The 134,971-nt window shown below is 34.0% G+C and overlaps 7 protein-coding genes, 2 long non-coding RNA genes and 9 pseudogenes across 11 annotated transcripts; 11 read left to right on the top strand and 7 right to left on the bottom strand.

Moving 5' to 3' along the window:
* Positions 1–7,117: 7,117 nt before the first annotated feature.
* LOC120169639 lies at positions 7,118–9,132 on the top strand (annotated as a pseudogene).
* Positions 9,133–9,331: 199 nt separating this feature from the next.
* Positions 9,332–11,471, bottom strand: LOC120169720 (annotated as a pseudogene).
* A 7,130-nt stretch (positions 11,472–18,601) lies between these two features.
* Positions 18,602–20,177, bottom strand: LOC120169515 (H/ACA ribonucleoprotein complex subunit 3-like protein). The gene is made up of 4 exons (XM_039177644.1): positions 20,115–20,177; positions 19,925–20,003; positions 19,385–19,427; positions 18,602–18,880 (listed from the first exon to the last, which is right to left on the bottom strand). The coding sequence occupies exons 2-4, from the start codon at positions 19,976–19,978 to the stop codon at positions 18,783–18,785; spliced, it is 195 nt and encodes a 64-aa protein (XP_039033575.1). The 5' UTR covers positions 19,979–20,003; positions 20,115–20,177; the 3' UTR covers positions 18,602–18,782.
* Positions 20,178–26,384: 6,207 nt separating this feature from the next.
* On the top strand, positions 26,385–26,804 carry LOC120169989. Its single transcript, XR_005520700.1, has 3 exons — positions 26,385–26,475; positions 26,569–26,675; positions 26,764–26,804. It is a non-coding gene; the product is annotated as an uncharacterized LOC120169989 (long non-coding RNA).
* A 50-nt stretch (positions 26,805–26,854) lies between these two features.
* On the top strand, positions 26,855–28,242 carry LOC120169988. 2 transcript variants are annotated; one of them, XR_005520699.1, is made up of 4 exons: positions 26,855–27,022; positions 27,120–27,243; positions 27,448–28,050; positions 28,151–28,242. It is a non-coding gene; the product is annotated as an uncharacterized LOC120169988 (long non-coding RNA). The 2 variants fall into 2 exon arrangements; XR_005520698.1 differs by having other exon boundaries at positions 27,448–28,212.
* Positions 28,243–30,055: 1,813 nt separating this feature from the next.
* Positions 30,056–34,015, top strand: LOC120169985 (solanesyl diphosphate synthase 3, chloroplastic/mitochondrial-like). Of its 2 annotated transcripts, none has more exons than XM_039178053.1 (12): positions 30,056–30,282; positions 30,783–30,872; positions 31,154–31,234; positions 31,333–31,404; positions 31,623–31,754; positions 31,854–31,940; positions 32,029–32,100; positions 32,208–32,293; positions 32,648–32,780; positions 32,940–33,029; positions 33,258–33,356; positions 33,662–34,015. In XM_039178053.1, exons 1-12 carry the CDS (start codon positions 30,151–30,153, stop codon positions 33,839–33,841), a joined length of 1,254 nt encoding a protein of 417 aa, XP_039033984.1. In that variant the 5' UTR covers positions 30,056–30,150; the 3' UTR covers positions 33,842–34,015. The 2 variants fall into 2 exon arrangements, with proteins under 2 accessions (XP_039033984.1, XP_039033985.1); XM_039178054.1 differs by having other exon boundaries at positions 30,162–30,282; positions 30,780–30,872.
* On the top strand, positions 33,852–35,363 carry LOC120169909 (solanesyl diphosphate synthase 3, chloroplastic/mitochondrial-like). The gene is made up of 4 exons (XM_039177970.1): positions 33,852–33,969; positions 34,371–34,459; positions 34,688–34,786; positions 35,091–35,363. Exons 1-4 carry the CDS (start codon positions 33,852–33,854, stop codon positions 35,268–35,270), a joined length of 486 nt encoding a protein of 161 aa, XP_039033901.1. The 3' UTR covers positions 35,271–35,363.
* A 1,263-nt stretch (positions 35,364–36,626) lies between these two features.
* LOC120169983 lies at positions 36,627–39,363 on the bottom strand (annotated as a pseudogene).
* A 3,683-nt stretch (positions 39,364–43,046) lies between these two features.
* LOC120169908 lies at positions 43,047–50,486 on the top strand (annotated as a pseudogene).
* Positions 50,487–54,620: 4,134 nt separating this feature from the next.
* Positions 54,621–58,700, bottom strand: LOC120169987 (annotated as a pseudogene).
* Positions 58,701–66,840: 8,140 nt separating this feature from the next.
* LOC120169984 lies at positions 66,841–84,232 on the top strand (annotated as a pseudogene).
* Positions 84,233–84,290: 58 nt separating this feature from the next.
* LOC120169600 (phospholipase A1-Igamma1, chloroplastic-like) lies at positions 84,291–85,957 on the bottom strand. Its single transcript, XM_039177716.1, has one exon. The coding sequence runs from the start codon at positions 85,923–85,925 to the stop codon at positions 84,351–84,353; it is 1,575 nt and encodes a 524-aa protein (XP_039033647.1). The 5' UTR covers positions 85,926–85,957; the 3' UTR covers positions 84,291–84,350.
* Positions 85,958–90,795: 4,838 nt separating this feature from the next.
* On the top strand, positions 90,796–92,420 carry LOC120169711 (phospholipase A1-Igamma1, chloroplastic-like). The gene has a single exon (XM_039177830.1). The coding sequence runs from the start codon at positions 90,887–90,889 to the stop codon at positions 92,381–92,383; it is 1,497 nt and encodes a 498-aa protein (XP_039033761.1). The 5' UTR covers positions 90,796–90,886; the 3' UTR covers positions 92,384–92,420.
* An 84-nt stretch (positions 92,421–92,504) lies between these two features.
* LOC120169907 lies at positions 92,505–103,862 on the bottom strand (annotated as a pseudogene).
* A 57-nt stretch (positions 103,863–103,919) lies between these two features.
* LOC120169906 lies at positions 103,920–106,853 on the top strand (annotated as a pseudogene).
* A 202-nt stretch (positions 106,854–107,055) lies between these two features.
* LOC120169905 (ubiquitin-40S ribosomal protein S27a-like) lies at positions 107,056–116,801 on the bottom strand. Its single transcript, XM_039177968.1, has 3 exons — positions 116,711–116,801; positions 113,980–114,020; positions 107,056–107,638 (listed from the first exon to the last, which is right to left on the bottom strand). The coding sequence occupies exons 1-3, from the start codon at positions 116,799–116,801 to the stop codon at positions 107,171–107,173; spliced, it is 600 nt and encodes a 199-aa protein (XP_039033899.1). The 3' UTR covers positions 107,056–107,170.
* On the top strand, positions 109,837–112,145 carry LOC120169713 (vesicle-associated membrane protein 721-like). Its single transcript, XM_039177831.1, has 5 exons — positions 109,837–110,137; positions 110,948–111,089; positions 111,184–111,304; positions 111,679–111,741; positions 111,982–112,145. Exons 1-5 carry the CDS (start codon positions 109,948–109,950, stop codon positions 112,132–112,134), a joined length of 669 nt encoding a protein of 222 aa, XP_039033762.1. The 5' UTR covers positions 109,837–109,947; the 3' UTR covers positions 112,135–112,145.
* A 2,714-nt stretch (positions 116,802–119,515) lies between the features above and the next one.
* On the top strand, positions 119,516–120,742 carry LOC120169712 (annotated as a pseudogene).
* Positions 120,743–134,971: the final 14,229 nt, after the last annotated feature.

The raw sequence follows: 134,971 nt of genomic DNA, 5'->3' as shown, positions 1-134,971 counted from the left end.
AAAACAAATACATCTAAGAAATGACTAGATGTATGTTGCATGAAAAAAAAATTACCCAAGAAATTCTGGGCAGAGGCAGCTCATACAAAAACAATCAAGGATCAAACACCTTAGACTTGGTATGGTCATAAACCATCTTTACATTTTCTCAAAATATTTGGTTGTTTGTGATTCACTCACGTTCCACAGATCAAGAGAGATAAGTTAAACAAAAGGGCGCTTCCAAGAGTCTTTATCGACTATAGCAATGTTGTAAAAGCTTATAACATTTTCCAACTACAATAGGAAATTTTTTATAAATAGAGATGTTTATTTTATAGAAGATGAAGAGGGGAATTGGGATGAGAAAAGTGATCCAACTACTGCAGATTTGAAGCTTAAGTTACCAACTTCAATTACAGATGAAAATGAAAATTAGTTGAATGAGTTAATGGATGATGCTCCAACAAGGGATATTAGATTGCTTACTAACATTTATGCAAGATGCAATATAATTGTATGTGAACCTGCATATTTTTCTATGGCTATGAAAGACATAAAATGGGTGGTTTTAGTAAAGGGGGAGTTGCCCATGATTGAGAAGAACAAAACATGGGGATTGATTGATCAACCCCAAGATAGAAAAGGGATTAGATTCAAATTGGTGTACAAAATCAAGATTAATGTTGATGGCTCAATCAACAAGCACAAAACAAGACTTGTGGTCAAAGGCTATGCATAAGCTTTTTGGCGTGGCTTTTTAGACACCTTCGCACCAGTTACTCGTTTGGACACCATACTACTTTTACTTGCTGTAGTGGCTCAAATGAATTGGAGGGTGTATCAACCTGATATAAAATCAACCTTTTTTAAATGACATTTTGTAGGAAGAAATTTATGTTGAGCAGCCTAAAGATTTTGTGAAGAAAGGAGAGCAAGACAATGTGTTTCTTCTCAAGAAAGTCCTTTACGGACTAAAACAAGCTCCAAGAGCTTGATACAACAAAATAGATGATCATTTGCGGAGTTTGGACTTTGAAAGAAGCTTATCCGAGACTACGTTTTATGCCAAATGTCATGAAAATGATGTTTTGATAGCCTCTCTCTATGTTGATGATCTCTTGCAAATGGGAAATGATGCGTGAATGCTACAACAATTCAAGCAAGAGATGATGAAGGTTTTTGAGATGATAGATCTCAGTTGATGTAATTTTTCTTAGAATGGAAATTAAATAAACTAAGCATGAAGTATTCATATATAAAAAGAAGTATGTCAATTTTTTTTTTTTGAAAAAGTTCAAGCTTGAAGAATGCAAGGAAGTGAGCACTCCTATGAATCAAAAGGAGAAGCTTCGCAAAGAAGATGGAGCTGAAAAAGTTGATTAAGGATATTCTAGAAGTTTAATTGGTTGTTTGATGTATCTTAAAGCAACACGTCCTGATATTTTAAACGATGTAAATATTTTATCTCGATTTATGCATTGTTCTAGTGAATTGCATCTTAGGGCTACTAGCTAAAAGAGTAGTTCGTTATATCAAAGGCATAAGTAATTTTGGTGTCAAATTCACAAGAAACAAAAGATAAAATGGAAGGAAATGATAGTTCCGAAGAGAAACAAAAGATATTACGTACGTAAATGGAAAGAAACAAAAAAAATTTAAAGGTCAAACCTTGAAAAAGGAAATAAAGGGTATTGAACCTAACTTTTAGAGTTAATATTGTGACAAAGTTGGAATGTAGGTAATGGAGGAAATTGAAGTCTATTAATGCACTTGAATTTTCAGTTCAAAAATTCTTTTTCTTTTCGTAAATTATATTAAGATCTACTAATCTATATCCGCAGCTACCGTAGAAAGTTATTATGAGGATGATTATTTTAATTTAATGTGTTTCATTTATTACGTTAAGATTTAAAATACTTATATTGTTTATCGTGTATTAATGCATTCAACACTTGGTATTGAGATATTCCGTAAAATTCTCATAGTGCGGGACTTGAATTACTCTAGGTCTCTCTCAAAAAGATTTTTCAAAGCAACTATAGTTGTGGCTCATTCTCAAATGAACTTCCACATGCATCTGATTCCAAGTTGATTCCTTCATTATATTTTGAACTCTTTTTCTACTTTCTTTAACATACCCACCACTAAGTTCTACTCCCCCCCCCCCCGCCTTGTTTTTTGGTCAGATTCTGGAAAATCATAGCCTTGAATGTCCATAACAAGTATTCAAGGAGTTGAGTTTACTTTCCATCTTTGAGCCATAAAAATGAAGAGTTTGATAAAAGAAGATACCTTCTCGGATAAATTGGGATTCCTTCGGTTGAGGGAAGTCTTCTTTTGCTAAAACTCTCCCGACTTACTTTCTTCTTAGTTTGATTTGCAATGTGTTGATGATAATATTTGATTTGTTTCGGTCTTAAACAATTCTTATCTTTTACCAAGTTGTGTTGTACTCTTTTCCTTCTATTAGGTTTGTTTCTACAAATCCTTAATAAAATCATATTTTACCGAGTAAAAAACATATGATTTTAGTTGTCCTATTTTTTTTTCAAATATCAAGTAGAAAATGACGTAGAGGATAAAAGTCTTCATTCAGTATTGACCAAGAGTTTTATAATAACTGTCAGTGTTAATGTAAGTCTAGAATCATTATTATTATTCTTAGACCGACAAATTGGATGGATAAGAGCATTTGATAATAAATTTATTTTTTACAGTACACGTGAATTTATCAATAATCACATCAAGAGTCTTGTTAAAAGAAGATGATCGGTCGTAGAATATGAAACTCCAAATCTATAATTAACATAAACCATCTCTCGAAAGACTCTTATTCCGAAGTTGCTTGTGGAGGCCTGGTGTGGCTCCTACTACATGGTGGAAAAGGCTTGATTGAAAACATATGTCCTCTCTCATGGCCGACGTGAATCCCATGCTTCACACAATTTCTTCGCCCGCTTTCACTATACGAAGGAAGTTACTAAATATGGAGTGATCTTATGATTTGCATTGGGGATGTATTGAAAGTTGTTATAGTTTGCCTAGAAGCACAAAATTCCCACAATCTAAAACAATCAACCTGCTTATAAGTTCATCTAGACACTCATTTAAATGTTCGTATTAGTTGTTATTTCATTAATCATTCATTTAAAAAGAACGTGAAGTTGTTAAAATCATTCATTTTTAATTTGTTGGCTTCATTCCTCGTTGGATTTCAATATCGTTTTTCCAATGACATAAAGTTTTCTAATAGTGAAATGACAAGAATAAATAAAGAAATTAAATACCATAAATTTTTCTAATATCAAGAGTCCCCTATAATTTAAAATATTTTTAAAAATTGATTATATATTTGCATAGCTATAATTTGCATAAAAATTTTCGATATAAACAGCCACCATATGTGCGATAAAAACTGTAGAAATTAACCAGGTTTTAACTTTTTTTTCAAGAACACTTTGCATAACTCTTAAATCTAAAGAAAAACCCAACCACAAATGAAGATACACTTCTTATCTCTTGTTGTTGTCGGAAACTTTCTAAATAAAAGCTACGGTAATAAAAACTATTATAATTTTCACCGATGCTGCTGCCGTTTTATTTATAGTTTTACCATTCGCCTTCCTCTCTTCCACCAGCAACGAACAAGATGACGATCCACAATAATTCATACGAGATAGTCAGGCGGCTAGCTTCCACCAACGCGGTTGTCCTCTTCAGCACGAGTGGCCTCGGGGTTTTCCCCGTCACCATTGACCTGGGCCACCATGTCGCCGGTCCCGACATCCAAGCTGCGCTCTTTCAACTTGCCGGTGGTCGACAACAGCCTATTCTTGCTGTGTTTGTTGGTGGCATTTAAACCCTCTTGGCTTGCCACATTAATGGCACTTTGGTCCCTCTCCTCAAAGATGCTGGTGCACTTTGGCTGTAATGATTTTCTCCTCTCCTAATACACCTATATGTTATTTCATGCCAGTTAGAGGAATATTCTGACCAAGCTAGGCTATCTATTATTAAGGATGGATTGAGAACTTGAGATTGCCCCAGGAATTTTTTAAAATTTTATATAATTTAATTGTTTATATTTTTTATTGAAATCTAATTATATCTTCTAAAATTTTATAACTAACTTTTATGACGTAAAATTGTATGCTTCTGTATAGTTTAATATATATGATTTGTACATGAATGAACCTTTATGCTGTATCATATATATGATTTATTCTATCCGACCTACCAATAATTAAAGAGTCCATCTGTATTTGAAGCATGTTATTTCTTGTCATAAACGCCGGCATGAGTGCGATGGGAAAACCAACATCGTGAGTGAAAATGATTGATGACATTAATCCAGATTTATATATGAATCATATGAATCATATAGTTGATGATTAGATGACAATTCACTGATATCAAAATACTCTATATCTATAAGGAAATAGAAAAGAACCGAATAAATGTGAGGTGATTCCATCCCTTTTCTTAGTCTTAATCAAGAAATTTTATAATGAATTTTGAAGTTAGATAAAGAGACTTTTTAATATACGAAAATAAAGATATAACAATTACATATAAGACTTTTTTAATGGCCTAAATGACTCTCCCACTGTCGCATATGAGAAATATACCGTAGTCGGCGACTTATACTCACAACTGTTGATACTATTGCTTTGGCTTCAAGGAATACACCAAACATGGCACTGTTTATAGACACTAACAGGCCTTTTCATTGTTCCCAGGTTTCACCTTCTTCCTATTCTTTTACTCTCAGTTTTGTCAGGGTACTTGAGATAATCCGAGACATCATCACTTGAATCAAATGGTGGTGTTTTTCTTCCAAATCAAGCTACCCATTTCCCTTCTATCTGTAAATCCCCTAATATTGTTTGGATGAGTCATTGGAAAGTGCTGACTGTGGTTTCTAAGGAAATGCTTGAAACTTACACTGAGTTGAACGCAGTGTTTTTTTGTCTATCGACTCCAAATTCGAATATCACCTCAATGTCCTTTGATGATCACAGGTTTAGTAATGGTACTGTATAAGTTCTGTACGATAGCGTATATTGCATTCTGATTTATATACTTGTACGATGGCGTATATTTGGAGGGTGTAGAAGATCATATCGCCATACCAGTGTCCAAGTATGCGTAGGCACGAGATATTTTAATAAAAATTAAGAGTCAAAATAACAAAATAAACTATAACCCTCCCTCGCATCAACATCATAATAATTATAACCATTTGAGCATTGAAGTAACTGAGATGCCTATAATTGCATAGATGCATGCAAGCTAAAGCAACTGCCTTGAAGAGTTAATGAATTACTATTCTAAAAAAAGGGCTGAGTGCTTAGCAATAGAACAAATGAACAAATGCTTCTCAATCCAGAAAGACAAAGATCAAAACCTAGGTTAAAGCAATAGAATTTATTCAGTTCTCTTAGCACCATTATATAGTCTAGGGTAAACTATATTGTTGACCACTTAACTATAGCTCCTTTTCATTTCGACTACCATTTTTGAATTCTTGTCAATCACATCACCCAACTATTTAAATGCATTCAATCAGGTCACTAGCCGTTAACAATTAACGGAAGTGCTGACATGGAAGTTAATAAAAAATTGTATAATTTACATTTAATTCTTATTTACTTACACAATCTATTAAATTGGTCATAATTTTAAATTAATTCAATATATTTAATCTTCCAATTATATGATCACACGTGTCACAATATCATTAGAGGTCTTTTATTAATTTAATTTATATTTAATTTAAATATTGTTTCCTCAATTGAAACAACATTGTCCTTGATGGGGGAGGGGAAATCAAACCTGGGACTCCTTGGATGATAAGGAGCAGCCTTAACCACTGCTCCAAGACTAATTTTAGGTATAATGCTTACATCAACTAATATTTATCTTATAATATAATGGAGGCCAGAACAATGAAAATAGAAGCAACACTAAAACTACTCGATCCAATCCGGTATAAATTATCAGTTTATTCTTCTATATCTATATTCTAATCGGGCTAAGTTTAAGGAAAAATATATCATTTTTACTATTTAAATTATAATAAATAATTATAAATGTATTATTTTAACTATTTTAAAGTATTAATATATTCGAATCGGGGCGAGGCCGGGTTTAAGGTAAGAAATCACTGACCCGACCTCAACCAGTATAAATTACTAGTTAACCTTTTTTATATATTCAATCGGATAGAGTTTAAGGTAAAAATATATTATTTTAATAATTTAAAATATAAAAAATAATTATAAGTATATTATTTTAACTATTTTAAAATATTAATTTATTTGAATAAAGTCATTTTAGTGTTGCTTCTATTTTCATTATCCTGACCTTCATTATATTATAAGATAAATATTAGTTGGTGTAAATATTATACCAAAAATTACTCTTGGATCAAATGGTTAAGGGTGCTCTTTATCATCCAAGAAGTTCGAAGTTTAATTCCTCCTCCCCTCTAAAGACAATGTTGTTTTAATTTATTTTCCTTCCATCAGATGGTATCACGTGTCACCATCTGATTGGAAAAAATATTTAAATTAAATATAAATTAAATTAATAAAATTCCTCTAATGATATTGTGACATGTGTCATCATATAATTGAAGGATTAAATATATTAAATTAATTTAAAATTATGAACAATTTGATAGATAGTGTAAGTAATAAGTATTAAATGTAAATTATACCAATTTTATTAACTGCTATATCAATACTTTCGTTAACTATTAATGGCTAATGGTCTGATTGAATGTATTTAAATAATTGGGTGATCTGATTGACAAAAATTCAAAAATGGTGGTCAAAATAAAATGGATATATAGTTAAGTTGTCAACGGTATAGTTTACTCTATAATCTATGCATTTTAAATATCTTTGACGTCATATTTGAATTGATATTCGATGGTTAAATTGAATGAAGGATTTAATCTATACAATACTAATATTTTAAGGAGTTAATTAAAATGTTTGGGACTATTTTAGAATCTAAATTATAATTTGAAGATGTCTTATGTAATTAGCCCTTTGTGTATATAGTAATAAATTGTTTTTTATTTTGTTGCGTTGTTAAACCCAACTAAACCCTTCCTTCAAACTCTTCTCCGTAGCCACCGCCATCGCCGCCGTCATGTCCCTTATAGCGGGCTCATACGAACGTTTCATATGGGGTTTCAAATTAAAACCCCAAACCCACGAATCCTTCACTCTTACCCATCCCACATCGCTCCCATAACCACCGTAGCCGCCGCGGGTCCAGCAGCCGCATCCGGCTCCTCCGATGACACCATCCACATCTACGACCTCTCCTCCTCCGCTTCCCTCGGTCCTCTTCACCACTTCAACTCCTCCATCACTTCCCTCTCTTTCTACTGCCCTCCAAACCTCTCCTTCCCTCGCAATCTCCTCTCAGCCGCTGCCGATGGAACCATCTCCATTTTTGACACCGAACCCTTTGTTCTCCTCAAGTCCTTTAGGTCCCATAAAAAGGGTATAAACGATTTGGCTGTTCATCCTTCTGGGAAGCTCGCTTTGAGTGTTTCGCGTGATGGGTGCTTGGCTATGTCGAATTTGATGAGAGGGAAAAGGAGCTTTTGTTGTGGGCTGGGGAAAGAAGCCACGATCGTTGAATTTGATGGGACTGGAGAGAGGTTTATTATGGCTTCCGAGGCGAAAATTGGAGTTCATCTGGCTGAAGATGCTAGGTTGTTGTTTGAGTTGGATAATGAAAAACGAGTTCTTTGTGCGGCTCCTGGAGAGGTTAGTTTCTCTTTAAATTTTAATAATAAAGTAACTGTTTTAATTTAGCTGCTACATATGTTTTCAGTGGAAATATATATAGATAATGAACTTTCGTATAAATTTCATTGCTTTAAAATGTCTACATTTTTTTTATTTCATTGTTGTAGGTATGTGATTGTAAATTGTGTTAGGGTTACAGTTTAGTGGTGTCGTGTTCTGAATAAAATTCAGATAGAAAAGGGAGCTAAATGGTCAGAGCTGCAAGCTCAAGCATATTGTATATTAATAGGCCTGTACCTCGTGTAAGATAGCGCCTTAGAAGATTGTATAATGTGATTTTGATGGGGCATAGTTTAGCTTCAAAGATGAACTGTTTTTTGAGATGTCGGTGATCTTCGAAAGTTCAGTGGTTTATAAAACCTAAAAGAACAATGATGTAGTGGATGAAGTTATAGGTTCCTTTGTTGTGGCAGTTTTTTTAAAATACTCTTATGCTACTTTTTCCCTGATGTGCATTCTTGGTCCCTTGTCATTTAGATCTAATTTCTAAAGGAGTATTATGGATTTTCCAGAGTGGAATTTTATTTACTGGTGGTGAGAACCGTAGTATTACAGCATGGGACACAAACAGCAGTAAGGTTGCATATTCCATCGAGGATGCACATTCTACCCGTGTAAAAGGTATTGTTGTGCTTACCAAAGATGGTGGCAACGAGGATGATCTGTATTTAGTGGCGTCTGCATCATCTGACGGGCTTATACGTGTTTGGGATGTTCGAATGGCCATCAAGGGGAAGCCAAATCCATTGGCTGAGGCTAATACAAAGTCCAGGCTGACTTGTCTTGCTGGATCATCCCTTAAATGTGAGTACTCTGCTTGTTGTAGTATACTTATTTTCTTATCTGTCTGGTAAACTTATGGCCATTTTGTTCGTGAGTATATGCATTGTTTGTGGCTCTTTCACGCCATAGTAACTTGTGTTAAACAATGCTAAAAGATTATGACACTGACTATGTCCATAATCTGATTTTTTTTTCTATTCTGGACATTCTGAAGTCCTTGCTTGATATATTGTGAATTGAAATTGGTATGCAATGATTTGGTATCTCCCTTTTTCTCAGCTTTTAAACGACCAAAGATCGGGAAAAGCGCTCCCAAAGAAGACGGCACTGCAGAATAAGTATAACAAATTACGCTAGTGAGGTTGAAGTTCACAAAAGGGGTTTTAGGAGCTCTCTCATGGTTGCTGTAAAACTCCTGTTTTTGATTGACACAACTGATAATTCTGTTCATGTTGATTTTGAATGCTAAGTTGTATCATTTTATTTAAATTTTATACTTATTGAAATTCAAATTAAACTTTCCATTATGATTGAATGCCAAATTTTAGAAGCTGGGGCTAAACTCCATACTTTGGATTAAATATTGAAGTGAAATTCATTAGAAACCATGAAGAAAATTCCACACATAATAATCTGTTATGTAAGTGGTTCAGTGAAAAGGTGCCACCAATGTCGGCTGCCTGCTTCATTTTCTTCCTTGTGCCGGCTACGGCAATATCTTTGACGAATTTTCGTTCAACATTGTAAAGGTTAATCAAGTGATCAGAACTAGCTAAAATCTATTGTGGATTCACCAATGAATGAAATGAGCATTTGGGATACTTTTCCTGCAGTTGTATTCTCTGGCCTCCTTGATTGAAAACTCTAGGATTCCAAGTAAAGCATATATGTCATTTGCTTTTGGATGAGATTTATCAGCAACAAGAAACTCATGTACATGTCCATTTAGTTGTAGCCAACTACAACCGGGGACTTTCCTTAGTCCTTTCTCTTTAAGGAGTCTCCTCATTTTAGCAAATTTGTCCCACTTCCCGGCGGCTGCATATATGTTTGATAGTAAAACATAATTTCCAGCATTTTCAGGTTCCATTGTTAATAGTTTCTCGGCTGCAGATTCTGCTAACTTGGTTTCTGAGTGCAGTTTACATGCACTCAACAAGGGCCCCCACACTCGAGTATCAGGTTTGAATGGCATTTTGTCAACAAGTTCTCTCGCTTCATTGATATGTCCGGAACGCCCTAGTAAATCCACCATGCAGGCATAGTGTTCTTGGTTGGGTTGGCACCCATAGATTACCTTCATCTCCTTAAAAAATACCCGACCTTCTTTAACAAGCCCTGAATTGACACAAGCAGTCAGTAGGGCAAGAAAAGTAACTTGATCCGGTTTCAGATTCAACCGCTTCATCCGGTTATACAACTCGAAACATTGTGACCAGTCTCCATGCTTAGCATTAGCACTGATCATTGAATTCCATGTTATGATATCCTTGACATCAATTTCCTCTTCATCAAAAAGCTTTCTGGCCAAAACTATGCATCCACATTTCGCATAACCGATAAGAAGTGCAGAATTAACCGATGACAGAAAATTCAGACCGAGCTTCAATGAGTATCCATGAAGGGATTTAACTTGTTCTAGTGCCCCTATATTCACACATGCAGGCAAGATGTTGATAACTGTAATGAAATCTGCTTTAACTCCATCTGTTTTCATCTTGGAGAAAAGAGAAAGAGCATCATGATTCCGGTCATGGTTTACATATCCTTTGATCATTGAGCTCCATGAAACCACAGTTTTCTGTGCTACATTTTCAAAAACCTTTCGAGCATAAGTTAAACAATCACATTCACAATACATATCAATAAAAGAATTTTGAACAGACACTTGATAGTCTAAACCGTTTCTCATCACATAAGCATGCATTTGTTTGCCCCACTCAATAGATTTCAACTGCCTGATTGAAGAAATAGAAGGAATAGCAGTAAACATATCAGCTTTAATCCCAAAATTTACCATGCACCTCATATTCTTGACTGATTCCTTTGGTTTTCCATGTTGAGAATATGCAGAAACCATTATGTTCCACACAACAAGGTCCTTCTCAGGCATATTTTCGAACACCAATCTTGCATCTTTGAGACTACCTAGTTTTGAATACATTGACAACAAAGCAGTACTCACGGACAAATCCTTACTTAAACCACTAACTAGAACCAAACAATGGACAGCTTTCCCTGCTCTCAGTGTACCAAAATCAACACTTGCCCTTAAAAATTTAATAAAAGAGTAAGCTTCAAAAACCAGACTTTTCCAACAATCCAAATATCTAACAGGCTTTTCATCAACTACCTTATGCTCAAACTCCAACAAAGCATCAACAACGACCTCAAATGAATCAAAACCCAGTTTTGTCAACTGCCCATGAACCATTTTCCCATACTCAACTTCTGATAAACAAGAACAAGCTCTTAGAACAGAAGGGTAAGAGCTCTCATCAGGGTACATGGACTCTTTTGCTACCATGTCCTTGAAAACCAACAGGGTCCTTTTATATTCGCCCAAAGTCACTAAATTTCTTAACATTGTGTTGTAAAGGTGTGGACTTGGGTTGGTAATGGAATCAAAGAGTTGCAAAGAGAGGTTGAGGAGGCCAAAATTGGCGTAGGAATCGATTAGATGAGAGGAAACTGATGTGTTCTGGTGAAGGCCATAGAGGACGAATCTTGCATGGATTTGTGGGAGATGGCGTTGTTTCTTGCATAAGTTTAACAGAGAGGAAACGATGCTGCTGAATAACCTTGTTTGGGTGGTCAGAAAGGGTGGGAATGAGCTAACAATATGGCTTGATCGTTGAGCGGAAAGCATTTTGATTTCTAACTGCAGGCAACGTTTGGCGGCTTATAACCAAAAGATTTATTCGAAAATATTTTATAATATATGATTTTAACTAAATTTTTTTAGATTTGTCAAAATGACCAATAAAATCACAACGCGAACTCTAATTTTTCAACTCAGTTTTCAAATTCGCAACGCGATTTTGCGATAGTCCAATTCGCATTGCGATTTTTCAAATTCGTTGCGATAATCGAAGTTCACGTTGCGATAGTCGAAGTTCGCGTTGCGATTTTCAAATTCGTTGCGATAGTCGAAGTTCGCGTTGCGATTTTCCAAATTCGTTACGATAGTCAAAGTTCGTTGCGATTTTCCAAGTTCGCGTTGCGATTTTCCAAAATCGCAACGACTGGTGGTATTGCATTTGTTTCTTAAGAATTTTCTCTAAAAAAATAGTATCCGCGCGGACGTGTCGAAGACACGTATGATCACGACCTGAGACGAGATGGCGGCGGCGACGATGCGCGAGAGTCCCCCTTGTTCTCTTCCACTCAACAAGGAAGTGGGAAATCCAAGCCTTAAATACCTATTCTTAATAGTGTTTCCAATACTACGTGGGATTGAGCATTACAAACACTTGGGAATCTTTTACACTATCGCAACACATTCTTTATTGTTTCAAACTAAGATCTTACAAATGGCTTGGGAATCTTTTACACTATCGCAACACATTCTTTATTGTTTCAAACCCACGTGAATTTGGAATAGTTAAAATGTAAACTTATTTTGGATTTTTCACTATTGCAACACTTTTTCACTATCGCAATAACACGTTTTTCAAACTCTCGCAACACATTTTAACGATCGCAACACATTTTTCAAAATCGCGTTGCGAATCTGGATATTCGTGTTACGAATTTGGAAACTTAGTTGAAAAATTAGAGTTAGCGTTGCGATTTTGTTGGTCATTTTGGCAAATCCAAAAAAAGTTGGTTAAAATCGTATATTATAAGGCATTTTCGGTCACTGATGTTATTTTCTCTTATTTTATGATGCAATTTAGAATTTGTTTTGGCTCAATACCAAAATAAGTGTCTAAACTATACCTCAATTACCAAATAGGTGTCTAAATTATTTTTTGACCCATTCAGGTGCCTATCTTTACAAACGGTACCATTTTAGGTGCCCAGGCCGTCAACGACATTAATTTCTCCCGTTAAGTGACACGTGTCACAATATAGTGATTTTGAATTTTTCAAATAATATTATATTTATAAAAAACTCGAATTTCTCTAAATTATAGAAAAGACCCAAAATCTCTAAACCCCCAATACCCTATCCTTAACTTGCTGCCATCGCCCTTTCCAGCCATAACCACTGCCGCCAACGTAGTCTCTGTCATCTTCCTAGTCATACACCGTCATAGTTGTTGTAGATTAGCCGTCATATCACGTAGGATCGCGATTTTCATCTAGGATTCGCGGGGTATAAAACGTCGATTCATCGTCGATCGATCGTCAATAGATCACAATTTCATGGGGGTTTTGGTCATCGAGGGGAGGTGAAGTCAGTTGGAGCTTCATCGATGGCAAAGGGCGATGGTTGGTGTGGGTTTAGGGGTTGAAATAAAAGTTTTCAAAGTTTTGGGTTTATTTCAAAAATGCTTATGTTTTTCTTTAAAAAATATATAATTTTATTTTTTAATTTTAAATAAAAATTTTAAAATCACCAAATTGTGACACATGTCACGTAAAGAGAAAATTAACTCTGTTGCCTGAGCACCTAAAATGGTACGTTTGTAACGTTAGGCACATGGATGGGTCAAAAATAGTTTAGCCACCTATTCGGGAATTGAGGTATAGTTTAGACACTTATTTTGATATTAAACCTTTTTTCCAAGTCAATGAGAGGTTCTATTGTGAGGTGCCTAAAATAAAGCTAATAAATGGTTGATCGGTAAAAAGGGTTACAGATTAAAATAACTACCTATAATGTTATAAGTTGAAACCGAAAAAGTTATCGTCGGAGTAACATAATAGGTTGCACTAAATGTTATATAGGGTAAGAAAATGAGTTATAAACTATAACTGTTATGAATACTATTAACATTATATGTTGCGCCTAAAAGGTTATAAGAGTTTAAGCTAATGGGGCCTTAAATATTTTTACGATAACAAAATAAGTTAAAAACCGAAAATGGTATGAATATAAATAAGAAAATGCTATGAATATATATATATATATATATATATAAGAACCGAAAATGGTATGAATATAAATAAGAAAATGCTATGATATATATATATATATATATATATATAAGAAATACTGTTGCGTCCAATAATGTCATGGTTCATTAAGAAATATGTTGCGATCTGTAACGTCAATATTTTTATTAATAAAATAGGTTGGGTCCAAGAATGTAATGATTTACTAAGAAAGTAGGTTGCAATATGGAATCTTAATATTTTTAATAATAAAATATATTACGCCTAAAATGTTATTAAAGTTTAAGCTAATAAAGTCTTAGATTTTCCCCCGATAAAAAAATAAGTTAAAAGCTGAAAATGTTATGAATATATATATATAAGAAATACGGTTACACTCAATAATGTCATGGTTCACTAAGAAATATGTTGCAATTTGTAATGTTAATATTCTTATTAATAAAATAGGTTACGCCCAAGAATGTAATGGTTCACTAAGAAAGTAGATTGTGATCTGTTAAAATAGGTTGCATCCAGGAATGTCATGGTTCACAAAGAAATAGGTTGTGATATGTTATTATGTTAATATTTTTATTAATAAAATGTGTTGCACCAAAAAAATAGTTCGAAATTGTCAATATCGATATTTAATATATTATTATTTATACTTTCAAATATTGAAAAAGTTGATGAAATATCAAAAGTTAAAATATCAATACTTATGCGGTAATGATAGATATTTTAAAAGTTAAAAGTTGATAAAAATATCGAAATTTAAAATATTGATATTTATGCGATAATGATCGATACTTTTAGATATTGAACAAGTTGATGAATATGATCTATAGTTAAAATATAGATACATATATTATGAGGTTTGACACTTTTTTATTTATATCGATACTTATGCTATAGTATTTGTGAAAAAATTCAATATTTTGCAGCATTCTCATTTTTCATTTTTTTAATTTAAAAGTATATTTTTGTAAATAAGTATTGATATTTATTATGTTTGAATAGAGACAAATTATTTAAGAAAACAGTTTGAAATATAAAATATCGATACTTAATCTATGTTGATCGATACTGTATACATAAATTTAATATATCAATACTTATGTGTTGATGATCAACAATTGTTCTTGATTCTTGTATAACATATTCAACTTGAGTTTGATCCACAATAAAACAAAATAAATGATGAGTGGAGGTGTGTCATTTGTCAGATCAACGTTACAAGTGAGAAAATTTTATCTGAATTGAACCATTTAGAGGTTAAGAATAACAATCACACAACAACAACAAGGCAAAAAGCTTATAGGACAAAGAAGAATTTCAATGCCAGTATCGATATCATAACATTGCAAAAGATACAGATTTAAAAGGACTCCTACCTTATGAAGGTATCCTCTTCTGGTGACATAACTTCTAGCATTGATATTGGCATAATTATGTATAAAATTTGTGTTAGGTTTTGTGCCATTAGAAGAAGATCTCTTTATAAGTAGAAATTGCGTTTAATATTAAGATCGAGTTTAACTCTACCCACCAGACCTTTTGGACTCAATTTTTTTTAACTAAAAGGAACTAATTGATCATAAAAGAATATTAGAAAAGAAGAAGGATAAACGGCTAAAACAATCACTATTATTTTATAAGTGTTATTTTTATCATTAAATTTAAGTAACATTTTGATAACTTATGTTATTCATTTGAAATTTTTTAATTATTTATACTATTGATTTATAATATTTTAATTATTGGGATGTTAAATGTCATTAGTTTGGTAATGTATTTTTTTGGTACAATAGAGTTTAGGTCAAGGGTGGCTCCCCCAGTCCAGGGTCAAGGCATTCCTAAGACATAATTGGGATTTACGTAGGAATTTACATATTGTCTATCAAAAGTGACGATGATAGAATTCGAACTTGACCTTAGTTTGGTAATGTAGCATGTTAATAAAAGGGGTTAAATTTTAATTTGACCTTTAAATTTTAGTTTAACTCCTAAAGTAGATAAAATATCAATTTGACTCTTGAAATTTAGATATAAATATCAATTTAACACATGAATCTAATCAAAATCCCCTATCTTCGATAGTCACTTACTACCCTCATCGGTCAATGCCAATCATCGTCGACTAACCATTAAATGCCAAAAAATTTAATTCAGTAATCTTTTACCTCTTAAACACGAATCCAATGCTCGTTTCAACAAAAAAAAATCCTAAGCTTTACAAATTTAACATAGAACCCTCGACTTCTTTGGAATTACATAATTCCTTTTGAGTGCTTGTTCTCCCTTACACAATTCCTTGACTTATGGTTGAAAGCAGGCTTACTGTGGGTTACTTGGTATGTAGTGAAAGGAGTAAATGTAATGCAGGCTCTAGTTCAACAATGTCAAAGTTTATGAAACTCAGAAGTCTGGTCCGCTTTTAGGAGCCCAACCTGTTTTAAAGCAATAAAGAGTTGGGAGGTGTTGCCAGCACTGATGGATCAAAGAGGTTGTCGGGACGATCGTTCTTCTGGAAATTTTAATTTTTAATAATTTAAACATTTTATATTTTTATTAATAATTTGTTAAATTTTATAAACTTATCGCATAATAAATTTTTTTGTGTTCGTCCTAGTTGCGAGGTCAGCTGGAAAAGGTCCTTGGCATAAAGTAGTTTGGGGGTACTCTTACCATTCCAAGGACAAACTTGCAACAAAGGCAATGATTGATTGGGGAGCTCAAGTTACATATGATTGGCTACCCCAATCTGCTATTAAGGACAAATTTGTTGTTTCATTTCGTTTGTACATGATAAATTATTGTCTTTGAATGAGCATGTTGTTAAGCCTTAAATTAAAGGAGTAGCATCATGATTTTTGTGAATGGAGAAAGAAATTAGAATTTTCATTAAAAAGATCAAACAATGTATCTATAAGACAGCATAAGCTAAAATACAAAGAGACAAAAGGAATAAGAGGAAAAAGCAAAGTCCAACGTTTAATTCAGAATCTTCTTTCAAAGTGGTCTCTAATCTAAATTTGGATTAAACAAATTTGAATAATTGTTTACTTTCATGATCAAATCGAGTTGAATCGAATTTAAACTCGGATGGATTTGGTCATATTTTCAAGTTTGAGCCACATGTCTACTCTTCACCTACGAAAAAACACATAGATGGACAAAGAAAGAAGAACAAAGACTGTCTTCTTCATCACTTCTACATCGCCACATTCCTCTTCGGGTATGGGCTCCAATCGAGGACAACTCTTAGATATATAGTGAGATATCATAAGAGGTGGCGTTACTTCTTCCAATTCTTGCATGTATCTAATATCCTTTGCCATTGTTGTTTTGCAAGAGAATGAGGCTTTGATGTTAACTTGGAACTTGTATTGAGATTGGGAGATGTATGTTGAATCAAATTGCTAAAAGCTTTGGATTATTATATATGTTTTAGTGGGAGATTGAAACTATAAGGTAGTTAGTAACGCATAATGTTTGTTTGAGGAATCCATAATAAATGCAAAGGACAGATAATTTTTTGTCTTGTAAGTTGTAATGAACATGGACAGTTAAATTTCAGACAAGTCAAAAGTGAATTATAGGCTGCTGCTAAAATTACGACCCTCAAAAGAGGAAAACTGAAAAAGAAGACAATAATCCATGGATTACATCAGATGTATGTTCGTCAACCGATGATTACATGAGGAAAGGAGCCGCTCTTCCCTTTTGAGAAACAGGTTGATGAAAAAGATGTCAGATGGTGATGGATTTTGGGGTAACTCCTCCATGTTGATTTCCTCTTCTTCATGAATAGTCTCTAGCGGTATATGGATGTTGAGCCTATGTTCGGAGATGAACGGGCTGGCACAACGGCGGATAAGGTAATGAGAGGTGGTGGAGTAACTATGCAGGGGGTTTGTTGGAGAGTGGTGACAGAGATGATATCAGCCATGAGGAAATTATGGGAACTTGAATGAACGAATGTGAACAAATGTTGAATCCACGCTTGATTTATATACAAGTTGTAAGAGGTAGGGGTCTTTAGCTGTGGGGTTTGGGTCTTAAATGCAAAGTTTGGAGCTTTGTTTGCAACCCCTTTTTTGCCTTTTTTGTACGGATAAAGTTGGTTTTTGGAGGTATCTAAATCGGACATATCGGGCGAATAGCTTTCGGTCGTTGCCCTCATGGAAACGGCACAGGTGAAGATGAATACGGTGACGGCTGCTGCATTGATTTGGCGGTGTTTTTGTACAAACAAGCTGCTGATGGCCAGCTATCAGGTTTTATGTTGTTTTGTGTGTTACATCCGAATATTTATTATAAAATATTATCAGATTAAAGATTTATATTCTTTCAGTTTCTTCAGGATTTTTCCATTGAGACATATTTGGCATTTTGTTTCCATTGTTTGCCTTGGTAGACACGGCACGTCTTCCATACGCGTTACTACAGCAAGACCTAATTTCAGCCGTGGTAGTGCTGTTGAGCTTTCTGTCTTAAATGCCAAGTTCAGAGCTGTCTTCAGCCTACTTTTTGAATTTTTATTACTGATAAAGACTGAAAGGTCAGGTCAATCAAACCCCAAAAGCTGGTATTTGGTGGTATCCGGACGTATTAGGCAATTGGCTTTCGGTCTCTGCCCTCATGGATACGGAACAGGTGAAGATAATACAGCAATGGCTGCACTGCTTTCACCGTTGCTTTGTTCAAACAAGCTGCGGGTCGAATCAGCTATCAGGTTTTTGTTGTTTTATGTGTTATGTATTGTGGAATGTGCTCTCTGGCACATGCTGGAAAATGCTTTAACCTATCAAAGATTCAATTCAGTAAAGCCTGCGAGTTCAACACCCGATAATCTAGGATTTGTATGTTTAAGCACGGTTAAAAGTTTGAATATGTATATAAAATTAAATAAACATAACAAACGTGAGATAACACCACCTAACATAATAGTTACTCTTGAAAAATCAAACTACTTGCATTACTTAAGATGTTCTTGGAACCAGACATAAAGAGTTTGTAGTTTTAAATCATCCTCCTCCTAAAGAGAATCTGCTATGAGCTAGAAACTTCATATGCATCCAAAGATCATAAATCTTGATAGATGTATAACATGCATTATGCATAACATTTTCGACGATTTCAATATTTCGGAGCCAGCTGCTGGGTAAGCAACAATCCAAAACGCTTATTCAAAAGAACTCTCTGTCTTGAGAATTTGTCATCAGGGGAGAAACGAGCTGCGTAAATGTTGGTAAAAGAGAGAAAGAAACAACCATCAGATAAAAAATACAGTACTTGTGAATAAGATTTTTCTGCAACTTTCGACAAAATTTCATAATCCTATAATGGAGCAGTTAACTTCAACACAACCAGAAAAAATATCATATAATAGCCTAACAAGTGCAAGCCAATGTTACCACCCATTACTGTCGAGTGCCATTGACGACATGAAGAGGTACCAACTTCCCAATACATGACAGATAAGAGAGCTAATGAGCTTTTGCTCAGAACTCATAACATTTACAATTCTCAACCAGAATAGACACCTTGTGGCTTGTGCTGAGTTCGAAACAAGACCGACAAAAAAAGAAAAATGTAGATCAAAGAAGCTAATATGAATGCACGTGTGTGTGTGTATGCACATATATTCATTTATCTATACATATATAAGCCTTAATAAGCAACCAGGTCAAACATAAGATGCAATCCAGAAAGGAAATAGATGATTCAAGCCATATTACCCGGATGAGCAGACTGAGTAGGCAACCCCAATGGTGATTCTTTCTGAACACAAATTCAATGCAAACGTAACATAGAGAAATAACTAACGAAATATTCATAATCCATGAATCAGAAACCTTAAAATATTGCTATAACAAGATCCTATGATGGCGACCAGTCAACGGTCAACAGCAGGGCAGAGATTTAAACTTAATCACTGTCTGGAACTTCAATGCATTATATAACCAGTTTATTCAGCCAGAACACCCTAAATTATTATGGAAATGTAAAACATATCCTACCAATAAGGCAATTAGTTCTTAGCTTCCACAGAGAACCTCGATTTCCAAAATAAAACAAAAAAGGGTTAAAAGTTAAACTTCAAAGGGCAATTTCTGGATAAGGTTTCAGTTTCAGTACATATAAGATTGACCTTCCGACAGTCTCAAACACCATAAACAAAACATGTAAAGTTAAGGAATTTCTACATGCCTAAGAATGTTCATCTGTAGTTTTACCTAATTATCAATGGAAAGAGATCATGGGCCAATGGGATTTACCTTAGTGGTGTAAACTTTGTCTCCATTCTCATTTATGTAGAACTGGAGATACATCTTATCCAATCAAAAGAGATGCAAACTGTCAAAAAAGAAGAAGGAAAGATTAGAACTTTCATGCAATTACACGAAAACCCAGAAAGAAAAACCAGGTATAGAAAGGAAATTGTGAACTTTTTTTACGGAGCTGCACCTTCTCTGATGGAGGCTTAGGGAAACAACAAGGGGGAAAGGAAATTTAGGGGGTTTTCTAGGGCTTTTTTTCGGTTTTAATCGAATTAATTCGAATTATTCGATCGATCATCAAATTAATTCGATCGAAAAACGGTTAATAAATTTTTTAGAATCGGTTAATTCGGTTCGAAATCGATTAATTAACTGAATTGACCGAAATGAAATTTTAAATATATTATATATAACATATGAGCTCAGCCCAAACCATTTAAACCCTAATAAATAATTTAAGATCCAAAAACTTTTAAACCTAAATCAATATTAATTAATTAAAAATCCATATAAAATTTTATTTTATAATTATATATTATTTAAATTAATTGTAAACTATTTTTTGAATTAAAAAATATTCAATTTTTATATAAATTAAAAAAAATTAAAAAATAAGTTAATTCGAAAATTAACCGAATTAACCGAAATTTATTCGGTTCGGTTATTTTTTTCAAAAAAAAATTCGATTCAATTAACGGCTAAAGAAAAAAAACCGATTAATTCAATTAATGATAATTCGGTTTAGTCAGTCACTATTTTAACCGAATGAACACCCTAGGTTTTTCTAGGATTTACTCTTTGCAAATGTGAGGGGTGATGGGCCATTCCAGGCTTAATGAACACAACCCAAATTTGTAATTGGGAGAACCCCGTTGGGTTTTTATCCCAATAGACATATTATCGTTTATTTTGGATTTACGACATTTGTTACATTATTAAAGAAATTCGTCACGATCAACGTGATGAAATTTACTGAAAATTATATTTTATTCGATCGATTAATATTTAATTAATTTTCGTGGAACTCGTCATGTCTAGATGACGAGTTTTATTAAAATAATATTGTTTTTTAATTTGATGTGTTTTTATAAAAAAATAGAAAATTAAGGAACTCATCATACCGAGGTGATGAGTTCCTTTGGGTTTAAAGTAAGTAGACGTTTATAGTCATTGGCCAACGACATTATTTTTTGAATTAATGGAAACGGTCATTTTTTACAAAAAAAAATTATAATTAGGAGTAGGGTGAATTGATGAGTCTATACGATAATGAAATCATGCATTTTTGGAAGGATATTACAAAAAATATGAATAATATATTTGGGTCTAATTACTCAGACGTCGATGATTCAGATTCGAGCCGTCTTTAGATGAAGAGTGGGTTAAGGAGGCAAAGAAGTTGATACTTGACCAACATAAGGAAAGAAGAAAACTTGAAGAAGAGAATAATGAGATGAAAATTGAGGATAATAAGAAGAAGAAGAAAAAGTATGAAGACTTATTGATTCGAAGTAGCAAATTACTTTATAGAGAATAATAAAAAAATAGTGTAGAAATTCAGAAGAATAAAATGAAAAGTTATGTTGATTTTTATGTTAAAAAATGTTCCAATTTATACGTGAACGACAATAAAAAAAGCATAGAGAGTTGAATAACTGAATATTATTTCTGACAAGTCTACTGATTACGATGATTAAAATATTATAATGAATAGTTTATTGTTTTTATCTTCTTAATGTAATGTGTATGGTTCGTTGTTTCTATCTCCTAAATGTAATGTTTATGGTTCGTTATTTCTATCTTAAATGTAATGTTTATGGTTTGTTGTTTTTATCTCATAAATGTAATGTTTAATGGTTTAATGTAATGGTTTAATGTAATGTTTTTATAACAAAATCTATTATATATATTTTTTAAAATTTTTAGTGATATATCACTTCATTTCAGTGTTCAATCACACTATTTAATATTTTGTATTTAATAAAACTTCAGTGTGACTGATGGAACTCGTCACCTACATGTTCCATTTATTTTTTTCATTTAAAAAAACACTCCAAATTCAAAAAAAATATTATTGTAATGGAACTCGTCATATCAACATGATAAATTCTAAGAAAAATAATTAAATATTAAACCAAACAAATCAATCGAATAAAATATTTTTTATTAGAACTCATCATTTCTATGTGATGAGATCTAGTAACAGTGTAACAAATGTCGTAAATCCCAAAATAAACTTCTATATGTCCTGTTGAGCTAATTATTTTCTCTCTTCGCTATATTGAGCCAATTTTGTAACTAGGTCGACCCTATACTTATCAAGCAATCCTTAAAGAATATAAGGATGGGCAAAAATTAATTTGACTCAAAAAATAGATATATATTAGACTCAATTCAAAAATTTAAAAATAAAATTTGAATTATAAGATATAACTCATCATTTTAAAATTATTTAACCCAACTAACTCGGATATTTATTCCTAATTCTTTTTTATTTTTAAATTATTTGTCATTTAAGAACAATGAATATATATTATTGCTAGTAACCTTTGTTGTGCTAAATCATTTTTTATTAATATGATGTAAGTACACGATAATATTTGTTTATTTCTATTTATAATATTTATGGTATTCGAACTCAATACTTTAAAAAATAATAACAATTTCTTTACCATCGAGGTCTCTTGATTTATATGAAATATTTTATCTCCAAAAAAGAAAAATAGAAAGAAAAATAAATGGTGCCAAATTCGTATTTAAAATTTTATAGTAAACTTTAGTTGATGTCAAATGTAAAATCATAATAATTATTCGTATATAAGGTAAATTTTAAAATGAATGTCAAACATTGATATCTACCACTAATTTTATAAGTTAGAATTTAAAATGGACATTAAATTATATCAACTAGACTTTTTTAGTCACTAAACTTTCAAAAATTATATAATAGACATTAAACTATAGATTTTTTACAAGAAGGGTACAATGCCACTATCTATCTTTAAAGAGGTGGTGTGACATGCAGAATTAATAAAAAATATATCTTATTTGTCCCATTTATTATAACTAAAATTTCACTTTGTTAGCTGACCCTATTCTCATATGTAATAGGGGGAGGGGGATAAGATAGTAGGCTGCCCCCAACGTCAGGTTGAGAGCAGCTTCCGTGGAAGACCTCCAGCAGTCAGAACTATGAATTGCCCACCGTGGGACTCGATCCCACGACCACAAGGTTAAGAGTCTTGCGCTCTAAAATTCCACTTTGTTGTTAATTTTAATTAAAATGTTTTTATTATATTCATTAAATTGAAAATAAAATGGATGTAAATAAATTAAATATTATTTTTAGTATCATATTATAAATATTGAATTTATACATATAAATTATTTGATACATTATTAAAAGTTAAGGATTTTTCGATTATTTTTATTTAAGTTTGGATGTATATTTCTTATTAATGTGATACTATAATTTTCTGGATGTATTTTTTAAAATTATGAAACTTCTTAAACAAAAGTCAAATGCTCGAACCATATCGTTTAATAAAAATAATTACATTGTTTGATAATTCAATTTTTTTGATCTCAAAATTTTTAATTTTTAATTTTACAAATACAATCACAGTAATAAATAAATAGTTATAAATTTGATAACCGAAAATTTTAGAGAATATATAATTTTTAATTTTCAAAATGAATTGTTTTCATATATATATATATATATTTAAAGAAATAAAAATTTTCTTTTTATTTTTCAAATTGTTACTTTAAAATATGGAAAGAATATTAAAATAAAATTTTAGTTATGACTGAAACGTCAAAAAAGATATTTTATATTAATTTAATATATCACGTTGTTTCAAATAACTTTTTCAAGAAATTTGAAGTTTAATATATATTTTATAACTTTTAAAATTTAATGACAAATAATATCATTTTAATAAATTTAATGATCATTTTTGAATTTTATCATATTTTTAGGCGTTCCATTGCCCTTAAACTATATCATTTATATCGAATTGTTTCTTAAAGTATTTTTTAAGAAATTTTATTTTTTCAACTATAAATCATTATCTCGTTTGTCTCAAATTGTTAATATCGTAAACAAAATTCATTGACCAATTAAAATACGCCACATAATCCTTTAATATTAATTTTTTTTATCTGAATAAATAAAAATCTATTAGATAAAATAAAACTTATAGAATACCAACAATGCCCTTTTCCCCTCCCCCAGCCCCAAACCTCCATTTTTGCTTTATCCATTTTTCTTGATCTCTCTCCAGCATATCACCAAGAAACAGAGCATCAAACCCTTCCTTTCCCTAACATATATCTCCCTCTTTGGTGGTGAAAGAAAAGGGTTTCTTTTACTATTGTTGTTCTTTATGGGTTTTCATTTTGCTTTAGTTGGGGATGTCTGAGAAAGGAGGGAGCTTTGTTCCAGTTCATCAATAGTGGTTTCGTTTGTTAACAACTTTGGTTTCGTCGGCATGGTGGTAGTTTGGAGAATAAAACAAAGTGACTTCTTTATAGATTTTTTTTCTTTTCTTGTACTGCTATTGCCATGTCAATGGTAATCTTTTGTATTCTTCTCTTTCACCCTTTTTCTGCGTGTTTGGATGGTGAGAAAAAAGTGGAGCAAATAAATGACTAAGGAAGGAATAGTGTAGATCTCTAATGATTCTTTTTCTTTCTAAAAGTATGGTTTTTTTTAGTTATGTTGATCTTCATCTCATCAGTTTCTAATTGATTAATTAGAACTTTTGTTTAGTTGCCTAGATAAAAAAAAAGAAGGAAAAAATTAGGTGATTGGATGTGGATTGTTCTTTAATTTCTTTAATTTTTTTAAAAAAATTAGGAAGGAATAGTTTGCTAATATGCTTTCATTGTTGGGGATGGTGATGAAATTGCAACCGAAATGCATATAGTTGCCGGTACTGATTGGAGTTTGCAGAATGAAAGGCGGGGAAACTGTTAGAGATGGTGATGTTACGGTGGAGATTTGTGGGTTGGGGGTGGGGAAGAAGGGTATTTTGGGTAGTTTATTTGTTTTACTTTATTATTTAATAATTATTTATTCAGATAAATAAAATAAAAATTAAGAAGTGTAGTGATATGTTCTAATTGGTCCGTAAATTTTTTTAATAATGTTAACAATTTAGAGTAAATAAAATAACGATTAAAATTAAAAGGTAAAATATCTCAAAAATATTTTAAAGACAACTCAGTGCAAATGATATAGTTCACATGATAATAGGGCATTTAAATCATATTTTCATATTAGTAATGCATATCATTAATAGAACACGTAGGTGTATCTTACTTACTCTAGACTATCTTGTATATTATAATAAATGTGATTGACTTACCTCTGATAAATCAAAATTTTAGAGATTTTTTTTAACTTTCATTACGAAAAGAGACTCTAAAATTCACATTATAGGGAGATTGATGCTGAGGAGGATGAGAAATCCAAATTTAGACACGTGAAGATGATATATCCAAGTTACCTCATATCAGAGAAACAAACACGTAAGGCAAAATAATAAACGATTTGAGACATGCAATACACGTAATCATCACTCCCCAAATAGCAGATGGCACAAAACAAGAAGATGGCCGGTTGAGCTCATAAAACTGCAAATTCAAAGCAATCAATGATCCCCCAACAAATTTCATATCTACAAAAAGGTCCCCCACTGTGTACTGATCTCTTTAGATCTTGCTTCTGAAACATCAAACATCAGATCACTTTTGCAAATTAATATAAAAAAGTAAGTGGCGGCACTATGAGGTAATTTCTTCATTAATGAACGACAAAGACCACTGTCTCTATTTAAGCCAAGCCATGTTCTTATATAAACCTCACCTTAGCTCTTACCTTCTGCATATCCAAATCTCTTACAGAAATTTGTTACAGTTACAGACATGGCGAATTTGCTAATCCATAGGTTCATCTCTGAGGTCGCTCCGCCGCGGTTTGTCACCGTGATGAGGAAGAGAACGATGACGATGTTGGACACCATTACTGAAGAGGATAGAGATGGAAGCTACGCCGATACTTTAGTCCCTGCGGCTCCTGCTGCTGGGGGTTCATCGTCTTCGGCCACCACCCCGACGGCTGACTCCATATGCTTTTCTCAAAGGAGTGTCAAGTTTTTCGATTTTTGATAACTAGAAAACGGTGTATTGAAGATGTATCTTCACTTCATTTTCCAGTTTTGTTTCTTTTTTAAACCCTTTCTTCCTTCTTCAACAAGGTATTGGACAGATGACCACTGACCTAGTCTTTTGTTAGTCTATATGCGTGTGTAGAGAGTAATTTTGATCAATAAAAGCATTTAAGTTATATAAGCAACGATATCAATCGAAATAATATTGATTATTATTGGTGCGTGTATTTAGTCCTTGAAAATTCGTGCATGTCGTTCAAACTGCTCATCAATTTAGTCCACATTTAATTTTGGTAATGAAATTTTGGGAAGAGTTACTCATTTACATCGTGCTGGAATTCGTCACCGGCGGGCGAACTTTTCGAAAAAATTGTAAGATCGCAATCAAAACAACTATGTCTCTTCATTGGTGTTTGAATACGAAATAATCAGTCCGGCACTGTCGTATTCGTCTTGCTGTACCAGGCTACCAAGGGGAGGTTCAAGGAAGATAGAGCTAGAAAGTATTTTCAGCAGCTTATTAATGCTGTAGATTATCTCCATAGAAGAGGTGTTTACCATAGGATCTTAAGGTGTGGGATACAGTTTTATTATGTTCAATAAACCCCTTTCCCATGTGAATTTATCTGATATAGTGGATCTGTCTTCTATCATTTGCAGCCTGAGAATTTGCTTCTAGACTCTAAAAGGGTTTGAGTGCTTTGATGAGTCTGTGTGCATTGTTTCGGTATCATTTGCAGCCTGAGATTTTGGTTTGAGTGCTTTATCGCAACAAGTTCACGTAAGCACATCATCTTCATGTCTTATGACATCTCTCTGTGTGTGTCTGATAATATGCATGCAACATCTTATCCTTTTTGTGTAGGAGGACGTTTTACTTTACACAACATGTGGAACACCAAATTATGTTGCTCCAGAGGTAAGACATTGTTCATTCGCTCCGCGAAAACGGTTGATCGACTTTCGTTGTAAACCAGATTCCTTTTCTTACTGGTCCGTTTATCTTTGATTTCTAGGTGACAAAAAATAAAGGGTATCATGGAGCTAAAGCAGATGTGTGGTCATGTGGTGTTATACTCTGTCTTAATGGTTGGTTACTTGCCTTTTGATGACTCCGATTTGATGTATCTGTATAGTCAGGTACTTATTCTCTCCATGTCCGTCTCTTGGAATTCTTAGTCCCGTACCAAGTCGGAATTCAGAAATATAAATAAGAAAACATATGAACACATACAAGCACAAAAAACAGACACCTGCGATGTTTGTATATACACAGAACAATGCTGTCATGCTGGTGACCAATTTGATTTATGTCTTCTAAAGGAGTTCCATGTCTGACTGCAGATATTCAAGGAAAACCTCAATTTTCCTTCATCGTTCTGACCAGGTGCAAGGGTCTTAATCAAGAGATTTCTTGATCCTAATCCGTCGACCGTACGTGACTTTTCCTTTTACCCTCGTTTTTGATGTTCTCTTGAAGGTGTATGCAGATATAGGCTTCATTCTTCATTTCTTCTGATTAAACCAGACGATAACAATCGCGAGATTCTCGAGAACCAGTGGTTTAAGAAAGGATATAAGCCGCCTAGGTTCAAGATAGCCGATGTTATCCTTGATGATCTGGATTCCTTTTTCGGTGAATCATGGGTAAGAGTTGTGTTTTTTTCCCATATGGAATGTGGTTTTGTAGTGTTGGTGGTGGTGCAAATGGTATGATGAGTCTGTGTTCATGGTTTCTGTAGCAGGATTCTCAAAACCTCGTCTACGAATGGCGGGAAGAAAGGCCCGCACTACCTATCATGATGAATGCATTCGAACTTATCTCTACATCTCAGCCTCAGGGTCTTTAACCCTGCATGTTCCCATCTTCATATTTTTCAGGTAGCTCCGTCGGTTTACATGGTCGAATTTTGAAAGTCCGGAGGAGATACCCTGGAATTTCACGAGGTACTAATCCTTCGATAACCATCGTCGGTAACTTATCGTGTACAAGCATGCAGTGGATGTCAAGTTCGTATTCCATGATCTGAATTTCTTAAATTTACAGTTTTATAATAATCTCTCCATCGGGCTAAAAGATATGGTATGGACGGAGGACGGAAAGTGGAAGAAAGGAACAATTAGTGATTCATACCAGTTAGTAGAGCATACATAACATCTTTTGAAGGGTAAAATCACACAGGTTGGTCTTAGTTTTTGCATTCCCGGCATTCATTAGTGACCGGAGTTTTCCGCATATGGTGCAGGGTGTGTTCCGTTCCCGGCAATGTTCGGAGTTCTCCACATAGGGTGCATCTGGTATCAGTTCTCTTAGGTGAATTCCGGCCATGTTTTCTAATGGTTGTAACTTGTAAACCTCACCATGTGTAAAAGCGTTGTATACATGTATAAACCATACATTTGCCTCTGTTGGATCCAAAAAAATACAATTTATCAATTGGATTAATGAATAAAATGGGGGTAAAAATGTATTTTTATAATAGAAAACAACATAAATATTATATATTTACAATACTATACTACTAATTATTAAAGTTTTGAAATTTTATAATTATATAACAATTTAAGTATGATTTTGATAAAAAAATGATTTAAATATGCCGCTTATTATTTTCTTAATTTATATGATGTGTTAAGGTCTGGTTATGTTATTTTCTTTGTCGAGTACTAACTTAAATTTTGTTGGATAAATAAAAAAATAAATATTGAATTTAAATGAAAATTCATTTGATATTTTGTTTAAAATTAGCTGCTCAATTTATATACTCTGATGTGATATAACCAAATTTAATATAATTTTCAAAATAAAATAATAATTGAATAATATTAAAGTTAGCAACATAGAACTAAAATAAAATTTAATTTAATATCATACTTTTAATATTTTATATTCAATTTTTTCAAGTCCCGCATTCATATTAGATAGGAATAAATATATTTTTACCCATATTCTGATCCAAGTTTATTCTTATATTATTTAAATAATTAAAACATATTACTTAAACTTAATTATAAATTATATAAATATTATATATTTTTATTTAAAATAAAATAAATAATTCTAATAAGTTGAGGCTGGGACTTTTTTTTGGAACCCAGGAACACCTATACTGCTCTTAATATTGTCAAAGAAATTATAGTAATTTATTTATGAAAAAAATTATTATAAGATAATATTTGTTCGTAGTTTTCTCAGTGATAATAAATGTTTATATACCTTGCAGATACAATTATTCGAATCCGAAACCTCCAAGAAACACTATTAATCAAAGAAATCATTTGATAGATTCATAACAATTTGAAGTTTCAAATGATAATTAAGGCTTTCGGTTTTATTTTATTATTAATTAAGAGTTAACTACATGGATGATCCGTACGTTTGTGTTTTAGATTAATACCAAAATGTTATTGTAATGCTCTTCTTTCTTTTCCTTAAATTGATTATTTACAAGAAAACTCATTTAAAACCATAATCTTACTTAAAAACCCAGTGACTCCAGAAATAAGTCCCCAACCTCGTGATTCCTATTAATGCCCATTTTCTTATTTTGGGAGTGATCGCTATTCACATTAGTGAAAAGCTCAATAATTTGCCCCAAAAGGGTTTGCATTCCATTTCATCCACCCATGTTAATGGCTAAACCAATCAAAAATATTGCACTAAAATAATTAGTTAAAATAAAAACGAGGTTTCCATTACAAGCAAAAGAAAACTAATACAAGGAAAAATATGGTTTTTATTTATTTTTTGTTACGTGGCTAAAGCGGTGCCGCATTTAATAATTCGGTGAGTCACACGAGTTTACTCTTCAGCAGACTTGAGGTTTGGGCTGCTTCGGAATCATAAACCCCGCATTTAATAATTCGGTGAGTCACACGAGTTTACTCTTCAGAAGACTTTAGGTTGGGCTGCTTCGGAATCATAAACCCCAAGATTTTTCTCTAAGCAAAAAAAGAGTTTAATTTTCTGGGTTTCCCCCCCCCCTTCTGTTTGGGTTGCTGGGAAAATAGTAGTAAGAGAAACACAGAAATAGAAACAAGGTGAAGATGTTGTTTTTCCGGGTATTTTCCAGGATTTCTGCAATTCCCAGAAAAAACTTGTTCGGTTTCATTCTCTCTCGTTCAGCTGACCCTTCCCAATCCGTTTTTTCTAATCAGTATGTTCATTCTACTATAAAGGTAATACCTTGACTCTACCTCTCGCTTTTTCTTTGGTTTCTCTTGTTCAAGTTTTGAAAGACTGCAAATTTGTAATCGGCAGCTGCTCCCTAATTCCAGCTGTTTATTTATTGGTTAATTTTTTAATTAGTAAGAGTTGATCTATTTTGTTAATCGATTATGGGCTGCTTTATTCTTGCATTGGGTTTTGATGGTAATCCTTAAAGCATGTATTGGATGCACTTTTGAAATGCAATGATGCTGTCACTAACCCGGAATGAATCGGTTGTCAAAGCTACTTCTTCATATTCAAAGTGGAGTTGGTACAGGGAATTAAGGTTACATGATGACTGAATCAAATGGATAATTTGAGAGGACTATGTTCTAGATCGATTTTATCCCGATCTGTCGTATCAATTTATTTTTGATGAAATGTGTGTGACAGGATAGAGTGATTGTAGATCTTGTATATGTACTGATCACTTATCCTTTTTCTTGTTGCTGTTTCTGTGGATTAGTAGGTCTGTAGTGGCAGAGAAACTCCATCCTGGAGTTTGCCTTCACTGCTTGGCCTTGGACGACAAATTCATCGGAGCAGTTCCGTGATAGAGGTTATCCTTTCATTGCCGAATTTCTTTCAGTTTTAGGACAAGAAACATGGTTGCCATGGATGTATTTTTTCTAACATGTCAGCTTTTCTTGTGCTCAAAGATGAAACAAGTTATACTACTTTGGCCTTAAGTTGATTAATTTCCCTTCTGTCATGTTTGTTATTCTTAATTGTTGGCTACTAGTCTGTGTATCTCCTACCTCTCCACTCTCACGTGTTTCACCCTTTCTTAATCTCGTCTTTGTTTACTGCAATATTGAGATGGCATGGCATTTCCTTCAGGAGGAACTTGACCCATTTTCACTCGTTGCCGATGAGCTGTCACTGGTCGCTAACAGGTTACGGGCCATGGTTGTTGCTGAGGTATCATACTGTTCTTTTTCTTGTTTTCTAAATACTTTCCTTATGTAAGAGAGCAAACAATTTGTCACATCATGAAAAATTTATGTTCATGTATCCAGGTTCCTAAGCTTGCTTCAGCTGCTGAGTACTTCTTCAAATTGGGGGTGGAGGGAAAGAGATTTCGTCCCACGGTAATACATCTTTACCGATGTGGGAATCTTGAGGTTACCGGCAGATTGTTATAATTTTGATGAAAATTAAACTTAGCCACAGTGAATTCTTGACTCATTTCAATCTAAAACTCATTTCACCGAAATTATTCTCTGTTACTTTTTATCATGATGGTTGCTTTATGTACAAATAGTTTTATGGAAATGTCCAGAATGGTTATTGTTTATGTTCTATGCAGGTTTTGCTTTTGATGGCTACAGCTATGAATGTTCATATACCCGAACCAGCTGCTGCTGGTGTAGGAGATTTTTTGACAACTGAATTGCGTACAAGACAGCAGTCTATAGCCGAGATAACAGAGATGATCCATGTCTTTTTCTCGCTATTTAAATTTTCTTTATCTGTAGTTTCATGCACTGATGCTTTTTCATAACTCCCTTTAGTCTAACATGATCATTTCCTCATCTAGGTTGCCAGCCTCCTCCATGATGATGTTCTGGATGATGCAGATCAAAGACGTGGTATTAGTTCATTGAATGCTGTAATGGGCAACAAGGTATTCTTTTCTTGATTTGTTGTGGCTGATGGAAAAAACTTTGTAGCCTAAGCGATTACTTAACTCTCCCCGTTTGTTTATAATGCAGTTGGCTGTATTAGCAGGAGATTTTATGCTTTCACGGGCTTGTGTAGCCCTTGCTGCTTTAAAAGATACAGAGGTGATTTTAATTTATTTTTATTACTATTTACATGGTCTGTGTGATGAATTTGCAAGTGTAAATGTTGAGTTAAAAACCAGTTGCTTGTAAATTTGTAATGGCTGCAGGTTGTATCATTATTAGCAACTGTTGTGGAGAATCTGGTTATGGGCGAAACCATGCAAATGAATACTTCATCAGAACAACGTTGTAGGTACGCTGGTATATTCTCTGCACCGATGCGTCGTTGTATCGTCTCAGTGTTTAATTAGTTGATTGTCCTGCTATGTTTGGGCCCTGTGATAGCCATTATGGTAGCGGCAAACCAGATAACACAATTAGCATGCATGTATGATTTCATATGTTTATGCTCGTCTTTTAACACTTCCTTTTATAGTCATAAATTTTTATTGAATTTGTTATCACGGTTCTATGAGTGAGACTGGTTTCTATTTATCCAACATTATGCATTTTCATGCAAATAATTGCTGATAGGTAGATCTTCATGATCTGATTCGGATTTAAGGATCTTTTGCTTGTATTTACTGGAACAATTTTCAATATGCAGCATGGAATATTACATGCAAAAGACATACTACAAGACTGCTTCCCTGATTTCAAACAGCTGCAAGGCAATTGCACTTCTTGCTGGGCAAACAACTGAGGTTGCAATGTTGGCTTTTGAGTACGGCAAAAATTTGGTTTGTATTTTAGTTTATGTTTCACTTACCTTCAACACATCCTAAATTGCAAGATCTGCATGCTTCCCGGTGAATTAGACTTGAATGATGTTTGACCTGGCAATAACCTCTTAAGCGGCTGAAACCCTTCTATCCATCTATTGTTTTCCCTTTTTTCAGGGGTTGGCATTTCAATTGATAGACGATGTTCTTGATTTCACCGGCACATCAGCATCGCTTGGAAAGGGTTCTTTATCAGACATCCAGCTTGTAATTCTCTATCCTTGATGTCTTAAGCAAAGTTTAAATGCCTTTAAGCTGGTATTGTTTTCTACTCTTGTCGAATGCCTTTCTGCCTAGTGTCTGTAGGAAGTGTAGAAAGATCCTTTTCTCACCTACTTTGACAAAGCCTTTCTTTTCTAGGACATACTCGGTTCACAATATGGTTTTAAATGGCTTACATAATGGTGAGCTCATCACAACCATCTGTTGTTGCAGGGAATCGTAACAGCTCCAATATTGTTTGCCATGGAAGAGTTTCCCCAGTTACATGCTGTTGTTTATCAAGGTTTCGACAGCCCTGAAAACATCGACATTGTAAGTATATATAACTTATGTATCAAACATTATTTATATTTGCTTTGGCCTCTGCATAGAGTTTGTGAACCTGCATAGAATGTATTCTTTCTCTTCAAACGATTGATGACCAGGGGAGTATACAACTTAAGTAGTTTCAAGTGATCAATTTCCGTTTAACTTTTTACATGGTTGCAGATTTGACTTGTCGGTCATCATTTTGTTGCTTCTTTCATCTTAATTCTTGACAGCATATGCTTTTGCAACTATATGAACCTTTATCTTGTCCAAATTCACTTGAACTGGTCTATGCATGAAAAATATAGGCTCTTGAGTACCTTGGAAAGAGTCACGGAATACAAAGGACAAGGGAGCTAGCCATGAAGCATGCTAACCTCGCTGCTACGACAATTGAGTCTCTACCGGAGAGCAATGACGAGCGTGTGATAAAGTCAAGGCGGGCATTAGTAGAACTTACTCAAAGAGTAATCACAAGAAACAAGTGAGACATAATAGATGAAGACTGTCATCTTGTACCAACATTCTGCATTGTGCCAAGAGGTTTTGCTTATTGTTGTTTATCTTTGTTCCTTCAAGGTTAAGGGGAAATCCCCCTGCTTGTTTGAGTCTATGGGTCAGTTATTACAAAAATTTTCATAATAATAATTTTTTTGTTGTTGAGTAAATAGTAGTTTCTGGGGTAGAGAAATTTTATTAATACACCAAAAAAGGAAAGAATATTAGAATCTTTGGTAGGTGAATATCTTTTTCCTGAACAGAGGAATCATAAGTTTTACAAGCAAAAGAACCTAAACTCCAAACGCCACCCTTTTCTTCTTTTTCCTAGAATTTTTGGCTCGTTTTCACCAGAGAGGTGCTTTCAATGAGTAGTTGCAAACTACTAGGTAGTATATGTCAACATCTGATGATCAGGACACTCCATTTGTTCGGAATTTGGTTTGTATTTAGTTGTTTACAACCACTTGGCTCTATCTGAAAAGAATCTATGCTTCCCTTAGTTTTCCCTTTTTTCAGGGGTTGGCATTCAATTGATAGACGATGTTCTTGATTTCACCGGCACATCAGCATCGCTTGGAAAGGGTTCTTTATCAGACATCCAGCTTGTAATTCTCTATCCTTGATGTCTTAAGCAAAGTTTAAATGCCTTTAAGCTGGTATTGTTTTATACTCTTGTCGAATGCCTTTCTGCCTAGTGTCTGTAGGAAGTGTAGAAAGATCCTTTTCTCACCTACTTTGACAAAGCCTTTCTTTTCTAGGACATACTCGGTTCACAATATGGTTTTAAATGGCTTACATAATGGTGAGCTCATCACAACCATCTGTTGTTGCAGGGAATCGTAACAGCTCCAATATTGTTTGCCATGGAAGAGTTTCCCCAGTTACATGCTGTTGTTTATCAAGGTTTCGACAGCCCTGAAAACATCGACATTGTAAGTATATATAACTTATGTATCAAACATTATTTATATTTGCTTTGGCCTCTGCATAGAGTTTGTGATCTGCATAGAATGTATTCTTTCTCTTCAAACGATTGATGACCAGGGGAGTATACAACTCAAGTAGTTTCAAGTGATCAATTTCCGTTTAACTTTTTACATGGTTGCAGATTTGACTTGTCGGTCATCATTTTGTTGCTTCTTTCATCTTAATTCTTGACAGCATATGCTTTTGCAACTATATGAACCTTTATCTTGTCCAAATTCACTTGAACTGGTCTATGCATGAAAAATATAGGCTCTTGAGTACCTTGGAAAGAGTCACGGAATACAAAGGACAAGGGAGCTAGCCATGAAGCATGCTAACCTCGCTGCTACGACAATTGAGTCTCTACCGGAGAGCAATGACGAGCGTGTGATAAAGTCAAGGCGGGCATTAGTAGAACTTACTCAAAGAGTAATCACAAGAAACAAGTGAGACATAATAGATGAAGACTGTCATCTTGTACCAACATTCTGCATTGTGCCAAGAGGTTTTGCTTATTGTTGTTTATCTTTGTTCCTTCAAGGTTAAGGGGAAATCCCCCTGCTTGTTTGAGTTTATGGGTCAGTTATTACAAAAATTTTCATAATAATAATTTTTTTGTTGTTGTGTAAATAGTAGTTTCTGGGGTAGAGAAATTTTATTAATACACCAAAAAAGGAAAGAATATTAGAATCTTTGGTAGGTGAATATCTTTTTCCTGAACAGAGGAATCATAAGTTTTACAAGCAAAAGAACCTAAACTCCAAACGCCACCCTTTTCTCCTTTTTCCTAGAATTTTTGGCTCGTTTCACCAGAGAGATGCTTTCAATGAGTAGTTGCAAACAACTAGGTAGTATATGTCAACATCTGATGATCAGGACACTCCATTTGTTCTGAACTCTGGTTTCTGTTATTTCGTTGTTTACAACCACTTGGCTCTATCTGCAAAGAATCTATGCTTCCCCTTAGCCAACATGGTAATTAGCCATATGAGAAAGTGCCGAAGTGGTCACTGTTGTACTGCAATACGTCCAATTTGAAACATTATACTTACATGTCATATGAGTACACATCAGCAGCAAATTTGCAATGGGAAATGGCACCTCAGTAAGCAAAAGGATTTTGCAGTTTCTATCAGGAGTTATATTCTGTGTGTACAAACTGTTGTTCGCATATATGTAATCCTGTTTCCAAGGATGTATCTCCAAATCTCTTAATCATGTTCTGTCCAGAATTAACTGCACCATAAACCAAATAAACAAATATAACAAAGCACCTGTCTAATCATCGTTTTAGATATACCTATTGTAAGAAACTAATGTTAGTTTTATTCATCATTCACCATGTATCCAGACTAGGTAGGTTATAATTTGCAAATATGACAGTTTTGCTTATCAATTTATTCTATCAATCAAGATGGAAGTTGTCCATTATAATATCCCAACACACCTGCTATAGGAATTCTCTAGTAAACAACCACCTTACCCTTCGAAAATCTACATAATTATACAATTGCAGTAAAGTGTACTTTTATGCATATGTTTTCAGACCCTGCATGTGCTTCAAAGCAATTTTCCTTGGTAATGAAGTTTTAACATTTAGCGGATCTGATTTGACTTTTGACACCATAGGATGTACCAAATTTCACTAGAAGCTCCAAAACATACAAAGAAGTCTTGTCTCACAAAAATTTAAATGAAAGTGGTAACATGCACTTAGACCCCACCCCAAATAAAGGCGAAACCAAAAGAAGAGTTTAGGATTACCGTTTTTACGACATTGAACTTCAGAGAGAGTTCCCACGGTTGTACAATTTGGAATATGGCATCGGAAACACATCTACAGCAGCCTGATAGTGAACAGCCTCAATATCCAAATATCATTCACGATGAGGTGAAACGTGTCCACGCTCAACAAACCGTAGCATGAGGTTATCTGCTTCTGCAGTTTTCCTTCTAACATGAGTCCCTTACTTTCTCAGATAATTTAAGATCGGGTATCAGATTTCTGTTAAACATTCGACAAGCAACTTTATATGCTGATAGAGGCATCTCTTTTCTCAAGTAACTTTCCAAAAGCATGTTACAGGTGTTAGCATCTTTTCTGGATGCCGTTTTCAAAATCCTAAACAACAATTTATCAGCCTCCCGAAGGTTCCCAAAACTGCAGAGCTTTTCAATGACTTGATTATAAACTGTTTTGCACTTCTGCCTTAAAAGCATTTTCTCCAATAATTTCAACAGATCTTCCACCCTTCCCATCTGGCAATATCGATAAATGACTGTTCTGTATGTAACAGGTGTTGGGAGCAACCCCTGTTTTAGCATCTTCATGGTAAGATCAGTTGCCTCTTCTATTCTACCACTCTTTCCAAGTGCATCAATTATTGCCATTTAAGTGATTGCATCCGGATGTTTGTTACTTAGATACATATCATCAAGCAACGAAAAAGCCGCTTCCAAGTCATCTTTTCGACAATATCCATGAATAAGAGTAGTAGAGTTTATAATATTAACAGCACACCCCTTATTCAGACACTCCTCCAAAAACCTTTTAGCATCATCCATTTTCCCCTCTCGACATAGCGACTCAATTATCAAGTTAATTTCAACCGGGTTTGGGAAAAAGCCCTTGCTAATCATCTTCTTCGCTACATCACACGCTTCAGATAATTTTCCTTCCTTACGCAGCCCATGCATCATGGCACTATAAGTGATGGCATTTGGGGTCCAAAACTCTTCCTCACTACCATCCATCATCTCTCTTGCTTGTAACGAATTCCCACTCCGACAAAGCCCAGTTAACAGAGCCGTGTATGATACCGTGTTGGGCTTGCAGTCATGCTTGTACGTATGCTGAAGCATTTTTTTTAGCTTGGTCCACCTTCCCGACGTGACAAAAACCATCAACTGCTGTATAAGTCACCACATCAGGATTGCAACCCTTTGATAACATTTCATTCACGATACATTTTGCTCCTCTAGTTTTCCCCATTTGCAGTAAGGGTGAACTATTGCACTATGCCCAACTTTATCGATCTGAAATCCTCTCGCTTCGGCTTCCTGTAAAAACTCAAGAGCCTCGTCTGCATGGCCATACTTCGAAAGCATATGGATAAGAGTGTTATACGTAACCATGTCCGGTAACAGATTACTTTCTTTCACCATCTTCTCCATTAAGTTCCTCACTTCATTGACTTGTTTTTTTTACAAAAGAAACTCATTATGGTGTAGTAACTAACTTTATCCGGTGAACAGTTTTTCGATGGCATGTCAACAATCAACTGCAAAGCATTTTCAACCTGATTAATATTACAATACCCCTTGATGAAACAGTTGTAGGTGACGACATTAGGGATAATTCCGACAATTTGCATTCTTTCAAAGAATCTGAGTGCCTGACATCACCAAAACATGGATTGCAGTATTACATAGTGCCCATTCAGCTCGACTCCAGCCTTTTGCATTAAAGTCAGAACCTTCAGTGCGTTCCTCGAGTTGCCAGCCCTACTATATGATACCATCAAATAACTAAATGCTTCAAGCCGACACTGAATCCCCCTACGTGCCATAAGCCGAAGAACCTGTCAAGCACCTTGACACAATTTAGTCTTACTAAGGATCTCAAGCATTGCATAATATACAATAGGGTTGTGACGGTACCGCCATTGTCGATCAGCCCAATAAAAGAACTGCAGAGCAATACGTTCGTCATCCAGAGAAAGCAAGACAGCAAAAACTTGAAGAGGTTTGAGACTTCTCAACAGCTGCCTCATATCGCTTTCGAGCTTTGTATTCCAAGAAGACCTTAATTGAATCAATCGACAAATCTCTGTCACCAAAGGATGCCTAAATTCATCTTCCTCTTAACTCAATTTTCCAAACATCATCAGTTCTATCACACTGCACACTATATGAGTTCAACGCCACAAAATCGTCGTGGTCATCATCATCACGGAAAGTCTCCCCTTCTCCCTCTTCAAATTCATCAAAGCCACCAAAATTCAGGCTTCGACTATTTTGACACCCACAATCATTGTCACCAAACGAACTCAACTCCCCAGAATCCTTGACACCCATCTCTTTAAATTCACCATAACCAATATTTCCTCATCAAAATTATCTTTCCACAATATGAACACTAGAATCACTCGATGAACGAGAATCAAGATTGAAATTCCTTTTAGAAGAATATGATAAATACGCATTAAATCTAATATAGACAAATGGGTAACCATAAAATCTGCTTATCGGCTCACAAGGAAACTTTTTTGCAACAAATGCAACCTTAGTACAACAAAAACAAGTGTGAAACTGAAACAAACCAACAAATTTAGAACGCCGAGCTAGGATTCTCTGAATTATATGATAAGATAAGAAACCAGAGAGCATTTTGTAAAAAGATAGTGATATGCCTGGGAAATTTCGTATATTTGCGTAGAGTGACTTAGTTGAGTTCGTCAAGCTTCTTCGAATCTCCCAATCAAAGTTGGTCCGTCTCGTTTTGCACCTTCCTCTGCTCCATTGGCGTTGCTTTGAGGCTTGATGACCGAGTCTAAGGCTTGGACTCTTTGGGCCTTGGAGCCTCAAACTTTGGGGTATAATGCTTTAGCCCATTAAAGTTACTAGTTTTTTTTCCTTCATCCCAAGGCCGAAACTTTTTGAGCCATGTTTCCTCAAGCTATCAATTGACTTTTTGAATCACTTTTTAGCCCCAAATTGCTGCATGTTTCCTCAAGTTTCAACATCTAGTCCCAAGCATTTTGAAGGCCATGCCCAGAGACGGACCGATGGGATGTTGAAAGGTGATCACATTTTTAAAAATGTTAAATTTTCATAATCTAAATATTTTTTATGATTTAATTTTATACTTCTAAATTTTTAATATACTTCTTAATATTCATATCCTAACATAAAATAATGCGTTTGTTTTTAGTCATACACCTCTTTACCAATAAATTTCATGACCCACATTAAGAAGAAGAGAGACAGATACATTTTTATGAGGTGGACATTTTCCTTTTGTTTGAACAAGTCCAACTTATCATTGTTATTCCCTCCACATGCAATGCAATTTCCACTGCAAAATCAAGTTCAAATAAGAGCTGTTGTTTTCTAAACCCCCAGGCCATGCATGTCTAGTTGGTCTAAAATTTCTGCAATTAGTTGATAAAGTTTGAAAAAAAGGGTTTTTTTTCATTGATTGAATGAAATTGGAGGGAATATACACAGGTTTTTTAAAAGAAACAAGGCTATGCCTTTTCTTTTACCATTCCTTTCCTTTAAGAAATGCATTCAATAATTTTAGGGTAAATTATATTTATAATAATAATTATATGGTCATAATTTAATAACATTTGATATACTTTTTCCTAATAATAATGGATAGAGGTTCCAAGCTTTCAGCTTTAAGCAAAAGGTTCCAGCTTCCTGACAGAGATACATTTTTTTGAGGTGGACAGTGACAAAAATTCAAATACAATATTTAAGGATAGATAATAATATTGTTTTTTATTTGAAAATAATAATGTTTTATACTCATTAATGAAGAAGTACTTTGATGGAGGACCAAGCTTGAAGACTTTTGAACCATATCAAATCTAATGTTGTTGAAAATCAGCTGAAATATCAAGACAAAACTCACAAGGAACAACAAACCTTGCAAACCCCTCAATCATTCACCAAACCTTTGACACAGATTCAAAGCCTCATTGCCAAAATATTTTCAAAAATCTCAACGACTCTCGTCATTTTAATCTCTTCTGCCTTCTTTCTGCAGCACAACTGTTGTTATCTTTTGCTTGCAATTTGGTCATACCACAAGAAACAAACAGTCTTCCTTTTAGAAACCAGTCTAAGTGTGCAGTCATTAATGGTAAAGAAAAGAGTATAACTTACATGATGATTGTGTTGGGAAAAAATCGATAATTTTAGAGGTTTAAATGAGAATTTGATCTAAATGTTGTTGAGTAAAATGTGAAATCAATTGTTGTATGTAAATATACAAATATGTACGATGTGAGTAACGTGAGTGACTGAATAAATAGAGTCTTTTATGAGGTTTAATAGAGTCATTAATAGCAAAATGGTTAAGATAATGTAAGTGGGATTTTTTAATTCTTAATATAATTTACTTAAGGGAATATTTTTCATCTAGGATGAATTGAACGGTATCAATTTAAAGACGTCAGTTGCTTCACGTGTGTTCAAGCTAAATATGAAGACTCCACGATTGCATGATGTATTCAGGCAAATGAAGAATATCTCACAACTGCATGACAACTTCAGGCAAACTGAGAAGACCCCAAGAGTATACGGCGTCTTCAGACCAATAAAAAGACCTAATTCAAGAAATAATATGGTAGATGTCTTATATGAGAAAATTATTTTTCTTACAACCCTATATAAGCGGAAAAAAACAGTGTATAGTAAGTTGCATGGGGCTTCTTCGCCCATATACGCTTGTGGGAAAAATAATTTTCCATATTCACCATATTACAGCTAAATGAAATTCCCACTTTTTTCCCTCATCAATCATCCCAAACTTCAACCCTCACTCAGTGTCATCACTTACACCATCATAAATCCCAAACCATTCCACACTCATTATCTTCTACCATAAACTATCACTAACCTCACATCATTATTTTAAATCTCAAACCCTAATCAGTCGCACCTTATTCTTCAAAACCTCAAACTTTCATTGATAATCTTAAATCTCGAACTCTTAACGATGTCATCCTTAATTCATTATGAGATCATAATACAATAAACGCATAATATGCTAAACTAACACCATCTTTACCTAATGGATTGATTAATAATCAATATCTAATATAATATTTTGACATATAATCTCCATTAGATTCATAAACTTTATAATATTTTTTTGGTTAAACAAATATTATATTTTAATTTAATAGTGTGAAACTAATTTAATGAAGAAATTTGACATCGATAATGATAGACAATGGTATAGTTCCAGGGACCATTGCCTCCTTCAAAATTTTATTATTGAAAAATATAAAGGGATAAATATATATTTCGACCTTTAAATTTTGATTTTGTTCCTCCTAGTTTTATTATTAATTATATTTTGCCTCCTTAAACTAGAATTCTGACTTGGTCACGGTAGACGGTGATCGAATCTAGAAAAATTGGGGGAATTTCAAAACATGAGCAATTTGTAAAATACAATAATTAAATTGAAAAAAAATAAATTTCAGTGACCAAAATAGTAGTAATAATAAAGTTCAGTGGTACAAATTTTTGTAATTTACCCTTGTAGTAATGGAAGAATTCCCTGGTTTTCCTTTTGAGTCCAAAGTTTGAAACTTTAAAACGGCGTGATGATGTGGCGAGATCTTATTGGATGGAAGTTGCAGAAGGTTGTATGATGAGGTGGGTGGAGAAGAGAGAATCATGATTTGAACACTGGTCAAAGACCTATACAATTGTCAACTATAAAACACTAAGGGTGCGTTTGGTTCACGGAATGTAAGATTATCAGTGGGAATGTAAGATTACCAGGGAATAAGATTACTGGGAATGTTGTATTGTGTGTTTGGTTGACTTAGCAGGAATGTAAGATTATCGTGTTTGGTTAAAGGAATAAAAGATTATTGGAATGTATATTTGACCAAATTGTTCTTATTATATATTTGTATAATATTACAAGTTGGAAAATATTTATATATTTTCTTTAAAAATTTAAATTTATAATATTTATATAATTTTTTTACAAAATTAAAAATATAAAAAAATGTTTAATGAAAGGGTAAAATTTTATTTTAACCCTTGAACTTTATATAAAATTTTAATTATAGATTTTTTTTGTAAATCTAAAATAATTTAAGGATAAATTTGTAATTTAACCTTCGTAGAATTTTTATTATTCAATGACAGAAGAATGATATTTTTGAAAAAAAATAAAAATTTAAGGGTATTTTAGTCCAAAACACCGGTAATCCAACAATACCTAAGGAAAGGGAGGTAATGACATTCCCGGTAATATACCCCAAAAATCCACTATTGATAATCTTATATTACAGGGAAAGAGATTCTCGGGCTAACCAAACGGGGGAATGTGGATTTATTCCCATGGGAATCCCACATTCCCCCATCCAAACACCCCCTAAAAATATAGTCTCTCTCATGTTTTCCCCTCCCCATTGTTTACAAAAACAACTTTAGAGTGAGAAAACAAAAGTGATTAGAGAGAGGAATCTAATGGAGTATGAAAGAATAGACAAAGTTCAGGTGAGTTTTTGTATGTTATGGTGGGTTTTGAAGTTGTGTTTTATGAGTTGTTTCTTCTTTGCTTCAAAATCCCTGACTTTATCCACACTTGCGAACATGTATTTCACCAAGTAAATTGAGGATGAAGCTGATGGGGCCTTACCATCTGAGAAAGAAAGATGGATTAAATAGTAATTCTTCAAGGACATCTCCTTCTAATATTGAAGATTCTGAGTTTGTCAACAGTCTCTTAGCCTTAAAAATGGACACTTTGATGAACAAGGTTTGTTATTTTCTCTCTTTTTTTCATGATCTTCTCTCATTTACTGGAAATCTGGGTGAAAATCTTCCACTTTTGAAGTTAAACATTTCTTTAGTATTTGAGCATTGTGCTATCTAAATCTTTGCAGGTAAAGTGTCCAATGAGTCAATGACGGATTGTAGTCTAAATGAGCAAATCTCTTTCCAGTTGCCATTCGAAAGAATCATTGCCAAGGGAGAGCATCGAAGTAGGTTGAGCGAAATTGATGCGTTTTTCGAAGATCGATAATGGTAATTGGAGCTCAATTCATCCAATGAGGACAGTCGAAGATGAAAATCCTGATTGGGATAGTAATTCCAGTTCATCGAGCTTCGAGTTTCATAGAGGGGAGAGAGCATTGCCGGATTCGATGGCAAGGTCGTACTCGAGACCGATGTTGTCGAAGTGGAATGACGCCGAGAAATGGATTTTGAGCAAGCAAAACGTGCAAGCTATGAATGCTAAGAAGAATGTATTTCAAAACCAAGCTAATCGAATTCCGATTACTGATATGACGAGAGTTGATCCAGAATCTGCAAACTCTGATCATAGATTGCTTGTTAATGGGGTAACCGATACTAAGACCATCGATTTCGATCATCCTCCAATACAGATGCTAAGCCGGGAATTGAGGGAAATGTTACGAAAGACGGCTATCGGATAGAGCAAAATCGCAACTGATAATTTGAGAAAAAAAATGAAGATAAAATAGACACAAAATTTATGTGGAAAACCCCTAAATAATATAGGGTAAAAACCACGGGTAACGGTAGAAGAATTTCACTATGAGAAAATAGGAATTACAACCTCTCTCGATCTACCAAGGAGAAAACAATGATAATTCTCTCTTGATAAAAAGGAGAAAACAACTCTCAAGAAACTCTCTAAATTCTTTAGTATTGGAAGAAAGCTAGAATGCTTTGGGATGGTTTTGAAGCTAAATGAGCTAGGGTATTTATAGTTGAAGCTTAAGGACTAATCTTGAAAATAACCTAAAGTACAATGACTAAATGTGAGATTTTACCTTTTCCATTTTTTCAACAATTATAACTGCTATTGACTATGCACTATTCGGTGCCTAATTGTTTGAAATTTTCAAGCCCTTTTTTTTTACTTTCAATAATCTCTCACTTGAAGATTTTGATTGGAACAATCATATCTTTATACCATTCTTTCTACCTTGTACCATCATGTTCCTTACGTCTCTGACAGGCCACAGGAGGATCGACACCAGGTAAATTTATTAGCATTGATCGCCTTTGTCATGAAATCTGCTATGTTGTCTTTGGTATGGATCTTCTGCATATCTATTGTCCCTTCTTCCACCTTTTCACGAATGAAATGGTACTGAACTCGTATGTGCTTTGTCCTTGAATGAAATGCTGAATTCCTTGCTAGATGCAAGGCGCTTTGACTGTCACAAAATAGAGAGACATACTCTTGATTGTGCCCAAGCTCCTCCAACAGCATCTTCAACCAAATTATTTCTTTACTGGCTTGTGTAGCTGCTACATATTATGCCTCTGTTGTGGATGTAGCCACAACTGACTGCAACTTAGAAACCCAGCTTACAGCTCCACCAGCAACTTTAAACACATATCTTGTAGTAGATTTGCTTTTATCTAAATCCCCTGCATAGTCAGAATCTACATACCCATTGATTAGTAAGTTTGATCCTCCGTAACATAATACAACATTTGAGGTCCCTTTGATGTATCTCAGGATCCTCTTTACTACATTCCAATGCTCTTTGCCTGGATTCTCCATGTACCGACTAACCACTCCCACTGCTTGTGTAATGTCTGGTCTTGTGCATATCATAGCGAACATTAAACTTCCCACTGCTGATGCATACGGTACTCGAGACATCTCCATCCTCTCTTCTTCACTGCTAGGACTCATACTGGAGGATAATTTGAAGTTAATAGGAAGAGGGGTAGAAATTAGCTTACAATCTTGCATGCTGAATCTTGACAATATCTTCTTCAATTAATTCTTTTGTGAAAGCCAAATATTTCTATTACTTCTGTCTCGGTGAATTTGCATCCCTATAATCTTGTTTGCTAATCTCAAGTCCTTCATTTCAAATTCCCTAGCCAGTTTTGCCTTCAATTCTTCAATATGATCTTTGTTGGGTCCTGCAACCAACATGTCATCCACATACAACAACAATATAAGAAAATCGTTATCACCAGACCTCTTGAAATAAGCACAAGAGTTTGCATTAAGTTTGTTGTATCCAAGGCACATAATGAAGGAATCAAATCTCTTATACCAACACTTCGGCGCCTACTTTAGACCGTATAGAGATTTTTTCAACCTGCAAACCAAGTTCTTCTTTTTTTTTCTTCAAAACCTTCAGGCTGGAGCATGTAAATCTCTTCTTCAAGATTTCCATGAAGAAAAGCTGTTTTAACATCTAGCTGCTCTAGATGTTACTCGAACTGTTGTTAGTCGAACCACAGGAGAAAAATTTCATTGAAATCAATACCTTCTTTTTGAGCATATCCTTTGACCACCAGTCTTGCACGATACCTCTCCACTTGATCGTCACCATTTCGCTTGATTTTGAAGACGCATTTGTTACCAATTGGCTTCCTTCCTTGTGGTAGTTGCACAAGGTCCCATGTATTATTTTTATGAAGGGCTTTAATTTCTTCTTGCATCGCCATCATCCACAGTGAAGCATCTGAGCTGTTTATTGCCTCATGGTATGTTGATGGCTCGCCGTCCTCTGTTAAAAGGCAGTATGCAACATTTCATTCTATAACATAATCTGAGTGCCAATTGGGACGTCTTCTCACATGATCTGATTGACGAGTTGTTGGAGCTTCAGAACTCTCTGGTTCTTGTTCATCATGTGTTGGTTCTGCTTCAGAAGAATCTCCTTGTTCAACCTCTTTTTCCACATGTATCTGTGTAGTCTCTGATTTTTTAGCGTTATCATCATCTTCTTTTCTTTGTAGCTTATCTTCTACAAAGATAGCATCCCTGTTGATGACTACTTTGTGGGCAGTAGGATCCCACAAGCGATACCCCTTGACTCTATCATCATACCCCCAAGAATTTGCATTTCTAGATTTTAGATCCAGCTTTGAGATTTCTTGGGAATTGTACATCACGTACACAATACTTCCAAATATATGGAGGTTTGAATAATCAGCTGGTTTATCAGTCCACATCTCCATTGGTGTCTTCAGCTCTATTGCAGTTGATGGAGCTCGATTCACCAAATAACAGACGATATTGACTGCTTCTGCCCAGAATGATTTTTCTAGGTCTGCATCCCTTAACATTGCTCTTATTCTTTCTAACAAGGTTCTGTTCATCCGCTCTGCCACTCCATTTTGTTGAGGAGTGTTCGCCACTGTGAACTGTCTTTTGATGTTTTTTTTCCCTTCAAAAGTCATCATATTCTTCGCTTGTGTATTCTCCTCCATTATCTGTTCTGAAACACTTGATCTTATTTCCAGAATCAAGTTCCACCCGCGCCTTGAAGTTTTTGAAAGTTGAAAACACGTCTGACTTCTTCTTAATAGGGTACACCCAACATCTCCTGGAGTAGTCATCAATAAATGAGACAAAGTATTTTGCTCCACCTAGGGATGTAACTGGTGCTTGCCATACGTCAGAGTGAACCAATTCTAGAACACTTTTGCCTCTAGAATTTGATTTGTTGAATTTCAACGGTGCTGCTTACTTGTTATGCAATGGTCACACAAAGGAAGTGTTACCTTTGTTAAGCCTGGAAGTAGGTTTTGCTCCACAAGGACTTTCATTCCTTGTTCTGACATGTGTCCAAGTTTCTGATGCCACAGCATTGCAGAATCTGAACTACATGAGGCAACAGAGGCTTCTGCTTCTAGCAAAGTCTCTCCCTTCAGCATGTACAAGTTTGCAGCTATCTTTTCGCCTTTTAGTACCACAAGTGCTCCTCAGAAAACCTTCATGATTCATTTCTGTGTTTCAATCTTGCTTGCATTATTATCCAATAATCCATAGGATAATAAATTTTTCTTTAGGCCTTTCACGTGCCGCACATCTCGAATAACTTTAATTGTTCCATCATACATCTTCAATTTGATGGTTCCCATGCCAACGATCTCTAAGGCATGATCATTGCAACTATACACAGATCCTCCTAAGACAGGTTCATAATGATGGAACCATTCTCTTCTTGAGATCATGTGATAAGTTGCTCCCGAATCAATGAGCCATATATCTGCATATCTCTTTCTACCTTCCACGGTGGTTGACGTTTCACAATATAGAGCATCCCTATCATCTGAAGTGTTTGCGGTATTGCCTTGTGGATTGGAGTTTTTATTTAGACTCCAACAATCCTTCTTCAAGTCACAATTCTTTCCACAATTGTAGCACTTTAAATTATTCTTGCTCATCGACTTCGATCTACCATGTTTGTGATTGCTACTTTGGCCACGTTCTGTTGATCTCCCTCTCATCGTTGCCAACGCTTCTGCTTGTTGCAGATTTGCTTGTCTGTCTTCCTTGTTTTTGCGTCGATTTTCTTCTTGTAGAATAGTAACATCATCGAAGACTAGACTGGTGACGTTACTATTTGTCAAGTTGATGATGAGTTGATCATACGAATCAGGTAGACTTTGAAGTAGAATTTCAGCACGTTCTTGTTCTCCTATTGTACATCTTAAAGATGTAAGCTGAGAAAATAATGTGTTCAGTGTGTTTAAGTGCTCCGTCACTGAAGTAGATTCTGACATCCGGAGAGTGTACAATTTCTTCTTAAGGAAAATTTTATTGTGCAACGATGTGGCCTAGTATAATTTGGTGAGATGATCTCATATCTCCTTTGTTGTCTTCTTCTCCTCGATGCTTGAAAATACTTCATCTGCTAATGCTAGATGAAAGTTTGCCATAGCATTCCCGTCCATTTCGATCCATTTGTTGTCATCTGTGAAATCCACCGACCTTTCACTGATAGCTATTAGACAACCGTCTTTCCTCAGGATGGCCTTCATCTTCAATTTCCACAATGAGAAATTTCTCCCATTAAATTTTTTAATATCAAATTTCGTTGTCATAGCTTCTTTTACAGATAGCTCCCACTATTTCACTATCGTGAATAGTTCTCTGGAACCTTCAAAGAATGGGTAATAACTTCTTACTTTCTTATGTTGGAGAATCCACCTTTTGGTGGCAACCACAAAGACAATAAGCAGATATTACACACTCAAATCTAGCTCGGATACCAATTGTTGCGAAAGACGGCTATCGGATAGAGCAAAATCGCAACTGATAATTTGAGAAATTAAAAATAAAAATAAAAGAGACACAAAATTTACGTGAAAAACCCCTAAATAATATAGGGTAAAAACTACATGCAACAGTAGAAGAATTTCACTATGAGAAAATAGGAATTACAACCTCTCTCGATCTACCAAGGAGAAAACAATGATAATTCTCTCTTGATAAAAAGGAGAAAACAACTCTCAAGAAACTCTCTAAATTCTTTAGTATTGGAAGAAAGCTAGAATGCTTTAGGATGGTTTTGAAGCTAAATGAGCTAGGGTATTTATAGTTGAAGCTTAAGGACTAATCTTGAAAATACCCTAAAGTACAATGACTAAATGTGAGATTTTACCTTTTCCATTTTTTCAACAATTATAACTGCTATTGACTATGCACCATTCGGTGCCTAATTGTTTAAATTTCCAAGCCCCTTTTTTTAACTTTCAATAGGAAATGGTTCGGACAGATTTATTTTGTTCGAAAAGTTTAGTAGAAGATACAGCAGGTAGCTTTGATTACATATTTGCTACTTGAAGATAATATGTGCTTCCTGGTTGATTATAAAGAAATATTGTATGATTTGATCTTCATGATGAACTCTTGCTTATAACGTGATTAAGAACATCGAAATGTTCGAGTTGTCGTTTCAATTAATCTTAATCTCATACCTTTTGATTTGTGCTTGTAGTTTTGCCTACCATTCGATCGGTTTGTATGAGACATGGGAACTGAAATGACCCTGTTACAAGTCAAGAGCCATCAAGGACTTCCACACGTAGAGGCAACAAACCCCACTCCGAACTCCGACGTCTTCAATCCCGTCTACTCCGCATAGAGGGGCACCGACATCGACACCTTTGAATCACACAATGGATTTCGACTCGCATCATCCATTTGATAGCAGCAACAAAGAGTTGTCCGAACAAGACATGAAGCTGAAAACAAGAAGAGAGATTGTAGCCCTTGGTGTCCAGCTTGGGAAGATGAATATCGTCGATTGGGCGAGCAAGGACGAGAAGGAAAAAGCATGTCTTCGGTTGAAACCACTAACATAAAGAAGATTGAACAAATCGAATACGAAAAGCGAGCGGTTGCATGGGAGGAAGCCGAGAAGTCTAAGCATAACGCAAGGTTCTGATACGACCGAACATTTTGCAAATTGTTTATAATGATGTATACTCTTAAAACTATCTCCCGTCGAGTTACGTTTTCGGATTGCATATTTCAAATTATCAGATACAAGCGCGAGGAGATCAAAATTTAAGCATGGGAGAGTCAGCAGAGAGCAAAACTAGAAGATGAAATGCAGAGAATCGAGGTATCTAGAAGTCCTTTCACCATGACATACTCGAAATACAGTTTTGGGTTTAGATCATGTAGTTAACTGAATCACACGCCTTCATAAGATCTAAAGCATATGATTCGAGTCTTCTCTCCTAACCGAAACAGTTGCAATCAATCACAGAAATATCAATAAATTTATGGAATCGTATAGGTATTGGAAATAATTACAAGTCTGCTTGCTTTTTTCAGGCAAAAGTAGAGCAAATGAGGGTCCAAGCTCAAGCACAGATGGTAAAGAAGAATTCAATGACTAGTCAAAGAACGGAGGAGAAACGAGCTGCGGCCGAGGCCAGAAAAAGCCGAGATGCCAGAAGAACTGCTGCTCAAGTAGAATATATTCGCCGGACCGGCCGAATGCTGTCATCTCATCGTCTCATTTCATGTGTTGTGGTTGGTTGTAGTAATATAGCAATCCACAAAAAGCAAAATTGATGATACAGATGGGTCAAGAAGGGTGGTTGTGTTTATGGTGTGGCTTAATTTTGTGTTGTTGCATGAAAAAGGATGGAATTAGTAGTTCAATTGGGCTCCTTGAATATCTACATGGGTACCAAATTCCCCTAGTGGAAGGGCCATGCACTCATTGTCTTTTAAGAATATAATCTAATCGGGTGAAAAATAATTGATGAGTCATATTTTATTATTCTAATTCAATTTAACATTTTTAATCAAATAAAATTCAAATCAAGTTAAACAAAAAATAAGAAATATATTGGTCTAATAATATTCAAACCTATTCAGATTTGAAAAAATCAAATAATTCAAGTCAATTAACTTATAGCCATGTTTGTAACATGTCATGGTCTGCAGACATCAATCCCCCTGACCCCATCTCAGTTAGACTCTAATGGAAATTATTGAGAAAACCTCCCATTTTCATCTGCTTGCATGTGAATTCCTCCTCATTTTTCCAGCTAAAACGGAAGAAGAATCTTATAGTTTTTCGGTTCTTTTCACCTCTAAGAACACAATTTGGTCAGACAAAAATTGCAGCACATTATCTCCGCTTTTTTCTCAGCTACTTCTAAACATAGTCTGAAACATGTCATCACTTTCATCAAACAAATTGATGGAACGTGTCTCCTCTACATGTCCCAATATTAACACATAATGCACCTACACGGACCCCATCACATGACACCCAGGGTGCGTTTGGTTCACGAAATGTAAGATTATCTTTGGGTATAACATTACTGGAATATAACATTACCTAATATATTACTGGGAATGTTACATTACTGTGTTTGGTTTGTTTGGCAGGAATGTAAGATTACAGTGTTTGGTTGATGGAATAAGAGATGACTAGAACGTGTATTTTACCAAATTGTCCTTGTTCTATATGTTTTAACAATTGAAATTCTAAATATTTAAATGAAAATATTTATATAAAAAATCATCGAAAATATATTGTTTTATTCTTTTAAATTTATATATAATTTTTTATAAAATTTAAAAGATAAATATATAGAATAAAATAATAAATATATCATGTATTATTTTAATTATAAATAATATTAATTTTTATATTATTTATCTAAAAATATATTAAAATTTTACATCAACATTTAACTAAATAAGCATATGAAAATTTTAATAGATGAACCATTTTACTCCTACCAAAATGTAGGATGATGCTCACTTATGCCAAATGTTTTAGAAGTTCTGAACATAAATGATAAGTCACAATATGGGAAATATATCAACCGAGTTAAATGTTGTTCGAATAACTGACACATCTATTTAACTTAATAAACGAACGTTATACAAACATTTTCCAACTGCGTATGTTAAACACTCGTATTCGACACATGAATATGAGACATAGTTGGTATTTGATTACTTTTTTTGTTCTTTCTTCCAGGGTTCACGCTAACCTGTGGCAATCATGGTAACAGGAGATCGGTGTGCATTCTATAGTTGCAGGTTTCTAGGGTGGCAGGTACTTAACTACTCATCGATAAATCGAATCCGAATATCCGACATTTTCATTCGAGTCCAAATAGCATAGCATTTCAATGGTTCATGACTACATTTTCGGAACTAGAACAACTCTCTTCGAACATTGTCATCTCCACTTCAAGTCACCTGTTTTCGTAACAGCGCAGAACTGAACAACGAACAAGCATAAGTTTTCTTTGTACATAAATTCATCGACATTGATCCAGAACACTCTTGGCTTGCCCAGAGAATGGGCCACAAAATCCCAGTTAATGCGTAGAAATCACTAGACAGAGAACAATGCTCCTATAGAAATATCTCTTTTATATTTACAAAACCTTTGGTATTCTTGATACCCAATAAAATAAATTAGGATAAAACATTTATGAGGAACACTGGGAAGCAATAAATTTAGCCTTCATATAGCAATCTCAAATGAGATGGACTGATAGAGAACACTAGCAGGCATCATGTTCAAGTGGAATGAAAAGCAAAAGTGAAAACTGAAATATAAGAGATAAGCTTACATTCTTTGTTTAACTTACAGAATAAAACTAAGTATAACATTAACCATCAAAAGCAACAACAATATTCATACTTACAAAAGATAATAGCCATGACACTCTAAACTTAAGCATATATATTGGCTATATTATATACACAAATGGCACAAACATGTCATGAACATGGCACAAATGGACATGCCTTTCCATGTTTCTGCTTCAAGCTATAACTGAATGCTTCTTTGCACCCATACTTTGTGTTTTGGCATGACACTTTGACGGATTCCAAACCTTCTCAATTTCCCTGCAGCGACTATAGCCAATCGGAGTCGAACAGGATGGACATTTATTCCTTATTTTAATACAAGTAGAGCAAGCTATATGCCCATTCTCACACTGAATTGCCAATCAAACACAACAATTCATCAGGATGCATTTAATATATGAACAAATGAATAAAACCTTATGGATACGACATATATTCAACATGAGCATATGGATACGACCCTCCAAAGACCCTTCAAGTACATAAAAAAAACCTTGCAATGCATTTTGAAATAGCAATTTAGATTTAACACAGAACAACGATATCACTTATTTCCCCTTACAAATTCGTATAAGGAACAATAAATATTTGAATTCCACATAATTCTCATGATCTATCAACTAACTAACCATCCTCTGCCACTGAAGCTAACAATCACTTTCTTCACCATCTATATAGTTCCTTTTAGCAGTCTCAAACTTCGATTCTCGTATTCAATTATAGAATTTAAGCAGATTTGCTAAATGAACAAACCTTATCTTCACAAAAAAAAGTATAAAAACCACAATACCAACTAATAAACTAAAGTCTATAACTAAGCAATTTCTCTCCAATCATATCCCCCAAGTCAATATTCAAAGTTTTGCATGAATAACTAGTGTTAAATGATTCATCTCATATAAATTTATAGAACAAACAATTTAAAAAGAGAAAACATAGATGAATTTGAAAAGCTTTCCCTAACAAACAAAATCTATCAGCAAAAATCAAACTTTTAGAAGTATTTCACCGATAACAATAAAGAAAACCCATTTGCATATTAAAGAGGAAACACTGGATTCTGAAACCTTTTTGTCCCAAAAATTAAAAACCACCCTAAAACCCAATCCTTTCACCATAAAACAAAGAAATTAACGAAAAATTTGAATGTTTTTCACCAAAGAATAGGAAACCCATACCCCAAACCACCAAATTATCGACAATTAAATGGCCAACCTGAAAAATAGGGATACTCAAGGCCTTGTAACAAATAGAACAATCAAGCACTTCAAGGTCAGCTAACGTAATTGAAATAGATCCATCTTGAGTAGTCTGCGGGCTCATTTCTCCTTGCTCGGCTCCACAGAAGAAGAAGTATGTTGGAGAAGTAATGGAATCTCCTTGCAACAACTCTGGCCAAATCGAAGAAGAATAAGATTTTGTTTCAGCCAGAAGCAAAATGGAAGAAGGGTATTTCAGACAATGGGGACGGGAATAAGCAAATACCTAAGGGAGATGGGGGATTGATATTCCCGTGAAAACTGGAACAAAACACCACTGTTGGTATTCATTCATTACCTGCATTTGGGAATGTTATCCATCCAAATATGGGTATCAATACCCGGAAAAAAACATTCCTCCCAGGAATGAAAGATAACGTGAACCAAACAAGGCCTCAAGGTATATGCTCAAAAGAAATAAAATCAGAACTTGGGGGACTTCAAAATTAGTTGAACATAAGTTCATTGACAATTGGTTACTCAAGAAATGTGGGCTGCAAAAAGCTAAGCTTGCTTCATAAATATTTGATATATCCTAATAAATATATATATGGTGTGTAGCTTTTATGAATATATACTCTTCAAGCTAGTTAGGCTGCTGTTTCCACCTATAATAGGGTTTTTTGCAAGACACTGATATTACTGGAGAAAAACAGTTTCATAACCGGTCGAGAATTCGTTCAGTGATCCAAAGAACCAACAGAGGCGATACCAGAGCTCAGATGTCTAGAGTCCTGTCGATTCACGTAGTCATCGCAACTGCCTGTGGAGAAAGTATCTTGATACACCATACACTGCTAACAAACTCCCTGGTTGAAGAAAAAACGAAAGATAACAAAAATCCGGATTTAGTAAAAAGAAGTCGGCACTGGAAAACATATATACAATAGTTAACAGAATGGAAACTCACGGCCAAGGGTCATCGCCGAGGAGAAGAATGTCATTCTCCCGGTCAACAAATACAAGCTGCCAGCCTGATCTCAGGGGGTCCTCCAACTGGCCCTCAAGGCCAAACATACGAGCAAGTTCACCGCGGAGTTCATTGTAGCTGCTGAATGCAGAAATATCCAATGATCTCCCAAAGGACCCTGATTTATAAACCTGTTTATGGTGAAAACAATCATATCAATTATCAACACATTTAGCACTGCTGACAGATCAGACTTGCAACATGATGAAGCGAATGAAACTTCAAAAACCTAGTTGAACTCGTATAAATAAAAGAAGTAAAAGGAACAAACCTTAACAAAGTTTTTAGTTTGTTGGTTTCCTTGTCCCATGTTTTCCTGACTGCAAGAATCCAGATTCATCAATGCAACCGGAAGGTGTCATTGTTGGATTAACCGAAAGATCAGTCCCTGCAGTAATCATATAATTAGGAAAAAAGGGTATAAAAGTGGAATCACTATCAGTGCCAACTCCCCTAAGGCCTGTCATCCCGTTTTGCATTAGAACAGATGAAGGCTCTATATTAACACCAAATAAGAAATGGCTCTGTGGATCTGTACCCCCTTGGTCTATCGACCACTCCCTGCCGGGAAAGGGTGGCAATGAGATTGAATTTTGAGACATGTTTGTTTGGGATGGACACAACTGTTCCACCTGTGGAGACCTGGATGAAAGAAGATCAACAGCAGCCCGTTTAGATGGCCATGCAGCAGAAGTTATTATGGGGTTGGTTCGGGGCAAGTTGAGTAGATTGGAAGATTCATCTTGGGGGAAGGAACCCAAAAGACTATGCAAAGGAGAAACGACAGGGCTGATAACAGGGTTCCCATTGGAATCAGAAAAACTCTGTTGTTGGCATAGTGAAGGGATGGTTGCAATGGAGATGATTGGGATTGAGAGGCTGAAGCATACTGCGATATATCAGACATTGCATTAGAAATCTGCTGATGATCAACCAGTTGTTGCTGTGGCTGCTGTTGTTGTTGGTTAGTAAACAGCGGATGCTGAGGCTGCTGGGGCTGTTGGTTACTAAACAACGGATGCTGCTGCTGCTGCTGCTGTTGCTGTTGGTTACTAAATGAATTCTGATGCTGCAAATGTTGCTGAAGTACATGTGGCTGAGTTTGAGGTTGAGACTGATGCTGGTTGTCTTTGACAACACCCTGAAGAATAACCGGAGGCTGAGACTGCAGAAGCATTTGGGGCTGCATTAGAGCAGCAGGTCTGCCGGGGACATTTTGGGGTTGCTGGAATTGCAGAAGAGAAGCGGTTGCTGATCTGGAAGGATCCACAGCACTCGTCTCTTGCAATGCTGCAGCAGCCATAGCTTGGTACATGTCATTCTGCAAACCCAACATGGAGGCATCTAGCCTCGGCTGCATCCATGGGGTACCTCCGATCCCCTGAAAATTGAGATGTCGCATTCCTTGAGCTGTATCTCCTCTTAGCCACATAAGTGGAGAACTAATTCCTAGACTGTCATCCTTGATGCCTAAAAACAAAGGGAGACAAATCAAAAGGAATAAGGATGCTACAGAAATGAGAAAACTTTTGAGTAGTTAAAATTCCACGCCATCATCAACATAGATAGAAACTCTAAAACAACAAATGTATAAATAATCAAAAAAACAAACGATCAATGCAACCATTCTAAACATGCCTTCACTGATCGCCAATATGAATTTGGCCACCGAGCAGGATCTAAGTCACTTATGGCAGTTATCGTCCCCATGTATCTATGCAATGTACAATCATCATATACAAATTAAATAATGTTCACATGTAAACATAAGAAATGGGACACAAACAAAGAATCATTGAAAAAGGCATTAGAAAAGAGCATACATGGAACAGCATATCTTAGCATGACTGCAAATTAATCCTTTGCAAGGAAAGCCAAGCCAGTCAGGCATCAGTTCCAAGGTTAAAAGGATGATAATCAAATCCTTTTGTAAGGAAAGCCATTTTAAACTGTTAGAAGAATCAACTGTTAAAAGCCAAAAAAAGAAACTTACCGACGAACACTTGATTCTTCTGTTTCAAACAGCATTCTAAAGCGCATACCAACATAAACTCGAGTATGATAGACAGCTTTAATATATTTTGAGAGAGGTATGACAAATTCTGATGGACTAGCCCTGGATTGAACAGGAAAAAATTTAGATGGGTTAAGGAATCAATAATCAGAACATAGCGATAGTGATAATCTGGGAAGCATAGCAATTTTATCATACCTTGGGTTATAAAATATAGTGAAGCGACTATTTGTTGCAGCTGCTTGAGCAGCAGCAGCAAGAAGCCCTAAGTGCATGCTATCACTTGATAAGACTGATGAAGGCATTACAGTTTGAGGTCGATTAGCTCGCCGGATACCAAGAAGTAATTGATTTTTGCCATTCCTGTCAATATAACCCATACACAGGTTTGAGCATCAACATACCTACAATCTAGAATTTCCACTGGAGCAAGCTAAAATGGAAGACAAGCCAGCAACCTAGCAGATGAAAAGCAGTGAATCACCCGCAACTAGTCTTTTAGAACTTACAAATACACTCCATCCTGTTGTCAAGAGGTGCCTTTTGGGCTGGCCTGCATGGTGACAAGTCAATTACTGTTAGTTAAGGAATATGAAGAAAAGAGATCCATATTTAAGAGGAAAAGGGAATTCTTAATAAGCTAACCACGAAATATATGCCTAAATCTCCATTCATTGTCATGCAAGTCCCTTGCGATCAACTCTTGAGCTGGAGGCTGTTGGGAGAAGTCCTGGAAGTGATTAAAAGAATAAAATTACAAATACATCCTTGCAACTAAAGGCAATAAATGGATATCAACACTAATGGTAACAATGGTATACCAGTGGAGGAAACACTTTTTCAGCTGCATGGCGAGGAACAGAGAACCCTCCATGAGTACTTGTGTCACTGGCTGTTAACGTTTTGCAGAAATAAATTGTCGTTTGTTTGTTGGGAGTACCGAATTCTGCAGGCAGATACGCCTCCTTTTGTTCTTGCTGCAAAACTAGTCTTCAATACTTGAAACAATCAATAAGACTAAAAACCTCAAGACAAACCCCAACAGAAAATAGCATACCGGAGTCAGTGGTTGCAAGGTCATTTGTGCATATACTTCATCTGTTTCAACATCTGCCTGAATTTTAGAAATTCCAAGGCTTCAGAGACAAATCAAACAGAAGATAGCATCGGAAAACCAAATTAAACAAGCCTTACATGCATGGTAACATTGTGAAGCTGACAAAAAAGCGGCGGAGGTAAGCTCGGGTAGTTAGGTATGTGGGCATCCACTTCCTTATTGGTTGTTGCAGCTACCTACAAAGAAAACCCAATAAATGCTTGGTTACTGAATACGATGTCTAATCAAGTACAATGAACCACGGAACATAGAAAGATCCAGAAATGTATTTCATAGAGCTCCACATACAATTCCCTATGATCCATGGCTATGCAAGCACTAAACGTAAAACATCCGATGGTTCCCACCATTTATGATGAACCATTTTTTCCCACACTAAACAATCTGAGTTTCCCGGGGATTTTCAAATATAATTACAAGTATATTGCAAGGTTTTAATGTTGGTGTTAAGAGTTCGATAAGTTGAAAAATTCCAGGCCAGGATGGGATGTGCTCATGTCACACAAAAAGCAGATACAGTAAAATGGTATTTGGTGCTAACAAAGACGCATCTAAAGATCACACTTCAGATATTTACATTCTTTCAATATCCATACAGGAAAAAGGCAGTAATGATGATATGATGCCTGCAAATAACTGTTTTTCACTTTTTGCCTCGGAAAAGACAATGAAACAATATTTCATGATTTGTTCTCCGTAAAGCAAATACAAGTTGATACATACACACCATCCATTACCAAGAACAAGCTAAGCCAAAATTCAAGGATACCAACCTGCTCACTATGGCCCTGTGGGAAATAAACAACCCTACTTCCAACCAGTGGTAGAGAAACAAGAGGACCAGCACATGCATGCCAAAGCTCAGAGTTCAATATTCTCCCCTCCCCTGCAGGGTCTGTTCTTGCATTAATGTAAAACCATTTCAACCAAAAGTTAAAAGAGAAAATAAATAAAGCTAAGCACGTAATCTAAAAGTCAGGGGATGCTTGAAAGATGGAAAATCCAAACTTCCAACAAATTTGGGTAAGCATCAAGCTCCAAAGAAAGGCATGAGAAGAGCAAAAAAATATACACAAATTTGACATAGAAAAAAGGGTAATGAAATCAAAGGCAGAATGAAGTTTTAAAAATCTTCTTCACCCCATAAAGGGGACTAATAAAAACAACTTCGACAAACCAACAAATGAAAATCCAAAAAAACTGAAATGAATGATCTGGGATTTAACATTTTAAAGATTTCAGCTTCTCCCAACGTTTTATAAAGCCAAAAACAAAGCCAATTGACACCCCACATATCAGCATCCATAAGATCATTCCATCTTCATCTCTCCCAAGGAACTCAATCTATTCCTTTACACACAGAGAGAACACAAAACAAAATATATATATAGAAGCATACCTTCCTGAGGCTGAGGGTTGACACCAGCTGAAGGAAAAATGAAGGAAGTCTCATTTTTCCTTTTAGATAAGTAGAATAGCACCTTTAAAATCCCAAAACACCTCCTTTAACCAGACCAGAGTATTCTAAACGACACCCAAACTCGAAAACCTTTCTTTTTACTCCTTTGTCTACACAAAAAAAAATGCCTTAACACGAACCAACTCCAGTTGAGCAAAAAGGCTTTGAAAAACAGAACAAAGAACTCAAAGCCCCAATACTTGTTTTTTTTATTCAACCGAAACCGGTTTTACTACAAAAGACAATAGCTTTCGGCCTCATCCGCCTCCTATCTTCTTCCTCCCCCACCCCAAAAGAACCCAAGTGTTCTTTCTCTTGATCCGAAACGTTAATGCTAAAACAACGTAATCTTCTCTTTTGCTATGTTTCCAACACTTTACCACACATTTCAGCTCCCAAAGAAAAAAGACTTTTGATCCTTAAAGTGTGACACCAAAACACCAGCTTTTTTCCCTCTCTCTGAGTTCCTCGAAGCTTGTAAACCACTAACCCCAGCAACCAAAAAACACCCAACAGATATCGGATATAAAGATTTATTTTTGCCTCAATCCCTCACCAACAAATGGAAGAAAGAAAAAAAGCCCAGATCTTTATTCTCACTCACAAACCAAAAACACAAGTACTGTTACTGTTTTGCATTCCAATTGTATTTATAAGAAGTATTGGGTTATTTGTAGATGCTTTTGGTACAGTAGAACATATGTTATACATTGGACTACGGTTGAGGAGTCGGGAAAAAATTTTTTACTGGTATTTAAGGAAGAGAAAATAACTTCAGTGATCGAAAATGTCTTATAATATATGATTTTAATCAAATTTTTTTGAATTTACGAAAATAACTAACAAATTCGCAACGCGAACTCTAATTTCGTAACATAGTTTTTAAATTCGTAACACAGAATTCAAATTCGCAAAGCGCGTTTATTTTCGCAATACGAATTTTATTTTCGAATTCAAAACACAATATTAATTTCGCAACACAAATGTACACAGTATAATCGCAACTCATAACCTAAAACTCAAAATCACAACTCAGTCCCATCTTCATCTCTCACTCTATACGTCGAAATTCGTCCCCATCTCCGACGAAATCCATCTATCTTCATCTCTCAGAGCCACTCTCACAACCATTCACTGCTACAAATGGAAAATAACCACCGAGGGTTAGTTTTTTTAATTATTTTTATTTTGAAATTTTTGTATTATTATTAGATTTTTCATATTTAAATTGACGATAAATTTACTGGTAATTTCAATATATAGATTAACCATTTTACTTAGATTGCTTACTAAATTTATTCGATTGATGTCAATACTGCTAAACTGTTTAGTCTTTAACCCTGTGAAGTTAGTATTTGTCTTTGTTTTGTCTTTTGGTTGAAGTAATGCAATTCATTCAAGTTTCAATTTGTAGAAGAATAGTTTTTGAAACTTAAATTCACAACACGAAAATGAAAATCGCAACACGATTTTAGTTTCGCGTTGCGAATTTAAGTTTCAAAAACTACTATTCTTCTACAAATTGAAACTTGAATAGATTGCATTACTTCAACCAAAAAACTATGATAGAATAATGACTTTGGTGAATACCGTGCTAGTTTGAAACATATTTGACTTTGTTTTCACTGTTTAATATCATGTCTGTTTATAGTGTATAATTTGTAGTTTTTTGTATATCTAATTTGGTATGTTTATTGTTTTTGTTAAAAAAAATTATGGCTTCATTGACTCCAAGGAATAAATTAAGCCTAACCACTACAATAGCGTCGACACTTACACCTGTACAAAGAAAATTGTTTGAGGATACTTGCTTCGGGCCATGGATGAAAGTACAACATCCAGGTGGAGATGCTATGTTGACCCATTTGGTTATTCGGGCCAGGGCTGAAAGTACAACATCCAGGTGGAGATGCTACGTTGACCCATTTATTTCTTCAGACCATGACTAACGAACTACCCGAGAGGATACAACGTGGTGATGAAGAGATATGATTTCATTTTCCACCGGCGTATACTTGTTTTGGGCAGGAGGAGTTTTGTTTAATCACTGGTCTACGTTTCAGACACGATGAAGTAGGTCGGTACACTAGTCATATCGCCCGCCCATCATGGTTATCTCAGGTTTTTCCTGAGCTGGCAAAAGGCGAAGCCCAGTTTACACGTCGACGACTTGAAAAGATTACTTCTTAAAGATGGTTTTACTCGGATGGATGACCTTGATATTGTCCGAGTATGCCTTTTATTACTTTTGAATGCCGGCTTTTTAGGTAAAGAGGTCAGACAACCTATTTCTGAAGACCTAATATTATTGGTAGATGACCTAAATGTATGGAACGTGTTTCCATGTGGTTCATATCTATGGAAAGATACCTGGAAAAAGTTGTTATCTACCTTTGAGGACTGTCGTAGTTTGCATGGCGATGGTTCCAAATACACTTTGATAGGCTTTATTTGAGCCTTTAAAGTAAGAATTTCTATATAATGTTTCTAAAATTATAATTAATTATTTAACAATTATTAATGTTTGTGTATTATATTGTTTGTAGATTTGGATATTTGAGGCTTTTCCCAACATGCGGACATATGCAATAAAAAATTCAAATGATATTTCTAGGGCTATTACCTGGAGGAGGATCCGGCTGTTGGATTGGGAAGATTTACTACCATATATGACGATGAATGATGTAAGTTAACACAAATACTACCATATATAAGCAAGTTATTACTAGTAGACGTTTAATTTTGTTTGAGTTTTTATATTGTTAGGAGGCCAACTATCCATTACAGAGGCTGACACCCACAGAGGTTGAGCTTGCCACTGATTGGTGGCAAGCTAGTATACGTTTTTTTATGGGACGGATGATGAGCACCCCCCACTTCGAGAGCCATCACCTGATCGAGCCGATTCAACAGCTCGACACCCAGAGCCATAACCTGATCGAGCCGATTATACACCTCCACAACGAGAGCCATCACATATTTCATCACATCATCGAGCCTCTTCTCCACCATCACCTCATGATAGGTGACCGGCAAAGATGTCACGACATTTATCTCCCTGTTCTCTACCTTCACGGGATGAGTTAGGGGAGTTACGTGATGAGGTCAGTGTTTTGCGTGATGAGGTCGGTACTTTACGTGACGACAATGGTGCATGGCGTTATGAGTTACGGTCTTTACGTGGTGAGGTGGATGTTTTACACGATGGAAATGGTGCTTTACATGGTGAGGTATCTACTTTATGTGATGAGGTAGACGCTCTACGTGAGATTGTTTCATCGTTGCATAATGAGGTTCATACTCTACGCAATGAGGTAAGTTTGTTTAATACTATACTAAAAATGCAAATAACCTTTTTTCGGCATTATTTATTTATTTATTTACTGATTTATGTATTAATTTATTTTTAGCGGTCCGATGAGGTCGATGCTTTACGTCGGGTTTTTCTTGCATGACGGGGTTCACGCATCAGACATCGTGCACGTGCCATTACATCTCCTTTCACCCCAATAGTGCCAAGACTCCGTAAGAAGAAGCTCGATTCACATGTCATCATTTAATAGACCCCTCCTATCATTTAAGAGACCCCTTTCATCGTTCAATAGGCCCCTCTCACTGTTCAAGAGGCCCTTGTCATCGTTCAAGAGGTCCCTCCCATCGTTCAAGAGCCCGATTCATATGACATACTATGTCGACATATTGATAAACCCCCTCACGTGTCCGATATGATGGATGAGAGATTGCTTTCGTATGAGTTATCGGCCAGTACCATTCTTCAGAAGGAGAGGAGAACACTACCGGACACAATTATGGATAATACCCTTTGGGCTAAGACCGCAATTGATTTTTATCTACATGAGTGGAGCCATGGGTATTACGCTGACATATGCAAAATCGACGATAATATGCATTTCTTTCATGATCGGTCTCGCTGGAGTGTTTTATTAGGGGTTGAAGAGAATGGCTATTTCGAATGGGGGGTAAATCTTATATTTTTCTTATATTGCATTTTGATTATTTTTTTAAAAATTTATTAAATTCACTAATATATTATTTTTTTATCCACAACATATTGATGCATGGGTGTCACGTCTTCTGATTATAAGGAAATTGAAGAAAATAAAAAAGACGTGATGGACTATTATGCATTCGTCTTTTCACGTAACTCACTTGAAGGATCAGAGAAACGCTTCATATGCATTGGGTAATGGAAAAGCTAAGCTTTATCCTGCGTGGTGGTATGTCGATAAGGTTAGTAATTATTTTTGAATATTTTAAATATGTTCATAAATTTTACTTGATGTGCGCAATTGAATTATTATTTATGATTCCATGTGTTTATCCCTGTTATAGAACGTCATCATTGGCTTCTCGTTAAGCTTCATCTCCCATCCCTGAAGACGATAGTATATGACAGCATGTTGGATTACATACCATTGTTTGATTTGAAAGATATTATTTGTAAGGGATGGAGCACTCATTTGGCTAAATACTTGGATGCGATTGATTATTGGACTAATTCTGGAAACAAGAAGCCAAAAAATTTCAAAGTTACAATGATGAAAGATGAGACAGCGCCATAACAAACGGCGAGAGTCATAGGGGATTGTGGTTCTCTTGTATACATGTGCTTGGAACGTTTGACGACAGGAGGTAAACAGTTTCTACCTCTCAGAGATAGAGATAGAGGTGCAGTAGGGTTGTGGTTTCGTCATTTTATGGCTATAGCGATATATTCGAGACGTTGCCTACCTACATTTGCATGCTGAAAGTGTGTATAAACAACAATTTGTTATTGGTAAGTTTGAGCAAGTGTTGTTAACATATATACTCTTTGTTGGTTTGAAAATGTTTGGTTAAGTACTTAGAATTCAATAATTTGTTGTTTGTTGGTTTTAGATGTGTAGAAAGTGTTGTTTGAGCAAATGTTTGGTTTATGCAGGTTAATCCTGAAGTGAGTTGCATGAAATTTACTATATGGGGCTAATTGTATCAATGTGTTGTTGATTTGTTTTTTTAGATGTGTAAATAAGAATTGTTTTTTGCTTGTTTAATTGATTTGTAAAAGTTGATTTGTTGTTTAAGAAAATTTCAATATGCATTATGTTGAAGGCAAAAAAGACCTGTTGAAGGTACAATTTCGCAACGCGAAAGTCAAATTTGCGTTGCGATTGTTGCGAATTTGATTTTCGAGTTGCGAATTTTACTTTTACGTTTCGAATTTGACTTTCGCAACAAGCGCAACGTGAATTTGACTTTCGCGTTGCGAATTCAAGGAAAACACCTTCAAAAAGATAACAAACAACAATCTGATAAGTGATAACAACTAAACAGATCATAGCAATGTTCAAACTCAAGTTACTAATGCATATCTAACTGAAAATGTATGCATTCACACATAAAATACATATAATACAACGTTTTCATTTAAAAATCACCTAAGTTAATAAGTCCCAAAAGGTGAAGCCGGTTGTGATTGAGATTTTGATTGCGATTTTGATTTCCTTTTGCTTAGCACCATATGAGCTTTGGATTTTGATGAGGATCCATATTTTGGTAGAGGAAAAGATGATTGTGATGGCATTGGTGATCCATAGGTCAACCTTGTATGACCACTTTCCTTGCTCCGACTACATGTCGATGTCCTCTTCTCTTCACCCTTAGACGGTATACGATCGTGATTTTTTGGTCGGTCAGGTAGTCTACTGTCCATGACTGGTGGCAAAACTATTTGTAAGTCATCTGGTATGTCCTACTCAGAAGGATGTGAATAGGGTAGACAATCTCGACATAAGTCTGTCGATATACTTCTGTAGTGTAGCAATCCATAGCGTATGCGCTTAAATCATCTTGGTTTAGATGAAGAACAACTTTTATAACATGTCCACACGGTTAACCAGATGTTTGTCATTTCATACAACTATACGTCTTTGCATTTAGATCGACAAGCCCATTTAAGTTATTATCCAATACTTCAAACAAAGTGTTTGAACATAGTTCAACTCTCAATGACGTTGACTTCATAACACGTTTCGTTATCTTTTTTCAATCCATGGTGTAACACGACGATCCAATGTTCCTGTAAATTTAAATAAATAATACTTGGTAAAATATATAAATATGATAAGTTACGAATTTAAAGAAATAATATCTGCATGGTTTCTTTTCTTGTAGTATCACTGTTGAATAGAGGCTCGAAAAAACTCCATTAACATAGTAATGGGCAATTTTTGGGAATGACGACTTAGAGCATTGATTGATTCTGTACTATTAGACGTCATGAAACCATATCTTGCTCCAAGTTGATGTACTCTTGACCATCTTTCAAACCCGACATCTTCTAGTGTTTGAGCACATTGAGGCAAAACACGTCTTAAACAATTTATATGCTTATTAAAATCAACTTCCCAATAAGCTTTTACAGCCTTCCAGTATATCCATTTATGATTTTTTATACTAGCAGACCTTGATTTTAGATTTCTGTACAAATGAACACCACAAAGTCCATGAAAAGCATATGGGAAACACGTTCTAACATCGTTGTCAATTGAGTTTACCCTATCGGATATGAATGTTAGATTGCTAATATGACCTATGCAATCCCTAAGATGCCCCATAAACCATGTATATGAATAAGAGGTTTCAGATTTACCAACCCTATAAGCTATTAGCAGTATCTCATTGTTAGCATCCATGGCTACTGCTAATAAGTTTACTCCAAGGTATCGACCTTTCAAATGTGCTCTATCAACTATAATAACTGGGTGCATACAAGTAATAAACGAACGAATCTACAAAATAATATACACAATAAATATAATCATTTAAATGTGAAATGATGTAACTAACAAAAATGAGTCAACAAAATTATATTGATTTACTAACTGCAGCACCAATGGCGATAAACAACAAATCAAAGTGTCCATCTCTATCTGTTTTGATATGAGTTACCGACCCATGATTTTTCAGCTTTAAATTGTGACAATAAACTGGCAATTGGGCAAACGATGCTTCTGGAGACCCTCAACAATTCCAATGCATAACATTTGGCTCTCCAAGCTTGAGAATATGAGATACTAATCTTGAACTGAGCATTCATGTCAGTCATAATTTCATGTCCCCGATATACCCTGTCATTCAAAAACATTAACTCAGCCAGAAAATCACCCAACACCTTTTTGTTTGCCTGTCTATGGTGAGGAAAAACTTGGGTTATTGAACATGTATATTTATCAATAAAAATCCTAACTTGAAACATTTCGCAATCTTTTATCCTCTTTGCAATCATATGCCACGTACAGTTTTTGTCAATCATACACTTTGTTTCGAAACGATCTTTGCTTGATTTGTTAACTTTTAGTTGATAGCCATCTTCCAAACATTTCGTATACAAATCTATCTTCAAGTCTTCTTTTGTATCAAAAAAATCATCTTTCTTGATACGAATAACTTTTGTGTAACAATCAACTGCTATCTTTACCAACTCTTCTTCCGGTATCTGAAGTAATTCTGGCATGTTCTAGTTATACTCCCGTGGCATTTTCTTCCTTTTTCTTTTCTTCGGGGACTTCTTCTTCTTCTTTTTCTTCTTCAGGGTTATATGAATTACAAAATGGATGTTCAACATGTTCATTCACAGTCGTAACTTCCTCCTCATTATTATCAACAACATCTTCCTCGGCAGCGGCTGTTTCATCATCAAAATTTGGGTATTGACCAATATCAAAATCATTACACGCAGGGTCTGTTTATTCTTCTGAAACATCATCAAAATTCGAGTATTGACCAAGATCAAAGTCCGGGTATTGACCAAGATCAAATTTCGAATACTGACTAGTACTCACAATTTTTTTTGTTGCCTCATAATCGTCTAACTGGTCAATACGAAAACCAGAATTTGGTGCTGAAAGTTGATTGGGATTGGGATTAGGAAAATGTTGTGGGTTTTGAGATTGTGTTTGGTATTGGAAATGTGGTGAAACAAAATTTTCTTGATGATGAAATTATGGTGAAACTATTAAATTTTGAGGTTGATAACAACGTTGTACATTGTGAGCACCATAAACTGGGGTTGAAGAACTTAGTTGATTATTACCCGCTACTGACTCAACTTCACTACTTCTAGGTTCAACAACATGCAATGTAACATCATCTTCTTGTGAAAACACTAATGTAAGCAATGGATCGTTCAACATCTTTATTGTCGGTTAATAAATAAACTTTACATTTTCTCTGATAAGATAGTCTAAATCCACTTAGAGGCTCTAAATTCAATTTCTTTGCAACATGTAACATTAGAGTTTTATAAGTTAACTTTTTTAATGACAATTTTAGTTGAAAATTCATGGGTAAAAGCATATATTGTAAAACACCATGAACATTCTCCCATGACCCTCCAAAACACAAATCTATCCAAACATGATCAACATTAGATGATTTCATTCTACAAATTGTAAATTAATTTACTAAACAAACGAGTTATAAACTACATATCATCACTAACTTAGAGAAAAACATACCTTTATTAAGTTGATAGTTGATAATTTGGGAGAGAAATCATTGAAAAATTATATAGAAATAAAATTATGTAAACAAATTAGAGATGGGGAAGGATGTCGTTGGATATAGGAACGGATGTCGCCGGAGAGAGTGATAGATGGAGATGGAATGAGTTACGATTTAGGGATTTAGGTTTTGAGTTGTTGTTGCTACGTAGTTATATACCAAAAACATTTGTGTTGCGAAATTAAAATTCGTGTTGCGAATTCGAAAATCGAGTTGCGAATTCAGAAATCAAATTACGAATTTAAAATTCAGTGTTGCGAATTTGGAAACTATGTTACGAAATTGGAGTTCGCGTTGCGAATTTGTTAGTCATTTTCGCAAATAAAAAAAAATAGTTAAAATCATATATTATAAGACATTTTCGGTCACTGAAATTATTTATAGATGCTTTTGATACAGTAGAACATATGTTATACATTGGACTACGGTTGAGGAGTAGGGGAAAGTTTTTTTATTTGTATTTAAGGGAATGGGGGGAGGCTGTTCTTGGAGAGAGAGAGAGAGAGAGTTTCGTGTTGCTGCTGACTACTTGTACTATTCTCTGCTCTTTGCCATTGTTGTTTGCTTTCTTCCCCTTTCCCTCTCTTTTTTCCCATAATTGCTTTGCTCCACTAATCAATGAGCATACGACCGCCATTACTTTTCTTTTTCCACCATTATATTTATGAGAATAATTTCGAAATCGTTCTTTTATGAGATTAATTATTTTGTTAAAATGGCATATTTTTATTAATACAATTATATATTTTCTTGTTTCAAGATCTTAAATTTTTTTATAGATAAAATACAATTTCAAATTATTATATGTAATTATTTTAAATTTTACATTTTTAAGTTAAAAATCCAATTAATAAAAATTAACATGTCGTATAAAATTTATTATGACAAAATGTAATTTAAGTACTTAAAGTAATTGTATATTATAGTTTAAAGGCTTATTTTAATTAAAAAATAATTTAATGGCTTAAATAAAGAAAATAATAATTTATAGATTTATTTTGAAAAAAAGAACCTTTTATGTACTTAAAGTAGTTGTATAAAATAATTTAAGGCTTAAAGTAAAAAGTGAACGAATTTAGGATTTTTTTTGTTTAACACATTAAAAGATGTATTTTATATGATATGTTTTTACGTATATGATAGGTTTTTTGAATATTTTTCATTTCACGTGACCTAATATTAAAATAAAATATATATATAACAATGTCAAAAATTGAATTATTTTACTCAACCATTTGTTTGTATTTATTTAAATATCTAAAAAAGGTAAATTACTCGTTTAGTATTCAAACTATCAGTTTTGGTTCATTTTAATACATAATTTTTTATTTTTTTTAAATCATACCTAATATTTAGTTCTTATTTTAATATTCATTGTTAAAAAAATAACGCATTTAGTACCTAAACTATCAATTTTGGTATATTTAAAAACCTAAACTTTTAATTTTTTCAAAACTTAACGTTAAGTTTTTAACGGATACTAGAATGAAACAAAAACTAAACGTTAAGAATGATTTTGAAAAAAATTAAAAGTTTAGATACTAAAACATATCAAAATTAATAATTTATGTACTAAACACATATTATACCCATTAAAAATTTACATTACCCCCCTCTCTCTCTCTCTCTCTCTCTCGAAACAAATACAAAAGCAAGTGGTGCATAGATTACATACAAAATGGATGGTTTTGAATTACTCGATGTGTTAAATGATATAATACGTAGTAAGAATTTAGAGAAACTTTTGGGTAGTTTAATGGTTAGGTCCACCCGATCCATGAAAATGCAATATTTGAGTTAAAATTGTTTCGGAAATTATAATTTGGTCCATGAAATTTAAATTCGATGCCTCATTACATCATTCCATGGGGTCCCATTCAGTTGGAACATAAAAAAGTACATTTTTATTTTTAAATTAGTTTATCTTCTAAGAAAATACTTTTATGTTTTCATTTTAAGAAAAAAAAATAAGCCATGTTATGAGTTCAAAATATTTGATTTATATGTTTTCATGTATTATTTTGTTAAAATTATCTATATCTTTTATAAACCTAATTATATTCTTACTGTATGGATAATGAAGCGTTTAGTTCATAAATTTAATAACTTTTTTAAGTTGGTCCCTAATTTTTTTGTCCATCTTAATCCTTAAATTTGACAATTTAATATAGAAGCTTTTTAAATTTTTAGTTATTTTAATTAGATGATACTATAAGATTGATCACATAACACAATATCATAATGTCACAAAATAAATAAAAAATTAATAAGGAAAGATAATAATAAACCAGATTGAAAATGACGTCATATATACTGATCTTTAGTTATTAGATACGGACAATGTGTAATCTACGTACCATGAAGAAAATAAAATCATCTGTTAAAGGACGAATCCTGACCATTGATACGGTGAAAAAGGATGCGGGACCCGAATGAATTGTGATGGAAACTCAACCTTCATAATTTGTATGGGTAAATTAAAAAATAGTCACTAACCTATGCTGGAATTTAGTCACGTAAAGTTTCATAAGCTACAAAATTATTATTAGTCATAAACTGTTACAAAATATCTTTTACAATTATTTTATTATAATTTTTAAATTTTCAATACTCAAATTAATGTATCAGTTTAACACGATTTAATGACTAATTGTACTCTATACCCATTTTTTATGTCAAAAGATAATAATATAAAAAGAGTTGAGGGAAAAAGTGGCAGAAATTGTAATATTCACCGACTTGAAAATGAAATAAGGTGGGGCATATTTAAAAAAAATAAAAACAAGAGGATGAAAATGAAACAACATTGTCAATCTTTTCCTCGTCATCTTCTTATTTGTTTCAATTATTTTTTCCCGTTTTCTTTTATATTATTTTTCTTGGTTGAATCGTTTTGTTTTCATTTCATGCATAAGGATGCCTTTAAAATTATGTAAAATGATAATTTGATTTTAATAATAAAAGAAAATAATAATTCTAAAAAAATTAAATTCAAAAAATTACATCTGTAAAATGTATATTTATTATCAATGACTAAAAGGTGTAAATATATTAGTATTTATAATCACTTAAGCTTATTGGGATATCATAATTAAATCCAGTGGCGGATACACTAAGCCCCCATAAGGGCTAAGTGCATCTATTTGGAAAAGTGGTTAAATTTAGCTTAATGTGTTAAGGCAAAAAGGAAAAAAATTACAATTTTTGCATACTCATTATTTTTAAGAAAAGAAAATTAAAATTTTAAACATCCATTCTTAAATTTCTGGATCCGCCACTGATTAAATCCCACTATGGTCAACTAATTTTGATTATTTTGACTATGTCACTTAAATATCAGCATAATAAGAGAACCCAAAGATAATAAAATCGCAGGCTGAAATTAAGTGAAGTGTAAGTTAACTATATCATAAATAACATACGATTGAATTAATATTTAGAAGTACAATTTACATGTGACGAGATTTAAACAACAATAAAATTTAGATTGGAAACCCATTTTTGTAGGGTTTCATGGTTAAAGAATCCATGATGGTGAAGCCTGAAACGTGCTCGGCTTCATAAACCATTAATTATTTTTTAGGGTTTCAAGATCCTTCTCACGACTGAGAATGAAATTCGAGATAAGGTCCACTGGAAGTCAGAATGAAGATTAAATTTACTCCTCTTTGAAGGGGCCATTAGACAACTCCAATAACGTGGAACCACACACCTTAATTATATATAAAAATAATAAGTATTTATCTTTCCATTTTTAATATGGATTCATTTGAAGATGATTGAAGGATGCATTATCTTATTCGTCATTTTAATTGTTTAATTTGTATATTAATAGAATCTATATCAGACCTAATTGTTTAGTAAAAAAAAAACTTGAAAGGTGAATAGGAATGGATAATGCGGAAAAAAATGCCAACAAGTATCGAAGAGTTGAGCTAGGGTTAAAATGTCCTTCGGAGCATAATTGGTCTAGTAAAACTCCCTTTAAATAAGATTAAAAAATAATTAAATATTTTATTAATCGGAATTATGTAAACATTTTCATATGTATACGTAAAAGAGTTGAGTCCACATCTTATGACTCATCATCTCGTACACAAAATGTTAAAAGAGGAAAAAGAAAATGAACGATCTCGAATGATGATTGAAAGTTTTGAAAAGATTTTTCAACTCGTAGAATGATGGTTGAAACATGAGCATCGACACCCATGTTTTGGCTTGGATTTGGATCATGCATGAAATTAATTATTTGTAAGTCTCTTTAAAAGAATATATTGATTTGAAAAGGCTTGTATTAGTTAATGTGATTAGTTTAACTGATAATAGAATGATTATAATATATAAGGGATACGAGGTTGAACATGTCTAAGTATTTAATATCCTTTAATTCATGGGCACGAAGGGCTATGGGCTGTATAAATATTGTATCAGATTGTTAGAAAAACTATGTGAAAAGTAGGTCAAGTTTCGTCATTCGTCCTTGTACTATTGCATAATTTGAGGTTTTGATCTTTGAACTCTAATTTAATTAATTTTAATCTATGTACAATTTAGAATTTAAAATTTTAGTCACGATCCAAACTATACATGAATAGAATAACTAAATTTATTGGACTTAAAATGATCAAACTGGAGACTAGTAACTAAAACTACAACTTACATATAATGCAAGGACTGACAATAGAATGATCAAAACTTAAAATTTTGAAAAGTATATGGACTAAAAAAAGTACCAAATTCAAGGGAAAATCCAAAACGTTGTTATGGGGAAAGTCAAATTATAAATTTTCAAATGACAAAAACGTAATTTTATCATTGATTGGGCTTTTAATTGTATGAGTTTTTTTAATATAACTAAACTGATGTTTTTATCATTTTCGAGGGCCAATGGGAAAATTTGCCATTACTTTAGCTTTTATAATTTGAAATGTGAAGGGGCTAAAATGGAATTATATCCCTCAGGAGTATGTCCCCTACTTGTCGCATATCTGATCCACGCCTTATGTAGACAAGTTCTCATTCTAGAATTTGAATTTTTCTTTAATTAATTATATATTTTATTGATTGTACTCACATTAAATTTTTATTTCTATTTATCTCGTATAAAAATTATATTGTTAATATATATAAATATTCATCCTATAAAATATTTTTGAATCTACCACTATTAAGTATTGCCCCTTATGCATCTCTCCTTGACCAAATTAGAGTACATGAGCTAAATCCATAATTTGTGAACTATATAGTGGGTGCTATGCAAATTTGACCAAAAATGGGGATAATAATGAATTTCAGCATTTTAATTTATAAAAACTAAGCATTAATCTCTACTCTAATTTTTCTCAATTTGATTTCATATTTTATGAAATTTCAAAAAGTATAACATCTTATGTAATTAGACCAGATTCTCAGATTTCATAAAAATATAATACAATTTAATTTTAATAAGTTAAAGTGAATGAACTATCTTCTCATTTTCCATAAAGTACAAAGATTAAATTCATAATTATACTACAAAAGTTAATAAGTATAAATGGTAATATTTCATTAAATGATAGAAGAACTATTATATCATCAATATTAAGAGGGTGACATGCAATAAAAAATAATTTAAACTTGTATATATAATAGTTTATCTAACATATTAATGTCAATATATTAATCATTATGATACTTGTATTTCATTTTATATTTTTATATTAAATAGCTATATCATGTTCAAAATAATATTTAATATTAGGATGACATATGAGTATAATTTCGTAAAATCTGCTCGTTCACTAACTACTCATCATATAAATTTTGGATCGTTATGAATTTAGGTATAATTTAAAGACCATTTGCAAATCTTAAGATGTTATATGACATGACTTGTAATTTAACCAAATGTTAAGATATAAATTTTTTTAGAATTAAAGAATGTCGCTTATATAATTTGTGAGGTTGCTGTCAGATAAATATAAATGGGTACAAACGAATACAAGATGAATGATGGAAAACCAATTGAGTAGTGGGTATGAAAGTGTATTTAAAAATATACTTACATAAGCAGATGTAGGTTTAAAAATTATATTCATCATAGATAGCGGGTAAATGATAAATATAAAAATATTTAAAGGATATGAGAATGAAAAAAAAAAATCCACACGGACCCCTCGGTTTCTAATCCCTATTTAATATAGAAAAAGGTATCCAGATATCAAGAACGTCGGCTATGTGTTGAATTTCATTAATTATTAATATATATATATATATATATATATTAAAATATTGGCTAAGATATTTTATGGTTCAATTATGACTCAACAGTCAACACCGTCTTCTGTAAACCTACGTAAATTCCATGCACATGAATACACTAGTTCTAGGTAAGATAATTAATTTAAGGAAAATTTACTTTAAGAGTGTCTAAAATTACAGATTTTGTTATAAAAGTTATACAAATTATTACGATTTTGATAATTTTTTGTGTAATTGAAAAATTACTCACAATGTTATTAAATCATATAGATTAGTAGAGTTTGGAGTAGATGAAATTGCATAAATTATTGCAAAAAATATATATAAATCTTTATATCATCAGTAGTATTTTATATGACTTTCTAATTACACAAAATATTATCAAATTCACAACAACTTTTGTATTTTTAAGGCTTAATATAAAACAAGTGTTCAAATTATACCGTTTTCACGAGTAGATGCTTAAAGTATTTTTTTCACTTATTTCGGTGTTTAACGTTACAAACGTTATTAATTTAGGTGTTTGGACCGTCAATGTCATTAATTTTTCCGTTAAGTAAAACGTGTCACAATATGATGCTTTTGAAATACATTTATTAAAATATATTTAAAATATTATTATATTTATATAAAACACAAAATTCTCTTGAATTATAAAGAAACCCCCTAAAATCTTTAAAATCCCCAAATCCTAACTTTAACTTGTCGACAACACCATTTTTGGCCACGACCATAGCCACTGACGTATTCCATGTCATCATCCTAATCATATGCGCAGTAGTTGTCGTCAGTTGGCAATCAAAAGTATATGGGATCACGATTTTCATCCCAGGGTTTGCTGAGTATAAAACGTCGATTTACCGTTTATCGGTCATAATTTCATAGGGTTTTTGATTGTCAGTGGAGGTGAAGATGTGTGGAGCTTCGTCGACGATATAGGGTGATGATCGATGTAGGTTTAGGGTTTTAAATTAAAGTTTTCAAAGTTTTGATGTTATTTCAGAATTTTATGTTTTTAAATATATATAGTTTATTTTTTTAAAATTTTTAAATATTTTTTTAAAAATTATGAGATTGTGATACATATCACTTAACGGGAGAAATTAACACCATTGACGGCCCGAACACCTAAAGTTATAACGTTTTGTAACTTTAGGCACTTATTCAAGAAAATCAGTATAGTTTGTGTACTTATTTTGTATTTAAGCCATTTTTTAACGATTTATATAATTTTCTGAATATATTTTGCCTTGAATTATTCATATTTTTTAAAATTTTCAATATATCAAATCAAAAATATTATTTAACTAATGAAAAATACATGTATTCACATTGTTTAAATATTGCCAATAAAAATGGACGTTTATTCATATTTTCCTCTCACTTCCTTTTTCGTGGAAAATGAACGAGAGAGAAATTGGAAAAGATGTCGAAAAAGCAACAGCTCACCAGTTAGATTTGTGGGGTCCATCCATTTTACCTCATAGATGTAGTGGTCCCCACCTGCCCTAACCTAAATTGACGTCGCTATAATTGTCCGGTTCGGCTCCACTAAACTCTTACGGATAGTTCTGGTGTACAATATCTTAATATAATGTAAAAAAAAAAAAAACGTTACCATAGATGTAAATATTTTTTAATATTTTAAGTAGAGGTTATTTAAAATGTTATTTTTATCGAAAATGTTAATTTCGTTTTTTAATATGAATATTTCATACATTAATATTTTTAATATAAAAATAATATTTTAGATAGCATATGATATTAATATTTTTGATAGAAAAAAATAATATTTTATGTAGTTCTACCAAAAATATTAAAAAATATTAATATTTCCGAAAATATTTTTTTCTTAACCTTATATTTGACTGTCTTTATTTAAACATACCCAACTCTTATAGTAAGTTTTTTTCGACTCCTTTATTATTTACCAACAATTTTTTCAATATCACGTACGTATATGTATCGACGTACCATATTATTCCGGTTTCAAGACCATGAACAAATATGATAAATTAATAAATAAATTGTATTTTTAGTATATACAATATTTATTTTTATATTTTTATTTTGATCATTTAGTTATTTTCTAAAACGATAGATTGTTGGAGAGGATATAATACATAATAGGTAAGGCCTAAAATAAGGGGAGAGAAGGCTTGTTGCATAGGAAGGAAAATGGAAAATTAGTGATTTGTTATAAATATTTGATGACTTATTTTAAATTAAGATTTAATTAGTACAATGCATAAGTTTCAGTACTAAAATTATTATCATATCAATATATTTAATATTTTTTTGTTAAAATTTTAATTATGAATGATAAAAATATAAATAAAATGTTTAATATAAAAATAAGCGTCTAAATTCTACTTAAAATTTATTTTTTGTGCCTAAATAATTTTTTGTTAAAAATATTTGCCTAGTTTTTTCCGTTATACTTTTAGCCTTTAAGCACATACCGTTATAAAAACATGTTAAGTGACACGTTTCACGTTTAGAATTTTTAAAAAATATTTTTAAATAATATTTTTTAGAAAAAATAAAAAAATGAAAACGTGACATGTTTCACTTAGCGATTTTTTTAACAGTATGTAACTAAAAGTGTAACAGAGTAAATATTAAGCATTTGTTTAATCACTTCTTTTTATATTAAACATAAATACAACATAATGTTATATATTCACTGATGGAGTACAAAAATGAAATTTTTATTTTTATAAATTAAATATAAATTATTAAAAAAAATAAAATTAACATATTTAAAAAATATTGAGATTTTTTTGTTAGTTTGAGATAAATATAAGTTAATATTTGTTCAAAACCTTTTAATTATTTAATAATAAACGCTCATAACTCATGTATGCGTGATGCATGAACTTGAATCTCAAGAGATAATAATAATTTTTTTAATTACTGATATAATTTAATTTATATCGACACCTTTACGCACGAAGTGACACCAATATTTATTTCCATTTACTATATTTTTTTAATAAAATTTCTAAATTTAACGCCCTTGAACAAACTCCACCGCTATGTATGTACATGGTTCAGAAAAAAAATTATTAATGACATGTTTTCATTATTTGGAGCATTCCTGCCAGCCATTTTATAACATGCTTTCCTTTGAGTTAGAATCCCCTAACAGCTAGATAGGCAGGCAGACGTAAAGAAACAAATAAATTCAAGGTTGTTAACAGTGAGAACTAGTTGCTTTTTAAGGTTGCCAAGTACCTCTGCTTTTCTCAACTGTGCTATTTTAAGGTTGTTTTACCTTCACAGTAAATAAACCTTTTGGCTTTATATCGTACAAAAGCATATAATTTGGAGTATTAGTTAAGAAAATTGAGATGCCTAACCCAATAAACACCCATTAACATATATTGATTAATATTTAATGTATTATAAGATATAATTTTTTAACGAAACTATATTGAATTATTACTTAATTCGCTAATTTATCAAGTGGCCTCGGTAGTCATAGGAAATATTATTATCTCTAAAGTTTATGGGTTCAAGCAGTTGTGTCTGTGGGAGTGTTTACATTATCAATGACTATGAGATATTCTGAATAGATACATCTTGTAATCCCCTAAACTATTAAAAAAGTAATTTGATTCGATGATAGTATATAAAATTATACATTATTAATTAATAGATTTACATCATAAATAAGTATCTAAAGTATAATTTTTTTAAGTCAAAATATATATCTAAAATATTTTCTTTGGTTAAAATAAGTACCTAAATTATATTATATTTTTATTTAGTACTTAAAGTATTATTTCATTAATGTAACGTGTCAAACTTTTAAAACTTGGATACAAAAATTGAATAATTTAGGTACCTCTTTTGAACAAAGTGAAAACTTTAGATACTTATTTTGATCAAAAAAATATTTTAGGTGTTTGGATAAAAATATAACATACTTTAGGTATTTATATGAGATAAATACATAATTGATATTATAAAAACTGGACCAGTTTTTAATTTTATTTTAATTAAATCGATTTAATCTTACTATGACAACAGTGCTATCAATGCATTCAACATTAGCTACATATATGCCTTATGTAATGGCCAAAGTTGGAACTTAGTGAAGCATTAGACTGGCATAATTAAGACAAAAAATGGTTGGTCCTAATCACTGTGACTATTTTCAAACATTGAACGTAAAGTGTGTTGTAATCTTCAATTAATATGCATAAGAAAAGTTGATCAACGAAAAAACAAAATTAGACTACTAATGGAGAGCCAACAAAATATACATTATCTCTGTGTTTAGAACCTCTTTGCGTGTTTAATCATGTTTAATGTTATGTCCAATCACAACATCTCAGCAACTGACGTTGAAACTTTAAAGCATCATTAATCAATGATTAAATTAACAAACAACAACAATAATACTCTCGGGGGGGGGGGCAAGACATAGACCAACAAATCATAGGATCTATTTCTTGATAATGTTTTGGGTGACATATACCAAAAAAATATATATGCATCATATCATAACATTATAAATATTTACTGTTAAATTTAAGTAAAAACTCGAATAACATAAAACAATTCAACTCGAACTTCATAAATTTTAAATTTTAACGTTGGGAATAAAAATAAGATAAAATATCATAACATTATTAATTATCAGTTGATTTAATAAGATAAAATGTCAACTTTTTAAAATAAAATAATCCGATTTAAATTTTAACGTTGGGAACAAAAAAAAGTTAAATTTAAAAGATACTTTAATTATATACTTTTACAACAATCAATTAACTAATAAATTAGACATGAATATTTCAAGCTCTATTTCTTTAGCCCAAGAGTTATCCATGAATTGGCTATTGGATTCAATCAGCTCTAAGCCTTATCGAGCACGTGGGCCATAAACTTAGATAAACACACGACGAAGTTAAAACAAAATTTTAGGGTTCAAATGGAATCGTAAGTCTTTTGACCAAAATGTAAATAAAAATTAATATTTTTTCAAATTAATTTGTATTTTTAATTAAATTAATATATAAACTTATTTTTTTAATTTATTATATAATACTAATGTTACCTTTCAATAATCAGTTGAATTAAAATTTTAATTAAACAGAAAATATCAATTTAATGGATAACTAGTAGTTGCTATGAAAAATCATTTTTTTTATAAAAATCTATCACTTATTAGTTTTATTTCAATTAGATAACTTGATCTTTTTAATTATTATGCTTATAAATAATAATAATTATCAGTCGAATTTAATTCAATTGGTAACTTTTTATTTTTAAAATTTAATTTTATTATATTCATATAAAATTTTATATTTCACACCTTTATTTAAATTTAGAGTAAAGGTTTAAATACAGTGTATTTGATGTATCAATACTTTATTATTATATAAAAATTTCAATAAATAAAATTTAAATTATACTTTATATTTTTTAAATGATTTTAATAAAACATTTACGCTAATGAATTAAAATAAAACAAAATAAATAAATAATAAGGAGAATGTGACCATTCTGTACCACATTACATGCCATCCACTACCACTCCAACAGATTAAAATTTGTTTTTACAGTTAAGTCCTTCAACTTTGACTTATTCTCCCTTAACAGACTTACAGTTTCCCATTTTACGCATTGCACGCGTTAAAGAATTCGGTCCGTACCCGTCTCTCTTTCGTCTGTTTTGGTCCTTTCAAGTCATATTAATTCAGAAACTCAGAATGTTGCATTTTCCCATACAATAATCTCTGAAGTTCGGCCCCCGCTTCTCGAGATCCATCCTCATATCAAGAATGCCGGCGAAATGTTGAGGAGCTAGGCTTCTACGTCGCTGAAAAGGATCAAATTTCGGTTCCCAAACCTTGTTTCATTGCGACATTGCCAGATTTGGAGGAACAAGGTTTGGATTTTCTTCGCTTCTTTCTTTGGGGAAAAAAATTAGGGCTTTATTGATCTCAGTTGGTAGGGTTGTAAAGGTGCAAATTTGAAGGCTTGGGTGAATCCAGATTTTTCTTTCTGTTTTGATGCTTCTTTTGTATGTTTAAAGAAATTAGTGGATCTCGAATTTGATGAAGCTTATTTCGTGGTTTAGCTTGTTGAGTATTGTATGATGAAGAGGGTAAAAAGTGAAATTCCTACTGTCAGGAGGTTCAAGTTGTCTCATTTGTTGTTAGGTTTAGGAGGGTTATACTTAATCTTCATAGCTTTTAAGCTTCCATATTTCTTGGAGATAACATCCGTTTTGAGTGGAGATGATAACTATGATGGATTGAATGGGAAGGTTGTCGGGGATGTTAATGATGCAGATTTGGGTAAACCCTTGGTTAATGCTGTGTATAAAGATACGTTCCACCGGCAATTAGAGGATAAGCTAATCCAGGATGCTCCTACGAGGCCTACTGAGGAACCCTTGGAGGAAGGAAGAGGTGGAGTAAATCCCATTAAGCCGCTTCAGCATCCATATGGTCGAATAACGGGTGAGATTTTGCGGCGAATGAATAAAACTAGTGAATTGTCGGTGCTTGAGAGAATGGCGGAAGAGGCTTGGACTTTGGGATTGAAAGCATGGGAAGATGTGGATAACTTTGATGGAAAGGAGATTGAACGGAATTCTTTGTTTGATGGGAAGCCCGAGTCGTGTCCTTCATGGTTATCTGTAAATGGAGAAGATTTGGCAAGTGGAGACAGGCTAATGTTCCTTCCATGTGGTCTCAAAGCGGGATCTTCAATTACAATTGTTGGTACTCCTCGTTATGCTCATCAGGAGTACGTACCCCAGCTTGTAAAGTTGAGGAATGGCAATGGCCTAGTGATGGTTTCACAGTTTATGGTTGAATTGCAAGGGTTGCAGTCTGTGGATGGGGAAGCTCCGCCTAAGATTTTACATTTGAATCCTAGACTGAAAGGAGATTGGAGTCACAAGCCAGTCATTGAGCACAACACATGCTACAGAATGCAATGGGGTACGGCTCAAAGATGTGATGGTTTGCCATCCAAGGATGATGAAGACATGCTCGGTAAGCATCACCAGTTTGCAGTATTTGTCTTGTTTTCTTATTTCTTCTTCGTTTTAAAACTGAATTTAAGTTTTCATTTATTTGGACGGATAAAAGTACAATTAAGTTCATAACACTTTGAACATAAATCATGCTATGCTAATTTTGTGTTTGAGGATAAATAAATTTGTGACTACATGGTCAAGAAACAAGAACTTCACAGAAATTTATGAATCATGTTTGTCTACATACTAGATTCAATTTCCATAATATATCAATGACGATAGCCTGTGATTATCTAGATAAACTTATGATTTTTGCTTAAATGCTTTTAACGGTATTTCTTATAAAGTGCTTACTAGTAGTAGTAGAGGAGGGCATGTAAGCTGGTAATCTATACGGAAGTTGTTTCCGCTTGCAAAATCTTTGTAGTGCTTGTGTTCGAATGTGGTTACATGCTAGAAGAAGAGGAAGGGCATGCTACATGTTTGGCATCTTGTATGTGGATGAGAGAGCTTTCATGTTGTAATTTTGCAACTTTGTTCAGTTTATGTCTTCCATATTTGTATGCGTTTGAGTTTTGAAAATTTTCAAAGGACATTTATCAAGTACCTATAATTTTGGCAGTTGATGGACAGCGAAGATGTGAAAAATGGATCCGGAATGATGTTGCAGACTCGAAAGAGTCCAAGACAACTTCTTGGTTCAGACGGTTCATTGGACGGGAACAGAAGCCTGAAGTTACCTGGCCATTTCCTTTTGTGGAGGGCAGACTGTTTATCCTGACTCTTCGTGCTGGCGTTGATGGATATCATATCAATGTTGGGGTCGACATGTGACTTCATTTGCGTATCGTACGGTATGTTGATTAATTTTAGTTAAAAGGTGACTTTTGTGCTTTCCAATAACTATATCAATGTATCTTTCATAGTTCGTAAATCTCACACTAAGATTACATAAAAACTATATTTTCAGGGTTTTTCACTTGAAGATGCAACAGGGCTGGCCATAAAAGGAGACGTGGATGTCCATTCAGTTTATGCAACCTCTCTTCCCACCTCTCATCCAAGTTTCTCCCCCCAAAGAGCTTTGGAAATGTCACCAAAATGGAAAGCTTCTCCCTTTCCTAGTAGATCTATTAAACTTTTTATTGGGATTCTCTCTGCTACCAATCACTTTGCGGAACGCATGGCGGTTAGAAAAACTTGGATGCAATCTTCAGATGTCAAGGCTTTAAATGTAGTAGTCCGATTCTTTGTTGCACTGGTAAGGTCATTGAACTCTATAGATTTTAAGGTCTTGTGAAATATTTAACTGTTATGAATCATCATTTCAGTTTGTTTCACAAATATCTATGTGAGGTTATGGAAAAAAAAGTGTTGGAATGTCTGTTGCCCTGGCCAGTGTGGCTTTCACCTATTCTATACTCTTTCTGGTTCTTAAGTAGCTGTCCTTTGCAGCACATTCTTTTCTAGCCATTAATGTGCACATTGTTTGTATTCCTTCTTTTTGTCTCTACTTATTTATGTTATGACTTGCAGAATCCAAGGAAGGAGGTGAATGCAGTTCTGAAGAAGGAAGCATCCTATTTTGGTGATATTGTAATTTTGCCATTTATGGATCGCTATGAACTTGTGGTTCTTAAAACTATTGCAATTTGTGAATATGGGGTGAGTTCATGGTGTATCATCCCTGTCCTTTCTCTGAAAGGCCGGCCTGCTGTTATTTTCTGCAATTTATTATCATAGATTTATGTGCTTGTGGTCCATAGATATCATTTTTATGGATTTATGTGTTTCTCTGGGTTGATTTTTTTTAAAGGTGATTCTAAATCTCCAGAATTTGTTGATGCAGGTGCAAAATGTGTCAGCTGCTTACATCATAAAATGTGACGATGACACATTTGTTAGGGTCGATACTGTCTTGAAACAGATTGATGGCATCTCTCCTAAAAAGCCACTTTATATGGGCAATCTCAACCTTCTGCACCGTCCTTTGAGAAATGGAAAGTGGGCTGTTACTTATGAGGTATGCATGTATATATATACAGATTTTTTCCGACTTTTTTCGTGATTTACCTTAGTGTGTTTTTGTCATTTTATAAGGGAAAAATTTACTTCATTTTATTTCGGACTTCTCAATTACGAAACGCAAAGTTCTATCTCAATTCTGATTTCTGAAACTGTTAACTTTTGTTGTGTAATCATAAGAAACTGCAAAATGATATTTTTAGTTGCTGTGGTTTCTCATATACGTGATATAACGTCTATAATCCAAAATTTTCTTTCACTATCGACTTTGTTGTATTTGAAACATTCCTAGGAATTAATTGCTTCAAGAGTTCAATTAAATTCTGCACATTCCTTGAGGATTATTTTCTGATGTAACAGGAGTGGCCGGAAGAAGTTTATCCTCCCTATGCCAATGGACCTGGATATGTTATTTCCAGTGATATTGCCAAGTTTATTGTCTCACAACATGCTGATCGAAAATTAAGGGTTAGTTATAAAATTGTATATTTTTTTAATTCCCTTTTTTTTCTTTCTACCTAGTCTCATGACTGTAAAGAAACATCTATTTTCTTCCCATCTACCACTTCAGATTGATCAACTCCATTATTTTATTTATCTACAGCTTTTCAAGATGGAGGATGTGAGTATGGGAATGTGGGTCGAACAATTTAACCAGACCACAGCCGTCCAGTATTCCCACAGCTGGAAGTTTTGTCAATATGGATGCTTAGTAGACTACTATACCGCACATTACCAATCCCCGAGGCAGATGATATGTCTTTGGGACAAGCTTTCTAGAGGTAAGGCACACTGCTGCAACTTCAGATGACAACAGGCAATTCTTGTTGTTCGTTAGAATGATTTTACGTGCGTGGCCTTCCTCCACCCTGTATTTTCACCGCTTTCTACCCATTTTTGTGCAATGAAGCGAGCTCTAGGGGGTTCAAGTGTTGAGTAACGAACCTTCTGGCACAAGATACGAAATGTTCTGTGATAACTTCTGATTAGTAGGTTATTAGTTGGAGCTGTATACGTATTATGATGTCTTTCGAATACTTGGTAGCAAAGCCATTGGCCTTAAGTTCTCCCTTTCAAAAACTTGTTTGATTATATTTTGATAAGAAAATGATATCCTCTTAGTGTGCACATGCAGCTGACTAAAACTAATTCAACAATTTATTTCTAGTTAAAACCATGTCAAGAAATTATTTGGTCAAAGAATCTTAGCAACAGAGAAAAAAGAAAAAGAAAACACTCGCTTTATCTAAAATGGAGGCTTGTTTTGAGTGGATTCAATGCTACGTGGAGAAGGAATGTTCTCAGCTTGTCTCCCTGGTTTAACCCATCTACCATATTGGTTTAGCACAAGTCCCTTGAAGGGCCTTTCATACCAACACTCTGGGATCTTCAACTCCTTTATCAACATATCGGTTGACTTGTTCACCAAGGCAACATCCCTTCTCGCATTCCAACGAAACTTCGATGTCTTGCTAACGTATCCATCTAACAGATGAAGGTATATCTCTAAGTTATGACACCCTGTATAATCGGGATCACGCCTTAAATAGGGTGAATGTTGCATGTCGAGCTTCAATTGTGTGCCGACATGCCTGTAAATCCATTTCAATTTCCCTGTAATAGCTGTGAACTTGTTAAGAATGGTGTTGAGTATAAACCCGGGTAATTTCGGGACTATATCTTGCTTGATGACGACCCTTAGCGTCTTGACTCCTAGTTCGTTGAGTTTCTCTTTGAAATGTATGTTCCCGACTCTTGGAGCGGCAAAGGAGATGACGCTAATAACAAGATCGGGGAAGTAAGTCGCGGCGTCGTAGGCATTGAGGAGTGCTAATGCACCACCAAGGCTATGACCACAGATTGTTAAGCTTACTTCCTCGCCTCTGTGTCGGAAGAATTGAACGAGTCTCCGGATTTCTTCCATGACTTGTTCTTTTGCACTCAATTTGTTGTACCTTGTGAACTCACCCTTGGAGCAATAGACGCCGAGGAATCCACTTTGGACCTTGATATTGGTCTTGCCAAGACGCTGCAGGCTTGTTCTTAGGTCACTGTACCACTCGGTCGGAGCCACCGTGCCCCGCCATGCCACTAGGATATCACGCCTCCCGATTCTCGTAGTTTCGGCATCACCGCTGACCGCGACATACCCCATCCAGTTGGAATCCTTACTCCAAGTACAATAAGACCTCTCAAACCATTCGGGAACATCGACATGGGACATGGCATAAATGTACTTGGTAACCTTGTAACCGTGCTTAGTAAGGCCTAGTTCTTCGAACAGTTTATTCCGGTTGTACCTACAGCTTCCACAAAACTCCGATAACTGATCAAAATCGAAAGCGTCGTAAGTCGCCTCGACGAATTCTCCATACTTGACGATCTCTCGCCTCAGCCAAGGGTGGAGTGGCTCTATTAGCCCATCCCAGTCATGCAAACCGTGAAGCTCACGCCATTGCGTGGATACATTCTCCACAGGTGACTTGGTGGGCGTCATAGCATCGCCTCGGTCGATGAAATCCGCCGCCGTGTAGGGCAACCGGATGAGCTGAGCCAAAGGCATCGTGGGACGTACCGTCTTCTTCTTCTTTTTCATCACGTGTCGAATCGGCCTAATGATCGCAAGATCATGATGGTTAAGTTTCAGGGTCGAGAGCTTGTTGAGATTGGAAAGGCGGTTCCTCAGACGGGATTTCATTGCATTTTTTATACGCCGCCATGTGACACTAAGCTTCAATCTCCACACCCTTTTGTTACTTCTTTGCTTTTCTGGTTTCTTCTTGCCCATGTTTCTCATTGGCGACAACTCCATTTTCTCCATCGATCAAAGGAAAAAGCTTGTAATATGTACGATATGTGTGTATGTATATATATTATGGGCTGAAAACTGAAAACTGGGTTTGTTTTTCCTGCAAATGCCATGGAAGGGAAGGGTTTATAATGGTGATTCATAGTTGCAAGGAACTTTCTGAGTTATGAGCTGCCATCCACATCTCGATGGAGACTGACAAGTCAATTGGGGACTGAATTAAACAAATGATATATACTATAAGTTGTTAACGTGAATTTGGTTAAGGGTTAACCATATACGAACCATTGGCGGCTATGACTCGGACAATAATATAAAAATAAGGTCAAATTGTATATAAGGTCCTTGTCGTATGCATACTTTTATGAATTTTATTGTTGTACAACAACTCAACTAGTGAGATAGAAGCTTATGGTAGATGTGGGCGATTTACTTTTTCTGATATAAGCAAAGTGTTAATGGAGACTATAGTTGATGGAAGATTGTGGGTTATCTCTTTGATATGCACAAAAAATCGTTATAAAACGATGGTATTAAAAGATTGTCATAATAAAAATATCACGTCAATAATAGTTCTATTAAATTTTTAATTGAAAATAATTAAAATGAAAATAAAAAATAAAGTTAGATATGATTTAAAAAAATTAGTTGAGTGACTAAAATGAAATAAAAGTGATAATTAGAGTATTAAATGTGTAATTTACTCTAAAAGCATACATAATTGGTGAATTTCAATAGGTGACAACAAGAGGTAGTTAAAGTAACCCTAGTTAATATAATTTCTTCCTTGTGGGGTGGTTGGGTCAATTTAATACTAAAGTGAGAAAGAAGGGGTCAGATCGGCATCACCCGTAAGGGCTAAGCTACCCTTAATTCACCTAATAATGTGTACTTTAGGGTAGACTAGGTCAGCCTTTTTGGTATAAAAAGAAGAAGAAGAGAACGTGTCTACTTGTATAGCTTACATTTGTAAGTTGGACGTATTCAATATGACCGTGGGATATGTTACTTGTACTACTGGTCTAATTATGATGGTAGTCTCTCTATTGCCTAAAAATTCAAAATTTAATCCTTTATTTTATTTGGTGTGATTTGATCCTTTATTGCTATAATGTTATTCATAAGTTTAAATTGATAGGATAAATACCATTGTTAAAATGATTATGTGTTTTTTTCAAATAAAAATTTAATAGTTGTGTAAATATTAAGGAAAATTATTGTTCAAACCAATGATAAAATGTAAGCAGGATCAGAAAGGGTTATGGTATCCATGATTTTGAAAAATTATTAATAACCCCTCTAAATATTTTTAAAAGCTTCCATTTGCCCCTAAAATATTTTGAATTTTTATTTCTCTTGATTTTTTGAATTCTTATTAGTCTATATTTATTTAAATTTAAAAAAATTTGCTTAAACTATCAAAATCTCTCCTTATCCTTAGATAAAGGATTATTTGCTCATTTGGGGTATTTGCTACAGTTTAAGGGTTGGTCGCCAGGTCCTCTGGGCGACCTCCATAGGTCGCCAAGTCCTCCAAACGTTCAAACATTGGTTTCTTAAATTTCCTATAAGTAACAGTGATTACCTACATCAGTAATTAGGCTTTTAGTCAAAACCTCCATAGGTCGCCAAATCCTCCGAACGTTCAAGCATTGATTTCCTTGATTTCCCATAAGTAACAGTGATGACCTACATATGTAATTAGACTTTTAGTCGAAACCTCCACAGGTCGCCAAGTCATTCGAACGTTCAAACATTTGATTTCCCATAAGTAACAATGATTACCTACATCGATAATTAGGATTTTAATCGAAACCTCCAAAATTAGACCATATTTTATAAAATATTTTTTTTTCACAACTTTACAACAACAAATCAGCCTGAATTTAGGATCCGTTTAGTAATATTATCTAAAAAAAAAATTTGGTTAAAAAATTTATTTTAACGGTAAAATCAAAGTCAAATGGATAAACATTAAAAAAATGGTGGAAATAGTGATCTAAAATCAACAGCGAAAGTTATGATTTTAATTTTAATTAAATTTATATTTATACCCTTATTATGAGTTTCACTCATTTCAGTCATTTGCCTTGGAAAATAACTTTAAAATTTAATTTTTTTATTAACGATGTATTTACATTTTATTTTAATAATTTAATACTAACGTCTTTAAAAATAATTAATTGCTTAGAAATTTATTTTGATTACTTAAAAATAAATAAACTTTATGATTTATATATTAAAATATTAATATTGATTTATTATAAAATATATATTTATTATAGATATAAATTTTTATTTGTATTTTTTATATTTTTATTATAGTTTAAATTGATATTTCATTTATAATAATATTTTTAACTTTATTTATATAATATATCTATATATATTATTTTTTATTTTTGAATGATTAAAAGGATAAATATATGCTTTAAATCATTTTATTTTAAATTTTAAATAAGTGATTGTGGTTAAATTTAAATAACTAAAATACTATTTTAAAGTTCAAATAAAAAATTGGTAATACAAATTTTCTTAATAAAATATTTCATGTATAAAAATATTATTATCTTATATTTTTTTTTTACAATTTTATTAGTCATCTATCATTCGGAGCTATGTCATGTCAACATGTATGTCAAGTTTTTAATGACATGATATTAAAATGAAACAAAAAATAAATATTATACATGATTTTTTAAAAAAAATAGGTATTAAAATAGACTAAAACTGATAATTTAGATACTAAACGAATGGTTTACCCAAATATAAAATTAGAAAATTTTGTATTGTGTCATTTGACATTTTCCCCTCTTTATCTCATATTATTTCTTTTAAGAGTGAGCAAAATTCGATTTGATTCAAAAAATTGATCTTGAAAATTTTGACTCGAATTGATTTCGAGTTCTAATTTCATAAATTCGACTCAACTTGGATTTTTTTTCAAATCGAGTTGTAAGATATAAATTGAATTACTCAAAAATTTTAGTAATTAGTGGATTGATTTAAAGTTTGATTCGAGTATTTCGACTTTATATGATATTTGTATATCATATATGAAAATAATATAAAGAAATATATATGTATTGTATATGGTTATATAAAATAATTTAAATTTAAATAAAACAATATCATAGTATAATAAAAAATTACAAATATATTTATACACAAACTCAAAAATTCGACACGGTTCGAATTCTATAAATTCGATTTAACTCAAAAAAATTTGAAATCAAATTCGAATTATAAAATAGGGCTCGAAACTCTAATAACTCAAAATTTTTTGACTTAACTCGACTCAATCGAACACTCATCCTACTTTATTCTCTCAAGTGATTTTTTCCTTTCAAAATCAAATTTGAAATTATTTTCTTTTTAATTTTATCTATATCTAAAAAAGAAATTAAAAAAATATTTTACTCGAATATTGATTTTTTTTAGTATCATTTTTTTTTCTTCCTACTCATATATTCTCACCATCCAAATCTTCAAAAGAAATTTTAAATTTCTTTAAAAAAATTTAAATAATGCTCTCTTTTTATGGTCGCTTGCCTTTTATTTTTAATTTTTAAAAAAAATTATTCACATTTTATAATTCACACGTGTTTCTAAAATTATATTTTCTACAGTATTTTCCTTTTTATTTGCCATATCCAAAGGCATGGTGACAGAGAGTTACCTAACACACGAATTAGTTTGGGATTACATGTATCAACAGTTCAACAGTAACGGAGTTTCAATCATTCCGTTACAATTTAATTTATCTTTTAATTAAATCAAAATTCAATACTCGTTAGTTTTTGTGTCGATGGTAATTTACTAGTCAAATCTTAAACAAAATATTATTATAAATTTAATTAGTCATATAATTTATCATTTATATTATAAATTTAATTAGTTATATAATTTATGGCAATTTACATGATTTTTTATTAATCAAATGAGTTATCTATTGTTAATAATAATATTTTATTCTAAAATAATCAAAATTTCAATAACCAAAAACCTAACCATGAATTATCCACACAAAAAAAAAAACCTAACCATGGTTTGAGATAACCACGTGCTAACCGATGCTCAAAAGTCAAAACACATTTATAACTTACCTTCATTATTTAATTAATGAAATAAAGAAAAAAAAACACAATATATATTATAAATTTGATGCAAGGGACATATGTCTGAAATATCGAGCTAATATCACGCGTTGAATGTCAAAGCTCCTGAGTCCTTCTCCTACCTAATTTTATTAACATAATGAATATAATATCTGAATATTTTATTTAATAATGAGATAATATTCTTTTATAATTTTAAAATTTTAAATTCAATCAAATTATAGATGAAACAATTATTCTAATTTGTATATTATTTTTTGAAATATTTTTAGATTATAAATACGACGATAATTCAATTTGAATTCAACCGGTGATTTAATCTTGCTTGAAAGGTTAAATTTTTTCTTTAAAAATATATTCGAGTTAGATTTGATGTTGTAAAGACAATTTTAGAATAAAAAGTTATTGATTTGACCTAATTTAATCGATATTTCTCTATATATTCAAAGATAATTAATATGATATCTTTATATATATTTTTATTTAAAATTTAATTTATTGAATAAAAAAATATATCTATTTATATAAATAAGGTTGGGTCAAATATTAGTTTTTATTCTAAATTTAATCAAATGGGATAAAAATGGAAAAGGGTACGGAGGTCGCTCTCAGCTTTGTCTGCGCAAACGTGTGAAAGTCCGATGAACTTTTATATATTTTTCAAAGGTCAAAACCAACGCGTGATGACAATTCAACTTCACCAAGTAAATATACATATATATATATATATATATATATATATATATGCAATGATACAGTTTCCTACACTTTAAAAGTTTTAACATCAATAATCGAACACCCCCCGAGATTTCCTGCTATAATCTACAACTCTCAAGCTTTCCTGTTCCATAAAAAATGGCCCTTTCAACAATGATCCATACCAATCTTCCCACCGCCCTCTGCGGCGGCGCTGTTAACCGGATTTCCGTCATTTCCGCCCACCAACAGGCCTTTGTCGATTCGAAGCTGAACCGGGGTGCTCGACGTTTGGCTGAATCACTGACAAGTCTTCTCCATCTAAACATCGAACCTCCGTCAAGGAAAAATCTTGAATACTCGAACCCAGATTTGTTTGCTGAAGAAAAACATAACACCCCAACTACGTCTCCCAAGGAGATGATCGCCGAAAAATGGCGTCATCTTCACGGCTCTACGGATTGGGGGAGCCTTTTAGACCCGCTCCACCCTTGGCTGCGGCGTGAAATCGTCAAGTATGGCGAGTTCGCTCAAGCGACATACGATGCCTTGGACTTCGACTCTTTCTCCGAGTACTGCGGGAGTTGCAGGTATAATCGCAACAAGCTGTTTGAGAAACTGGGGTTGAGTGAAAATGGCTATAGGGTGACGAAGTACATCTACGCCATGTCCACCATCGATATGCCGCGGTGGCTTGAGCGGTCGCGGTTGATGGATACCTGGAGCAAAGATTCCAACTGGATGGGTTACGTTGCGGTTAGCGACGATGAAGAGACGCGGAGGATCGGGCGGAGGGATATCGTGGTGGCATGGCGGGGCACGGTGGCCCCGTCTGAGTGGTACGAAGATTTCCAAAGGAACCTCGAACCGATCGGGATCGGCGATGCTAAGGTTGAGCATGGATTTCTTAACATTTACACTTCCAAGAACAAGTCCACACGGTACAATAAGTCGAGTGCTTCGGAGCAAGTGATGAAAGAAGTGACGACGTTGGTTCAATTCTATAGAGGACAAGGAGAAGAAGTGAGTTTAACGATAACCGGGCACAGCTTAGGCGGTGCATTGGCACTGCTCAGTGCATATGAAGCCGCCGTCAATCTCCCCGGCGTTCCGGTAAGCGTGATCTCCTTTGGTGCACCTCGAGTCGGCAACAACGCCTTTCGGGACGAGCTCTGTGATTTAGGAGTCAAAACTTTAAGAGTGGTGGTTAAGCAAGATTTAGTCCCTAGAATGCCAGGGATTGTTTTCAACGAGAGTTTGCAGAGGTTTGATGATATAACAGGAACATTAGAATGGGTTTATACACATGTTGGTGACGAATTGAGGCTCGATGTTAGTTCGTCACCTTACCTTAAGCGTGGTTTCAATCCGATGGGATTTCATAGCCTCGAGACGTACCTTCATCTTGTCGATGGGTTCCACGGTGCAGGGTCTGCGTTTCGATCTGATGCTCGTAGGGATGTTACCTTGGTGAACAAGGCATGTGATATGTTGGTGGATGAACTAAGGATCCCTCAATGCTGGTACCAATTGGCTCACAAAGGGTTGGTTTGTAATGAACACGGCAGATGGGTTAAACCAAGACGAGAACCCGAAGACATTCCTTCACCGATCGGAGATCAAGCACACAAACATAGTCTTAGAATTCAGATTTAGGAAAATCATCAAATGTTGTACGCAAGCTCTCAAACTTGACTGTATATTGATCAAGAAATGCAAAGCATTTTTCAAGGCAAAGTTCACTTCTAAATCAATCCGATCCATATATATATATATATATATATATACAGAAATTTACTTGTGCGAATACATATATGTATACATTTAGGTGTGGTTCACTTACAGCCAAGTATTCGATCAAATCGGCAAGACAGTCTTCATGTCCTTGTGCATTGTTCTAATCACGGTTATAACCTGCTCAATCTGATCTTCACTAGAACAAGCAGAGAGAAGTACCTTGGCAGTTCATCCGGATAACAGCCGGAGTCGATCATTTCCTCAAAAATTTCTAAGCATCTTGTATATAGTTTCTTTCTAGAGTAGGCTCCGAGCCGTGAAGTCCAAGTTACCACATCAGGCGCAAATTCTTCTCAGGAAGCGACTCGAACAATTCTTCCATCCGGTCAAAAAAGCCAGCCCGTCCGTAACATTGATCAGAATGTTGTATGTGCTAATATCAGCTGCATAAGGTCCCTTTTCCATTGAAGTCAAAACTTTCTCCATGTTTTCAAATTGACCTAACTTGCCACACAAGTTCAACATACTGTTGAGGACAAAGGTATCTGGTTGAAGTCCAGATTCCTGTATTTGGTTCACAATATCCTCACACTTAGCTATATTGCCGACTCTGGAGTAGGCAGAGAGAAGTAGCATGTGAGATTTCATCATCGGTGTTATTCCTAGCTTCTTCATCTCTTCAAATACCGATTCAGCGTCTGAAAATACACAGGACTAGAAAAATATCATATGCTAACTAATACGAGTCCGATAATATCTCGAAAATCATGCAAGTGATGATGAAATGCATGCAGTCTGGGGTTAGTCCTTGGTAACACCATGTTCTTGATTTTCAATAAAGATATTTACCCTCATAAAGGCCAGCTCTACCATATGCATCAACCATGATATTAAAGGAAACTCTGTCTGGCTCACACCCCATGTGCTGCATGAGTGAAATTACTTCGGCCGCCCCGTACGGATAACCTGCACGACTGTTGGGGATAAGAGAGTCAACAAAGCTCTGCATCAGAAGAACGATACTCGAGCCGAACTCAACTTCAGCTACTCCAGGGTATAAGGAAGTAATAGAATGATAAGGGACTTGAACCTGTAAGCTTCCATGAGGGCATTGTAAGCATACATATCAGGCTCGTGCCCGGCTTCTTGAAGCTGTTTGAAAATCTCTTCGGCCTTCTCACAGAGTCCCTCCCTGGTGAAAGCATTCACCAGAGCCATATATGTGCAGATGTTCAGTTTACACTTTTGACTTCTCATTTCATTAAATAATTTCAAGGCCATATAAGATTTACTTGCCTGCACAACAAATTAGAATATATGAACCTCCGAATTATGTTCGCCAAATAACATAGGATCATCGTGATAGTTTTAGTTTACCTTCCCATATAAGTTGATCATCAGTGTGTACGTTTCGGTATTCGGTTGACATCCATCTCGCTTCATCCTCTGAAAGATTTCTATGGCCTTTTGGGAGTTTCCTCCCTTCATCTACCCATCAATATAAGCATTGTAAACAACTGCACCTGAATTTAAGAACTTTTATGTAAACGATTGCACCATTCAACATCAAAGATCATGTAACACCCCAATTTAGGGGCTAAATTTAAGAAAATATAAATTGGTGAATTTAATTGGTAATTTTGGAAGAAATTGGGGATTAAATTATAAGATTTCAAAGTTAGCAGACCGTTTTAAGAAGTGTAGGAAATTCAGTGGCTAAACCCATGATTTAGCCATTTTTATTTTGGAGAGAATTATAAATCTCTGATCTACTCCTCTTTGAACTCTGATCTACTCGCTGTCCGACCTCCGATCGACGAGCTGAAACCACCATCGTGTTCATTGTCGAGCGAGGAACAAAACCCCTCAAACCTTTTGTAGTGAATCGTCGTCGTTCGTCGTTAATTTCAGTCGGAAGTATAGTCGTAATAACCCGGTTTTAGTTGGGTTTTCATCGATTCACGACGATCGGGTCATCCGTTTACGACACCTCCCGCACCATCGTGTTCGTTGCATCGTTCTGAGTACGCCGGTGTCATTCTTGGTCTCTGTAGACGGCGGCGCGTGAGGAGGTAAAGCGGTCAAAGTTTTCGATTCATTGAAATCGAGCTCTCCGCCGTTCAAAAAATTGAACCGAGCTTAGTAAGTATCTCGAAATCGCTTAAAATAATTTTTAGAAATTTTTCCGGAAATTTTCCGATATCAGGGCATTGCTCACGCGCCGCCACTACGCGTGGGGAAGGAAAAATGACCGGTTTGACCGGTTTTGGTGCATAGTTGACCGGTCATAACCGGACCCGACCCATTTACCCAACCCGTTGACCCGACCCAACCCGTTGACCCGACCCGTTGACCGTTGACCGGCGTTGACCACTGTTGACCAAAACTTTGACGGGCTTAAACGACCTTTGTTTTTGACTGAGTATACATATCCTGACATTTTTCGACGTTCCAAATCCGATTCCGCAATCCGTTTTTCAAAATTAAGACCAGAAGGCCTCGAAATTGCCGGTCCAACCCGTTGACTATGATTTTGACCTAAAATTCCAAATTTTTGAAAAGTCATATTTTATGCTTTCGACGTCATGAATCCGAATCCGAAGTCCGTTTCGCCAAATTCGAACCCGATAAGCTGTCTTTCACTGATTTATCACCCGATTCGATCCGTTTATCGCAAATAAGCTTCGTTTCTGATATAATTTATGTTGATATGTATCTGAGGAATTATTAGAAGTTGAATTGAAGATCAAAGGCATTCGAATGGAATTTTTATGGTCGATCAGTATTGCACGGAAATCGAGGTAATACTGTACTACCTCTTTATGCTTTATGGAACATGTTTATATTGATAAATGCATGAACAAGATAATGTTGGTCACTTTGGTGGAGTTGAATAATTTATACACTCGATATGATGTGATAGAAATTCTGTAACTAATTACGGATCGAATGACTAATATAAGAGATTGAGGAATTGTTAGATTAAATAACAAGTTTATGATTAGTGATAAAGGAATCAGCCATGTATCTGCAACTTATAATTTATTTCATCAAAGGTTAAATGTTAAAGGTAATTGGATGAGAAATTATGAGAATACTCCGGTATGCTAAAATTACGAAAATACCCTTATGTTATGAAAAGACAATATTTGAATATGGAAGTTAGATAAGAGGATTTTACAGACATATTGATCTGATAAAAATATTGATGTGCATAAGAAATGTTAATTTTATTTGGAAATTATGGATAACCGGTTTTAATCCTAGGAGAGTTTATGGAGGATACTAGAAGTCTGTTAAGAGAACCGTTTCAAGATCAGAGATTGTTCAAGAAAGCAATTAATCATAGGATCTCTAAATTATATTATTTTCGCTAAGAGCTAATATCAAAATTATCTGGTTAAGAAATTACGAAAATTCCCTTGAGAGGTAAAATAGTCAGAGTTGACCATGAAGGAGAAAGTACTTTGAGGATTTGTACTTAACTCGATTAAGTACAAATTTAATTATTAATATTCTGTCTTTGTAAAGAAAAATTCATAATATTGCGTTTGTAAAATCCGAGAAGGCACTTGACCCGAAAATATCCAAGTTATGAGTAAATACCTGAAGAACAATTTATCGGAGGGTGCTCTTTTATCAGAATTGTTCGAACGGACTGGAATAGATAATAAATTATAATTAAATAATAAGACCGGATAGAGAAAAAAGATTGAAATACCATGGATCTGTAAAATGACCAAAATACCCCTATAATGTAAATGACCCAAGAATATCACCAAGCTCAGGAATGATGGGATATCCTTGAGCTCTGTTATGATTGGAATAAAACTAAAAACCAAAATGACCAAAATACCCTTATGGTCTATATTAAGTAAATGTCTTGGATTAATTAAGGAATCCAAGTAAGCATAGGTATTGGACTACCTTTAAAGGTAATGGAAAATAATTTAAGTGAGTAGATCAACCCTAAAGCTATGTCAATACCTGAATGACATAGATATTACTGGAACATGTGTTCGTATTCTCAAGTTTGGCTCGATGATAAATTTTGGAAGTATTCAGCTCAGCTCAGCTCTAGATCGTATTCAGTACTAGGAATTGGACGTTTGTTCGACAAATCAACCACGAATACCAAATTGAATAGAATGGAAGTACAATATATATCTGAAATACAGGAACGCTTGTATTACTCTGGAAAATCCCGAAGTAACTAGAATGGACTTGAATGATAAATGAACTAAGTAACTTCAATGACTGAGGATTAAGTAAGTGATTAGGATAAGCCTGGAAATTCGGATGAATTTACATGATGTATCGTCCTTATAGAACATGAACTACAAATCAAGCACGTCAGTATTTCATGATATCGTGGAAGCTTGGAAGTGAAATAAAGACCATTGGAATATCTATTCAGCTATGATTCTGAAGATGATCTATGGACAATAATTTGTGGTATTAAAGAGTAAATACCCTAGAAGGAAAAAGAATTGACCAGTTGACATAGATTGTTAAGGTTCTGAATCTTCGTTCTCAAGTTGTTCGATTATCCGATCAATTAACATAGATGTAAAGGATTCTGAATACCCTTCTGATTACGTACAGCTTCTGAAAACTGTCCGAATAAGATAATATCCTGATAATTCACATTCTGAATAACTGATGATTCTGTCAGTTATTGAACTCTCCCAATAGTGATTCTAAATTCCAACATTCTATCGACATACAGAAGAACTGTGTTTCTTTGCCTGATATAGTACCTCTAAATAATACCTGTAAACTCTGGTGTGTTCCCTAATTACATGAATCTTTTATCTGATTTCAAATTTGAATTCTGATCTGATACATGACCTGGATTCTGATATGATACTTGACTTGAATTATGTTTTGATTTTTGATATATCAGTTTACGGACGGAACATGTTTTATTGGGGGGTATTGTTGGAGGAAGATTACTTGGAGGTTTCTCCGCTGTGTGATCAGGGCCTTACTTACCGGTTCCTCGGCTGTGTGCTCAGGGCCTTACTGGACGTGACGGGGTTGTATGGTTCTGGGGAACTTACACATTTTGTTCGTGACGGATGGGGGTATATATATATATATAAGTTTTAAAAAGATCTGAAAAGTTACATGGTTTTTGGGAACACACTAGAAAACCTATTATGATCTTCCGAACTCAATCATCCGAAATATTTCTCTGAACTGAAAGCTCATTGTCCGTTACCACTTGAAATATCAATAGGATCTCTGCTCAGCATAAAAATCTGTAAATGTTTGGAAACAATAAGGAAATCTATATTTATTTGTATCTGCACGTTCGTCAGCATCATCTGGTAGTTCTGTATTACTGAGCTTTCCAAATCTCACTCTATTACTCACCTTTTCAGGTTAAAAGAATTGTACCAGTGCATCTATCGACTTCAGTAAGGGAGTTCGTCCGGTGTTGTTGCAGAGTATGGTACATGTGATTAGGGGGCATGTAATTGTATTTTGATTTATATACGAGTTTGGAAATCTGTTTTATTTTTAAATAGTGAAAACTGGTTTTATAAGTTTACATGTTCTGATAAAAAGTTTTAAATTTTCCGCTATTTTTACAATGGGTCGTTCCGGTGGCCCTAATGTGACTTCCCGGATCGGATCGGGCTACCCACACCAGTCTGGGGAGTTACATTTAGTGGTATCAGAGCTATGGTTTGAGTCAAAAATTTTCAAGATAGACCGGCCGGTCGAATGTCAAAATATGTCTGATCAGTACATGCCCCTAAACTACAATCGTGCCTCTCTGAGCCGAAACTCCAGGGCTGAGTCCCTATTTGTAGCAAGTAAACCAAAATTTCTATCTGTTAAGGTTATACTTGTACAAAAAGGAATACCAGTAACATCTGTCTAAACGCTGTGAAGTAGCTCACGAGCCATGTGAGAGTTATTCATATGAGAAATTCTGACTCGACTCCGGAAATGAAATTGGGATATGCATGAGCCTATTCTCGCAACTAAGGCTGAATTGATTCACAAGGATAAAGTTGTTTTGATTATTTACTTGTAATGAGAGAGATTTCTTATAAGAAAGTATACTCAACTGGTTAAGGATTAGTGGAGAATTCGTATTTCTATAAGAGTTACATGAAATATATATATATATATATATAAAGAACTGATGGAAGTTTCATTTATGCAATTATGTGACATGAATGAATTTCGAGGACGAAATTCTTTTAAGGAGGGGAGAATTGTAACACCCCAATTTAGGGGCTAAATTTAAGAAAATATAAATTGGTTAATTTAATTGGTATTTTTTGGAAGAAATCGATGATTAAATTATAAGATTTCAAAGTTGACAGACCGTTTTAAGAAGTGTAGGAAATTCAGTGGCTAAACCCATGATTTAGCCATTTTTATTTTGGAGAGAATTATAAATCTCTCCCCCATATGTTTTCTGGAAATTTTTCCAGATTTTCCTCTTCATCAACCCCTCTTTGAACTCTGATCTACTCGCCGTTCGACCTCCGATCGACGAGCCGAAACCACCATCGTGTTCATTGTCGAGCGAGGAACAAAACCCCTCAAACCTTTTGTAGTGAATCGTCGCCGTTCGTCGTTAATTTCAGTCGGAAGTATAGTCGGTAATAACTCATTTTTAGTTGGTTTTTCATCGATTCACGACGATCAGGTCATCCGTTTACGACACCTCCCGCACCATCGTGTTCGTTGCATCGTTCCGAGTTCGCCGGTATCATTCTTGGTCTCTATCGACGGCGGCGCGTGAGGAGGTGAAGCGGTCAAAGTTTTCGATTCGTTGAAATCGAGCACTCTGCCGTTCAAAAAATTGAACCGAGCTTAGTAAGTATATCGAAATCGCTTAAAATAATTTTTAGGAATTTTTCCGGGAATTTTCCGATATCAGGGCACTGTTCACGCGCCCCCACGCGCCGCCACTACGCGTGGGGAAGGAAAAATGACCGGTTTTGGTGCATAGTTGGCCGGTTTGACCGATCATAACATGACCCGACCCGTTGACCCGACCCGACCTGTTGACCCGACCCGTTGACCGTTGACTGTTGATCGGCATTGACCACTGTTGACCAAAACTTTGACGGGCTTTGACAGGGCATTAAACGACCTTTGTTTTTGACCGAGTATACCTATCCTGACATTTTTCGACATTCCAAATCCCGATTCCGCAATCTGTTTTTTGAAATTCGGACCCGAAGGCCTCGAAATTATCGGTCAAACCCGTTGACTTTGATTTTGACCGAAAATTCCAAATTTCTGAAAAGTCATATTTTTATGCTTTCGACGTCCTGAATCCGAACCCGAAGTCCGTTTTGCCAAATTCGAACTCGGTAAGCTGTCTTTCATTGATTTATCACCCAATTCGATCCGTTTATCGCAAATAAGCTTCGTTTCTGATATAATTTATGTTGATATGTATCTGAGGAATTATTGGAAGTTGAATTGAATATCAAAGGCATTCGAATGGAATTTTTATGGTCGATCAGTATTGCACAGAAATCGAGATAATACTTTACTACCTCTTTATACTTTATGGAACATGTTTATATTGATAAATGCATGAACAAGATAATGTTGGTCACTTTGGTGGAGTTGAATAATTTATACACTCGATATGATGTGATAGAAATTCTGTAACTAATTACGGATCGAATGACTAATATAAGAGATTGAGGAATTGCTAGATTAAATTATAAGTTTATGATTAGTGATAAAGGAATCAGCCCTGTATCTGCAACTTATAATTTATTTCATCAAAGGTTAAATGTTAAAGGTACTTGGATGAGAAATTATGAGAATACTCCGGTAGGGTAAAATTACGAAAATACCCTTATGTTATGAAAAGACAAGATTTGAATATGGAAGTTAGATAAGAGGATTTTACAGACATATTGATCTGATAAAAATATTGATGTGCATAAGAAATGTTAATTTTATTTGGAAATTATGGATAACCGGTTTTAATCCTAGGAGAGTTTATGAAGGATACTAGAAGTCTGTTAAGAGAACCGTTTCAAGATCAGAGATTGTTCAAGAAAGCAATTAATCATAAGATCTCTAAATTATATTATTTTCTCTAAGAGCTAATATCAAAATTATCTGGTTAAGAAATTACGAAAATTCCCTTTAGAGGTAAAATAGTCAGAGTTGACCCTGAATGAGAAAGTACTTTGAGGATTTGTACTTAACTCGATTAAGTACAAATTTAATTATTAATATTCTGTCTTTGTAAAGAAAAATTCATAATATTGCGTTTGTAAAATCCGAGAAGGCACTTGACCCGAAAATATCCGAGTTATGAGTAAATACCTGAAGAACAATTTATCAGAGGGTACTCTTTTATCAGAATTGTTCGAACGGACTGAATAGATGATAAATTGGAATTAAATAATAAGACCGGATAGAGGAAAAAGATTGAAATACCATGGATCTGTAAAATGACCAAAATACCCCTATAATGGAAATGACCCAAGAATATCACCAAGCTCAAGAATGATGGGATATCCTTGAGCTCTGTTATGATTGGAATAAAACTAAAAACCAAAATGACCAAAATACCCTTATGGTATATATTAAGTAAATGTCTTGGATTAATTAAGGAATAATCCAAGTAAGCATAGGTATTAGACTACCTTTAAAGGTAATGGGAAATAATTTAAGTGAGTAGATCAACCCTAAAGCTATGTCAATACCTGAATGGCATAGATATTACTGGAACATGTGTTCGTATTCTCAAGTTTGGCTCGATGATAAATTTTGGAAGTATTCAGCTCAGCTCAGCTTTAGATCGTATTCAGTACTAAGAATTGGACGTTTGTTCGACAAATCAACCACAAATACCAAATTGAATGGAATAGAAGTACAATATATATCTGAAATACAGGAACGTTTGTATTACTCTGGAAAATCCCGAAGTAACTAGAATGGACTTGAATGATAAATGAACTAAGTAACTTCAATGATTGAGGATTAAGTAAGTGATTAGGATAAGCCTGGAAATTCGGATGAATTTACATGATGTATCGTCCTTATAGAACATGAACTACAAATCAAGCACGTCAGTATTTCATGATATCGTGGAAGCTTGGAAATGAAATAAAGACCATTGGAATATCTATTCAGCTATGATTCTGAAGATGATCTATGGACAAGAATTTGTGGTATTAAAGAGTAAATACCCTATAAGGAAAAAGAATTGACCAGTTGACATAGATTGTTAAGGTTCTGAATCTTCGTTCTCAAGTTGTTCGATTATCCGATCAATTGACATGGATGTAAAGGATTCTGAATACCCTTTTGATTACGTACAGCTTCTGAAAACTGTCCGAATAAGATAATATCCTGATAATTCACATTCTGAATAACTGATGATTCTGTCAGTTATTGAACTCTCCCAATAGTGATTCTAAATTCCAACATTCTATCGACATACTAAAGAACTGTGTTTCTCTGCCTGATACAGTACCTCTAAATAATACCTGTAAACTCTGATGTGTTCCCTAATTACATGAATATTTTATCTGATTTCAAATTTGAATTCTGTTATGATACCTGACCTGGATTCTGATCTGATATTGATATGGATTCTGATCTGATACATGACCTGGATTCTGATATGATACTTGACTTGAATTATGTTTTGATTTTTGATATATCCGTTTACGGACGGAACATGTTTTATTGGGGGTATTGTTGGAGGAAGATTACTTGGAGGTTCCTCGGCTGTGTGCTTAGGGCCTTACTTACCAGTTCCTCGGCTGTGTGCTCAGTGCCTTACTGGACGTGACAGAGTTGTATGGTTCTGGGGAACCTACACATTTTGTTCGTGACGGATGGGGGTATATATATATATGTGTTTTAAAAAGATATGAAAAGTTACATGGTTTTTGGGAACACACTAGAAAACCTATTCTGATCTTCCGAACTCAGTCATTCGAAATATTTCTCTGAACTGAAAGCTCATTGTCCGTTACCACCTGAAATATCAGTAGGATCTCTGCTCAGCATAAAAATCTGTAAATGTTCGGAAACAATAAGGAAATCTATATTTATTTGTATCTGCACGTTCGTCAGCATCATCTGGTAGTTCTGTATTACTGAGCTTTCCAAAGCTCACTCTATTACTCACCTTTTCAGGTTAAAAGAATTGTACTAGTGCATCTATCGACTTCAGTAAGGGAGTTCGTCCGGTGTTGTTGCAGAGTATGGTACATGTGATTAGGGGGCATGTAATTGTATTTTGATTTATATACGAGTTTGGAAATCTGTTTTATTTTTAAATAGTGAAAATTGATTTTATAAGTTTACATGTTCTGATAAAAAGTTTTAAATTTTCTGCTATTTTTACAGTGAGTCGTTCCGGTGGCCCTAATGTGACTTCCCGGATCGGATCGAACTATCCGCATCGGTATGGGGGTTACAGATCACACTTTGATATAGAGAGGCAGACATACTTGGGGGAGAGACCATCCTTTCTCATCTCGGCAAAGACTGCTTCGGCTTTCTGTTTCATCCCGGCTTTGCAGTAGGCCTTGACTAGAAGGGCACAAGTATCTTCAGTCTGTATACATCGAGCTTCGAGAAGTTCCAAGTACGTTGATTCGACTTGCTTGTACAAAGATTTCTGCCCATAAGCTTCTAGCAGCAGATTGAAGCACATAACATCCAGCTGAAAGGAGCTCCTTTGCAATTTTCATTCTCAAAGCAGTAGAAATAATAACAAATCAACAAGAATAAGAAGAAAGTAGTACTGTGGCTAATGGTAGATTGTTCCAACCAGCACAATTGGATCCCATTTCTTGTTTAAACGGAGTTGAACAGCCACATTGATAAGATCATCCCAAGTAGCATGAGTGGGAGGAAGATTATCGAGTGAACCCCGAATCCAATCCGCATCGAACTCCTCCTGGAGGAAATCCAGAATCTGCTGAGCAACGGGGCTTAAAACAGTGAAAACTCCATCCACAAAACCAGAACCATATTTCCATCCCTGACCTCTTAAAGAACCACCTACATGGACAAGACTGAACTCTTAAAAGACTATTCAAAAACCAATAGTTTCATTCGATTCAACTATACAGCACTTGCAGACAGTATTTACATCGTTTCCTGGATAGTTTCTTGAGATAAAGGTCCACAATTTGCCTCGTTTGTCGATGTAAACACCATCACGTTTCCATTTCTCGATAGAAACATCACTTGAAGAAGAACTCATTGCTGCTATCCATCTGGGCCTAATATAGCTTCTTGGTTGAATGTAAACATGGTTGAGCGTGTTTCCAGCAACCAGCCTGAGAAAGGGTATTGTTGTTTTATTACGTTTGATGTGATAATGGTGATTGAAAATGGAAACCCAGTTCGGAAAAGAAAGCATAGACCGCATAAACCAGCAAAAACAAGAGAGAAATTAAGAAGACAGTCGCCAGAAAACTGCTCGGAAATGGATATAAGAATGGAGGTGAAGAAGACTGAAAATGGAAACGCCAGATATTTAGAAAACCTGAGAATTGAACTTAGCATGATGAATCCCAAGAGGAGGAGCTTGCAGTTGAATTATCTTGTAATATCTTTGTTATGTTTCATTCAAAGCTTTCTTACGATACACATGAACAGTCTAGGACAATGCACAGATTTATAAAATAATGAGATACAGTACCCTTGATTTTCATCCTTTTACTTGTATATGCTCCATGGTGATTCCTTATAAGCAAAATTTTACAGGCTGTAACTAAATTAAATGTTTTTATATTGTTGCAATTTATTCTTGGGTACAAGTTAGTGTTCACTTTATTTATTTTCTTGTTTAGAGCTAGTATTATTCTTGTATATATATATATATATATATTATGTTTCCTTGGAAAATAAAACAAGTAATTTTTCTCATTATGTTTTGATGTTAACACAAAATTTGAAGTATATACGTTTCTCAAATTAATTGTATGCCGGTATTGTCAATTGAATCACTTCAAAAGAACTTCATATGCTCTTGAACTGGTTTTATTCTTATGATGTTTCCTTGGCAAATAAAACAAGTAATTTTTCTCATTATTTTTTGCTGTTAACACAAAATTTTAAGTATATAGGTTTTTCAAATGCTGGAATTGTCAGTTGAATCACTTCAAAAGAACTTCATATGCTCATGAACTGGCTTTATTCTGATTCAAATTGATTATTGGGTTGTGATTGAAAATTTTCCATCAGGTGCACCTGGGTATATTGCTTCCACTTTTCTAAATGGAGTGTCATTTGTTGAAGGGTGGGAGCAGAACTTTTTCATTTCAAAGTGGAGCATGCACCGATTAGCAAGCATTTTCTTTTTCATTTAAGCATTTCTACTTGGATGAACATGAGGGCATGGATTGTCTATTGATATGCCCATTATTTATGAAGTTTTTCTGAAAAATCTTTCTCAAATTTTCTTTTGGAGTCAGTTAATATGTTTCACTCTCACCTAATTCTGCAATCCTAATTCCTTGCTTTGTATTTCATGTGCTTATTTTTTTGGATTCAAGTGACTGAAATGCGCTGCTAGCAGTTGTGTAGGGGGTTTATGACTATAGATTCTGGGCTTTGAATCAAGGACTGGATACTTTTAGGTCAAAACTTTAAATTAAATTAGCCTAAAGAATAATGGCGTTGATTCTTTTCCTGTTCATTATATGCGAGTAACCTGTAATAAAGTTTATTATGTAGTTAAGTGTTGGAAATCGATTAGTGCCAACTCAGCCTACTACACTGCCTTATTGGATGGAAGATTATGTTGTGTTATGGTTCACGCAGTTAGTAGATGCAACGTAAAATCTCTTTGAAGTGTTTGCTTGGATTTTGTTTTGCCTCTTCTTTTTCTTTGTATCTTTGAGGTGGTTAAGATTATTTATTTCTGTCCTGCATTATCAGTTGATTGAGTGCCCATTCGATAAGTTAATGGCTTGTCCAAATTTCCATTGGCAACATATGCCGCTTCTTGAGATCTGGAGGGAGAAAGAAGGTTGTGATGGATCTCCTCGTACTATTCTAGAGTCTTATCACCCTGGAGAAAGCATTGATATCTTTAAGGAAGCTCTTTCAGGCAACGTGGTAAGCTATGAACTTTGCTTATGCAAAAGTAGTTCTCTGTTGAGTCCAGTTCCAGAAATAAATAGAGAACTTTGGTGTTTAGTACCTTAAGATAAAAGAGGGTGTTTCTTTAATAAGTGGTTTTAAGCAATCAAATAACTCTAGCTGTGTAAATGGTTTAAGACATTTGCTATGTTTCCTCTGTAGTCCAATTGCTTGTATTTATATTCAGGTCGATTATGGTGGAGAGAATCTTCCACTTCCATTCAATTTGGAGATCTTGAAATGGGCTAAAGACACACACAAGGTGTTGGCTCAAGCTAAGCTTCCTCCTGGAGTTAAATTCTACAATATATATGGGATTAATCTTGAGACACCACATAGAGTCGGGTAATACCTCTATTTGGCTTTTTTTTAAAGTGTTACAGTATGCATCCTATGGTTAATCTTTTCACAAATTTGCAGCTATGGAAGTGAAGAGACACCTATCACAGATCTACAGGATCTTCGATTTTTTCAGGTAATTTGTCGTTTAAGGCAGCTCTCATTTATATGCTGTAGTTCACAATGTTCAGTATGCTTTGTTTCTATTCATGGATTTGGCTACTGATGCTGAGTTTCTTCTGCATATCAGCCTAAATGAGTATGTGTTGATGGCGATGGAACAGTTCCGTCAGAATCGGCTAAGGTTAGCTAACTCCCCCATTACAATTTGCCATGGTTTTATCATTTACATAGTACTTACCATAACTCATGTTTTATCCTCTTTTATGGGATTATTGTGATTTATCTGTAAAATAATCTAGTCTGCAATATCTCGACTTATTTAATTCTGGTTATTCTTAGGCAGATGGACTCGATGCTGAAGCAAGGGTCGGAGTCCCCGGTGAGCACCGAGGAATTCTTTGTGAACCTCACGTATTTCAAATTCTCAAGCACTGGTTGAAGGCAGGTAATCCCGACCCATTCTACAACCCAGTAAACGACTACGTGATATTACCAACAGCATTCGAAATGGAAAGCCTCCGTGAGAAGGGCTTACAAGTGACATCACTCAAAGTGGAAAGGGAAATAGTCTACGAAGATCAAGACAATCTTGACAATACAGCTAGTAAAGACTCACTTGTTAACTCCATATCTGTTTCGAAAGGGGAAAAGAAGCGAACCGTAAGATCCGAAGTTCATGCAACTGTGGGTAAACAACAAATTAAACTAAATGCCATAAGTGTATCCGTTGATGCTTAGAGTTGAATTGTGTAACTTGATGACTAAGAAAAGACCTCCCATGTGTAAACTGTGTACATAAAAGCTCATGACTTTGAACTTGTATATTATTCAACAGTGTTGAATGTAAAATTATAAATGCGTTTGTACATAGTATAACATAATAAAAACCGCCCCTGCAAGTTCAAATCATTTCAAATTACTTGATCAGTTTAGTTTGAGTTTTAATCCGACTCGGATAGGAACTATGGCGTTTGAAAAGTTAGCATTGCCATTGATAAATAAGAAGCACTACAAATCATCAAGAAGAAAACTGCATAAAATTTGATCCAAACAGCTAAATTGATAACCAAAATTCCAAAATCAAACAAAAGATTAGTGAAAACAAACTATAAATCCATCTCTTGCAAATCAATCCCCACCAGCCTTATGGTAAACATAAGTAAGCCCACACTTACCGCAATAATGCCTATTAAAATGGTTAGCCATGAAGGTTCCCGCCCCACACTCGGCATTAGGGCACTCTTTCCTCAGCCTCTGAACCTTCCCAGACTCATTCACCTTGTAGAATTGGAGCACTGCGAGTTTGACCTTCTTCTTCTTGTGCTTGATCTTCTTGGGCTTGGTGTATGTCTTCTTCTTCCTCTTCTTGGCGCCGCCCCTTAGACGGAGGACGAGGTGAAGAGTAGATTCCTTCTGTATGTTGTAATCCGCTAAGGTCCGGCCATCCTCGAGCTGCTTGCCGGCGAAGATGAGGCGTTGTTGGTCCGGTGGTATGCCTTCCTTGGCATGGATCTTGGCCTTGGCATTGTCGATGGTGTCGGAGGACTCGACCTCTAGGGTTATGGTCTTCCCCGTTAGGGTTTTGACGAAGATCTGCTGTTTCGAAATGGGACTTTTTCTTCTCTTTGTTTGGGGTTTCATATATTGGAGGGTGGATTTAGGGCTTGTGTGAAGAATAAAATTTACGTAATTGCCTATGCATTTTCTTGGGTTAATTGGGCCATTTATCTGAGACCCCTATCATTAATAAAAGGTAAAAAGTGTCTGAATTATCCTTCTTTTCTTGTTTGTGTTTAATTTCTTTTATCAATTTAAGTGTATAATATTGCCAACAAAATAATAATTACGTGATAATAATAGTTAAAAATTCTTTATATGAGACGTGTCATATTTATAAAATTTTAAAATTTTTATTTAAATTAAAAAACTTAAAATTATATATATATATATATAATCTTAAAATTTTCTTAGATCTTAAAAAAACTCAAAATTTTAAAAATAATAATTCTAAATTTCTCTACCCATACCAGGTGTCATCACCATCTGTCATTCATATCACTAATATGTCATTGACCATCCACGCATTTATCAACGCATCTATCATCAATCATCCTCTAATCGACAGTCACTCGAAACTCTTAAAATCTTTAAAATTTTCAATGTTCAATGAAAATGTAAACACCATTCGGTGTTAATCAAATCGATGGAAGATCACATCACATGAATAAGATTTTTTTGCTTATCTTCAAGTACGATTTTGATATTATTTGAGATTTTAAAATTTAAAATATTGAAATAGTACAAACAATAATACTAAAATTCCATGTGTAAAATAAAACATTTCATCTTTATCAGACAAAACAATCACACATGTATAGACACATTTGTTCATCCACAGAACGATGAGAATCCCAATGCCATTGGGAGCTTTCTCATTGTTTTCCACAAGGAAAGTCATCGAAGTTATCAAAATATGGATTGGATCTTGTGAGAATTCGACTGTACTCAAATCACCCATACCTAATCTTAGTGATTATCTTAACCATTAAGATTATCTTAGTGATTATCAGCTTCTACATTCAAATTAGGGGAAAAGGAACAACTATACCTAATCTTTAAATTGGTAAATGTTTAAATCACTTTTAAATTACGATGATCATCATCTTCTCAGCCAATAAGTAATATGGTGCTTTTCTTCCCAAATATGTTAAATGAGAGACAAACACGTGGTTTATGTTAGAGAATAAGTTCATAAAATATTAGTACGATTTATAAAACTTTAAGAGAAAGGAAATAAATTGTCAATTAAAAATATGAAAAATTAAAATTTAAAGAGGACGACTACCATCACCTCTAAGTCCATCCCTTATTAAGATTCATCTAATTAGGGGTGTAAATGAGCCGAGTCGAGCTCGAGTATGCTGAGCTCGACTCGACTTGAAAATTTTGAAATGAAGCTCGACTCGACTCGACTCGAAAACTCGCAAACTTAAAATTTTCAAGCTCGACTCGAACTCGAAATCCTAAACTGAAGCCATGAGCAGCTTGAAAAGGCTCGAAATGAAAAAAAATGATTAAACTTAACTCGATTGAAGCCTCAAACTCGAACTCGAACATGAACCTTAAATACAAGAAATCTTACTGTATTTTTTTATTATAAAAAAATCAATACATAAATATTATATTATAATAATTTATTTCTAAAAAATAAAATCTTAATATATTATATTTTCGAGCTGCTCACGAGCTTTTCGAGTCGAATATCGAGTAGCTCGTTTCGGCTCGTTAAGAACTCGAGTCGAGCTCGAGCTCGAGTCGAGTCCATTCGATCCGAGTATTTATCGAGCTTTGATCGAGTCAATCTCGAGTAGCTCGCAATCTGTCTCGTCTCATTTACAACCCCTACATCTAATATTATTATTAGATTGAGAGAACCATCCTTATAATAATAATCTATTTAGTAATCAATCTGGCTTAATTAATAAATAAAAATAATAAAAAATATTTTTTTAATAGAATAAAATATATAAACTTATTTAATCAACAATTTATTTTAAAATGTAATTATTTTTTAATAATCGTAACACCAAACATGCTGTTTAAGAATTAAAAGTGCAAGAATTTATTCATAAAATCCGAACTTTGAACGAAACCGAAGTTGCTAATCTGCAATTAAATCAATTATTATTTTCAAAGTTTCAATTTTGCTGTTGTTTTCTCCCTTCAAAATTCAAAACCTTGTTAACCGCTGTTCACTCTACTGTTATTTTTCTTATTTCTCTATATCCGAAAATTCAACAAAAGAGTGATTCCGAAGAGAAAACGAAGGGAAAGCTTCAAATCACAGATCTCTATTTGTTTTTTCTTTGAAACCCAGATTTCCATTTTTAAAAATTTATAAGAAAATGGCACCGAAATCATTGATCTATGCGTTTATATCTCGTGGAGATGTTATATTAGCTGAGTACACTGAATACAGTGGGAATTTCAATTCCATAGCTCTACAGTGCCTCCAAAAGCTTCCTTCTTCCAACAACAAGTTCACTTACAACTGCGATGGCCACACCTTCAATTATCTTGTCGATAATGGCTACAGTTAAGTTTTTTTTAAAGCTTTTAGTTTTTTATTTTCAAGAATTAAAATTGTTGGTTCTATGATTTCAAAGGTTTGGGTCTTTTGTGAAATGAACGCAAAGCAAAATGAAAGAGAATAAAATTTTGGGGCTTTTATTTTTCATTTTAAATTATAATCTGATCGTTGGAAAAACATGGGATTTAGGATCTAGAGGGGAAGTTTGGATTTTGGTTTCTGCCATTGAAATTGTTTAGGAGAAAATTACTTGTTAGAAATGAAAAAAAAAAGAAAAGAAGAAACTTTGTGTTTTATGCTGTTGTTTTTCATATGTTAATGAAGTTTATCTCTGATTATTATGCATTATAGAGTATTGGAAACTACACAAATTGAACTTAAAAAATTTGTCTCCGTATATGTATCGTGTTCATGTATATGCAGGTTGTTGAAGGCTCATGTGCCAACGTGGCTATTCTATTTTATTATGTTCTGTGTTTCTTCTGAAAGATGAATGTAATGTCTTATCTTTATATTGTTATATACCAACTTCGGGTGAAAAAAGGGATATCGATATGGTTTTTCTTCCCTGTATTTCGGATTCCATGTTGCTGGTGAAACAGGAGAGCAGGGAGAGGGGATGTGGGAGAAATATATTATTAGAAGTCTATTCAAGATTCAGTGGGAATTTTATTGTTTATGCATATTGCTTCAATGAAGTCTAATGGACTCCACGTTGGTGGTAGAACCTTCTTCTATGTTATCACTTGCAATCTCGTTGTCGTCTCCTTTTTTCATATTGTGTTTGTAGATTGGCTGACTTTTCGATGTTGCAGTTTATTGCGTTGTTGCAGATGAGTCGGCCGGAAGGCAAATTCCAATTGCATTTTTGGAGCGTATCCAGGATGACTTTGTGTCAAAATATGGTAGTGGAAAGGCTGCTACAGCTCCTGCCAACAGCCTGAATAAGGAATTCGGGTATCGATATCTTGACCAAACTCCTGAAAACAATTAACAGGGGGAGGGGTATTTTCTTATTATTGTAGAGAATATAACAAGTTATTAGTTACAGGCCGAAACTGAAAGAACATATGCAATACTGTATCGAGCATCCTGAAGAAATTAGCAAGCTTGCTAAGGTTAAAGCTCAGGTTTCTGAAGTCAAAGGTGTTATGATGGAGAACATTGAAAAGGTAGATTTGCTTTGTTTTACCTGTCATTTACTCTTAGGCTGATTTTTACTAATTAGTCATAGTGACTAACGACTTTGATAATGTTTAACGGTCTCTGTGTAATTTTTCCGGGGTTGAGTTTATTGAATTGTTCAAGTAGTTCAAATGGTTTGCTAGTTTTTCCAAATGCCTATACGTGTCCTGTGCATCCATGGAACTATCTGGTTTTGCTTCTTAAATGTCACATTTTCCAGTACGTCCTGGTTGATGTTGCCATCGTGTAATACTTCCGTGCTGAGTGTGATTCACCAACGATAAACTATGATAAGATTTTGGTACCAACTATATATCAGAAACATACTTTTGGTAGTTGTTACTGAATTCCCTTCCTACAGGTGTTAGATAGAGGAGAAAAGATAGAGCTGCTAGTGGATAAGACCGAGAATCTTCATCATCAGGTAAGTGACTCTTGCCGTCACCTCTTTCATTATCTTTCATGCATCGCTCCGGGTCTCCATGAACATATAAACATGTATGAACTCAAATGGCGGTTTCTTTTTTTCCCTGTTCATTTCATGCGAGAGTCGAGTAGAGCCTTGGATGTTAGATCATACAAGTGAGACATAATTTTAAGATGCCTTCACGTTAGCTACACATCAGTTCGTGCTTCACGACCTTCCGAGATGATTTCTTTGCAGGCTCAAGACTTTCGAAGTACCGGGACAAAAATTCGAAGAAAAATGTGGCTGCAAAACATGAAGATCAAACTGATTGTTCTAGGAATACTGATTGCCTTGATCCTCATCATTGTCCTGTCTATTTGCCATGGTTTCAACTGTGGGAAAAAATGAATGCTACTCTTGAGAGCCGTGCTAGCTTCCACCACAGCTTTTGTGAGGAAAAGATCAAAATACATAAAGACTTTATATATGTAAACAAAATCGTAATAATTTTTGTTATTTTGTTTACATGGATGTGCTTCAGTCAGTTGGCAATTTTTTCTGTTTCATACTTGAACTTGTTTTGATTTTCTTCCATCTTTAGCTCAATATTGTTTGCCATTTTTGCCTGTTCGAAGTTCCAGAAACATGTGCGGAAATGTTTCTTATTAACACTGTTGATAGGGATAAGTTTGCCTCATTGACAGTTCACTTTTTTTTTATTTAGAGGAAGAAGAAAACGATTGTTGGTCGATGCCTTTTCATGAGAAATAGTTGGCCATAAGAAACAAGAGGGTGATTATGTGTAGAATGCTGAAGGTTTCTCCCTTTATCGGACATAGAATGATTATGGTATTTATAAATCAATATAAATAGATTTAATAGTTAAATATTAAATTTCGTTTTGATAGTCACGTGAACTTATCAGTGGTGTTATATATGCATTGTAGATGAAGGTTTTAGTTCGAAAAATACTAGTCCTTAGAGGTTTCTGTAAACAAAAAAGTCTATTCGAAATCTTGACTGACGAAAAATTGACAATTCTAGAGTAATTCTCCAAAATTTTTAAAAATATCACCTCATTTCTCTCTCAAACCATCAGCTCTGCATCTCAAAACCGAGCTCCGATTCTCCCACAACTCTTTCCATTAACCCCTTTCACATTTCTCATTAGGGGCTAATTTGGTATAGTTTTTGAAAAAGCATTTTAAAAGTGCTATATAAACGGACTTTTAAAAGTGTTAAAAAAAGTGCAGTTTAAAATTGTATTGTTTAGAATTATTGTTAAAAAGTGAGTTGAAAATATAAAATGTCCATTATACATATTATGTGTAAATTAAAAATATAACATTTAAATTATATTTACAATTATTTTTTGGTACTAAAAAGTTTAGGTCCTAGTCTAGGGTCAGGACATTATATTTACAATTATATATGAATCATATTAATGTAAACTATATAAATTCAAAAATATCATTATATATGAATTATATCAATTTAAATATATAAAATAAAAATAAAAATATCATTATAATAAATATATATATATATATATATATATATTTTATATAACTCACTATAATATTTTAATATATAAATCATAAATTTCATATATGATCGGAACTGAGTGGGGACCCTAATAGCGTGGCGATGAGGTCAACCGATGACGAAATCGGCATAAAAATTGTGAAAACCACGACGGTGGATGAAACTTTTCGACGAGGCTTTCTTGGTGATTCACTGCAAACGGTGAGCTTAGATGGAGAGAGGTCGTTCGGGTTTTGCTCAGCTGGGATGGCGAGTCGAACGGTGGTGGTGTCGGGGCCTACGGGTCTGTGGTGGCCGAAATTGCAAGGAGAAGAAAACAATGAATTTGGGTTTTCGACGAGCAAACAATCGTCGATTCACGGCGAATGACTGCGACTTTCGACAAATTGGCAGAGGGCTTTTGATCGAAGGACGATGGGGAACAAAATGGTGGTAGTGGTACACTCATTGCGGCCAGAGTTTAGTGCACGGAGGGGGACGAGTTTGGAAAACATTTCCTAATTATTATTATTATTATATTATATATTATTTAATTTGGTTCAATCCAATGAGAAATAAATGATCTGGAATTTAAAATCCAGGCTAAGTAATTAACTATAAAACATATTTTAATAAAATGTATTAGAACAATCCCCTAGCCTAAACGGTAGGTCTTTGGGCATCTTTCCTTCTATGGAAGGTTACGGGTTCAATCTCACCAATCTCTACAATTTTTTTTTCAAAGTTAAAGATCGATGTGATAATTTCAGCTTAGGTCCCTGTGCTTCCTATAATTATCAAAAATTGACCTCAAGTTTCAAAGTTTTATACAATTTGGTCCTCATCATAAATAAAAATTCAATTTAAATCAAAATCAGTGAAAATCGGGGTGTGACACGGATTACATGTAGAGTCCAGATAAGCTCGATTCCTAAACGAGACTAGATTCTCGCAATTCTCTTTTATAAAAATTTGAATCTAAAATTTTATTTAAACGAAAATTAAACTTCTTAATAATCGACCTAATACACTGTTATACGGAGATAGTGACAATAGAAGCAATCGTAAGATAAAAGAGGAAACTAAGATTCTACATATCAAAATCTAATTGAGAAAAGCAACAGCAAAGTAGGATAATTAAATTTTATGAATGTTGAAAAATATAAAATAATTGCGGTTATACGTGACTTTCAACACTTAATTGAATCCATAACCGTTTATAGAGATAACACTTCATTACAAAGAAAATTTGTGTACTAAAACTCGTACACAAACGTTGATCAAACCAAATGATATTAAAGTCTTGTGAGCCACAACTAATTAGCTTTGTCCCACAACTCTAAATATTGCTTACCTAATGACTTGGGCTATGCTTTTTTGCACCATCTGTATTTGCCCGAGTGCCATGAATGATGATGAAACTCATTCATAAGACAAACCTCTATCAAACTAAAAGTCTTTAAACATGTCTGCTCCACTCCTTTATATTATTATTATTATTATTATCTAAATCCAGCATATCAATCTATGAACCATCAAAGTTCTCTTACAAATTTCTTTCTCCATCAAGGGACCCATCTCATATATAAAATACCAACAACAAAAAAATGTGTCGTTGGAATCAACATAAAAAAAAAACCCAAAACAATGTTTATTTATTTTTTAACTACTTTTACTTGGATGAAGTGATCATACAATATGACATTAGCATGACGATAATCATGAAATTCGAATCACATGCATGGACATGAACACCTTACATAGAATATCTCCAATAAATTATTTCAAGTATATATAAATATAAATATAATTATAATACGTAAATATATATCAACACAATGAATTGTCGTAGGTGAAATAAAGTCCAACGTTATCTGTCCAAAACCATAAGAATTCATTAAAATTTGTCGTCATTACAGTTAACATCGCAACGAGGTTTTGGTTTCAGCAAACACTGCTTTGTTTTTTTTGTCTGAATATTTTCATAAAATTTAAATTTAATATGGTAGTCATCTTAGCTCGTGATCTTCATAATCAACCTAACTTGTATTTTTTTATATATATCTATTTTTAAGATTTTCAAAAGAAAAGCCAAGCGTAGATAAATAAACCCATTGTTGCAATGTCAGAATTAGGGTTACTATATTTGACAAATTGGGTTTATATATATATAGCAGTGGGGGTTGTTCAGTCAGATTTCGAATATTTAACAAAATTATTATTTTATACTATAAATGAATGATGCATAATTTTTTTTTTTGAATAGTCTGATGTGATTATAAAGTAATATTTATTCAAAATATTGTTAATCAGTTGACAACACGTCCTCTGCAAACACAATTGTTTGAAACTATTAGATGAGTTCATGAATAAACATTTCTTATTAGACTAAGATATAAGTAAATATTTATTTATAATCATAATATATTTTTTGGATTAAGCTAAAACAAATGCATATTTAGACTATTGTTAGCTATCCAAGTCATGTAAAGATTGAATGTCTGGCTGCAAAAATGGTCGGAACTGCGAAGCGTTAATATGACAAAGAAACGTGGCTAATGACAAACACTCAATCAAAACTTTTAGGTTTAGCAGCCATCAAAAAAAATTATTTCTTTTTAATTGAAGAAATGAACATCACCATCGTTATTAGGGTTAAGGGAAAGGCATCTAAGTTCCTTGTCTCCTCTTCATGGTCGGAATACCAAAATTTCAACTAAGAAATAAAAAGGGAGGAAATTTCTACGTAAATATTCTATAGGATATTTCATCTTTACATTAATCGGACGTGTTGTATATAATAAAAATGTTTTTATCGATAATTTTTTTTTAAATAATGATTCAAATGTGGTATTTGAAAATTTATTGGTAAAATCAATTATATCATTAGGTGCATATGAATGTGAGCTCTCTTGGATACTACTTATCATGTTTGTGAGTTGATAATTTAGAGTAAAGTAAATTGTACTAATCAACCACATAATTACAGGCAATATCAGCTTTCAAAAGAAAGTTCATGTGAAAAGTACCACCAATAGGGAATTATTTAGGGTAGATTTTGCAATAGAATAAATGTAAAAATTGCTAAGTGGATAAGAACATGCTTCGTGTATTTCGATGTATATTATTTCATCATTTCGTTTTTGTGTGTTATTTTTTGTCATATTTTCAAAGTTAGTTAAAGTGAAAACCCTAATGGGACATGATGGAAGCAAGGCAATAATGGAAGAGATTGACAACAAAAGAAAAAGAGAAAACTAATGAAAGAAGGATGTGGGATCTACGTATCTACATATATCACAAGTGTTGGTGGTGGGTGGCAAGGCAATTAACTCCAATATTTCTCTTTTCTTTCTCCTTTAATTTCATGTCTCCGTTTACTTTGACAGTTCGTTTGTGACAGCGAATTCAATTAGATATAGGGTGGGAGCATAGTGGGGGATGATTAAGACCCGTCTACACTTATCTATCCCATTCCCATTCCCATTCCCATTCCCATTCCCATTCCCATTCCCATTCCCATTCCCATTCCCATTCCTATTTTGCTGCATCTATATACATAGCTATTAATTTTATTGATGTAAAATAAAACTTTATATGATAAAAATAAATTATATGAAATCAAATAATTTTGATGTAGAATATTTTTTAAATTTAAATAAGGGTTCAAAACAAATAAAATTAATAACATGATAAACAAACATGGACTTAATCGGTCGAATCTAACTTAATCATAAAAAAATAAATAGAAAACGATTAAACGACGTCTAATATCGTAAATACGATGAAGAGGCTGTCACGGGGATTGTGGTACGCAATATTTAGTCATCATTTCACTTGAATAATGTGGGAAAATAGGATAGGAGTGGGGACCCAAAGTTTGGTCGCTGGGAGAATCTTGAATTCTATGAAGGACCGTGACTTGTCCGTCCGTCAGCTAATTAATCAAACCCTCATTAATTTTGGCATCAATCCCAATGCATGTGGTTGACCCTCAGCCAATGGATTTACTTTACTTTTTTTTGCACACACTGTAATTTTCATCCGGTTTTAACCTTTTTTCTTACCCTTCATCTTGTACCTCCGTGGAATATTAAGCATAGTATGGCACCGACAAAACTTGGAACTCTTTGGAAACAAAGAAAAATAACATTTTCCATGCTTTCCTACGTGAATTTGTGTATTGCCATCGTTTTTTTTGGGTAAAATTTGTGTTGTAATTTTTTTATAGTAAAAAATACATTTTAAAATGATTATAAAAAAATATATTAAGAATTTTTTCAATTATTAATAATATATATTACACACTTTGTAGCTATAATTCCTTGAACTAAAATTTTATGTGTAAAATAATACTCTTTTATTAAAATCACTCAATATATTTGTAAAAGACATGATCTAAATGAAAAAAAAACTATTATTACTATTGTTTTATCACCATATGTTTTTTTTTCATTGATTCAATTATTTAATATTATTATTTTAATTTTAAATGAAAACGTTTTTAATTTCCATAGAATCTCTTGGGGCAACTTAATTTCGATGTAATAAAGATAACAAGAGTTTATTATTGTCGTCATTACATTATTTATTCTTAAATATCATGCGTTTGGGAGTGAAATTAAAATGAAATAAAGTAACAAATGTTTTGAGTAATTAAAACGTCACATTAATTCTCTGTCCTTTCTAACTATTATCATGCCAAACCAATTGAACTCCTAACCTGTCATGAAAATTTGTCTGCTTTGTTCAATTTAAAAATATACGTTTTTATTAATAATGATCTTTTAAATTTAATGTCTCTTTAGTAATGTTGAGATGTAAAAACGCTGCACAGACCTAAAAGGTTTTCTTTAGTTTAAAAAAGACACAAGCATTAACCCTAAATCTAAACCACCTTTAAACATTTTTTAATAAACCGCCCCTAAATAATTATATTTTATTTTTTATAAAAATATTCTAAAAACACATTCGACTAAGAACATCTTCTAATTAGGATAATACACGAGACAAAAATATATTTAATTCCTAATATCATTTGTAAAATGTTTCTGATTAAAAGTATCTTTATTTTTCGTTAAGTAAAATATTTTTTTATAATATTATTTCACTATAAAAATATTTATTTCGTAAAAAAGGGCAATAAAGCCAAGGGCAGCGAAACAAATGGGAAACCGCCACTTTAGCATGACCCCACAAACGTAGACAGGGGGAGTATCTTTTATATTTTCATTTATTTCTTTTTAAAAAAAAAGTCATTTAATACCAAAAAGAGAAAGATCCCACGCTTCACACATGCCAAAAGGTTAATGGGGCCCCAACTGGGGCCACGTTCGCAACGGACCCTTCCCCTGTTTTTATTTTATTCGTTAAAAAAATGTGGCTGGGTGCTTGGACCGTATATAGCGGCTTACGTGCAAGAACTGTGTGGTGATAACACGTGGCAGATATGCCGCACGTCAGTTTCTTGGATAAATAAATAAATAGATACATACACAACTGACAGCCAGCCAGCCAGCAATTCAGTTTTGTGGTTAAAAAAACTAAATCCCATGTTTGACAGAACCCCAAAAAGAGAAAATGGTTAAATTTCCTCTTTGCCCCCCGTAAGTCTATCTTTTACCGATGCAACACTGCGTCAATTAAACCGAGCCTAATAAAATTTTAAAAACTCTATTTTCAGTCCCTAATCTATTGAATCAGTTCAACTTATACTTATGACTTTTTAATCCATGAATTTATTTCACCTACTTTTTCAAATTAGTAATTGAATCTTAACTGATAACACTATAAGAATAATTTACATTAAAATATTTATTTAAAAAAAAAATTGCTCACGTGGCCAATATTACACAAATTGTGATTCTTTTTGTTTACATGACTCTCACGTAAATTTACATTGTCCGTTTAGAAAGAAAAGAAAAACTAAGGCGTTATCAATGTTAAATGAAAATAGTGAATATATTCAATTTATGAGAACAAAAATAAAGGACTGAATTGTAAATGTTCAAAGAATACAGGGACCGAGGATTGAATTAGACAAAAAGGGAAAGAGTTTATATAAACCAAATATAATCTAAAGGACAAAATCTGCCACTGCCACCCCATGTTTTACTAATTTTACAAATTAAAATATTAAAAAAAAAGGAAAGTATTTTTTTGACTTTTTCTCTCCTTTGCTCTCTCACTAAAAACCAAACCCTGATAAATCTGTTGTTTGACTTGTTTTTTTCATTCATCTCATTTTCCCTTTGTCCTCTCCTCCAAAGAACTCTCCTTATCTCTCTCTCTCCCATTCCCTTCTTTCACTTATATATCCTTCTAAAAGGACAACATCAAGCTTAAGCACAAGGTTCAAATGCCAGTCGAGGCTCCGAATATGAATATTTTCCCTCAGTTCATCCCCAATGGGTAAACTTCAAACTAAATCCGTCTCTGTTTCTGTATAAATTCTGGGTTTTGTTTTCCATTTTGTTAACGTTTTTGTTGTTGTGACAGAGATTTTACTAGTGTTCCTTTGGTGGATACAAATACAATGCAAGAAGCTGCTGTTTATCAATTTTTCTGCAAAACTTCAATCAACAAAGCTGACAGTGGACTTACGTATAACGTGAATATCCCGGTCTCGTCGGCTCCGAGGAAAAGACCAAGATGCGTCGTTTGTCAATTGCTTCGATTCCTACGCTGTTCCTCGAAAGAACAAATCTTTGGGTGTTTCTTCTGTTGTTGATGCTGGTGTTTTCTGTCAGATTCAACAACAGCAGCAGCAAGAAATCGACCGTTTGATTGCCCAAAATGTGAGTTCTTTTTTTTTTCAATGGTGTAGGACAGGTTAACAAATTAAATAACAAGGACAGTTTATTGATGTTTCTTTTGTGTGTTATTTACAGATGGAGAAACTGAGGGCGGAGCTCGAAGAAAAGAGGAAGAAACAGTCGAGAATGTTGTTAACGGCTATCCAAGACGGCGTCGTGAAGAAATTGAAGGAGAAAGACGAGGAGATTCAAAGAATGGGGGAACTGAACTGGGTTCTTCAAGAAAGGGTTAAAAGCCTTTGTTTAGAGAATCAACTATGGCGGGACTTGGCGCAGACCAACGAAGCCACCGCCAATTCTCTACGCACCAATTTAGAACAAGTCCTGGCCCATGTCTGCAAGGAACGAAACGTTGCCAACGACGGAGCCGCTGCGGATTTGGTTGATGATGCGGAGTCTAGCTGCGGAAGCTGCGATGAAGGGTGGCGCAAGGTGGTTGTTATGCCGCCGCGACAACAACCAACAGAGGCGGTGGTCGAGGACGGTAAAACGAAGTGTAGAAAGTGTGGGGAGAAGGAGAGTATTGTGTTGTTGCTGCCATGCAGGCATCTTTGTCTATGTGCAAAGTGTGGGTCCACTCTGGTAAGCACTTGCCCTGTTTGTGACTCCGTCACCAATGGCAGTGTTCATGTCAACATGTCCTGAAACCATTGTTTTTTTTAGTGAAACAAAACAGAAAAAAGAAGGTAAAATGCAAATATGGTTTTAAGAAATTGATCATAGATTTTTTATTTTAATTTTAATTTTTAACTAAAATTTAGTATCAAATTTTTATTATCTACTTGAACATAATTGATTTTTTAACATTTATATTAAATTTATAATTAATATCTGATATTTTTATATAATCAGTAATATTTGGTATATTAATTAAACACTAACTAATATCTAATATTAATTTGATTAATTAATATATATCGATAATTTAATTAATTATTTAAATGTCAATTAAAACTATTAATTTAAAAAAAGTCAAATCTAAATATTAATTTATTCAACATTCTTTCAGAAAAAAGGGGGTTAATTGTATTGTGTCTTGGCTCATTGAAGAGGTGACCTTCTTGGTTCTTTAGATTCATTCATTGAATTTTTGGTGCCCAGTCTAGGAAATGATGACATTCTTTTTTATTTTACTCGTCAATTTAATTGACTATTTCAAATTGACTACTTCAACTCTAATTAAACTGGAAGAATTATATATTAATTTAAATTGACTCTAATTTTAAAAGAAATTTGATTATTATTTTTTATCATCCCTACCTAAAATCACGTAAAGGCAGACACAATTGAGTGTGAAAGCGACATATAATTACTTTTAGTTGCCCAATTGTCATGTCATGACCATCAACCAGGCTATGATTACTATGATGTAATCTCATCATAAAGCTATGTATTCCGCAAAAATAATTGGATAATTATGTCTTGACAGCCTAATTTAAGGTTAAGAAATAAAAGGAAATAGATTCGTTCGAAAATTTTATAAAATTTATAATATTTTCAATTGGATGCGACTTAAAATATTAACCCTTTAATATTTTTGATTGAACTAAAAATATTATGCATATCGTAATATTTTCGGTTATTAACCAAAAATATTATAAAGACGGGTTTCAACTGAAAAATATTAAGAAAAAATTAATATTTTAAGTTGTGCCAAACCGAAAATGTTATAATTTTAATAATATTTTTGGCCGTTTCTTTTCCCAATCTTAAATTAAACTGCCTTTTCTTAGACTATCTCAAATAATTTCCCTTTGAATAAGGAGAAATTAAAGTACAGACAAGCAATTATGGGACTAACAAAGCTATCATATTTATTCAACTTGAGTACTATTAGTTGCCTCTCCTTCTCATTTACTTTGAATTAATTAAAACTATATGTGCCCACTAGCTAGTGAGGTTGCCTTAGTTTGCTTTAGCTACTTAATTGTAGGATTACATAAATAATCTAATCCAACTATCTAAGAGAGATGTTTGGTTTTCTAGCTTTGCTATTGTTGGCATTATTAATATTGGGTAAATTATAAATTTCATCACTCAACTTTATTCTCATTCTTATTTTAATCACTAAAATTTGAAGATTTTCAATTTACTCACTATACTTTCACTTTGCTCCTATTTTGGTCATTTTGCCATCAAATACTTAATGACATTATGAGTGTATATATATATATATATATATATATATATATATATATATATATATATATATATTAAATTATGAAATGATCCCAAAATTTTCTTCATTGTTGGTGAAAAACTCTTAGTTTCAAATCCCATTTGATTTCTCGATGATTAAACATCTTATTCCAAATCCCAACAATGGAGAGGTAAAGAAGGAGGAAACAAGTTGTATATCTTGATTCCACATTGATCGATTGGTAATAGTATATAATAGAGTGATTTGAGATTTTATGAGACAGGTTTAGAGTTTAATTTTACGAGTTTTAAAGAAATCTAAGTAAAATCTAAACTAATAGAATGATGGAAGAGAAGGAGACAAGTTCGTCGATATTTGAGTGATCGAAGAGGATGCCAAAGTCTCTGCCAAACTTCTTGCAGCAGAAATGTGAGTTGGAACCTTAATTTTTGTTAGTTTGTTGGATATAAATTATTGAATCAATGATCTGCCCAGCAATTTAACAATAAAGTTGAATGTAGTTATCTAGTTGGATCAACTTTTAATTTTCATAAAGTACAATGATGAGATTCTAACAAAACACGCTAGATCGAATTCTCAATATTCATAAAGCATGAGCATGATTTTTTTATTATAAAAAACCCCTTAATTTTAATATAATTTTTATGGATAAAAACATTAGTCGTCGAATTTGACAAGTACGTTTCACAATTTGGTTTCTTTTCTTTTTTTATTCACAGTAGTTTTTGAATTTGGCAACCTGTTCTACTTTTTAAGTTATTGTGATAATGTGATACTTTGCAGTAGAAAATATTATTATTCATCAAAATGACTAAAAATTCAAATTTATGGAATGGAGTGCATTAAAGGAGAAGCCTACACGTCAGGCAATATGAAACTGACACTGAATAGAAAAATTAGAGACCCAACCCCTGAACCCTGCCGGTGAAAGTAAATTTATGGAGTACAACAATTAAAAAAGAGAGAAAGAACAAAACAACAACAGTGTCCTTCAATTATGATTACTATATGTGGTGTGGAAATCTGTATGGCAGATGGCAATTGCAGTCCCCCCATATTATAGCGTAAAACACAACGTAAAGGCGAAGACAAACACACAGAGAAAAGACATTAAACAAATGTTGAAGAGATATCATATGAATTATGACATGAGATACCCTAAAACTACGTGTTTTTCTTCTTTTTATTAAATGTCTCTGTCACTCTCTGTCTGTGGTGTGTCAGCAGATATATCATGGAACCCCACAAATTTGTGGTTTCATCTCTTCACTTTCACACGCTGTGTGCGCCTCAAAATCAGCATTATTCACTTACCATTACCATTTCATGTTCATCCACATGCTTTTGTTTGCATTTGTTTATGGTTTCCAACCTAACCTAGATGAAGTATCTTGTCATCTCTTCAATGGTATCATTTTCGGACATTACGTAAATGAAAATAGTGGAATTCTGATTTTGGTCCCCGCGAGAATCATGATTGAAGTTGTTCACACAATTGTCAGATTGGCCCCTGTTATATGCAGTCATAGTTTTGATAATTTGTTCATAAATCATTCGTTTATTAAATTAAATAATGAATATTAATAAAAATTTATGTTCATTTGATAATACGATCGAATATGAATAGAACTGTATTCAATTGTTTATGTTCATGAAAAACTCGTTTATCCGATTCTTCTTTTATTTTCTTTTTGAGATAAGGACTAAGTTGAATGTAAGTTAAAATTTGGAGTACAAATGGTGAAATCTAAGAAGCTTGAGTACTAATGCTATAATTTCATTGTTTATTTATCATGCAAAGTAATATTTATTTAATGTTACACGAATATATTGACCAACAAGTAAATAAATATGTTTATGAATGTTAATATTTACGAACACTAAATGAATCGAATATGAATACAAATTTTATTGGTTAAATCTAATTCATTTACGTCTTTAATTGTAATAAAAATAAAATCAAATATGGAAAGGAATGAAATTGTTTAATATGAACTCTCAATGGATCATAGCATAAGAAGAAAAATCACAGTATAACCGATCAAAATGAATTACATATGGATGGGTGAGTGGATATGGATAGGCAAATATGGGACAAATGTGGTGTATATAGGAGAACGTGTGGGTTAGAGACACACATGTGTACGTATAAATAAATAGAGAGAGAGAGAGAGAGCAGTGTCCAAGGGAGATGAATAATGAACTAAGAGAAAAGCAAAAGAAAAGAACCCAGGAAACACGCCGAGGAGCTGCAGCAAAAGGTGTGAAAAGAGAGTGGTGGGATTATGGAACTGACTAAGCGTGATCATGAGTCCAAACCCCTTTGGAATTGACCACCATTTTCCTTTTTTTTCTTCTGCAGTCCCTGCAGATCATAATAATCATGCAGCACTTGATTTGCCCTTTTATGTGTGTGTGTGTGTTGTGGGGTGATAAATTTGGAGGGTGCAAACCCGAAAAATATCACAGAAAGATTGAGAGAGATGATGATGATGATGGAGCCCTGTGTATGGGTAAAAGCCAAGGCTGGTGTGTGTAATGTGCAAAGCTAACGCACGAGAACAAGATGAAAAACTAAAAAAATAGGTTTAATTTTGAGTTCTGTCCTTTATTTTTTAAAATTGCGAATTTCATCCCTTCATTTTATTTGTTTTAATTTTAAGAACGAGGTCAAAATCAAATATTGAGAGGAATTAAATTATTTAATATAAAAAATATAAAAGATTATATAAGAGTGGATATAATTTAATTTATATAATTTTTAAGTTGATAGAGCATAAATTATCGTATAAAAAAAAATATTGGGGACAAATTATTAAAATTGATAAGTTAGTCTAATTACTCATACCATTTATACTTGAACCGTCGATTTTCACTAATTTGTAGCATATAAATATTTAACGATTGATTTTTGTTATAAATTATTTAACGATTGATTCTGTTAGGTGCAATTCAAGGTTTATGTCATATAATTGAGAATTATTTTTGAATAAATATATCTTGTACTGATCTTAGACTAATAAAAAAAATTAATCTCTTTAATTTATTAAATTTCATCCTCCTAAATTATGATACATGATAAGTGAGTCAAACTGGTGATAAACATATGAACTTGAACCTTTAAATTTGTTAATTTATTGCACCGCATGTATAAATCATTAAATTAAACTTCAAGATGAACAATTTAACAATAAAATTTTAACTATATTACTAAATCATTTTTTTTTCAATTTTTATAAAATAAGAGAATAATTTACTATTAAACATGCATAATAATAGTAAAAGGAAACCTGCTAATTTTGGACTTGTGCATAGGGCTGTAAATGAGACGAGACAGATCGCGAGTTACTCGAGATCGACTCGGTCCAGCCTCGATAAATACTAGGATCGAATGGACTCGACTCGAACTCGATCTCAACTCGAATTCTTAACGAGCCGAAACGAGCTACTTGATACTCGACTCGAAAAGCTCGTGAGTAGCTCGAAAATATAATATATTAAGATTTTATTTTTTAAAATAAATTATTAATAATATTAACATTTATGTGTGATTTTTTAAAAAAATACAATAAAACTTTCATGTATTTAAGATTCAGGTTTGAGTTTGAGTTTGAAGATTCAATCTTATTAAGTTAAGATTTTTTTTCATTTCAAGCCTTTTCGAGCTGCTCACGAGCTTCAGTTCAGGATTTCGAGTTCGAGTCGAGCTTAAAAATTTTAAGCTCGCGAATTTTCGAGTCGAGTTCCATTTTAGAGTTTTCGAGTCGAGTTGAGCTTAGCAATACTCGAGCTCGACTCGGCTCGTTTACACCCCTACTCGTGCATGAGTTAAATTTCAGCGACTTGTCTTCTCTGAACAAATGATAAAAGACCTTTCATGGGAGGGACGGATCAAAGTTTGATACTTTCTTTGCATCACTTTCATTACCATGGCTTCTATTCCGGGTTCCTGACACATACAACCTTTGCCATTTCCAAGTTCACTGTTCCCCCACTTGTTCCATATGGCTTTCTCGCCCATGTGGGTTGTGAGAAAAATTATTTTCTCGTATAAGATATTCACTATATTATTTTTTAAAATAAGATTTTTTATTGGTTTGAAGATATCGTGCACTTTTAGTTAGGGGTGTTCATTCGGTTAATTCGGTGGCCGAACCGACCGAACTACCATTTTCGAATTAATCGAACTTTTTTTTTCTTTAACCGTTAACTGAACCGAACTTTTTTTCGAAAATATTAACCGAACCGAATAAATTTCGATTAATTTTCGAATTAACCGAAATTTTTTAGAATTTTAGAATTTAATATTTTTTAATTAAAAAACAATTTACAATTAATTTAAATAATATCTAATTATAAATAATATCTATTAATTTGATTCAAAAATTTTACATTTAGTTTTGATATTATTTTAATTAATTAATATTGATTTGGGTTTTAAATGGATTTTAAATGGATTGGGCCTCTTAATATAATTATATTTAAAGGTTAATTCGGTTAATTAATCGATTTCGAACCGAATTAACCGTTAACTGAATTCCAAAAAAATCCTTAACCGTTCTCTGACCGAATTAATTCGGTGGCCGACCGAATTAACCGAACTAATTCGGTCGATCGGTTAATTCGGTTAAAACCGAATTTTAAACACCCCTACTTCTGATGGCTTTTTAATTTGTCTGAAGACGTCATGCAGTCGTGAAGTTTTTCATTTACCTGAATACGTCATACATTCGTGAAGTCTTCATATTTAATTTGAAGACGCATGAATACCTAAAAAATTTAAATTAATACTGTTCAATTTACCCTAAATATAAAAATAATTCCCAAAATAAATATAATGAGAATTAAAAATCTAACTATATTATCTCAGTCATTTTGACTATTCTATAGGTTAATGTTATGTCATGCTTTTTTGGACCCACCTTTTTGTTTTTTTTATTTATTTATTTATCAACTTTTGTTTTCATCTTCTTCCTTGGCTTACTTATCTCGTGAAATTGCCTTCCAGGGTTGATAGTTAAAGTTGATGAAGACGCCAAGAATATCTTGATGAGGAAATGATTACTTACGTCAGTTTTAATATAGATTAAAAAAAATTATTGATTTCGTATTTTTTAAATAATAAAATCGATAAAAAATCAAAAATATTATTAATTTTACCGGTTTTGATGTTATTATTAATTACCGATTAGGTAAACTCGGTAGAAAATCCTGTAAAAAATAATACTTTAGTAAAGTATTACTTAAAATATTATTTTTACCGATTTTTTTACTGCATTTACCTTTATCGATAATATAACCAATATAAATAATAATATTTTCTATTATTTTTTTTCTAATTTTATTATTAAATAATAACAAAATAGATAATATCTTATTTTAATCTTTTATATTAGAGTAACACGATGTATAACTTCCCCCATGAATTCATCTTTCTTTCTTTAACCAAAAAATCTCGGTAGTTGCCAATTACCCATCAGCCTGTCACGCTCAGCTAAGTTTTCCGTAAGTTTCTAATTATTATTTCTTTGGTAAAATAACATAATTATACTCAAATTACCTTTCGATTATAAAATAACTATTAAAATTTTAAACTGATATATGATGACCATCGCAACATCATAATATTAAATTTAATAATTATTTAATTTAATAACTACTTTATAATTATGATCATTAGTTTGTAACAGTTCATACTTTAATGATCATTTTATAAGTTTTTAAAATTCTATAATAATAAAATCACTTTATATACGTTTTTGTATTATTATTGAATCAATTGATAATATATTATTATAATTAAAAATATGTTTATTAATTTTATTGCCAATAAAATAATAGGGTAAAGTACACAAATGGTCCCCGACTATAGTATTACTTTATTACATCCATCGACTATTAAAAGTTATAAAATAGTCACCCAATTCATTAAGTTTCAAACTCATCATTTTTCATTAAAAAATGACGTTATTCTAAGTTGAACGTTAACTTTATAGTTGTGATATGATAAAATCTGATTCCAAAATCTCAAACCACTATCATATATATCTCAGTCATCATGTTAACGTCTAGCTTAAACAATTGTCAAGTTTTTAATAGAAAAGGACAAGTTTGGAATATAATGAAGTCATGTGGCCATTTTGTAACTTTTAATAGTTGAGTTACTTAACAAAGTAACATTCTATAGTCGGAGGACCATTTGTAACTTTTAATAGTCGAGGGACTTAATAAATAATATTCTATAGTCGAGAGACCATTACGTACTTTATCCAAAATAATATAATCTAATTTACTAATAACGTGTAAAATTACATATCATTATACGTCAATATTGATCGAATTGTTCTTCTAAGAAAGCTAGTGGAGGCATTGCTTTAAGATCATCGTCACAAAGAGAGTAAGGATTATGCTTATTTGACAAATCCAGAAGAAGAATAATAAGATGCTCTATGCCTCTACCAACAACCCAATATTTCATCCCACATGTCTTGCCAACCCTATCCATGACAATGGAAATTAGGGTTTTGTCAACTCTTTAAGGGTAAGGTTATTCCACAATTACTTATAGTATTAATATAATATATTATATGTAATAATCGAAAGTGTCTCAAAACACAAATTTTAACGTACGAGATCATCAAAATTTATTCTTATTCTAACGAAGTCCATATGCAAACTTGATCTATAATCAAATATACGTAAATAAAAGGAAATATAAAAAAGTATAAGAAGAATAGATCCCGTGTTTAGATAAAGGGATGGAAAGGTATAAGTCCCACAAATACTTTTCATTGGCGAATCACATTGATATTGATGTTTTGCTTCTTTTGTTCTCTCGACGACACATTTTTCTCTTTGTATCATCCCACTACAAAAGAAAAGTTAGATAATAAAAGAAAGGATCCATCCACAATGCAGAATTGCCTTTATTTTGGGAATTTGAAAGCACGTAATGTGTTTGCTTTTAGGCATATACGTATGTGTGAAGAGACAGCATTTCCAATGTTGAATCAATCAAAATCCAATAAGGATGAGCCAATATTCCTTTTCTAGGGCGTGTAATAAAAGATATGGGTGAGCACATGCACATTCTCTCTTCCGTTGTCAATGTACATAGTAATCTCCTTTGTGCTAACCCTACACACTACCTTTTGAGTCCTTTTGATTGAATCAATGGGGTCTTTTTGAGTGTGTGAAGATTTTTGCAGCATCTCAAAGACGTTGAGTGCGAATCAATACAACACCCATAATGGGATGGAATGATTATGTCTTGCTTTTCAAGTTTTAAAAAAACCTTAAAAAAAGTCACAGTGACCACCAAACTCAACCACCCAACATTCATGGTGTGTGTGGTGGGGTGGGGGGGGTGGGGGAAGAGAGAGAGATTTGTTGAAAATATGGAATGGAATACTTTGAAACTAGGATCAGGGTGAAGAATCAAGATGTCTAGGCAACTACATGCCCTTTTTTTATTCCTTTTCCTAGTTGACGTTCACTTTTCTTTTTAATTTGAATTTTTTCGTCACATGAATTTTGATTATATCCGGAGTCATATTAGATCATTTTTGAATCAGTCCAAATTTTTTCTATATTTTTTCGAACATAAAATTTGAACCTTAAATTTACTTTAAATAAGGATGGACATTTGATTTGAATCCGACGAGTTTTAATCCAATTTTATAAGGTCATTTTTTTAAAATTTAGGTTTGAGTCGGATTCAGATTTAGAGTGAAAAATATCATAGTGACTAAAAAATAATAGTATAACTACTATAAGACCCTTACAATTTCAATTAATTCCCTTTTTTTCAGATAAAAATGAAATTATATATATAATATATAGATCCGATATATGTTTTTACCTTAGAAGTCTAATTGAGTTTCGGATTAACTAAATTTCTTTAATTCAAGTTAATTGAGTGACAAATGAAAAAGTGTTATACTTGAATTGATTTCAGGTACAATAAAATCCAACCCAACTCGTGACTATTCCAACTTAAAATATTGAATTTCTTATTGCTCGACCAAATAGACGATGATATCGTTCTTCGATTTGATGAATGTATTATTGTGCTAGATGATGAGATGAGAAAAAAAAGATTGACCTAGTTAGGGACTTAAGGTATTGACTTGCTTTTGGATCCAATGACTTTAAATTGTGATAACTAATCTATTAGGTTCAAAGATACATTATCTCGAGTGAAAATTGCATTTGCCATGTGGAGAATCAGTAGTGAATCTAGAAATATTTTGAAGGGTGAACACATCTATATTAATAATTGAAAATTTTCATATGGAATTGACACAATAAATTTCAAGGCGGACACCCATAATAAAATGAACACTAATATAAAGAAATTTATATTTTAAAGTGAGCACGTGCTCACCTTAGATATGTGTTGACGAAAACGGGTAAAGAAAACGAAAGAACACGAGAATTTTACGAGGTTCGGCAATGTGCTTACGTCCTCGGTGCCTAGGCGGCGCTAGAAGTTTTATTCAATGATATTTTAGGTCTAGGTTACATCTATTATAATAGAAAACCCTGGTACATAATTACAAATCAACCCTGTACCGTACCGCGGGGGCTGCCCCCCACACCCCCCCCACATAATTCGTAACCCCACACGAGACTTTTATGAGCCATACATAACAATCTCCACCTTGGCGAATATCCTGCCCCTTGGAAACTTCAATGTGGGTTGGGTTACCTTGCTTCTTTAACAACTCGAAACATTCAACAAGTCCAAGCAATGCTGAACTGTCTGTCGTAACTGGCTTGGTGAACATATCAGCGGATTCTCATCAGTATGTACCTTCTGAAACAAACCTCTCCAGATGCAACCAACTCTCTGATCTTGTGGAACCTACATCAATGTTTAGTTCTAGCACGATACACCTGATTCTTAGCCAAGTGAATAGCACTTTGATATCACAAAGCAACTGAACTCCACCTTGTTGAACACCCAACTCCTTCACTAACCAGTAAGCCATAAAGCTTCTTTTGCAGCTTCAGCCGCTGCCATGTATCAGCTTCAGTTGTAGTGCCACGACAGATTGAACAGTAGACTTCCAGCAAATAGGCCCTCCACCAAGAGTAAACACATACCCTGTCGTAGATCTTCTATTATCCAAGTCACCTGCATAATCTGAATCCACATATCCTACAACCAAAGGATTATCCCGCTGACTCCCAAAAACAATTCCATGTCCCACAGTACCCTTTAAGTACCGAAAGATCCACTTGACTGCATCCCAATGTTGCTTACCAGGTTTAGACATGTACTTACAAACTTGACTAACACATGAGCTAAATCAGGACGAGTACATACCATCGCATACATCAAGCAGCCAACAGCATTAGAATACGGAACCTTTGCCATATTTTCAGCTTCCTTATCTGTCTTAGGGCACTGTTGATGAGAGCTTAAAGTGATTCGCCAATGGAGTGCTAACTGGTTTCGCGCTGCTCATCGCAACCTTTCTAGCATTTTCTCAACATAACCCCGTTGAGATAGCCGCAGTTTCTTGAGTCTCTGTCCCTGCAATTTCCATTCCAAGAATTTTCTTTGCAGCACCTAAATCTTTCATATCAAATTCCTGACTCAATAAAGTTTTCAAACCGATAACATCACCATGTCTTCGCAGCAATCAACATATCATCAACATACAGTAATAGAAAAATAAAGAACCATCATCAAGGCTCTTAACATAGACACAACAATCATACTCACATCGGTTTAGCCAATCTTGATCATATAGGAGTCAAACCGTTTATACCACTGTCTCGGAGACTGTTTTAACCCGTACAAAGATTTCTTCAATCTGCAAACTAAATGCTCGTTTCCAGGTTGAGTGAAACCTTCAGGTTGCCGCATGTAGATCTGCTCCTCTAAATCACCATGCAAAAAGCAGTTTTAACATCCATCTGCTCTAAATGCAAATCCCAACTAGCCACCAATGCAAGTACTGCTCGGATTGAAGTGTGCCTGACCACAGGAGAAAAGATTCATCATAATCAACTCCTTTCTGCTGTGAAAAACCCTTCGCTACCAAACGAGCCTTGAACTTCTCCCCCTCTTTTCTGTTACTGCTGGTTTTCTTATACCCCATTTGCAACCAATCGGCTTCTTACCCTCAGGAAGGGGAACTAACTCCCATGTGCGATTGTGATTCAAAGACTCCATCTCCTCAACCATGGCTGCCATCCACTTGTCGTTTTCCTGACTAGTAACGGCATCATGAAAAGTAACTGGATCATCACTGCTAACAGTAAGTGCAAAAGATACCAAGTCTTCAAAACCCAATCTGTTCGGAGGCTTTATATTCGTCCGTCTCACCCTGTCTCTGGCGAGACTATAATCCTGCAAATCATCCGTAGTGGAACCACCAGAAGTCGGTTGAGAAGTTTTGGTTTCTCAACTGGAAACTGCTCGAAATCTACTGTCGTCTTGCTTCTGCTGCAACATAGACTGTTCATCAAAACGACATCTACTAATCACAACTTTCTTCGCAACTGGATCCCAGAACTTGAATCCTTTGACACCTTTCTTGTAACCCAGAAAATACACTCCTTCGATTTTGCATCAAGTTTGGATCTCATCAGCAGGTACATGCACATAAGCAGGACAACCAAAAATCTGTAAGTTATCAAAACTAACATCATGACCAGTCCATACCTCTTCTGCAACTTTCCCAGCCAGCGATGCCCTTGGCGATCTGTTGATAAGGTAACAGCCATGTTAACAGCCTCAGCCCAGAAGTGTTGGGAAGCCCCGCATTCAACCGCAAACATCTGGCTCTTTCATTCAACGACCTGTTCATTCGTTCCGCAACACCATTCTGTTGTGGTGTCTTGCGCACTGTAAAATGCCTCTGAATCCCATGCTCCTTACAGAATTGTAGGAACTGTGAATTTGTGTACTCCGTACCATTATCAACCGCAAACACTTGATTTTTCGTCCTGTTGGTTTTCTACCTCAGCTTTCCACAGCTTGAACTTCTCAAAAACTTCAGATTTCTGTTTCAAAAAATACACCCAAACTTTCCGTGAAAAATCATCAATAAAGTAACATAGTACCTAGATCCACCCAAAGACGATGTCGTGGAAGGCCCCCATACATCAGAATGCACATAATCAAGAATCCCTTGAGTTGTGTGCTTCGCAGTCTTGAAACGGACTTTAGTCTGTTTACCAAAACACAATACTTGCAAAATCGAGCTTACAGCTTTTGACACCATGCAACAAGTTTCTCTTGTAATTCTGCCATACCACGTTCACTAAGATGAGCAAGGCGCATATGCCACAATTTTGTCGTATCATCACAGGACTCAACAGAGTGAACTCCACCTGCAACGGTACTCCTAACAATCTGTAGATATTCCCTGCAGTCATCTTGCCTTTCATCACAGTCAATGCTCCTTTAACAATCCGAATGGTTTCCTATCCTCGTCAGCCTTAGGGATAAAACCATCTTGTGCAAAGTGCCCAAGGAAATCAAATTCTTCTTCAAGTCTGGGATATGTCGAACACCACTCAACGTCCGAACGGAGCCATCGTGCATCTTAATTCTGACATCACCAATACCAACATATTGCAACATCGATCATCACCCAAATAAACCGAACCAGAATTAACCGGCCTGTATGTCGAAAACCATTCCCTATTTGGCGTGATGTGATAAGAACATCCAGAATCAAGAATCCAAGCATCGTCAATTGTGTCGTTGAAATAGAAAGCATATCACCCTCACTGCAATCAGAAGTATCATCTCGACCACGTTCACAGACTTGGATGAGCATCACGCTTCTCATCGGTCTGCTTTTTCAACTTCGGACAGCTCGCTTCATATGTCCCGCTCCTTGCACTTGTAACAGTGAATCTTCTTCTTATCCCTGGATTTGGATCTGGAATTCCGCTTCCCGACCCTGCCTCTCTGGCTTCCGTCCACGATCTCGATTACCCTTGACATATAAGCTATCGGCTTGAGAGCTTTCCCCTGCATTCTGCTTCCGCGGTTGTGAGCCAACAGGCTGCAGTAATCTCCTCAACGTTGATAGTCTCTTTCCCATATGTAAGTATTCCCATGTGTTCGTAAGAGGAAGGCAACGAACACAACAGAATCATCGCTCTGTCTTCATCCTCAATTTTCACATCAAGCCGAGCCAGATCAGAAACGATTTGATTGAAGACATTCACGTGTTGCGCCAAATCGTGATCGTCCTGCATCTTCAGCCCATACAACCGCTGCTCAGATACAGTTTTGCGTTAAGGATTGGACATAAACTGACTTTCCACTTCCTCCAAATTTCGTCTGGAGACGATAGATGCATGACGTGATACATGACCTCGTCCGCCAAGCATAATCGTATGGTTCCTGCCGCTCGCTGCTGCAATTCTTCCAATCTTCCTCATCCATCGACGCCGGCTTTGTAGGTCGCAAAGCCTTCAAGATCCCTTGCTGCGCCAATAGATCATCACCCTCGTTGCCATAATCCGAAGTTACCCTGACCATCGAATTCGCGACTTCGAATTTTGCTCCTGACATCTGATACCAATTGTTGACGAAAACGGGTAAAGAAAACGAAAGAACACGAGAATTTACGAGGTTCGGCAATGTGCTTACGTCCTCGTGCCTAGGCGGCGCTAGAAGTTTATTCAATGATATTTAGGTCTAGGTTACATCTCTATTTATAATAGAAAACCCTGGTACATAATTACAAAATCAACCCTGTACCGTACCGCG

Source organism: Hibiscus syriacus, unplaced genomic scaffold (genome assembly GCF_006381635.1).
Source record: "Hibiscus syriacus cultivar Baekdansim isolate YM2019G1 unplaced genomic scaffold, ASM638163v2 tig00111769_pilon, whole genome shotgun sequence".
NCBI lineage: Eukaryota > Viridiplantae > Streptophyta > Magnoliopsida > Malvales > Malvaceae > Hibiscus > Hibiscus syriacus.
The sequence above is the reverse complement of the archived record's forward strand: the minus strand, read 5'-3'. Positions and strand labels throughout refer to the sequence as shown.

Excerpts from the sequence above, each read along its gene's own strand:
- LOC120169909 (XM_039177970.1), top strand. The coding sequence starts at position 33,852 with ATGAAGACTGTCATCTTGTACCAACATTCTGCATTGTGCCAAGAGGTT. Across the intron at positions 33,970-34,370 it reads CTGCTTGTTTGAGTCTATGG|GGGTTGGCATTCAATTGATA; the intron begins GTCAGTTATTAC and ends CCCTTTTTTCAG. Across the intron at positions 34,460-34,687 it reads CTTTATCAGACATCCAGCTT|GGAATCGTAACAGCTCCAAT; the intron begins GTAATTCTCTAT and ends CTGTTGTTGCAG.
- LOC120169515 (XM_039177644.1), bottom strand. The coding sequence starts at position 19,978 with ATGTATCTCCAGTTCTACATAAATGAGAATGGAGACAAAGTTTACACC. Across the intron at positions 19,428-19,924 it reads ACAAAGTTTACACCACTAAG|AAAGAATCACCATTGGGGTT; the intron begins GTAAATCCCATT and ends ATTTGTGTTCAG. Across the intron at positions 18,881-19,384 it reads TACTCAGTCTGCTCATCCGG|CTCGTTTCTCCCCTGATGAC; the intron begins GTAATATGGCTT and ends ACATTTACGCAG.
- LOC120169600 (XM_039177716.1), bottom strand. The coding sequence starts at position 85,925 with ATGGAGAAAATGGAGTTGTCGCCAATGAGAAACATGGGCAAGAAGAAA.
- LOC120169711 (XM_039177830.1), top strand. The coding sequence starts at position 90,887 with ATGGCCCTTTCAACAATGATCCATACCAATCTTCCCACCGCCCTCTGC.
- LOC120169985 (XM_039178053.1), top strand. The coding sequence starts at position 30,151 with ATGTTGTTTTTCCGGGTATTTTCCAGGATTTCTGCAATTCCCAGAAAA. Across the intron at positions 31,405-31,622 it reads GAAAGAGATTTCGTCCCACG|GTTTTGCTTTTGATGGCTAC; the intron begins GTAATACATCTT and ends TGTTCTATGCAG. Across the intron at positions 31,755-31,853 it reads AGATAACAGAGATGATCCAT|GTTGCCAGCCTCCTCCATGA; the intron begins GTCTTTTTCTCG and ends TTCCTCATCTAG.
- LOC120169905 (XM_039177968.1), bottom strand. The coding sequence starts at position 116,801 with ATGCAGCAAAATAGGAATGGGAATGGGAATGGGAATGGGAATGGGAAT. Across the intron at positions 114,021-116,710 it reads TGGGAATGGGATAGATAAGT|CTGAAATTATCACATCGATC; the intron begins GTAGACGGGTCT and ends CAGGGACCTAAG. Across the intron at positions 107,639-113,979 it reads TTAACTTTGAAAAAAAAATT|CAGATCTTCGTCAAAACCCT; the intron begins GTAGAGATTGGT and ends ATTTCGAAACAG.
- LOC120169713 (XM_039177831.1), top strand. The coding sequence starts at position 109,948 with ATGGCACCGAAATCATTGATCTATGCGTTTATATCTCGTGGAGATGTT. Across the intron at positions 110,138-110,947 it reads TCTTGTCGATAATGGCTACA|TTTATTGCGTTGTTGCAGAT; the intron begins GTTAAGTTTTTT and ends TCGATGTTGCAG. Across the intron at positions 111,090-111,183 it reads AGCCTGAATAAGGAATTCGG|GCCGAAACTGAAAGAACATA; the intron begins GTATCGATATCT and ends TATTAGTTACAG.